Source organism: Acipenser ruthenus, chromosome 1 (genome assembly GCF_902713425.1).
Source record: "Acipenser ruthenus chromosome 1, fAciRut3.2 maternal haplotype, whole genome shotgun sequence".
Classification (NCBI taxonomy): domain Eukaryota; kingdom Metazoa; phylum Chordata; class Actinopteri; order Acipenseriformes; family Acipenseridae; genus Acipenser; species Acipenser ruthenus.
The window spans coordinates 57,758,930-57,903,108 of record NC_081189.1 but is presented as its reverse complement, the minus strand read 5'-3'; the positions used below and the strand labels follow the sequence as shown (position 1 = coordinate 57,903,108).

General features: G+C 38.8%; 2 protein-coding genes across 4 annotated transcripts; one reads left to right on the top strand and one right to left on the bottom strand.

Moving 5' to 3' along the window:
* The first annotated feature begins 26,545 nt into the window (after positions 1 to 26,545).
* On the top strand, positions 26,546 to 31,851 carry LOC117420531 (relaxin-3-like). Its single transcript, XM_034033981.3, has 2 exons — positions 26,546 to 27,126; positions 30,524 to 31,851. The coding sequence occupies exons 1-2, from the start codon at positions 26,922 to 26,924 to the stop codon at positions 30,904 to 30,906; spliced, it is 588 nt and encodes a 195-aa protein (XP_033889872.3). The 5' UTR covers positions 26,546 to 26,921; the 3' UTR covers positions 30,907 to 31,851.
* Positions 31,852 to 38,561: 6,710 nt separating this feature from the next.
* Positions 38,562 to 139,867, bottom strand: LOC117421267 (tyrosine-protein kinase JAK2-like). 3 transcript variants are annotated; one of them, XM_034035431.3, is made up of 24 exons: positions 139,411 to 139,867; positions 103,750 to 103,993; positions 98,791 to 98,914; positions 91,618 to 91,735; positions 84,658 to 84,803; positions 81,603 to 81,921; positions 79,743 to 79,862; positions 74,756 to 74,913; positions 72,670 to 72,781; positions 71,665 to 71,851; positions 70,800 to 70,924; positions 65,834 to 65,968; positions 63,225 to 63,312; positions 61,637 to 61,764; positions 60,403 to 60,541; positions 59,673 to 59,824; positions 59,425 to 59,575; positions 58,985 to 59,118; positions 51,671 to 51,860; positions 51,075 to 51,199; positions 50,769 to 50,941; positions 49,682 to 49,799; positions 49,237 to 49,350; positions 38,562 to 39,195 (listed from the first exon to the last, which is right to left on the bottom strand). In XM_034035431.3, exons 2-24 carry the CDS (start codon positions 103,967 to 103,969, stop codon positions 39,088 to 39,090), a joined length of 3,384 nt encoding a protein of 1,127 aa, XP_033891322.3. In that variant the 5' UTR covers positions 103,970 to 103,993; positions 139,411 to 139,867; the 3' UTR covers positions 38,562 to 39,087. The 3 variants fall into 3 exon arrangements, with proteins under 3 accessions (XP_033891322.3, XP_033891321.3, XP_033891323.3); XM_034035430.3 differs by lacking the exon at positions 139,411 to 139,867 and adding an exon at positions 121,770 to 121,875; XM_034035432.3 differs by lacking the exon at positions 139,411 to 139,867 and adding an exon at positions 121,795 to 121,812.
* Between the last annotated feature and the right edge of the window lie 4,312 nt (positions 139,868 to 144,179).

Here is a 144,179-nt window from a genome sequence, read left to right as displayed (position 1 = left end):
CTAACACGTTCTGGAAGCTGTCGCTAAAGGCCAGCACCAACCCGGACAGCACTGCACTACTGTTAACTAATAAATTATATTATTATTATTATTATTATTATTATTATTATTATTATTATTATTATTATTATTATTTATTTCTTAGCAGATGCCCTTATCCAGGGCGACTTAGAATTGTTACACAAGATATCACATTATTTTTACATACAATTACATTATTTTTTACACATTATTTTTACATACAATTACCCATTTATACAGTTGGGTTTTTACTGGAGCAATCTAGGTAAAGTACCTTGCTCAAGGGTACAGCAGCAGCGTCCCCCACCTTGGATTGAACCCATGAGTCCAGAGCCCTGACCACTACTCCACACTGCTGCCCACATAAATATATATTTATATTTACTAATCTATGTGATGAATATTTAACATATTATATTATTTATGTGTAATATTTATTGTTAACATGTATTCTTTTGTTTACTTACTATTTGTGGATTGTGGATTCTCTAAGCATATGTTTTGTGTTTTATCTTATGTTTTTTGAAAAATTGTATTTCAAAAAGAATAAAAAGAGTATATTAAATAAAAAATAAAAAAAATTAAATCATATTCTTCAGCTCATGCTGAAGAATATATTTCAGGAATATGTACAGCACAGGAGACAACAATGGTAAGTAGTGTGTTTGCTGTAAAAACTACAGGGTATTCTGTAACACGTTAAGGAAAAGCAGTACTTGAGTATCTGGAAGTACATGGCTAATTTACACAGAACAGGATTGTGGCAAAGTGGTTTGCAGTGCTCAGGTGTAGAGGTGATGCAGTGCTCAGGAATGATTTGAAACAACACAGTTCACAGTTAAACAGCTCTTTATTTGGCTGGGTTGTTTGTTTTGCAACCAGAAATAATAATACCTGGCTCTACACAACAATGTGTTCAGTCGTGGTAGGGAGGTTAGGCTGCCCACTGGGGTCGGTGGTGTGGTCTGGGAGGTTTGGATTCCAGCGCGAGGAGGGGTTGTGGTGGAGGTGGAACCAATCCCATGCTGCTCAGGGGTGAGGGAGAGGTCATTAGGCTGGTCTTGTAGGCAATCAGGGAGCCTCAAAGTACTACGCCAGTTTGATTGCGGCTTCCAGAGTGGCTGGATTGTGGCACCGTATCCACGCCTGGGTCTCAGCACCAGCCACATGGCAGAATTGTTCCAGTGCAATGGCTTCGCACATTTGTACCTCCTTTTTCCTGAGGGGGCTAAGCCAATGCACCATGTGGTTGCACAATAGTTGAGAAACCACCCTGGGTCAGGTCTCCTGTGTCCCTTGGTACTCCCTGAATCGTACCCGATGCATTTCCGCCGCGATCTTGAGTCACCGGAGGATGGCCTGCTTGACCAGGTCGTATTGGCTGGCCTCTTTATCGGTCTTCATGGTAGGCTGCTTGGGCCTCCTTGATTAAACAGGGGCCCAGCTGGCTAGCCCAGTATTCCCGAGGCCATAACGCGGTGGTAGCCAAAAGATAGAAAGCGACCAGGTATCCCTCCGGGACATCCTCTGCCGTTATTTTCTGCACCCTCGCTTTAGGGGGCATCATCACGGGTCCGGCCGGTATGTGGGGTGCCTCCCTGCTGCTGACTCTCTCGATCAGCGCCATGTACCTCTCCTCTCTCTCTCTCTCCACTGCCTCACGTTTATAATCCAGCACTTGCAACAGCGTGGATAGTGCAGTGATGTCCATAATCCCGTGTTCTGACACCACGTGTGGCAAAGTGGTTTGCAGTGCACACAGCTCATAGTTAAACAACTCTTTATTTGGCTGGGTTGCTTGTTTTGCTTGCAACCAGAAATAATAATACCTGGCTCTACACAACAATGTGTATCGCGCAGGTAAACCACAGGGTTCAGTCGTGAAATAATAATACACTAAACAAGACACATACAAACACAACACAGTCACAAGTCCAGAGTGAGTGCTCTTAGTGAAAGTGGTGATTTACAGGTTTATATGTGCACAATGGTGAAGTGTAGTCCAGGTTTAATTTCTGGCTGTTTAGCTACAGCTCCCGGATATTAGCTTTCTATAAATGACAAACGTTACAGTTTAATAGAGAAACCAAAAAACTCACAGTTTCTTTATAACACAGTACTCCTAGGGCTCCCGAGTGGCACATCCAGTAAAGGCGCTCCGCGTGGAGTGCAGAATGCGCCCTATAGCCTGGAGATCACAGGTTCGAATCCATGTCTCTGCCGACCGTGACCGGGGGTTCCAAGGGGGCGCACAATTGGCCGAGCGCCACCCGGGTAGGGAGGTCTTAGGTCGGCAGGGGACTCCACAGTTCACCACGCACCAGCGACCCTTGTGGTCGATAGGGCGCCTGTGGGTCTGCAGTGGAACCATCAGATTTGTGTTGTCCTCCGGCACTATAGGTCTGGTGGCCTCGCAGTGGATCCGCAGTGCGAAAAATTACGGATTGGCAGGAACACATTTCAGAGGATGCGTGTTTCAGCCTCCTTTTCCCGAGTCGCCGGGGGTTGCAGCGGTACACCAGGATAGAAATAACAATTGGGCATTCCAAATTGTGGAGAAAACCGGGGAAAAAAAAAAACAAAACACAGTACTCCTTCACTGGTCTTTTCGTAATGATAACAAAGGAACAGATTGCTTTGCCACATCCCCTGATATATCCTCAGTCGTGCCCCCTTCGGTAGAGAGTGCAATAACGCATCCTCCAATCCATGACTGACACATCGCCTACCGCATTAAGGCAATGACTTCTGGTATTGTGACTCCGCCCCCTTTCTGGATGGCCAACTTCCAACTGACCCTGAAATGAACTGGCAAACCATCCAGTCCGGGGCACACTGTTCCTGTTATACAGCGCCCTAACAGGTCGGGAGGGAGATTGTTGACTAGGATTCATTCGCTCTCTGTCACAAGGATGTAAAGCACAAACCTCTGCTTTTTTTTATCTTCATCTTGCCTTCTGAAAATCTTCAGAAAAGGAATTTAAATACTATTTTGGCAAAAAAAATTCTTTATATTTACAAAAAAATTAACATTGATTAGATATCATCATTAGAAACAACTACTTTTTGAACCATGTTTTTCCTGTTCCAAATAAAACATTATTTGAAATGTTTCCGACTGGAACAAGCATACCAATTTAATTTCCACACAATATTAATTTGGTAGGAAGATGAGTCTGGTCAGGTTCATTGTGGAGGCTGTAGTTTCAGAGGCACTTATACACTGTTAGTGGCATGGCGAGTATGTAAAGAAAAATATACTGTATGTACAACCCACCTTTGAGAAAATCAAGGCTAGGTTGTTTAATAATACACCAGTATGCCATTGAGTTAGTATGCAAAGGCAACACAATTCAAGTACGGTGTGGCTATATTTATATTTGCTCTTGTGTAGAAAAATGAATAGACATATGTTGGTACCTCTAACACAAAACCAATGATCCACCCTAAATGGCAAATGCCTTACATGTTAGAACTGGACATCAAAAGAGAGGCCAAAACCTATTTCAAAATGTCTTGGAGGTCAGCCTTGTCCTAGCAAGGACAAAGTGACCAGAAAGATCTTCATCAACTTACTGTCTAACTAGGAATTTAACCAGAATCTGACTTAATGTTTAACCCATTCTGTGAGTTGTATTCTAAGACCAAAAAATCATTTATATCTAAATAAAATTTTCCAACACCAACAATGTCCTAACTTATTATTTTGTATTTTCCAGCTGAGGCAGAGAACATGCTGGAGAATGAGAGTGATAGGCTGGCTCTGCCATACGAACCCCCTACCTTTGAGAGCATTGACAAAGCTAGACGAGCCCAAAGCAGATTTTGTATTGAAAAATAGCTAATAATTAAATGTTATGCTTGAGTGGTATACAAAGATTTTTCAGACACTGGCACGTTTTTATTGCTGCTGAAATAAAGATGTTCTAACCTGAGCACTTGGTTGTAGGAAGTATTAAAAGTATATAAGGGCAGCAGTGTGGAGTAATGGTTAGGGCTCTGAACTCTTGACCGGAGGGTTGTGGGTTCAATCCCCAGTGGGGGACACTGCTGCTGTACCCTTGAGCAAGGTACTTTACCTAGATTGCTCCAAAACCCAACTGTATAAATGGGTAATTGTATGTAAAAAATAATGTGATATCTGTATAATGTGAAATCATGTATAATGTGATATCTTGTAACAATTGTAAGTCGCCCTGGATAAGGGCGTCTGCTAAGAAATAAATAATAATAATAATAATAATAATAATAATAATAATAATAATAATATAAATGTAGAATACCCAATGGTAATAATGGTTTTAATCAATAGATCTACTATTTAAGTAGATTGCTTCAATTAATTTCACTCTGTCCGACTATTAAATTGTTTCCACCAGTTATCACACTTGCCCCTGGTTTATACAGTACAGTGATTTATGGCCACACCCTGTTATACAATGTCACGAGGCTAGTTAAGATCCTTAGGCCCTGCCTGATGGGGAAAATATACAAAATAAGTACAGGTGTTCAGGTAGGATCTTTGTCTTATTTAGTGGTGCATAAAGTATGGGGAGAACACAGAGGAGGTTTTGGTGCATTACAGGGGCCAGTTCTGCTGCTGAAGAGGAGAGGAGAAATAATGCAAGGGTTTCGCCTTGTCTGAATGGGCCTCGGTCAAAGAAGACAGAAAAACAGGGGTCTAACTTCAACCAGAAGACAATAGCTTGCTTTTCTGCAGCTAAACAGTTTTTCTCTCAGTATATAACCACACACACTGAACTTTTTTTTCAGTAATTTATAATAGTTTTTCAAATGGGTGGATAAGATTGTTATGTATGCCTGAACAACGGATTTTATAAAGCTTTTTAGAATTGAGTTCCTAAAGATAGGATTATCGTTTTTAAAACGAGGGCCTAAACTCTTGATGGACATAATCTCTCTGAAGGATGCTACTTTTCTTTTTCTTCCAAAAGCTTAAAAATAGGATGACACTCTTGAAAGATAGAACTATGTTGCAAGCAAAACTTTTTTTCTTTTTTAAATTCCGAAGGAAACTGTTATCCTATTATAGTGTCATGACTGGTTTTTTGTTTCTCTTAAAAGGTTTATTGGGTTCTTAGGCTCATTTCCACATGCATGTGGAATTATTATTAATTGACTTACTGCCCACATCACAACCAAGATATGTAGACTATCTTTCATACATGTATAGGCCTAATCAATCTACATAGGCTACCATGTCACAACCAAAAATGCTTCACATACTGAGTGGAGTGCTCAGAGAAGCGTTTTGCCTGCATGGATTCGCTTACACTTATACAGTACTTTACTGAAAAACATGACACGGACCGTAAAATTCATTCTTCACCGTGAAAACTGTCTATTTTGTGTACTTTTACCCTGCACTTAAATCCAATTGTTATGTGTATTGTTCCAGGTTCCTTATGTGATTATAAGCTTGTTTCAATTTCAAAAAGAAAACTGGACAGGATTTATTGATTGACACTTAACAGCAGCCAATAACCATTCTGGGCTCTCCTCAGTGATTGGTAGATATGGGCATCCAGGGCGGGTTTATTTTCCTAGGAGCTCTCAACTGATATTGTTAAAGTGTCCTTCCAGCGATTTGTACAACTAATAAAAAAATAACTATTTTACATACCCAAACACAAACTCCAATGTTCCGTTTTACTGAAAATTTGCTGGAAAGCAGTATCATTTTAAGATTTAAATCAACATTTTGGTAAACAGGAAGCCTGCTTCAGTGGTTGCTATGGAAAGCCTCCCATTGCTATATGACGTGCGCAGGGGAAGGGAAGTGGAACAGAATCAGTATGGTTATGCAGGGAGCTAGCAAGTGTTTGCAAAAAAAAAACCATATTGTTAATTAAACTATACTTATTTAATAGTGATATGTTTTTGAAGTTTATTGAACACTCATTCATCCTAGCAAGTACTAGTAAAGATTGCAGGTACATTATTTGAGTTCAGACATCTCATCAAGAAGCTTCTTGAAGGATCCCAGGGTGTCATCTTCAACAACATTATTGGGGACCCTCACAATTCTCTGTGTAAAAAAGTGCCTCCTATTTTCTGTTCTGAATGCCTCTTTATCTAATCTTCATTTGCTTTGTTTCTTTTTTCAGGTCAAAAAAGTCCCCAGGGTCGACATTGTCAATACCTTTTAGGATTTTGAATGTTTGAATCAGATCGCCGCGTAGTCTTCTTTGTTCAAGACTGAATAGATTAAATTCTTTTAGCCTGTCTGCCTACGACATGCCTTTTAAACCCGGGATAATTCTGGTCGCTCTTCTTTGCACTCTTTCTAGAGCAGCAATATCCTTTTTGTAATGAGGTGACCAGAACTGAGAACAATATTCTAGATGAGGTCTTACTAATGCATTGTAAAGTTTTAACATCACTTCCCTTGATTTAAATTCAACACTTTTCACAATATATCCGAGCATTTTGTTGACCTTTTTTTATAGCTTTCCCACATTGTCTAGATGAAGACATTTCTGAGTCAAACTCCTAGGTCTTTTTCATAGATTCCTTCTTCAATTTCAGTATCTCCCATATGATATTTATAATGCACATTTTTATTGCCTGCGTGCAGTACCTCACACTTTTCTCTATTAAATGTCATTTGCCACGTGTCTGCCCAGTTCTGAATGCTGTCTAGATCATTTTGAAGTGTGCTTTATGCTATCCTTTGCTGCACTGTCATTTATGCTTTCATGATCTTACGAGACTCTTGCAAGATCTGTTAAACAAAATAATTTATAATAGGACTAACAATGACTAACAATTAATCGCAGACATTTGTTTTCTGTTTACCCTGTGGGGAAGATGCAATGACCTGTACTACAACGGTGTAAGGCTAAGTAGTCTCATCATCTGATCTTCTGCACAAGTAGTCAGAAAAAAATTTACAATAGACACACAGCGTGAGCAACGAACTTCCATTTCATATTTCTATAATAACAGCAAGGTATTAAAAGGTAAAAAAATTAAATTTATAAGATAAACCTATGATTTTTAAATTTAAATACATCATATACATTGCATCCATATCAAGTAACACATTATAGGGGACCCTTACCTCAGCTATGTTACGCTTTCTTATAGTTTTCTGCAATAAAATTGTCTGATAAAAACAAACAAACAAACAAAAACCTGTGTTATTCCGTAATTAAAATAAAGGGTAAGATTGGGTCGTCCCCACAAGCTCACCAGAGTGCCATCAATCAATAAACAAACGTACCATTTTACTTTAAACATTACAAATAGTACGTCTGTGTACTAATAATAAAAACCACAAAATAGTATTTATATTAGTTTATCTCGAGTTAGTCTTTGTCACCTGGACGGCTATTGCCAAACTCATTGACCCGATCTTTAGCGGTGATTTTGATCGTTTTCGGCATATTTAAACACTTGTTGAATAGCAAAAACGCACTGAAGTAATCTGCAGCTACGTTTCAGCATGAATGTGACACGGACAGCGTGCCTTTTGCACTAGAAGCAGTTTTATTCAACAAGTATCTTTACTAAATTTAAAGGAACATTGACTGTCTTGACGATTACATATGATAAGTGTATTGATTTGGTTATAAACCACCAAAAAAAAACATTGCATGGCAGTAGTACACACAGGCACTCGACAGTAAACTGGAGTGTGAGGATTTTTTTTATTTATAACTGTAAGCAGTAACCAAAAAACAGTAGTAATGAACAACCTGTTGGGAACTAGGCTGCACACAGCAAGTGGGCGTGCTGAGGTCGCCCAGAGCCCTCAAGTCAACAGCGGCGGACTTGCTGGAAGGTTGCGTTCTCCCTTCTCCCAAAAACAAAAACGGTGAGTTTTTTTTTTTTTTTTGTTCAACGCCCCTTCGCAGAAATGCAAAAATAAAAATTAAAGTAATTAAGTCATTTTTTTAACGGTATTATATATTGCCTCTAAACCACTGTTCATAAATGTTTCCTTTTTGTTTAGCAGCTCAAAGGTTTATGGAAACCTGAACCCTGAACCGCAGATCAAAAAACCCACAGAATCTATCACATACGTACTTTCCACCTGTACGCATGCGTGATTTTGATAGAGCGGATTTCCAGTTATATTAGGGTGGGTGAAAAGCGTCTGCCAATTCTGCCCATGGAAAGCGCTCATGAACTTTGCTGTTTTCAAGTTGTCGAATAATTGAATACTAGTCAGTGAAGCACAATCTTTCTGCATTTTTTAGAAGTATAAATGGTCCGTGTAAGGATAGACCCTGAAGCGGACTACCATCCCGTGGTCTTTTTGTATAACAGGCTGTTGTCCAGTTATTTGAACACTTGCCCGTCCCTCAAAATAAATATTGTACTCAACTGTATCTCATTGATCAATAGTGATAAAATAAAATTATTGTTTATATAATTAAAATTATATAAACAATGTTGGACTTCTTAATCTTGGATGTTTCATGTGTTCATTCTGAATTCACAAAGATATACCATATCACGATTACACGACAGTTTTATTTATCACAGGACAGAGTTAACAAATAGAGTACTGTAAATACCCTTCTGTCTGCAGTATAGGCTACATCATGAAGGACTACAGAGCAGGTACCCATGGGACAAAACAAAGCATTTTACTGAATACAGCCAGCTCTGCTGTCAATTCCTCCTTACAAATGCAGTAGTTTTCGCAAATCAAATCCAAATGAGACTCCTTGATGATGCTGTTTAGTGCAGTCAATGCTTCAATATTGTTATCTTAAATATTTTATTTCATTTGCAATTTTATCCAAAACTGCAAACCGAACTTCTGTTCGCTAAAAATCTTGAACCGCTTTGGTTGTATTTACAGGACTTCCACCGAACTTTGCTTGGATAAATCTTTGCCTTGGCAACTGTGGGCCTTGGTAGTTTTTCTGAGCGCAGATGTCACTTTCATACCTCCACAACTGCAAGAAAAAATCTTCAGTTCTTATTGAAACTACTGTTTCCATAGTAGCACAAGCCATTTCCTTGACAGAAGCATAGTTGAGGTTGGAGGACTGCAAAGCTTTAGAAAGCATGTAGCACTGTGTTAGAACTCACCGCATCCGAAGGCAAGGGCACACAAAGTAAGTTGGTAAAGCGAAGGCATTCTACCATTCTATATTATAAATGTATATTCAAAACATTCCTTTACATGTTTTATTCATGCTATTTGAGTATTGACTTAAGAACTTTCCTATTACAGAAAGACAAATATAAATGTTGATGAATGCTTGCTTTTACTTATAATTGACAAGTCACATTTAAATTGAATATTATCCATTGCTAAACTTAATATACTGATTATTTTGAAACTAATTAATTGTCTTACTTTTGTACCATATTACTGAACTTACTTTGATAAAATGTGTAAAACTATATAACCGTGTTGTGTTGCTATTGTTCAACTGTGTTTCATTTTCCGGATCTTGAGCTTGATTGGATGTAATTAATCGTTACTGTAGATTGGGTATTGTACATTTATTTACTTGTTAATTCTTCACACACTCTTATAGCCCAAATTACCTGAGCACTTATAACAAAGCTGCTCCTTTAAGAGCCCTGTATGCGTCAGACATTGTCTCCACCCCCAGGAGATATATATGAGTGACTCTGGTCCCAAAACCAGGGTTTTGCTGATCTACGACATTAAGTCGGTAGAACCTGGTAAAAGTGTCCCATACTGCAGCGCTGCAAGGCCTCTTGTGGAGTGACCAGTGACCTTTTCTGGTGGGGTCAGGTTGGCTAGATTGTATGCAATCCTGACCGTGTCTGCAATCCATCTTGACAGCCGTTGTTTAGACAGAGCTTGTCCGTGGAACTTAGACCAGAAGCAAATAGACAATTGCTCCGATAGCTGCCAACTCTGGGTACAGTCAGCATAATACACCAGTGCCCTAACTGGGCAGAGCAAATGAAACTTTCTCTTCCTGTCAGACTGGAAAGGTGGATGGAAGGCCTCCAATTCCACTGACTAGTTGATATGGAAAGCAGAAATACTTTTAGGGCGGGGAGTAACCTTAGTTCTAGCCTCTGCAAAAAACAAACAGGCTTTTGCTGTTGAAAAGGCTTGCATTTCACCTAACCCGCTTAGCGGACGTAATGGCAAGCAGGAAAGCTGTCTTTAATGACAGAAATTTCAGCTCTGCTGAATCTAGAGGCTCAAATGGCGGTTTTGTAATTGCATCCAGCACTACATTAAGCCTCCAGCGATGGACATGGTCCTTTCTAGGGGGTCTTAACCTCCAATCACCCTTGAAAAACTGTCCAGCCAGGAAGTATTCTCCTGGGGAGAATGAGTCAGTTTTAATACGGCAAGCTGAGATAGCTGCCAGGTAGATCTTAAGTGTGGAGGGAGATTTCCCTTCATCAAAAAGGTTGTGCACAAATTGCAGTATATCTACCATGGGACAAGTCATGGGGTCCAGTTCACGTGACTGACACCACGTCAGGAATACACCCCATTTGTAACCATACTAGGAGCGTTTAAATGCTGCTCTGGCATTCTGACGCATTCAATGACTGTAGATAACCCGAGATGGCTCAAATGTCTCCCCACGGGGACCAGAACCAAAGCTGCAGAGCTGTTGGATCTGGGTGCCACAGAGTCCCCTACACCTGGCTGAGCAGGTCACGACTAGCCGACAGCTCCCATGGCTGACGGATCAGGAGCTGTGCCTGTGACGAGAACCATGTTCTCCTGGGCCACTTTGGGGCTACTAAGAGCACACTGCCTGATCTTCTCCATGCACAGTGGAAGCAGTGGCAATGGTGGGAAAGCATAAAGCAGAGTCGTGGACCATCTGTGGGCCAGCGCATCCATGCCGAGCAGGTGAGCACTCTCCACAAAGAATACAATGGGTGGACTCCTAGGTCTCAAAGAAATCTATCTGTGCGCACCCGAACCTCTCTCAAATGAGATTCACAACCTCTGGGTGAAATCACCATTCTGAACTGTGGGGGCCCTCTCTTGAGAGGGCATCTCTGGCAGGTGAACAAGTGGTTGTAAGCCCAGAGCGAAAGCTCCCGGGCAACACCATTGAGATAGAAAGAACAGTGCTGGTGGTTGATATAAGCCACCACTGTGGTGTTGCCTGTATGTATCAGCACATGTCTCCCTTGTATCTCGAAATAGTTGCTGCAGGGCCAGATGAACTGCCCACAGCTCCAAAACATTAATGTGAAGACCCTGCCATGGGGGTTCCCACACTCCCTGTACTCCCAAGCCATTCCAGACAGTGCCCCAACCTAGGCTGAAAGCATCTGAGTCACCACCTCTCTCCTCGTGACACAGCCCAGAGCTGTGCCCAAGCACAGATGAGCTGGTTGTTTCCACCACGAGAGCGCCTCCATACAGTGACGAGACACTGTGAGTAAGCGGTGGTGACTGTAACTGTTGGTCAGTCTCTCACATCAGTTTTGAGGAATTTTGGCCCATTCCTCCTTACAGAACTGCTTCAGTGTTTATTTGGGATTGTGTACTGTGTGGAACTGGACAAACAAAATACACAGACAATAACGGACAAAGTTTTTAGATCTCTATTTATTGTTTAAACACACACCAGTTTTATTTTTGTTGTTACCACCGTTCCACGATAGCCGAAGCTATCATATTGTTTCAGCACACCCCAGTTACTTACCTGGAATACAGTTCACCCTGATAGCAGGAGCTATCATATTGTTTCAACGCACCTGTTACTTACCTGGAATACAGTTCACCCCGATAGCAGGAGCTATCATATTGTTTCAACGCACCCCAGCTACTTACCTGGAATACAGTTCACCATGATAGCAGGAGCTATCGTACTGTTTCAACGCACTCCAGTTTACTTACCTGGGATACAGTTTAATCACGATAGCAGGCACTATCGTATTGTTTCCACGCTCCCAGTCAACTTGCCGTTCTACGATAGCAGCAGCTATTGTACTGTTTCACCGTGCTCCAGCAGAGGGAGACAGTTTCTGTAAACTTACCTGTGTGCTTGCTGTGTTCCAGCAGAGGGAGCCAGTTCCAGCATACTTACCTGTGGGCATACCGTGTGCCAGCAGAGGGAGCCATTGCCCACGATCTCACTTACCTGTACCAGGTACTCCATTAGGAGGAGCACCGCTTCTCCAAGGGACAGCTGTCAAGAAACCATACCAAGACTGTTCCCGCACGACAAAGTATCTTCCTGGGGTAGGCCTAGACAGGGAAACAAAGCAAGACAGTTAGAGGCCCGTACAGGGCATGTTCATTGGGTGGTGGGAAACAAAGCTTGTTTTGTATATTAATAAAGTTACTCACCGTTGTAATTACACGACTCTGTCCAGTTTCTGCCAGAAATACGGTGCCCTTGGGAGGACATCTTTCACATTTGGTGGCAAAGGTGGGATTTGAACGAAGACCAGCAAATCCGTTCGACCCACGTGAAGAGAAATGGCAAATCTGGGCGAATTGGTGAATGCGCTTGTGCATGCCACCGCTGTACAGCAAGAGACCAACAGGATACAGCAACAGCAGTCGGAGGCGGGCCGGGAGGAGCGAGTCGCAATAATGGGTAGACTGAATCGCTTATCCACGCCCACTTCCAGTTCCTGTGCCATTAGATCATCGCATGTGCTTCAAAAAATGACGCATGATGATGATGATGATGATGATGATGATGTGGAGGCATTTCTGTTGGTATTTGCGCGCACTGCAGCAAAAGAGGGTTGGCCTAAGGAGAAGTGGGCTGGGATCCTTGCTCCGTTCTTGTTGGGGAAAGCTCAAAAGGCATATCATGACCTGGCAGCGGACCTAGCTGAGGATTACAAAAGTTTGAAGGCCGGCCCCAGACTCCGGCACCCAAGAGCCCGAACCGAGCGACCTGGTAACCTCAGTAACCGGGGGCCATGAAGGGACAGAGTCAGGACTGGGAAAAAGGGTCCCGTACAATAAATTACCAATTGTATAGATGTTTTAAGTGTAATAAGATGGGGCACATTGCCAGACAATGTACGGCAGATGAGAGAATGGAGTGTAACATGGGAGAGTTCTTTGTGGTAAGTATTATTGCGCCCAAGGGCCCACTAGGGACCTACCCATATGTAATTAAGGTGTTGGTGAATGGGAAAGAGGTCCAGGCTCTCGCAGATTCAGGAAGTGCAATTACTTTGGTCGCGGCTGCAGTTATGGCTGACCACCCATTGGACTTCGGTAACGAGACCGGGATTACCTGTATTCACAAGGACCTTAAACACTACCCCACCGCAATAGCAGAGATAGAGTTTCCTAGACAAAAGACCAAGCTGCAGGTGGGAGTAGTATCCCACTTGCCCCATCAAGTAATCCTGGGTAGGGACTTTCCAGGTTTTCGGGACCTGGTTAAATTAAGCAAGGAATTGGACACCTCCAATAAAAAACAAGAGGCAGTAATGGAGCCTAAAGAGAGCTTGATGAGTCTTATCCCCTTCACTGACCTAGAGTTGTTTTATGGTAAGAGGAGTAATCGACAGTATAAATCTAGGCGACGGAGGCGAGAAGAGAAGAAACGGGGAGCGCCCCCTAGAGAAATACTGTTAGGGGAAACAGGGAAAAGAGGACGAAAAGGAGTAAGCACCCAGGTAGAAGAGGGAGACATTCCAGGGGACATCGGGGAAGACATCTTAGAGCCCACAGACCCAGTAGATCCAGAACCGGTAGGGGAGGAGTTTAATCCCACTAGTGAGCATTTCAGACGTGAACAGGAACAGGATCCCACTCTAGTAAACATAAGAGAAAGAGTGGTGTCCATTAATGGTTCGCCAGTAGAGGGTGCTGTGATAGATCCCTGTGACGGGGGACTGCCCCGTCTTTATGAACATGGTTGGGACTGGCAGGGAGGGGGTTAAAATTCCTCCCTGCCAGGAAAACATGTGAGAATGTGGCTGGAGCCCTAACTATTCAATTAGGGCTCCAGCCACATTCTCACATGTTTTCCTGGCAGGGAGGAATTTTAACCCCCTCCCTGCCAGTCCCAACCATGTTCATAAAGACGGGGCAGTCCCCCGTCACAATCCCCAAGAGCATTTTATGGTTAAAAATGATTTACTGTACAGGAATACCGTTATTAACCCTTTGCGGTCCATTTATTAATCACGCGTCAGGCACGCCAGGTCTAATTAATTTTCACACGCGCAGTTAATTTTAGACGCGCTGTTTAAAAGTATTTTTTTTCACAGTCAAAAGGGTTTAAATGGCCCTGCATATCAACGAAGCACTCACTAGGCATCTCCAGCCCCGCCCCACCCTTTCGTTTGCTATAGCGTTCACCTATGTAAGAAATAAATAATAATAATAATAATAATAATAATAATAATAATAATAATAATAGTCGTACATACCGATCGATCATCTCCGGATCACTCGTTTTATCACCAAACTCCTCAATAATGCGATCCAAGTCATTATTTTATTACTATAACATCTCAAAAAAGCTCTGCAAATGTCAGTGTTTTCTGTGTGCTGATTCAGTCAGCCAACTTGTTTACTTACGTCCGCCCCCGTTATCTGATACCTGACTAATCATGAGATACGCCTTTTTTTTTTTTTTTTTTTTTTTGACTTGTCTCGGCTCCTGTCGCTCACACTCGGCAACTGAATGGTTTTCTCGGCTTTTTCCGGAGAAAAAACGACTAGACACCCGTTTATTGCGTTGCTATAATGATGTCGGACCCAGTCCGACAAAGGACCTGTGAGGAATAATTGCAATGTCGGACCCAGTCCGACAATGGACTGCAAAGGGTTAATGAGCAACCAGTAGAACAGTTATTGGTTCCTAGAGCATACCAAAACCGAGTAATGCACCTAGCTCACACACATTTGTTCGGGGCCCACCTCGGAGGGGAGAAAACCCTCCAACGAGTACTCCAAAGGTTTTATTGGGTGGGGGTTCGAAAAATAGTAGAAAGGTACTGTAAATCCTGTCCTGAGTGTCAGCTTACCAGTCCTCGTTCTAATTTAAGGGTTCCCCTTCAACCACTTCCTATAATTGACATCTCTTTTGAGAGAATAGCAATGGACCTCGTGGGACCTCTAGACAAGTCCACACGAGGGCATGAATATATTTTTGTAATACTTGATTACGCCACTCGATATCCCAAGGTGATACCCCTACGCAATATGGCCACAAAGACTATAGTAGAAGAACTAATACAAGTGTTTTCGAGGGTGGGGCTACCCAAAGAAATATTAACAGATCAGGGAACCCCTTTTATGAGTCGTATAATGTCAGATTTGTGCAACACATTACAAATACAGCCAATACGAATCTCTGTTTACCACCCTCAGATGGATGGATTAGTAGAACGGTTCAACCAAACACTAAAGTCGATTTTGAAAAAAAGTGGTTAATAAGGATGGGAGGTACCCCAGTCCTCAACAGGGTTTTCTCCATTCAAGCTCCTTTATGGAAGACAGCCTTGTGGAATTTTAGACCTTTTAAAAGAGACCTGGGAAGCTCAGACTTCAAAAGGGCATAATATAGTAGATTACGTTATACAGATACGTGATCGGATAGAAAAGGTCACACCAATTGTAAGGGCACATATGGAGCAGGCTCAGGGACACCAGGCAACCCAATACAATAGAACCGCTAAAGTACGGTCATTTGAACCAGGAGACAGTGATGGTTTTAGTTCCGACTCCCGAGAGCAAACTCTACTCCAGATGGCAAGAGCCGTGTGGGTAAGGTAAATTATAAGGTCCACCAATCTGACAAGAGGAAACCCGAACAAATCTACCACATTAATTTATTAAAGCCCTGGGTAGAAAGAGAGGCACTCGTATCCATCCAGGTGGCAAAAGAAACATTGGGCCAAGAGCCCGAGAGTATGTCAGTAAATCTGGGACCTAACTTAACTGAACAGCAGGTTACAGAAGTAAGAGTTTGTTAAGGCAAACTGTGATGTCTTTTCTTCCCTTTCTGGTTGTACTGCCCTCATACAGCATGTGATTCTGACACCCCCTGGTGTCCGAACTAGGGTACGTCCCTATCGGATTCCGGAAGCCAAACTGGGGGACGTAGACAAAGAGATCGAAGCTATGCTAAGACTCGATGTCATAGAGGAGTCAACCAGCCCTTGGGGAAGTCCGATACTCATGGTCACCAAACCAAATGGTACGTGGCATTTCTGTAATGACTTCAGACAGTTAAATTTAGTGTCAAAGTTTGATTCGTACCCCATGCCACGGGTAGACGAATTAATAGAAAGATTAGGGTCTGCCAAATACTTAACCACCTTAGACTTAACTAAAGGATATTGGCAAATTCTGTTAAGTCCCGACTCCAAAGAGAAAACTGCCTTTGTAACACCAAGGGGCCTGTTTCAATATAAGGTGATGCCATTTGGGTTGCATGGAGCTCCAGCAACGTTCCAACGATTGATGGACCGGGTACTAAGACCCCATGCCAAGTATGCTTCGGCAAATATTGATGACATCGTTATCTTTACAGAGTCCTGGGAAGAAAAGGTGGGGGCAGTACTACAGGCCCTAAGGGAAGCCAACCTGACAGCCAATCCTGAAAAATGTTATCTAGGATTACAGGAAGCACATTACCTGGGATTTGTAGTCGGAGGTGGGGTAGTAAAACCTCAACAAAGTAAAATTGAGGCGATAAAGAGTTGGCCCATTCCAGTAGACAAGAAACAGGTACAAGCCTTCCTGGGGTTAGCCGGATACTATCGAAGGTTCGTACCTGACTTTTCTTCGATAGCTGCACTGCTGACTGACTTAATAAAAAAATCAGCTTCTGTGAGAGTCAAGTGGAACCTGGAGGCAGATCGTTCTTTTAAGACCTTGAAAGACTTATTATGCCAGGGTCCAGTGTTAAGAGTACCAGATTTTAGCCAACCTTTCATCATACAAACAGATGCGTCTGAAGTAGGGTTGGGGGCAGTACTCTCTCAGGTAATAAAAGGGGAGGAGCACCCCATTTGTTACCTGAGTAGAAAATTACTTCCACGAGAAAGGAAATAATTTATAACGAGCAAAGTGTTAAGAACCAGTTTAATTTTATTTGCTGTTTTCGGTGCACTGCAGTAGTACTGTTTAATATTTTGAAAACATTCCGGTTTATTTGTTTAGTTGTAGCAGAGAGTATAAACTCTGCATATTAGAAAGTACACAGAGCCAGTCTCTGGTCCTGGCGGTAGCTATCGTATTGTTTCAACGCACCCCAGTTACTTACCTGGAATACAGTTCACCCCGATAGCAGGAGCTATCGTATTGTTTCCATGCTCCCATGTCAACTTGCCGTTCTACAATAGCAGCAATTATTGTACTGTTTCACCGTGCTCCAGCAGAGGGAGCTAGTTCCTGTAAACTTACCTGTGTGCTTGCCGTGTTCCAGCAGAGGGAGCCAGTTCCAGTAAACTTACCTGTGTGCTCGCCGTGCTCCAGCAGAGGGAGCCAGTTCCAGCATACTTACCTGTGGGCATACTGTGTGCCAGCAGAGGGAGCCGTTGCCCACAATCTCACTTACCTGTACCAGGTACTCCATTAGGAGGAGCACCGCTTCTCCAAGGGACAGCTGTCATAAACCATACCAAGACTGTTCCCACACGACAAAGTATCTTCCTGGGGTAGGCCTAGACAGGGAAACAAAGTGAGACAGTTAGAGGCCCGTACAGGGCATGTTCATTGGGTGGTGGGAAACAGAGCTTGTTTTGTATATTAATAAAGTTACTCACCGGTGTAATTACATGACTCCGTCCAGTTTCTGCCAGAAATACAGTGCCCTCGGGAGGGCGTCTTTCACAATATATATATATATATATATATAGCTCTGGAAAAAATTAAGAGACCACTGCAAAATTATCAGTTTCTCTGGTTTTACTATTTATAGGTATGTGTTTGGGTAAAATGAACATTTTTGTTTTATTCTATAAACTACTGACAACATTTCTCCCAAATTCCAAATAAAAATATTGTCATTTAGAGCATTTATTTGCAGAAAATGACAACTGGTCAAAATAACAAAAAAGATGCAGTGTTGTCAGACCTCGAATAATGCAAAGAAAATAAGTTCATATTCATTTTCAAACAACACAATACTAATGTTTTAACTTAGGAAGAGTTCAGAAATCAATATTTGGTGGAATAACCCTGATTTTCAAGCACAGCTTTCATGTGTCTTGGCATGCTCTCCACCAGTCTTTCACATTGATGTTGGGTGACTTTATGCCACTCCTGGCGCAAAAATTCAAGCAGCTCGGCTTTGTTTGATGGCTTGTGACCATCCATCTTCTTCTTGATCACATTCCAGAGGTTTTCAATGGGGTTCAGGTCTGTAAATTGGGCTGGCCATGACAGGGTCTTGATCTGGTGGTCCTCCATCCACACCTTGATTGACCTGGCTGTGTGGCATGGAGCATTGTCCTGCTGGAAAAACCAATCCTCAGAGTTGGGGAACATTGTCAGAGCAGAAGGAAGCAAGTTTTCTTCCAGGACAACCTTGTACTCAGCACACCGTACTTCAATCCCGGCCGCGGCAACATTGTATTGAGTGTCTGCGTGCAGTTATTGTTTAAACAGAAGGTTAGTCACTGAACCGCTTAATGGAGCAAAGCACTAAAAATGAATGGGATTTTTTTTTTTTTTGACGGGCTCACTGGACAGAAAGACGCTTACTTGTCTACTATCAAAGTGAGTTCCAATATCAAACACGAGTATCTAGTCTGCTGCGTGCTGAACACGCCTTCTTCTCTCAAAATACACTAGCAGCTCTTTTGCTACAGACAATAACAACAACAAATTAAACCCACCAGTTTCAACAGAAATGCAGGATCGCTGCAAGCCCATATCAAGCTAAGTATGATCATGATAATAAATGACTTAGGCTGCGTTGCTCCTTTTTGTTTTTTGCGTGTAGTATGTAAAGCCTAACAATTGTTAGTTTGCAGTTTTTGGATATGATGACAGTTTCTTATTTTTTTTATGTTCTCTTCACAATTAACAGTTCATGCCCTAGAAGTGCTTACTATAGCTACATATTTGGTGGTCTCAATGGGTAAATTTCCTGGTTAAATAAATACATTAATAAACACATTAAGCAATTTTATTTACAGTTAAGGATAATAAAAACAATAGCATCAGTAATAAAACAGATTTAAAAACAACGGATGTAGTAATTGTAACAATTTAATTTAATATTTATTTCTTAGCAGACACCCTCACCCAAGGCAACTTACAGTTGTATACAAAAAATACATATCAAGAATTACAGTACAATTAAGAGCAAGATACAAAACAATGACTTCAGTCCTAATAAGAGCAAATACAAAACACAGTACGATTAGATATCGGGGCAATTCAAGAGCAGATAATAGTGTTGATAGTTACATCAGGGTTAGATACAAATGTAGGTGAAATACAAAATACTACATATTGGGTTAAGTGCAGGATTAAATACAGTAAAATAGGGAGCAGATAAGTGCAAGTTAAAGTGCATTAAAGGCAGAGTGATATATTGACCAGAAGGGGAGAGTTGAGTTTTACAGGTGTTGTCTGAAGAGGTGTGTCTTGAGGAGGCGCAGGAAGGTGGTCAGGGACTGGGCAGTCCTGACATCCATAGGAAGGTCGTTCCACCACTGCGGGGCGAGGATGGAGAAGGAGTGGGCTCTGGAGGCAGGGGACCATAGAGGAGGTACAGCCAGTCTTCTAGTGCAGGTGGAGCGGAGAGGTCGAGTGGGGGTGTAGGGAGAGATGAGGGTCTGAAGGTAGCTGGGTGCAGTCTGGTCAAGACATCGGTAGGTGAGTACAAGAGTCTTGAACTGGATGCGAGCGGTGATCGGGAGCCAGTGGAGTGAGCGGAGCAGTGGAGTAGCATGGGAGAAGCGAGGCAGAGAGAACACCAGGCGAGCAGCGGAGTTCTGGATGAGCTGGAGCGGATGGGTGGCGGACGCAGGGAGGCTGGCCAGGAGGGAGTAGCAGTAGTCTAGGCGGGAGAGTACCAGGGCTTGGACTAGGAATTGCGTGGAGTAGTTGGTGAGGAAGGGTCGGATTCTTTGTATGTTGCTCAGGAAGAATCGGCAGGTGTGTGCTAGTGTGGCGATGTGCTGGGAGTAGGAGAGGCAAGGGTCCAGGGTTACTCCGAGGTTCTTGGCTGAGGAGGAGGGAGAGAGCATGGTAGATTACAGAGGAATGATAGAGAGATCAGAGGAGGGGGAAGATGAGGAGGGGAAGAAAAGGAGGTCAGATTTAGAGAGGTTGCGTTTGAGGTGATGCGAGATATGGGAGGGGATGGTGGGGTCAGAGGGGGGGGGAAGGAGAGGAAGATCTGAGCATCATCAGCATAGAAATGGTATGAGAAACCATAGGATGCGATGAGGGGGCAGCTTGAAAGAGGTGAGTGGGGAGGGGGTCCAGGGCGCATGTGGTGGGTTTGTGGCCCTGGAGGGGAGCAGAGAGGTCAGTCTGAGAGGGGAGAGAAGGAGGGTGAGTCAGTAGGAGAGACAGAGGGTGTTGGGGTTGGAGCGGGAGTGGGTGGGGGGGAGGGAGAGGTGTTAAAGAGTTTGCGGATATCAGAGAAGAAAGAGGGGCAGAATGTTAAAACCAGCAGTGGAGCTAACTTGGTTTATGTTGCCTATTTATTTATTTTGACTCTATAATGTAGTGTCAGACAATACACCAACATGGATAGGGATACATGTTAATTGGCACCACCATGCATTTTGGTATGGTAGCTTTCTATGTGGATGGAAAATGTTTGCAATACATGTATAATCTAAAGCTGTTACAGAGATGACATTACGAAAAAGAATGTACTTAAATAAAGAACTGAAGAACTGTATATGATCATGTGTAAAGAGGGAGCCATGTCATCAGAGAACCATATTACAATCCTACATTTTAGTTACAGGTTTGCATATGTGCCTTTTAGATTCTTAGGTCTTGCACTATAGCTCTTCTGCCACCAGCAGCTCTCCCCTATTGCAGTTTGCCATACTGTGATGGTTCAGAGTGCAGACTGTTTATGGTTTAGCTTTTGTTTGATAAATTTCTTGTACTGTATATCAAGCTCCAAGTCTAAATGCAGACCGTACTGAGTTAACTTCTCTTCGGAATAGTTACGAGAATGTAAATGAGTGATCATTTTCGCTTGTTTCATTGTAGTTACTGGTTTACAGAATGACATGTATTCTGCTTGATTCTGAATGTACTTTCTCTTTGTATTCACTTGAATGTTGTTGTTCCTTACTCATTCTAAAGGAGATAGCATTCAAAAAGAAAGTTATTATCCTGAAAAGAAGTACAGTAATGATTCATTCTAGACATATAGTCTTCAGTTCTGGTCTATTCCAGCAGGTGGTGATTCATTCTGGACATATAGACATTCCCACATATAATACATTCCCACATACAGATTCTGTTAAATCTCTTTCAGTTGAACTGGGAATACTCAATTTTTGTCTTGCAGTTGATGCAGGGTATGATTAAGTCTTCTGTGGTTCCACTTGCATCAGAGGCTGACTTGCAGTGGAGTTTGTCTGTATTCCTGATCAGACAATTCAATCTCGCTCAGTATACTGGCCAAATCAGTTCATTAATTTAGCGGTTCAACGTCTGTTGACTTTTCCTCTTTCTTCGATGGCAATCCAGTTGGTTAAGTTCTCTTTCCGTCCTTTTAGTATTATTTAAGTTTTTCACGATTTAACCAAATCCTGGGATGTTCCTTTTGAATATTGCGAAGAGCTAATGGGTTAGGCTGTTGTCCGTTGCTCTCTTCTGTCCTGACTTATTCGTTGCTTGATATTGAAAGCAGCATTGCAGTTCAAGATGTTACACCTGCTCTTTCTTTTTTCTGACTTATTTGCTAGATGTTGATAGCAGCGTCCTTTTGTATGACTGACTGTATAAACTCTTGAACAAGTAACACATTATTCACTTGCCAACATCCAACCTTAAGAATCAGGTGCATTCATGCTTGCTGTATCTTACTGATTCAGAGGCCTATTCCAGGCTTCTGGAATTTGGGAGGGCCTGTCTCCACCCAAAACTTATCAGGGCCTATTTCTTTCCAAGCCACACTGTTACAAACTCCGCAACTTTATTTCTGGTGCTAGATCATTACAGCAAAGTTTAACCCTTTAAATACTCCTTTAAAGGATTAAACAAGGTTAAATTCACTAATAGTTACATTTCTATTTCAGGCAACCAGGGCTATGATAATAAAAACGTATTCTACCATTGGGTGTTTTATAGTAATTGATGCGAGATGTGTTTAACCTATAAACAGATATAAAATCTGACAATACTTTATAGAAACACATCTGAGATGTTTCTACTCTGCAGGATTAACATTTCCTAACTGCACATGTAACATTCTTTTACAAGAACTGGTACAATTCTACAAAGTGATTTTTTAGCATCTATTCACAAGGATCCAAATAATCAGTCATGCAGAATTGCTAATCTGAGTTGGGGACCCATAGGGAGTGCTGCATTGGCCTTTGCACTCCTGCATGCTATTGTCTGGGATTGGTTTACGTCGCAGTGCTACAGCGACCCCCTACAGGCCAAACAGCATATCAGGTAGCGATACCTTGCCTCTGAGCTCAGCTTGACAAAATCCTTTTCTTAGCCAGGTGCAAATTGAAAAGAGGTGATTGGCAAAGCAGGTGGGTTGCAGCAATATGGCAACATTAAAATTTCAGAAAAGAGGTAAATTAATGATTTCACAATAAAACTGTTAGATATCATTGAAACATAAATGAACTCTGGTGGTATCACTTCAATCTACGTTTCTCCTTGTACTGAACAGGGTAATCATTTGATGTGATTACAGTCTTACTCTTGATTGCTAGGAAGCACAGATTTTTCTAATCCTGATGATCCCACAGTAAAACTGCTTTCATCTTGTTCCAATAGTGCTGTGCTCTTCTGCACTCAACCCAAGGAAAATAGATAAAATTGCATGAAAGGTTTGATCAGCATCAGTAAGGGGCTTATTCTGTTAAGGATTATATATGTTACCACTGGGTGATATCGTCAGGAAACATGGTGTGAACTTCCACTGCTATGCGGATGACACCCAGCTGTATTTGTCTTTAAAACCTGCTGATACTTCTGTCAGGGTGTTAGTGGATGCTTGCCCTGCTGACATCAAGTGTTGGATGTCTCAAAACTTCCTAATGTTGAATTCAGATAGAACAGAGGTTATGTTTGCAGGCTCCCATAACCAACTAAAAAATGTAAGATTGCATGAGTTTGACCCTAGCAGTCTTTTATCAAATCCTAAAACTGAAATAAAAAATGTGGGGGTTCTCTTTGATCCTGATTTATCATTTGAATCTCATATTAGGGAAGTTTCTAAAGTATCCTTCTATCACTTGAGAAACAGCCAAACTGAGACCTATTATCTCCTTATCTGATGCCAAGAGACTAACACATGCCTTTGTTTCTTCAAGAATGGATTACTGTAATGCACTCCTCTCTGCAATCCCAAAACGTGCCGCATCCCGCCTACAGCTTGTTCACAAAACCGCTGCTAGAATTTTGACTAAAATAAAAAAAAATGACCATATCACCCCTGTTTTAGCCTCCTTGCGCTGGCTCCCTGTTCAATATAGAATTGATTTTAAAATCTTATTATTGACCTATAAAGCCTTGAATGGAGCAGCACCTAGCTATTTGCAGGAGCTACTGAGCGCATATCTCCCAAATTGCACTCTTAGATCACAGGAAGCGGGGCTGCTCGTGTTCCCAGGGTCAATAAAATCAATACGGGAGGTAGGGCTTTTTCTTTTAGAGCCCCTAAACTATGGAATGCACTACCTCCATGTGTTAGGGAAGCTGGGTCTGTGGGTATTTTTAAGTCTAAACTTAAAACACATTTTTATCTTAGTGGTTCTAATGCAACATAATTGCTAGCTTTTAATGATTATTATTATTATTATTATTATTATTATTATTATTATTATTATTTGTATATTTTGTATTTTATTGTATTTTTATGTATTTATGTACAGTGCCTTGTGATACTTTGGTATGAAAAGCGCTATATAAATGAAATAAATAAATACAATAAACTATACTTTCGTATTTTCCTTATCAAACACATACATAAAAACGTGGGTTATAAATCGTTTCAGTCCAATTAATGATGAAACCCGTTCCCACAGGGCATGTTCGTGATGTTACAGTTGGTTTATAGCGCTCAATGATATGAATAACAATAAATAAATAAATACGAATTATTTCTATTTCAGGCAACCAGGGCTATGATAATAAAAACGTATTCTACCATTGGGTGTTTTATAGTAATTGATGCGAGATGTGTTTAACCTATAAACAGATATAAAATCTGACAATACTTTATAGAAACACATCTGAGATGTTTCTACTCTGCAGGATTAACATTTCCTACTGCACATGTAACATTCTTTTACAAGAACTGGTACAATTCTACAAAGTGATTTTTTAGCATCTATTCACAAGGATCCAAATAATCAATCAGTCATGCAGAATTGCTAATCTGAGTTGGGGACCCATAGGGAGTGCTGCATTGGCCTTTGCACTCCTGCATGCTATTGTCTGGGATTGGTTTACGTCGCAGTGCTACAGCGACCCCCTACAGGCCAAACAGCATATCAGGTAGCGATACCTTGCCTCTGAGCTCAGCTTGACAAAATCCCTTTCTTAGCCAGGTGCAAATTGAAAAGAGGTGATTGGCAAGGCAGGTGGGTTGCAGCAATATGGCAACATTAAAATTTCAGAAAAGAGGTAAAATTAATGATTTCACAATAAAACTGTTAGATATCATTGAAACATAAATGAACTCTGGTGGTATCACTTCAATCTACGTTTCTCCTTGTACTGAACAGGGTAATCATTTGATGTGATCACAGTCTTACTCTTGATTGCTAGGAAGCACAGATTTTTCTAATCCTGATGATCCCACAGTAAAACTGCTTTCATCTTGTTCCAATAGTGCTGTGCTCTTCTGCACTCAACCAAAGGAAAATAGATAAAATTGCATGAAAGGTTTGATCAGCATCAGTAAGGGGCTTATTCTGTTAAGGATTATATATGTTACCACTGGGTGATATCGTCAGGAAACATGGTGTGAACTTCCACTGCTATGCGGATGACATCCAGCTGTATTTGTCTTTAAAACCTGCTGATACTTCTGTCGGGTGTTAGTTGATGCTTGCCTTGCTGACATCAAGTGTTGGATGTCTCAAAACTTCCTAATGTTGAATTCAGATAGAACAGAGGTTATGTTTGCAGGCTCCCATAACCAACTAAAAAATGTAAGATTGCATGAGTTTGACCCTAGCAGTCTTTTATCAAATCCTAAAACTGAAATAAAAAATGTGGGGGTTCTCTTTGATCCTGATTTATCATTTGAGTCTCATATTAGGGAAGTTTCTAAAGTATCCTTCTATCACTTGAGAAACAAAACCAAAACTGAGACCTATTATCTCCTTATCTGATGCTGAGAGACTAACACATGCCTTTGTTTCTTCAAGAATGGATTACTGTAATGCACTCCTCTCTGCAATCCCAAAACGTGCCGCATCCCGCCTACAGCTTGTTCACAAAACCGCTGCTAGAATTTTGACTAAAACCAAAAAATATCAGCATATCACCCCTGTTTTAGCCTCCTTGCACTGGCTCCCTGTTCAATATAGAATTGATTTTAAAATCTTATTATTGACCTATAAAGCCTTGAATGGAGCAGCACCTAGCTATTTGCAGGAGCTACTGACCGCATATCTCCCAAATCGCACTCTTAGATCACAGGAAGCGGGGCTGCTCGTTGTTCCCAGGGTCATTAAAATCAATACGGGAGGTAGGGCCTTTTCTTTTAGAGCCCCTAAACTATGGAATGCACTACCTCCATAATTGCTAGCTTTTAATGATTATTATTATTATTTGTATATTTTGTATTTTATTGTATTTTTATGTATTTATGTACAGTGCCTTGTGGTACTTTGGTATGAAAAGCGCTATATAAATGAAATAAATAAATACAATAAACTATATTTTCGTATTTTCCTTATCAAACACATACATAAAAACGTGGGTTATAAAATCGTTTCAGTCCAATTAATGATGAAACCCGTTCCCACAGGGCATGTTCGTGATGTTACAGTTGGTTTGTAGGGCTCAATGATATGACTAACAATAAATAAATAAATAAATACGAATTAATGCGTCATCGGAACATAATTACATTTGACGTTTTACCAATGCATTACAACAAAGTACCATGATAGAACTTTGAAAAACGCATTACACATAAAGAAAATGTATGTCGGTAAAAATCTGAGGAGAAACATTCAAGAATGATATTGCCACAGTAGATGTTTTATTATTATGTATCTGTTTTGAAACGTAATAATAACTTTGTATTGCTCTATGTGGTAGATCTCTGATCTCTACTCAAGCTTTCACTGGAGGAAATCAGTGAGGTCATTAGGAGAAACAAACACAGGACAAAATGACAGAAAAAAAATGGGCTGATGTGAGTCAGAGCATAAGTGACTGAAATCTATAAAAAGGAAGAGATCATGGAAAGCAGATCGGTGAGAAACAGAGGTAGGAATAATATAGTAAAAATAGGGATATAGGAAAATAGGGATACTTTAAAGGGGCGAGGCAGTTTAAAAAAAACCCAGTTATATTAGAAAAACAAACAGGTGCTTTGAACTCCTTGAACTCCGGTAGATATAGTAGTGCTTAATTGGTAGATGTTTTGCAGCGACTACTGAACTGAAAGGAGTTGGAAGAGAACGCACTACGTTATTTATTCAAATCAATACAAGAGTTCTGAACATTCAGCTCAGTCTGTGCTAAGACAAGATTCGCATTACACAGCAGTGTAGTAGAAAGCGAGACTTTACTTTTTTAACCAAAACACAGAAGTTCATAAAAATTGTACAGAATGCTAAGGTTGTTCTCAGTGATTCTGGTGTGTGTTGGTAGCATGTGCCTATGTGCCATGGCTGAGGGCGGGAACAAAGGCAAAGCGGGTGAATATGGGGTGAAGCTGTGTGGCAGGGAGTTTATTAGAGCTGTGATCTTCACCTGTGGAGGGTCCCGATGGAAAAGGCTGTCTTTGGACGTGGATCGCTCTCAGAACGTGAACAGTAAGTATTTATTATGCCTATTTACTTTACAGTTATTCAAGGTTAAACCTAATGTTTCATGTTTGTTAAACCATAATATTTTTTCAACGAACAACATGTTGTTTACATTTGGGTGTTACAGTATGTACGCTACTGAACTGCACACTTTATGTAGTCTGCAAAACGTATATAGTTCCACTGTTTTTTCATTTTGGATTTAGTTTTCCATCAAATATATACATACTTTTTCAAATTCCAAATATTACAATATGTTTATATTACAGCACCTATATTTACCATATTTGTAAGAAAATGTCAAGATTTTAAAGAAACCAAAAATACAGATTTTTGTGGTGGATTTGTGTGCTCGATGTTTACAATGTGTGCTTGAATGCACTCTCTCATATTAGTCGTTTCAGAAACGAACAAAATAAATAAACCTCGTCAAAAAAACTTCAAACTTAATTTTTTCAATTCATGTCTTTTGACCGTTTCATTGATTTTACCAATTGAAATTGTAAAATGTAAATAATTCCAAGTGTTGTAAATGTTTTACCTACAATTAAAGGAATCAAAACATTTTTATTGTTATTGATAAACACAAACACGACCCTAACTAATAAGTAATAAAATACCAACACACCTAACCTGTTTGTTTATTGTTGCCGCGTATAAAATTAAATAATTGGCTTGGGTTACATGCCAAAATAAAAATAACTCACTTTGTTGTCACACTAATTTGGTAATACCTTTTGGGCAATTTTGCTTTACATGTAGTTTTCTTTTAGGGAGAGAAATTGTACTTCAAAATTGAAGTGATCTAATTAATATTACAATATGGGAGGTTATATTTAAACGTTTCTGCCAGTGCTCAAATTCTGTCAGTGCTCAAATTAGATTTGATTGTGTTGACGAACCGCAAGTGCAGCCTGCCTCATTTGGCCACCAAAAATAAAGAATAAAACATAAAATCGAGGAAAGCAAAACATCATCAACAACAAAAAAATGTATTCATTATTTGATAAACATTTTTTGACTGCATATGTGCAGTATCTATATACATATTATACACATACATATAATATAAGGTTTCCCAGAGGGGTAGCTTCAGCAGTTCTCATCCTCATGTTTACTAACGGAGCTAAAATCCAGCACTTTAAGTTAAAGATATAAAAAATACATTTAGTATAGTACATTTTCAAAATAACAAATCTACAATAGGCTACCCTATTTGCCCACATTTCCCAGCTATACATTTTTTTTTTAATTTCTGGAACTTTGTTCTGTATGTTTAGCAGCAAGCTGATATTTCTTCCCATATTTGTCTTTTTGAACAAAATCCTGGAACCAATAGTTTTTACTGTTTCATGGTTTCGATCTTGTAAAACAAATCTTGCTCTGTGAATTTGGTCTAACCCATTATGTGTCCTTGTCCTCACTTGAGGACAGACTGCTTTGTAAGTTTTGGAGCATTTGTAACTGCCATCTACTTGTTATTTAAATGTCATCTTTAACTATATTGTTATAACTAACTCTAATTTTGTTAACCGCAAAAGTCTAAATGCAGTTCTGCAAATATAGCCCTTCAGGTGCTTTTATGACGCCTCAGTATAAAATAAGTGATGATAAAGCTCAATTTTCCTGTGTCTGAGTCTCGTCAAAATAGGACGCAGCAGTTTGTAGCCAAAACTAAACATTACATTTTTTTTCTGTGAAGAAATATTGATTTAGAATGCATCAAATTACTTCAGATTTTACTTCAACTGTATACAGCACGACCAAATTAAACCGAGTAAAAAAAAAAAAAAAACGTAAATTTCTCAAAACCTGGTGCTGAGGTCAGTAGCCGGCAGAATAAAATAGGAGATCACTAGCACAAATTCCCATGTATGCTAATGTAATACACTTTTGGGTACAATCGTTACTTTTTTTATTCCTGGTGTAGAGCCTACCCATGATAGATGCTAAGGCTAGTGTAACATGAATTGCTAAGGGAAGAGTACCCATTGAATCATTACAAGTTCAAGGTAAATCTAGGTTTTAAAGTGTTTTTTTTTTTTTTTTTTAAAGACAATAATGAGTAAAATTGTTTTCTAATAGCGATAGTGGCCTCTTGATGAAGGCTCTTCTGTGTCGTAGTTGACCTTGACTTTTGTTACCACCCCTGCCTTGAGTTCAGGACGCATAACAGTTACAGTCAACTGCCACATAGTAGAGCCTTCATCGATGAGCACTTTCGCTCAAGTAGAAAGTTGAGCGAGGTTGCGTCAAAAATAGGATCTTCACAACTGAAGTCTCATGAACATATGGTAAGTCTTTCAAACTTGTTGCCATACAAAAAAAAAATCATAGTTTTTAGTCAATTTGCACTGCTTTTTAGCGTGAGAAGGCAGTTTACCAGTGCACTTCCTGTGGAGTGAGGAATGTGCATGGTATGTGCTGTTACGTCACATTCTCACGACAGTGAAGAGAATCTGGAGTTTCTAAACTGCATGGAAACCAAACCATTTACAGTGGCAAGAACATGAAAATGCTGCTACAGAGCTTTAATACTTAACTTTTCAAGAGTTCTGATAATACGGGTTTAAGTATTATTTTTCACACACATGTACATTATATTCATATGGCAAAGTAACACTTGCATTTACATTGTGTTTGACCTGACATTCTTTTTCTTTTCAAAAAGATTGTTATGTAAAATGCTTTAAAACATAGCATTAGCCATTTAAAATAATCTAGCATAGCATACTTTAAGAAACGCTGTTAACAGAATTAAGTTTACAGTTAGTTTCAATACTTGAGAGCCTAGTTTATCTAAAAATGATATAACAAACTTGTTTTCATCCATGTCTGCTTGTTTAGTCTTTAAATTACACTGTCAGTTGTGTTCTGCATAAACATTCTACATTAGTCTAAAGCTCAACATTCTGTCAGCTCAGCTTTACACAAGGCACATCTTCTTTAAACTTCCACTTGAAACCTGCTTGACTTTGTCTTCCTAGAAGCCAACAGTAGCACGCTCATTAGGTTACATTTACACACACACACACACACTACTAGGAGCCACAAATCGATGTGACTGGACATTTTGATTACTGTTTCTGTAGATATGAAATATGATATACTAAAGACAAACATAAATGTCATCTATGAATTTAGAAGTGTGAAATCAATGTCTTGTGAAGCAAAGTCCTGAAAACAAAAACAAACACTCAAAAATCTCCATTGCTGCCAATGTATGCAAATATTTTAATATTACTTCTCATATGCTAACAAGGGGATTAAATGAGTGAGTAGTGTGGATACTATATATGCCTGTTTGGTAATAATGGTTTTAGATCCTAATGTTCTTATATCGAAAAGTCTTGTTAAGGTTCTTTGTCAAACACATCACCATGTTATTTAATTTTTTTCACAGACCCTATTATGGGCGGTTCTTTCAATGATTACTCCAAAGACAATGACGACTTTGGTAAACTGCGGTCCATCTTGCAAGGAGAACCGCTAAAGAAAGCTGACTTGCCCTACGGACAGGGATCCATGAAGGAGCTATTTAACCTTTACGACGACTACAGCGATTATGAGCCCATGTCCAACGACTTCAACGAGTACGTCCGGCAGGTCGCTGAAGCCACGCGGAAGCAGCAGGTGGCCCCAAGTGACAGCGGCAGTGCCCGTGTTGCGTCCCCTGGCACCCCCTGGATCAAGTCACCACGGAAGAAACGTGACTTGTCCATGGGTGTGGCGGGGATGTGCTGCAAGTGGGGCTGCACCAAAGCCGAGATCAGCACTCTCTGCTGAAAACCAAATAATCCACTTCAATCATTCAGTTGTATAGCTATATTTATTCTATGTCCATGGATTGAATGTCATTGACATGAAAAAAACCTGTTCCACATTGTGAGAACCTACTTTACTCACAAGTGTATTCTCACTTGAATCTTAACTTATTTTCATGAAGGCCTCTGGCCTGAGGTTGTAGATGTTACTATGTTTCTTAGAATACAATAAAGTTGTACAGGTTTTGTTTTTTTGCTGCTGTAATGTTTTGTTCTGTTTCTTTATTCAAGATTTTTTAATCAAATTACTAGCCGCTAATGTATTGCTCTGGGGAGCTGATATAGTACGATATTTAAGAAGTATAAAAGAAAAACATTAAAATAAAATATAACACACATCAATTACCCTGACATGGGGCATATAAATAAATGCATACAATTCCAGTTCATAGAAAACAATGGGAAGGCTATGGAATTAAATTCAGGTTTAGTCAAAATAGTCACATATTTTGTTTATAAACCAGTGAAAACAGTAGCAGTCATGATAGATGTTTAAATGTCCAACCAATACTCTTAATTTAATGTCCACACCTGTTCTGCATTCCTAGAAAATAAATAACATTTAAGGGTACCACGTCATTCCTCTTATTTCAGAACCTTGTCAAAACAAAATTACTGAAAATTAGATAAATGAACATGCCTAATAAATATTGAAACGCATATACTGTATTTTCAAAAGTCATTTTGATACACGTTCTTGCTCTCAGCCAGTGACTTCTGAGGCAGTTTGAGGACATGAAGATTTTCAGGTATGGTGAGGAAATTATTGAAGCATCACAATGGATCCTCACACCCCACACAAATATGCAGAATTAAGAAAAGGCTTTAAACATTTGAACAGTTTGAGGGATTTGCAACTTATATGCAGTTAACCATTCGATTTCTCTGCATCGTTATTGTAAGGATATTGTTAAAGAACAAATAAATATTTTTACAAAACATAACAAAAAATAGCTAGCTATAACATAGTAAGGCTACTCACATTAACTTAATGTTAACTCCAAAATCTCAAAATTATATTTTCTAAACAGCATTTGCATTCAATGGTCATGTAGGTAAGACACAATAAATCTAAATAACAGAATTAAGTTTTGGTCAATATATAATACGATGGATCAAACCAATTGTACATAATAAAGTATAAGTTAATTAATTTACGCAAAATGCTCAGATTTATAGGTAGCTCAGATTTTCAGAACATCTGCGTTAATTTCGAGCCCTGCAGTATCATGTGCATAAAAATGTAATTTAGAATGTCCAATACTAATACCCAGGTTGTTAACGTAAAGTGTAAACAAAACTGGTCCGAGTATAGATCCCTGAGGAACTCCTTTTGTTATTTCAATACATGCTACAATTAATCCATCTACTTTTATACTTTGGGTTCAATTTATAAATTATTTAACCATCCAAATGCCTGATCAGTCAGAAACGGTGTCAAAAGCCTGAAGCTCCTTTCACAGTGGCATGATCTACCCAGGTCAGAACCTACCCGGAGTCATGTGGGTCGGGTACGCGATTTCACACTGCAAGGTTGACCAGGGTGACAGACGCAATTCCACAATGCACGTATCAATGCCCCAGAAGCAGCTTGTTACTGATGCTTCCATCCAAGCTTCTTTGGATTGAACCGTCGGCCCAAATGTTGATTAGAGCAAATGTTTCTTCATCCCTGCTGCAATCTGGCTTATGGTGTGTCTCAAGCAACAAAAATATGGCTAAACAGAATAAACAGGAATGTTCCTTGCGGAAGTAAACCCTTCACGCAGGCATGGCTGTTTGTTATTGCGATGGCTCACGAACGGCCGTCAAGCATTTTCTCTCACTTAACCCAGGTCAAAGCGTGTAGACACACATCCTGAGGTAGGTTGCTGGGACCCGGGTTAACCCGGGTCTCACCCAGGTACATGGTTTCACACTGCACAGGATTGTGATCTGGGTAGCCAGGACCTGGGTCCAGACCCAGGTAAGGACTTTAAAAAGGTCAATGGAACACAGATGCACATACTTCATTTTTATCCAGAGCTGTCCATAACTTAGAACTGCTGTCACTGTACCATGATCAGAGCTACTAGAAAACTGCAGAAATATTTGCCAAAAATTGGAGGGATATTTTACCAAATTTTGCAAAAATTGCAGGTGGTATTTAGGGGCAAATTAATACTGTTATACACTTATACTACATTTTTTTCTACTTGATTTTATTGAAACATACAAAGAAGAATGAAAACTTCATTGCAAAAAGGCAACTTTTTTGTTTTCTTTCACAAAAACAGAATATGTTTTCAAAAGGAGCAAAAGAGCTATTTGTATGCATATATATACAGTGCCTTGCAAAAGTATTCAGACCCCTGACCAATTCTCTCATATTACTGAATTACAAATGGTACATTGAATTTTTGTTCTGTTTGATATTTTATTTTAAAACACTTTTAAAATCAATTATTGTAAGGTGACATTGGTTTTATGTTGGGAAATATTTTTAAGAAAAATAAAAAACTGAAATATCTTGCTTGCATAAGTATTCAACCCCCACACATTAATATTTGGTAGAGCCACCTTTCGCTGCAATAAGAGCTTTAAGTCTTTTGGGGTAAGTATGTAACAGCTTTGCACACAGTGTTGGAGTGATTTTGGCCCATTCTTCTTGGCAGATTTGCTCCAGGTTGTTCAGGTTGGTTGGACAACGCTTGTGGACCGCAATTTTCAAATAGTGCCACAGATTCTCAATGGGATTGAGATCAGGACTTTGACTGGGCCACTGTAGGACATTCACCTTTTTGTTCTTGAGCCACTCCAATGTTGCTTTGTCCTTGTGCTTGGGATCATTGTCCTGCTGAAAGGTGAATTTCCTCCCAAGCTTCAGTTTTTTAGCAGACTGAAGCAGGTTCTCTTGCAGTATTTCCCTGTATTTTGCTCCATCCATTCTTCCTTCAATTTTAACAAGATGCCCAGTCCCTACTGATGAGAAGCATCCCCACAGCATGATGCTGCCACCACCATACTTCACTGTAGGGATGGTGTGTCTTGAGACATGGGCAGTGTTAGGTTTGCGCCACACACTGTGCTTTGAGTTTTGGCCAAAAAGCTCTTTCTTGGTCTCATCTGACCACAAAACCTTTTCCCACATCACAGCTGGGTCACTCTCATGCTTTCTGGCAAACTCCAGACGTGCTTTCAGATGGTACTTTTTGAGTAACGGCTTCTTTCTTGCGACCCTCCCATACAGGCCAGTGTTATGCAGAGCTCTTGATATGGTTGACTGGTGCACCATTACTCCACTCCCAGCCACTGAACTCTGTAGCTCCTTCAAAGTGATTGTTGGCCTCTCTGTGGCTTCTCTCACAAGTCTCCTTGTTTGAGCGCTGAGTTTTGAGGGACGGCCTTTTCTTGGCAGTGCCTGGGTGGTGTGATGCAGCTTCCACTTCCTGATTATTGATCCAACTGTGCTCACTGGGATATCCAAACACTTGGATATTATTTTGTACCCTTTCCCTAATCTATGCATTTGTATTACTTTATCTCTAACTTCTGTAGAATGCTCTTTGGTCTTCATTTTCCTTCAGATTCACAGCCTGACCAATGATCCTTCAACAGTGGGGTTTTTATCCAGAAAATGTGACAGCAACTTTAATGGTTCACAGGTGGAGGCCAATGGTAAGGTAATTGTGTCCTCGTTAGGGCAATTTCTTTCATCGGTGTAAACTGGGAGCTTCCACAGCACAGGGGTTGAATACTTATGCAAGCAAGATATTTCAGTTTTTTTATTTTTCTTAAAAATATTTCCCAACATAAAACCAATATCACCTTACAATAATTGATTTTGACTTTCAGTGTTTTAAAATAAAATATCAAACAGAATGAAATTTCAATGTACCATTTGTAATTCAGTAATATGAGAGAATTGGTCAGGGGTCTGAATACTTTTGCAAGGCACTGTGTATATATATATACATATTATATATATATATATATATATATATATATATATATATATATATATATATTTCTGTTGTTTTTAAATTTTTGTATTAATGATCTCCCTTGTAGAGACCTGAAACCTGAATAGGATATACCAAAGCTGCTCTCTACCCTGAGAGCATAAATAGACTTTGCTCACAGATCTAAATCGTCATTTTTCCTTCAAGCCTACTGCAATCATGGATGCAGCGACCTTGAAGGTTAATGGTTACATTTCTGTTTCAGGGAACCAGGGATATGATAATAACGTTCCCTTTCAAGTAAGAAATGTAACCATTACCATATGGGTGACCGTCGCAAGGGCAATATTGTAGAACGACTGTAATGTTACAAGGCTAAGCCATACAGAACCCCAATAACAAATAGCTAGGATTGAAAAAATTGAGGGAGAAACCTTTATGCCTGTGGTGTACGGGTCGACTGAGAAGCTGCCCTTAACCCTCTAGTTCCAAAACTAGGGTTTTGAGGATCCACAACATTCAGTCTGTAGAACCTAGTGAATGTATGGGGACTAGCCCGCACAGCAGCACTGCAAATGTCTCCGACAGATGCACCCTGGAATAAAGCCCACGAAGTTGCCATGCCCCTGGTGGAGTGGGCAGTGAGCTTTTCTGGAGGGGGCATATTGGCCAGCTCATAGGCAGTCCTGACCATGTCTGCTATCCACTTGGACAGCTGCTGTTTAGACAGGACTTGACCATGGGACGTAGCCCCATAGCAGACAAAAAATTGTTTGGACTGCCTCCAACTTTTTTTCCTGTCAACATAGTACGCCAGGGCCCGCATGTCTTGGTCAGACTGGAAAAGAAGTGGATGGAAAGCCTCCAATTCCACAGACATGGAATTCCGTGATCGTCTTCAGCAAAAAGGCAGGATTGGTACAGAGATGCAGGATTGCCTGCATCTCACTCACCCACTTTGCGGAGGTGATACCAAGCAAGAAAGCCGATTTGAGTGATACAAATTACAGCTCAGCTGAATGCATGGGCTCAAATGGAGGCTTTATGAGTGCATTAAGCACTGCATTTAGCCTCCAATGAGGAACAATGTCCTTTATAGGTGGCTGAAGCCGCTGAGCTCCTTTAAACAATGGCAAGCTGAATTAGCTGCCAGATAGACCTTTAACTTCGGGGGTTTTCCTCTTGACAAAAAGGTCCTGCAAAAATTGCAGTAATACTGCCATGGGACAGGTCGTGGGGTCGAACCCACGAGGCAGAAACCACATCTGGAAAACACCCCACTTGTACCTGTACTGGGAACATGTGGATACAGCGTGTCAATGACCCTGTTTGAAGGCCAGACCCAGAGCTACAGGCTCAATGGGTTGGTATGCCATAAGGTCCCCTATGCCTGACTGAGCAGGTCACAGTGCTTGGGCAGTCTCCACCGCTGGCCGCTCAGGAGCTGCATCAGGGTTCAAAACCTGGGCCAAAAAGGGGCTACTAGGTGCACCTTGGCCTGGTGCTGACTGATTTTCTCCAGACACTAGGATTTTAGCCCCAAAATGTTATCTCTGAGACAACACAGGGTCCCCTTTAAATTGCCATATGATGCACTCAAAGCTTTCTCCTTGTCATCTGTTTTTCCTGCTTCAACAATCAATATTAAACCCAAAATTGTCTAACTAACTTAACTAACTCTAAAACCCAAATACAACATTTTGAACCTCCTTCAGCTCAGATACCATCCCGCTTTGGCACTAGGAGGTACCTGGAGTAGAACCCTTCCTACAACTGGAGGGGGTCTATCATGCAAATTTTTGCAGCAGAGCTGCTACATCCTGGTCCTTGACTGATGTTGCTGTCACGCCCCGAAAGGGAGGAGGACCATGCTTGAACTGCAGAGAGTAGCTGGTCTGAATGGTAGTAAGCACCCAGATGTCTGTGGGACCCTAGGCCTGTGGCAGCAAATTCCTAGTGCTGCCCCTTAGCCTGTGGCTTGGCCTGCAGCTTCTGTCTCTGCATAGGGCGGCAGAACTTATTAAAGCCTCTGTAGCGAGCAGCTGCGGGCCGGTTCCGGACATCACCTCTGGCAGCGGGCGCAGCCGGCTGTGCCAGTCTTTGAAGCTGCTGAGGCTAGGACGCCTGTTTGCTGTTAGTTTACGCACTGGAGGTGGTCGCTTGGGAAGCAGGCGAACCAGCTCCTTTGTGAATTCCCGCGTGCAGTGACAGCGCTGCAGCATCTCGACTACACGGGACCAAACGTATGCACTGGTATAATCGGGCGTCTAACAGCGGTGCCTTGTCCCCGTCAGGCACACGTGCCTGGGAAAGCCAAAGCTGCCTATGTGCAGCTACCAGCGCAGCCAGGTTCCTACCCACAGCCTGCCCGTTGAGCAAGGACACATGGAGCAGGTTCTTGTTAACCAGGAGCAGCTCATCCAACTGTTGCAGTGAGGGCCTGTGGTTCTCAGAAAGGGACCTCAGCAAATGGCACTGGTAGGCTTATTGCCCAGCCTTGCGGCGAACGCACTGGTGTACTTGAGGATACTTGAGGATCGTGTACTTAAGGATCACCTCAGAGATCCGGCATGGCTTGTTGGGGTAGGTAGCGTCCTTGGACAGGCTCACTAAATTAGGTACCTGAACCAAGGCGCCAATAGAAGCAGAAAATGGGCATCATGTACCCTATATAGGGTGTCCATTGACCGGGAAACAGCAGGAGCTGTTGCCAGGTGATCCTAGAAAGACTTGATTTCAAAAAGAAAATCCGGGTGCACTGGGGGGGGGACACGGTAGAGATGGTAGGCTCATCATCAAAGATGGACTGCCTTGTTTTGCCATCTGTAGGCCAGAGCACTTGTAAAATTGCAGTGGCCCTCTTGATCAGCGGCAGAAGCTCTGCCGACAGGGAGAGCTTAACTGCAGGGGATGCGCTGTCAGACTCCACGTCCTCAGACGGGAATGCCAGCTCCTGTTCTCCCACATCCTCAGAGGAGGTGATGGACAGTATGTCCTCCTGTGGCCAATCTGCACTAGTAGCCCCCTGGGACCTCAAGTGGACAGATGAGGCAGGTGGCGCTGAACATTCCAGCAGTAATTCTGTGAGAACAGAAGAGATTACAAGCAATCACAACCGAAAGTATCTTGGTCCTGACAGGCCTGCATGTAGTCTCTGTAAAAAAAAAACAAAAAAAACACACACAAGAGAAAAACCTCTCAACAAATACAGTAATTTAAACAATTACATAAATATAAAACGTCTCATATTTTTAGCCAAAGCCAAAACGATAAATAAATAACTCTTGCAAAAAGTCAGGCCACTTATGTTGCTGGATCCCTGGGAAGGAGCGACTAGCTGCTGGCTTCACGTGGGGCACAAGGCCACAGTGGGACGTAACAAGCTTCAGGCTGTAATGCACAAATTACGCGTAATTAGTAAAAACTATTAATATCACATATCATTTGTGTAAAAACACAATAGATGTGAAATCATTAGCAGATAGAAGTAACAAGTACTTATCTGAACAAGGCTCTCTGGGGGTGGGGCATGACTGTCTCAGAGAGCAGTTTTGGTATCTTATTCAGGTTTCGGGTCTCTAGAAGGTAAATACCCATACGGTAATGGATACATTTCGTACTTGAAAAGGAAACACACATACTGCTGCTAAATATAAATAACATTCAGTAGTCCACAAGCAGTAATATATATTTTAATCCAACAGCACCTGTATTACAATGAAAAACAATTACAAAATTAGAGATTTATATTTTACAAGACAGAAAGCAATATATTAAAACCATGTTTTCAACTTACATTCACTGCTGAAGGCATGACTAAAATATAATCTGCAGTGCACTGAGTTTACAATTAAAAAAAAAAAGTATTTTTAAAACTATAATTTGTTTGTTGATTGTATATATTATCTGTAAAAAAAAAAACAGCCACTATTTTCCATTTTCGCCTTGTTAAAATGAGAGGCTAAAGCCAGCCCTGATGCCAATATACAACATAAAAAATAATACAATTAGAAAAACCCTCTAAGAACAACAACAACGGTCTCTGTAAAGTTTCTGTGGAAGTAAAGTGTTTTAGGCCAGCCAAAGCACAGCCAAATACTGCGCCTGGAATCTTCATGGCTAGCTTTGCCAATTTTGTGCCACTGAGGCTGGAGAATGTATCTTTCATGGATGTTGCTTTGAGTAAGTACAATTGGCTCCACTCATCCTTCCTTGCTGTCCCTGAAAGTGTCTACTCTCTGGGCTAGATCCTTAAAGGATGGTCTCAGGAGTTTGTTGTTGTTCCAGCACTCCATCATTGTTGAGTAGATCTGAAATACACATAGGGTTAATAAGTGGTTAGAAATGGGATAACCTAAACACTAATATTGTAGATTATCCTCATTGCCTCATGTCACAAAGACGGCCGGAGTGGGTGGTGTCAGACCAGAAGCAGGAAATAAACAGACAGAGAGGTGTGGTTTGGTGAAGCTGAGAGAATGCTTTCGCTCAGCATTTAATAAACAGAACAGAAAATAAAAGGTTGGAACACAAAACAGGACACGGCACTATACGCCAAAATAAAAAGACAAACAAAAACGGACCAAACAGACAAAACACGGTGAGCTTCTTTTAACGATTATTACTACTATTCTCTTTACCTCCGTCTCCAATCCCATTCTCCACTCACCGAACACCCAACCCCGACTGAAAGAAATGTGCATCTATATATACTGTTGTGCTGGGATTCAATTACTAATTAATTATTCACTTGAATCCCAGCACGTGAATTAATTCTGTGCAACCCCGTGCTCACATATTATTACATACTTTAAATGCACGTGAAGTGATAGTGCAATCCCGTGCCTAAATATAATTATACAATTTTTAAATACACGTGAAACACAGACCCGTTTATATCCCGTGTACCAATGACTATACACCAACATTAACACACGCACGCAACATACAACACATAATATGCACACAGGGGCGGGGCACATTGCCACATATACCCCCCCCCCCTATGCAAAGCACACATGGCCTCAACGGCCACCTCCCCCATTAAAAATCCAGCAGTCCAGGACAAAGTCTCGGGCTGGGAAGGGAGGCTTCAGTAGGCCCATGGCTGGCCATGCTGTCAGCACCCCTGCCGGTAGTGGCACGGCTGACAGCCTGCTAGTCCACGCTTGCAGCGAAATTGCTGCGGGGGATGCTGGTCTCCTGACCTCTCCCCCTTCCTTCGTAGCCGGTAGCTCCCCTTGGTGGGGCTCAGACCACAGTACTGCCGGCAGCGAAGAAGCTGCAGTGGGAGCAGGTCTCCGGACCTCCCCCACGATCTCCGGCAGCGAAACTGCTGCTGGGATTGGTGGTCTCCATACCTCCTCCCCCTTCTTCGTGGCCGACAGCTCCCTTTTCTGGGGCTCCGGCCACCGTACTCCCTGTGGTGGAGGTACGGGAAGCAGAGACAGCTCCTGCTGTTCTGCTTCTGGCAGTGGCGGAGGCAGAGGCAGCTCCTGATCCTGGAAGTGGCAGAGGCAGCTCCTGCTCCTCTGCTCCTGGCGGTGGCGGTGGTGGTGGCGGAGGCAGAGGCAGCTCCTGCTCCTCTGCTCCTAGTGGAGGAAGCGGTGAGGGTGGCGGAGGCAGTTGCAGCTCCTGCTGCTCTGCTCCTTGCGGTGGTGGTGGCGGAGGCAGAGGCAGCTCCTGCTCCTCTGCTCCTGGCGGTGGTGGAGGCAGAGGCAGCTCCTGCTCCTCTGCTCCTAGTGGAGGAAGCGGTGGAGGTGGCAGAGGCAGAGGCAGCTCCTGCTGCTCTGCTCCTTGCGGTGGAGGCAGAGGCCATGGGGCTGATGCTGGCCACTCGGAGGGAGGCTGTGGCGGTGCTGGCTCCCTCTGCTGTGGCGGCTGGGCTGGTGTGCGCCGTGCTCCCTTCAGCAGCATAAATAGAGGCTGCTGGGGGACACCAGCATCCTGCCCTTCTCCCCCCCAGAAAAATTCAGGGGGTTGAGCCTGTAACTCCTCCCCTTCTGGCTCTTGGGACGGCAGCGATGGCTCCTCCCCCTTTAGCTCTCGGGATGGCAGCAGCAGGTGAACCAACAGGTATTCTCCCTCTGCTGGCAGCTTGGGTCCTAGGGCTGTGGAAGCCCCGACTTCCCTCTCTTCGGGCTGTGGACGCGCCGACTCCTCCCTTTTGGGCTGTGGACGCACCAACTCCTCCCTTTTGGGCTGTGGACGCACCGACTCCTCCCTTTTGGGCCGTGGACGCACCGACTCCCCCCTCTTGGGCTGTGGACGTTCGGGCTCCCCCCACTCAGGCGTAGGATGTTCGGGCTCCTCCCACTCAGACGTAGGACGTTCGGGCTCCTCCCACTCAGGCGTAGGACGTTCGGGCTCCTCCCGCTTGGGCTGTGGACGCTCAGGCTCCTCCCGCTTGGGCTGTGGACGCTCAGGCTCCTCCCGCTTGGGCTGTGGACGCTCAGGCTCCTCCCGCTTGGGCTGTGGACGCTCAGGCTCCTCCCGCTTGGGAGGCAAAACCAGCAGGCCTTCTTCCTCTGCTGGTGGTTCTGCTACCTGGGCTGTTGTAGTTATGACTGCCTCCAGGTAGCTGAGGACCAACTACACACCTTCCTCCCAGGTGCTTACGGTCTGTTCCCTCGCATACGCCTCCCATCGCTCTCTGTCCATCAAGCGCAGGAACCGGACGGCTACTGGTATAGACTGGGCCTCCAGCCCAGCATTCTCCAGGATCCAGTCCCGCACTTTGATGGCGTCTTCTGCCATTTTATTTTCCTCTTTCTTTTTTTTAATCCAAAAATGCAGTTCCTGCTCTGGCCTGAGTCCTGGCGGCGCTGTAAATCCCACGCAGGACACCACGTGTCACAAAGACGGCCGGAGTGGGTGGCGTCAGACCAGAAGCAGGAAATAAACAGACAGAGAGGTGTGGTTTGGTGAAGCTGAGCGAATGCTTTCGCTCAGCATTTAATAAACAGAACAGAAAATAAAAGGTTGGAACACAAAACAGGACATGGCACTATACGCCAAAATAAAAAGACAAACAAAAACGGACCAAACAGACAAAACACGGTGAGCTTCTTTTAACGATTATTACTACTATTCTCTTTACCTCCGTCTCCAATCCCATTCTCCACTCACCGAACACCCAACCCCGACTGAAAGAAATGTGCATCTATATATACTGTTGTGCTGGGATTCAATTACTAATTAATTATTCACTTGAATCCCAGCACGTGAATTAATTCTGTGCAACCCCGTGCTCACATATTATTACATACTTTAAATGCACGTGAAGTGATAGTGCAATCCCGTGCCTAAATACAAATATACAATTTTTTAAATACACGTAAAACACAGACCCGTTTATATCCCGTGTACCAATGACTATACACCAACATTAACACACGCACGCAACATACAACACATAATATGCACACAGGGGCGGGGCACATTGCCACACCTCATTAGTACATATTATACAATTTTAAGTTCTCTGATTTTTCATCCAAGACAAAAATATATTTATTTCTGGACGACATTTATATCACAATACTAAAATGTGCTGGAACATTGTAGGCCATGCACATAAAAGAAAATACCACACCTTTAGTATCTCTAGATGTAGAGAAAGCATTCACAGAGCAGTTATTGAGGTCTCATTGATATGAGAAGCTGAAACTGAGAAAACATGTTTTTCCCTTTACAGGTCAAATTTCTAAAATACCCCAGTTTCCAATTTTTACCTCAAGATCTTAGTGGTCTCGGAAGCTAGTGTATTTTATACACATATCCTGCTGATCCTATTAAAAGGTATCTCCAAAAAATTTTGTTGTTCTTCTAATATTATGTTCACAAATTATTCTTTCAACAAAGTCAGTCAATTTAAATCTGACAGAGTTTAGTTATATTTAAATATTAATTTATATTTGACAAGATCAAAGACCTAGCAATTGACTCAAATTGTGATATTTGTTCTACATTTTACCTCAATAAATGTGTTTCAGCGATGGTAACTATAGACACACAATGCAATAACACGTTGCCATTGGATAACACTGTGGCAGGATAGTCAACAAGAAGCAGCAGCAGCTTCTTAGAATGAATTTCATCTGTATAATATCTGTGTTTCTTTTTGACACGTTGTATATAATGTTGTTCATTATGCATCTAGCATTGCGTTACTGGACCCTCCTCTACTAGACCTTTCTCATTATCTTGTGTTTTTAAAAGTATTTAATGCAGTATATTACGCATTAATATATATATATATATATATATATATATATATATATATATATATACACACACATACACACACACATAGAGTGCTATCCTGTTATAATGTGGTTGTCGGGGTCCATAATTAGGAGACCGCGTTATTTGTGTTTCGCCTCATAACAAATATTGGCATTTTTATTCATGAAATGATTTACAATGGCCAAATTAATATTGTAGCATACCGAGGAAAATGAAGGAAGCAGACACACACAATTTACAGGTACACGAATCCCCGGTTTATTGGGACGATTATTATCGGCCCGTAAGCCTGGGCCAGACCAAAAACAACAAACAGTCTGCACTTTCACAGCAGCTTGTCTCACTTGCTCTGCCCGCACTGATATGGGCACCCTCCTATATGCTTTCATGTCTCCACCTCCCCGGACGTCACCCACCAATGCAGGCTCAGGAAAGCTTATCGCTTCCCTGCTAACAAACAAACACGCACACACACACACACACACACACACACACACACACAACAGGGTCAGTAGACCAGTTGTGTAACAGTATAAATCCCGGGTCGTTACAATATATACAGTATAATAGAAACTGCTATTCCACCAGTTTAAAGTTTACACCACTCTCATTTAAATTGTACAGTCAGCACTCACATATCCGACCCTATAAAATTTTGACTTCAGTGACGGTTAAACGCGTGTGACACATATCTGATTATTTCATTTTGGACCGTTCCAACCTTTGTATCTTTTTTGTGTTCCCTGAAACACTGACAATATCAAAAACACATATCTGAAAGGACTGTGTTTTAAAAAATGTAGGCTTCCATTTAGATGTACTGTATTGGTTTTGTTGGTACAGTACTATATTTTTAACAAAAGTATTTTAATTCAGATCGATATGATTCTGAAAATATCACTTGCCAAAAGAGACGACTGGACACGTGGACTGTAATACAGTACATACTTTTAAATCCAGTACGTATTGTAGCAGTATGTAAAATTCCCTGTTAACAACCCAGCAGCAAAATGAAATCAAAATGTTACCCATGCACAGAACTTCGTGAAAAGTAAAAGGTAATGCAATTTAGCAAAAGATATAAAAAAAAAAGTTTCCAGAATTAAAACAGTATCCAAAGTCAGTATTCAAAATTGCAAAACATCATGCTCGATGAGGCCCTAATGTCACAGTTCATTTGCAAATGAAAATTCACAAAACAACTAAAAATCACAGATAAAAAAAAAATAATAATACATTGCAGTATCTAATTGCAGTTACATTACCCTAGCTTGTCTCGTTTGCTTTGTTCTGGCTGCATTTTCGTCAGGTAAAACTGGAGGAAGCGCTGTGTAACTGCACAATATAAGTCAGACTGATTTGGCATTAGAGAGTTTATTTATTTATTTTTTTTAAATGCGGGCTGTGACGGATAGTCAGATCAACTATAACATTGAAGAGATGGGCTTTGTATCAAAAAACTGGTGACGGAGTCAGAAATCGCGTGTAACGGTACATTAATTTGTTACATTAAGTACATTAACATTAAGTACATTAATTTGTTACACATGTATATATATACACAGACGTGCTCAAATTTGTTGGTACCCCTCCACAAAAAACAAAGAATGCACAATTTTCTCTGAAATAACTTAAAACTGACAAAAGTAATTGGCATCCACCATTGTTTATTCCATATTTAATAGAAATCAGACTTTGCTTTTGATTTTTTATTCAACATAATATTGTAAATAATAAAACAAATGAAAATGGCATGGACAAAAATGATGGGACCGCTAACCTAATATTTTGTTGCACAACCTTAGAGGCGATCACTGCAATCAAACGTTTTCTGTAGCTCTCAATGAGACTTCTGCACCTGTTAACAGGTAGTTTGGCCCACTCTTCCTGAGCAAACTGCTCCAGCTGTCTCAGGTTTGATGGGTGCCTTCTCCAGACTGCAAGTTTCAGCTCTTTCCATAGATGTGCGATAGGATTCAGATCAGGACTCATAGAAGGCCACTTCAGAATAGTCCAATGTTTTGTTCTTATCCATTCTTGGGTGCTTTTAGCTGTGTGTTTTGGGTCATTATCCTGTTGGAGGACCCATGACCTGCGACTGAGACAGAGCTTTCTGACACTGGGCAGTACGTTTCGCTCCAGAATGCCTTGATAGTCTTGAGATTTCATTGTGCCCTGCACAGATTCAAGGCACCCTGTGCCAGGCGCAGCAAAGCAGCCCCAAAACATAACCGAGCCTCCTCCATGTTTCACTGTAGGTATGGTGTTCTTTTCTTTGAAAGCTTCATTTTTTCGTCTGTGAACATAGAGCTGATGTGACTTGCCAAAAAGCTCCAGTTTTGACTTGTCTGTCCAAAGGACATTCTCCCAGAAGGATTGTGGCTTGTCAATATGCATTTTAGCAAATTCCAGTCTGGCTTTTTTATGTTTTTCTGTCAAAAGTGGAGTCCTCCTGGGTCTTCTTCCATGAAGCCCACTTTCACTCAAAAAGCGACGGATGGTGCGATCAGAAACTGATGTACCTTCACCTTGGAGTTCAGCTTGTATCTCTTTGGCAGTTATCCTTGGTTCTTTTTCTACCATTCGCACTATCCTTCTGTTCAATCTGGGGTCGATTTTCCTCTTGCGGCCGCACCCAGGGAGGTTGGCTACAGTTCCATGGACCTTAAACTTCTTAATAATATTTTCAACTGTTGTCACAGGAACATCAACCTGCTTGGAGATGGTCTTGTAGCCTTTACCTTTACCATGCTTTTCTATTATTTTCTTTCTGATCTCCTCAGACAACTCTCTCCTTTGCTTTCTCTGGTCCATGTTCAGTGTGGTGCACACAATGATACCAAACAGCACAGTGACTACTTTTCTCCATTTAAATAGGCTGAATGACTGATTACAAGATTGGAGACATGTGTGATACTAATTAAAGAAACGAATTAGTTTGAAATGTCACTATAATCCAATTATTTATTATCTTTTCTAAGGGGTACCAACAAATGTGTCCAGGCCATTTTAGAATATCTTTGTAGGATAAGCAATAATTAATCTCTTTTCACAGCTGCTTTGCTTTATTCTATGACATACCAAAGGCATGCAAGTATACATGATAAAATAGCTTTTAATTTCATCACTTTTCAGGAGGAATGAAGCATTATTTCAATGAACTGTAAGGTTACCAACAAATTTGAGCATGTCTGTATATGTTATATATATATATACAGTACTGTGCAAAAGTTTTAGGCAGGTGTGAAAAAATGCTGTAAAGTAAGAATGCTTTCAAAAATAGACATGTTAATAGTTTATATTTATCAATTAACAAAATGCAAAGTGAGTGAACAGAAGAAAAATCTACATCAATTCAATATTTGGTGTGACCACCCTTTGCCTTCAAAACAGCATCAATTCTTCTAGGTACACTTGCACACAGTTTTTGAAGGAACTCGGCAGGTAGGTTGGCCCAAACATCTTGGAGAACTAACCACAGTTCTTCTGTGGATTTAGGCAGCCTCAGTTGCTTCTCTCTCTTCATGTAATCCCAGACAGACTCGATGATGTTGAGATCAGGGCTCTGTGGGGGCCATACCATCACTTCCAGGACTCCTTGTTCTTCTTTACGCTGAAGATAGTTCTTAATGACTTTCGCTGTATGTTTGGGGTCGTTGTCATGCTGCAGAATAAATTTGGGGCCAATCAGATGCCTCCCTGATGATATTGCATGATGGATAAGTATCTGCCTGTACTTCTCAGCATTGAGGAGACCATTAATTCTGACCAAATCCCCAACTCCATTTGCAGAAATGCAGCCCCAAACTTGCAAGGAACCTCCACCATGCTTCACTGTTGCCTGCAGACACTCATTCGTGTTCTGCTCTCCAGCCCTTCGTCGAACAACCTGCCTTCTGCTACAGCCAAATATTTCAAATTTTGACTCATCAGTCCAGAGCACCTGCTGCCATTTTTCTGCAACCCAGTTCCTGTGTTTTCATGCATAGTTGAGTCGCTTGGCCTTGTTTCCACGTCGGAGGTATGGCTTTTTGGCCGCACGTCTTCCATGAAGACCACTTCTGACCAGACTTCTCCAGACAGTAGTTGGGTGTACCAGGGTCCCACTGGCACTGCTGGACATCTTCTGATTGCGAAGGGAAGTAAGCATGATGTGTCTTTCATCTGCTGCAGTAAGTTTCCTTGGCTGACCACTGCGTCTACGGTCCTCAACGTTGCCCGTTTCTTTGTGCTTCTTCAAAAGAGCTTGGACATCACATCTGGAAACCCCTGTCTGCCTTGAAATTTCTGCCTGGGAGAGACATTGCTGATGCAGTATAACTACCTTGTGTCTTGTTGCTGTACTCAGTCTTGCCATGGTGTATGACTTTTGACAGTAAACTGTCTTCAGCAACCTCACCTTGTTAGCTGAGTTTGGCTGTTCCTCACCCAGTTTTATTCCTCCTACACAGCTGTTTCTGTTTCAGTTAATGATTGTGTTTCAACCTACATATTGAATTGATGATCATTAGCACCTGTTTGGTATAATTGTTTAATCATACACCTGACTATATGCCTACAAAATCCCTGACTTTGTGCAAGTGTACCTAGAAGAATTGATGCTGTTTTGAAGGCAAAGGGTGGTCACACCAAAAGTGGATTTGATGTAGATTTTTCTTCTGTTCACTCACTTTGCATTTAGTTAATTGATAAATATAATCTATTAACATGTCTATTTCTGAAAGCATTCTTACTTTACAGCATTTTTTCACACCTGCCTAAAACTTTTGCACAGTACTGTATATATATATATATATATTTTAGCTCAAAGAGCCAGCTGCCCAACATTTCGATATGTTGATTTTATTCTTAATACAAGGGTGGAAAAACGCGACTGACGTGTATCTAGGAAACGGATATCCAAGTGCCGACTGTATTTTTTTTTTTTAATAAATGTTGCAAACTGTAAATAAATAACACAGTTATTGTTTCTTTCTTGTTTTGTAAGATTAAATGGACAGTTTATTTTTAAATAATAAAAAAAAATACAGTTGAAGCATGGGAGCTTTATAAGTATTTGTCACAGGATGGCTTGAGCGGTGACGTCAGACCCAGAAGACAGTGGACACAGACAACAGTGCTGGGGTATGAAACATGCTGATGTGCCAGTTTATTGAAAAATAAAAGGTTTAAACAGAAAACAAAACACTGAACAAAACAACCAGTGCGGTGGCCAAAACAGACAGACACAAACAAACACGGTGAGACAGACAAACAAGTACCGTGCTGGTGCTTCCAGCATGAAATAGCAATTGTGGTGTTATTAATCTTTACTCTACCTCCCGACTCTCGTTCTCTCCTCACCCAACCCCGAGTGAGTGAAAGGGTGCACCCATATATACAGTTGTGCCAGGATTCAATTACTAATTCATTATTCACTTGAATCCCAGCACATGAACTCATTTGTGTACTCCCTGTGCTCACATACTAATACACATTTTATCTGCACGTGAATTGATTGTGCAATCCCCGTGCCTAAATACACATTACAACACTCATGCTACATAGCCCGATGTATATTCCGTGCACCACTATATTCACATATAACAGACAACATGAAACACACCACATACAACACAAAACACAAAATACGCACAGGGACGGGGCACACTGCCACAATATTATATGTCCCAGTTCAACTTAAATGCGTTTAAATATGGTAATGTAAAAACAGCAATAAAGCAAAATCACAGTGTTGTAGGTTTTCTTTTTTTATCAGTGTTTTTATTACAATTTATCCTAGCATATTTCACGATAACATCACCAGGATCATTTAAAGCATCTGGAATGTTTACCCAACGTTTGCGAGTCAAATTGCATTATGGGGGAAATGGGAGCCATGACCTTACCGTATTATAACCGATTCCGCACTATAGCAGGTCGTGTTATAACAGGGTAGCACTTTATGTGTGTGTAATATATATATATATATATATATATATATATATATATATATATATATATATATATATATATATATATATATATAATTGTATGTATGTGTCAATTTCTAACACAATGCATCTTAGATATACTGTATATTCTTTACAAAGATATCAACTCACCAAATCTGGGCACCCTTCAGGTTTGGGAAGCCGTCTGTTTGACTTGAGGATCTCAATTAAATGGTACACAATCATTTGTCCCTGCTTGTCCATTCCAATCATCCGCATGAACTCCTTCAGAATTGAATGGAATATGTCAGCAACATATTTATATCAATCTCAATTTTAAATGTTGACACATTACAGGTGTTACGATAAAAATCTAAATAACCCCTTTCCAGTCATAACTCCACTTAACACATGCTGTTCTTTGGTAAGGTGGTTTATATTACAAATGAAATAGGTGTTTCTAATCTGTCAGCACAGGACATGTGGATATTTTGCACTTGCAAAAAAATGGAACACAGCTATCATATAGCTCACATATATTTGTGCAATAGGTACCCATTAGGTATGCACATTATTTTATATAGTGCATGAAACAGAAGAGCAGGTATATACTAACCGCCGGTGGACTTTGGTTCTTGTCACTGAATGTAAACAGCTCGTATAAGACCACTCCGAAACTCCAGACGTCTGATGCCACAGAGAACTTGCTTTCAGTTAGAGACTCAGGAGCATACCTGCATTGTTTAAAACACACAAATACAATCAAATCTTCAAGACAGAGGATTTTTTCATTAGCGATACTATCAGAAAATAAAGATCTACTTTAAGTTATTTCCCAGGACAATGGCACTGTCTGGTGCGAACACTGCAAAGGTAAAACTATTCTAGAATTTAGTACTTGTGAAACACAGACCTGTCAACTCTCTCGTATTCACCAGGAGTCTCCCGTATTTTGGACCCTTCTCCAGGACATCTCCCGGGATAGATTTTCTCCAGTATTCTACTGTTAAACTCCCTTATGTCAGCAAACCTTTAATGTCTACAAAATTCATGGCAGGTGTGTGGTTACTGTAATCCCCGTATGTACATAGCAGGGTTTAGGACCCAGGGGAGCCCCATGGCAGGCATGCATTCAGTGAGCAAGGCAAGTTCACATACTTCGCCACACACCTGCACCCCCCCTACTCTATAGGGGAAACAGTAAAAAAGGTATCACAGATTGCAACCCCCAACCCCACCCCCCCCATTCCCGATTTTGTATTTTCAAAAGTTGACAGGTATGAGATTTCAGTTTACAAAAGCTCCCGGATTTTGAAAACCCAATGTTGACAGGTATGAAATTCACTATGAAAACACCAAAATTAATTTCAAGGCATAAGCAATTAGCATCTTAATAATATGCACTTAAATGCAAAAAGGTGTTAAGACTCTTTTTAATTAGCTATTTTTGCATACATCAGAAGGGAATCACATACCATACCAGAGAACTAGGGGCTGAATTCAGCATATAGATATGGATTTAGAAAGAGACCCAGACTGGCTAAATGTTCTACATCTTATATACATGATGGACAGTTAGCATTTTACAAAGTACTAGGACAGTCTTGAAAAGTTTAAGTTACAAAACATATCATGCCATTCAGTTTTAACCAACATGTCCCATGATATAAAGGGTCCATGGGGCTTTTTAGCTGATTGCTTACCAGAATATTGGGCTTTCTCCTGGTTCATTTACTTTGTAATACTCCGAGTCTTTTGGCAACATTTTCGTGAGACCAAAGTCTCCGATTTTTACCCTGTGTTCAGTCTCAACAAGAATATTTCTTGTTGCCAGGTCTCTATGGATGTATCTGTTCGTCGCCAGGTAATCCATGCCCTGAAAATAAAGCAATAGAAGCAGAATTGAAGAACTTTGTCATTTCTGATGATATCTTGCAAGCAATGTGATATAGAACTTGTCATACTAAACACCTCCCAACAGTCAGGTTTCAAAAACACAAAGAACACACCTTGCATATTTGAGAAGCATAAAGAAGCAATTTCATGTGATCCATTCTCTCTTTGTTTTTGTTAAGGTAATCCCGCAAGCTACCATAAGGCAGGTACTCCATAATCAGCCGCAGGTTTCTTCGTCCTTTTTGGGGGAGAGAGAAAGCAGATATAAAAGTGTTATACATTTAGATGCAGTGTCACAGGCAGTTTTACTTTCATTTCAAGGCGTGATCTCTGCTTAATCCATTAATGCACGGGAAGCAAGTTAGTTTGTAAACCTGAAGTAAAATGTACAGTATTTGAAAAAAAAGATCTGCATCAGTGATATGGCCAGTGGTTAAAACAGTATTGCAGTGAAATGTCCCCAGGGTTTCTGATGAGCGTGATTCAAGGGACTTCACTTCACAATGTGTCAGAGACACACAGTATATTATATTTAGTTCACTTTATTTATATACATCTGGTAACATTGAAAACCACCATTAATAAACTATATATTTCTAAGAAATGTGCAAAAATGCAAAAGAGTGCAAAATGCCACCGCCATTTTTTCAAAAAAACAGAAGAAAGAAAAAAGGAAGACTGGAGTAAATGCTTCGTCTCCACAGCGTACCTGCACTGTAGCACACCCCCTTGTATTTGACAATGTTGTCGTGATGTAGAGACTTGAGGATCCTGATCTCCTGCTCGAAGTCTCGCAGGTGCTCGGCTGTGCTGTGCTGCAGCTTCTTGACGGCTACCACCTCCCCAGTGTTGTCCTGGAGAGGATCGTAGCGACACATCTCCACACTGCCAAAATTGCCCTGCAGAGAGAGGGAGGCAATGCATGTAAGTTAATATGTACAGTTTATGTACAACTAGTAGACTACTTATTTACAAGGGGGTCCAGTCAAAATAACAGTTACAAGCAAACACAAGGCCATTAAAGTGGCACCAACAATATTCAATATCTACAGTTTCATACAGTATATTATGGTTCAGTTATGTGGAGAACAAAGTCTTCTCTCGAAAGCTGTGGTCTTCTGCATCAGGGGTTCTCAAACTGTGGGGCACACCCCACAAAGAGGGCATAACACCGTATCAGGGGCGCGGGACAAATCGTCTCAAATTAGTCTAACAATAAAATCAATCAATAGGACTAACTTACAGATTCATGATGCACCTTCCTCATCCTGTTCTACTGGTAATCTAATACATTTGTCTTATGAAGAAGGACACTTACTGGTAAACTAATCTACCCAAAACCCTCACTCCCATTTTCTTGGTCAATTTAGAGAAAGACCTCCCTAAATAAAAAATAAAAAAACTGGCTACAGTATTCTAACGGTAGCAGGTTTATAAAATGTGTGTATTACAGTTATTCTGTATTAGGGCTGTTAGTTAAGCCTCAAAATAGCAATCGATTAACTGGGCACACAAAATATAATCGTTTGAATAAATATCGATGATTGTAACGCCCATATACATTTTCACTCCATTCCTCTCTTCCTGACATGATTTTAATTTCATTGCAGTTAAGTAAAAGCTTGTGCACAACAACTTAATGCGAGGGGTAATCACGCCTTGGTCGCGTCAAGAGAAAAAAAAACATATTCAAAAACACATTCAACATCAAAAACATTCAACAACATTCACAACAAGCCTAAGGCAAGTTTAACATACTACAGGAGTGTTACTAAAATATTTATTCCAAACAGATTACAGTACTTTGGAATGTAATCTTTATAAACTAGACACGAGTTTATGAAAATTGTCTTTTTTTATTCAGTGACAGCTGCAGCATCACACATTGCATCTTGTTAATATTGTAACCTTCACTATCTGTGAAACACACAATGCAGGAATCCCTGCCAAAAACATAATAATAATAATAATAATAATAATAATAATAATAATAATAATAATAATACATTGATTTACTTACCACAACATGCATACCAACTACAGATCTAGCTGATTGTTACTCCAAAATTTCGTTTAGCATCACTGATTGTTTACTTATTTATTTTTTTAACGTTACTGAATATTGTTAAATATTGTAGCAGACTAGGGAGCGGAGGAGAAGAAAATGTAGTCCATGAGGGGATAAAAGACTACATTCCCCAGAATGCCACAGGAGGAGCCAGAGTTAATGAGCCCCTGCATAAAAGGGTGGCAACCCTGCAGTCAGTGCTGTGTGCCAAGCTGAAGCCGCATGAAGCAGAGACCTGTGTGGTCTGAAGAATTAAAGTGTTGGGTACTGGTAAACGGCTTAGCCGTCCAGTTATACTTAGGTGAAGAAAACAAAGTAAAGTATAGTTAGGCTCTATGTATGAGCTAGGTTTTGGTGTGTTTGTTTTGTTTAGTTTGCTTGTAAAAATAAACGTGCACAATCGCGCTAAAATCCAGTTTCTGGGTCAGTATTTTTAAAGGGTGAAACAAGTCACAATATTCATTATTTAGCAGTTTTGAAACTCCAAAGAAGCGCAAACTATATACAGTCAGTTTTCTTCAATGTGTACAATTTATTTACAGGCTGTTTGCCAGGAATACAAGCCTGTCGTCCTGCTCTGGATTCAAGGCGGCTCGTCTTTTTTTTTTTTTTTTTACATTGAATACACAGAAGGGCTACTTACAAAGCATTTTCAAAACTGATTCGCTGGTAGGATGGGACCAGCAAAACAGATGCTAGTTAACCCGAGCAGGAAAAGAAGAGCACGCCCACTGCTTGTCCGGCAGAAATACTGTAAATATGCCTTATTCACGCAGCGGCCATGTTTGGTTGAAAACGAGGCTTGGTGTGCGAGCAACTGTCATGGCCGCCGCAGCTACTGATAATATCACTATGTGGACGAAATCTTTAATATGTGCTCCTCAAACAAGAGTTGAAGAAATTGATAAGTGTTATTTCCTAATTGCTTATGCCTCAAAAGTATAGAAAATGGCTATTATTCCCCACAAACTTTGCTTTTGTGACCAGACAGTGATATTTTGAAATTTACCTATTTCCAATAAGAAAACGGGCGAATTTGTGTGTCTTCGTTCACATAAAGTCAGAAAAAAACAACATATGAATCCAAATTAACATGTATTTATACTAAAGTAATACAAAAATGACTACAAAAGATTTAGAAGTGAGTAGTTTTTCGAGATTTACGATTATACTGTAGATCACTTTCACGAATCAGCCCCCAAATGTAGTCTCCCATCATGTTCTCGTTATACTGTCCTTGGTAGCGACGTTCAAAGTCCAGTATATCCTGGTGGAAGCGCTCGCCTTGCTCCTCCGAGTACGCTCCCATGTTTTCCTTGAATTTATCAAGATGAGCATCAAGGATATGGACTTTGAGGGACATCCTACAGCCCATTGTGCCGTAGTTCTTCACCAGAGTCTCAACCAGCTCCACATAGTTTTCGGCCTTGTGATTGCCCAGGAAGCCCCGAACCACTGCGACAAAGCTGTTCCAAGCCGCTTTCTCCTTACTAGTGAGCTTCTTGGGGAATTCATTGCACTCCAGGATCTTCTTTATCTGTGGTCCGACGAAGACACCGGCTTTGACCTTTGCCTCAGACAGCTTAGGGAAGAAGTCTTGAAGGTACTTGAAGGCTGCCGACTCCTTATCTAGAGCTCTGACAAATTGTTTCATAAGGCCTAATTTGATGTGCAGTGGTGGCATCAGCACCTTCCGGGGTTCCACCAGTGGTTCCCACTTGATGTTGTTCCTCCCCACAGAGAACTCGGTCCGCTGTGGCCAGTCCCGCCTGTGGTAGTGCGCCTTGGTGTACCTGCTGTCCCAAAGGCAAAGATAGCAGGGAAACTTGGTAAAACCGCCTTGGAGACCCATCAGGAATGCCACCATTTTGAAGTCTCCTATGACCTTGATGCCATCTCAGAAAAATGCAGATATGTATCCACTTAGGCAGCTGGAACTAAACTGAACTGGTGGGCTTAAGGCTCCTGTATTTATACTACTATTTATATTACTGGAAAGTTCTAGAAGTTACTCCAAGTTTACTCAGCACTGAATCTACCTGGAATGTTCTGGAAATAGGTAAATTTCAAAATATTACTGTCCTGGTCACAAAAGCAAAGTTTGTGGGGAATAATAGCCATTTTCTATACTTTTGAGGCATAAGCAATTAGGAAATAACACTTACTACCCAGGAACCAAAAAAAAAAGAAAATTTGTTACACGGTGTAATAATGCGAGGATTCCAAAAAACATACAGCAGAAAGGGTACAGCAATTGGATCGAGGGTTATATTCATGAAGTAGAAGGTAAATTAGCAAGTGTATTTGTGATCGGAAAGAGAATAAGCTACTAACCTATACTAGATTCGTAAAATATGTTTAGATCTCTCAGTTTTAGTTAGAGAACATTTACTTTAATTAATATTGATGTTGATATCAAGCCTCTGTATTGTTTCACGTTTATTGGTTTGGCATAAGCATGTGTTAATTGTTTTCTAAATACAGTTAAGAAGCAGGAGAATGGATGTAGCGTTAGACTAAGGCGTTCCAGTCAATGAAAAAGAATGAGTCACCTTACAGGGTTCAGGTAACACCATATCCGAAAAACCTAGGCTTGGTTTGTTTCTCCAAGCTTAGTTCTGTTCAGTTATTAATCCCATTATTAAGATTCTGTTCAGTTGTATACTAATCCGTTGTTCCATTAGCACATTCAATGTTTTGTGTGTAGAACAAGTGTAAGTAAAATAATAAGAAGGTAAGTAAAGACATTTTAAAAACAAGAATCAAATGTCCCTCTTTCTGTTATTCCTGTGCAGTTTATTTGGAGTCAATGTAACATTAAGGATCTCCTTTCTGACCAAGTATTGTGTAACTCAAGCATATTTTTTGTTAACTCGCGTTACTAAACGTTTTTGTAATTTTGTTCAGTTGTGCTTAATAAAGACTCTTTTAGTACACTCGGTGTGTCATATATGTTTTTTTAATACAAACTGGGCATTGCATCCCACAAGACACATTCCGTTTAGTATCCATGCATAATCTCAAGCTTCTGCATCTTACTTATCTATTGATTAGGACTGACTGGAAATGCTCAATTGGCTTCCGGACAGTAACTGAAATGTAATCAAATTTGTGACTATAATGAAGAACATGTACATTCACACAGAAATGAAAGTTGAGATTTCTCTTCAGAAAAAAATAAATATATATAATTAAATAATACATGTACAGAATTTGAAGTTTTAACATCTAAAAAGGGCAATGTGCACTGGGTTACTTCTTAAATCAGAACCACAAAACGGAACGCAACAGTGCAACGCCATAACTTCTCTCCACTACAGTTGGAGACATCAGCGACCGGAAGCTAGCAGCTGCACTCCAAGCCTCATTTTGAGTCTGGCATGAATAAGGTGTATAGCAAGGCAGGGTGTTCGGTGCAGTTTCGTTGATAAACTTAAATAATGTTATTAACTATGCGTGTTACAAAAATGTAATTATTGAATCGATTATCCAGTATTTATATCAATGTATATAATGAGGAATGGAATTGATCGAAAAATCAATTTTCAATTTAATCGTAGCAGCCCTATTCTGTATACAAGTCTTTAATTAAATTAGTGGATTATTGCTATGGACTATTTTGTTATCTGCACTGGTGGTAAGAGGGGCACTGAAGGAGATGTAAGTACAGCAAAGAAACAGAAAAACAAAAATATTGCAGTTCATATTTAGCTTCTGGAATTACGAGTTTTAACTCGGAAAAAGAACAAAGACCTCTGTGTGTTTTATGCAATTAAATATTGGCCAATGACAGCCTAAAACCGAATAAACTACAGCAATACTTGCATACAAAACACCCAAAATATGTAGAGAAGCCTGTGGAGTTTAGTACATCACACGCAAAAATTCTATGAAGGAAGGGATACAAATTCACAGTATTTACAAACTTGTAAGTAACAGTAGTACAAAGAGCCCATTTTGTGTCAGACAGGCTCAGAAAAGACAGATGACTTCTAAATATTTGGGGACGTCTTCTCTTCCTCCTCTCTCTTTGTCTTATTTGTTATATTACTAGAAATTGTGTATTTTGCATTTTGTTTCATTAAAAAGTGGTTAACATTTACTATATGCTTATCCTTAATCTGTTAACTTGAATAACAGTATAATAAGCATAGTGTGCCAATATGTTTGTCTGCAATTGTACATATGAGAACGGACAGTAAAAGAAAATGGTCTGTTCTGCAACCCAACATACATTACAAGGGAAGACATATTTCAGTTGATAAATACGTTCATACAAAAATAATCCATTAACTGGGCGTGTTGTGTAGGAATCTGTACTGATGGCGCAAAGGCTACGACGGGTAAAAACAGCAGACTTGTCAGAGTGAAGCTGTGTGGACACACTGCATGATTCACTGGGAGGCCCTTGCAGCTAAGAACATGGACCCCTTCTTTAAATCGGTCCTGACAGTCTGTTCAAATTGTCATTTTTATTAAAACAAGCCCACTAAATGCTCACATTTTTGCACGTCTCTGTGGAGAAATAGGATTGGAACACAATCATTTGCTAGTACACACTGAAGTCTGTTGGCTATCATAGGGTAAAGTTCTGCTACGGTTGTTTGAACTGAGAGATGAGGTGCGTCTGTTTCTGCTTAATGCCGAGCCCCCTGAGCCAGCACCTGAACTACCCCAAATGGCTGACAGCACTTGAACCTAGTAGACATTTTGACCCTTTAAACTCCTTGAATATGTCACTGCAAGGAAAAGCAACCAACATCCTCACATTGAGTGATAAAATTAACCTGTTCACCAAGAAGTTTGATCACTGGAAGCTGAACGTCATTAATACAAATGTGGACATGTTCTAAACCCTGAGTGACTTTCTGGAAATGTCAAATGGTATTTTGATGCTTATATCAAGCAGTTCATAAGTGAACACCTCAGGGCCCAGTGCTCAGAGCTATTTAACTATTTTGGTGATGCTAATCCAGCTGCATATAACTGGGTTACATTTACCAGCTTCACGTCACCAACTTTAACTCTCTCATCCAAAGCGAAGGAAGGCTTAATTGACATCTCATGCAATGTTATGTTTCAACAGCAATTCCAATCCCAACCTCGATCTGACTTCTCGGTTTCCCTCTAAACTAAATATTCTGGCTTTCAGTTACTGCAACGAAAGTGCTTCTCCTGTTTGCTTCCACGTACTTGTGCAAATCAGGTTTCTCAGCCTTAGTATATTTGAAGAATAAGTACCTTTTACCTACTAAATGTGGCGGACGATTTAACTCTGCACCCTGTAAGATAACACTCTGTTGTTCCCTCAGCCTGCCCCTCTAAAACGAGCCAGCTGGCAGAAGCTCTGCTGCCGGACCGAGCATGGCTGGAGAAGAACGAGCACAACAACAAATTAAGTAAAAAGAAAAAAAGAAAAGGAATTTTTAGCAGCGGGGAAAAACTTGGCAGAACCCCGAACAGTATCAACAGGTAGGACGAAGACCCAGTCTGTGCGGATAGCGACGGTCGGGGTAACGCTGCCGAGTGCAGCACCTTTATTTTGTAGTTTTATTACTGTGTTTTATTTTCCCTTTTTCTTTGTGCCTTTTGTTTTTATTATTATTTTGAGCACTTGTATGTGCACTGGACTGTATACCGGCATTGGTAACCCTGTGGTCCAGATTACTGTTGTCAGTATTTAGGCCATGGACAACAGCGACCTCTGCGGGTAAAAATAAATTAGTGCGCCTGACCGGCATTACAAATAAAGTTTGGTCTCCTCTGTGTCAGTGAATTGCCCACCACCCTTCCACATGGGGGCTCAGCAGAAAATGTTTGAGAATGTTATTATCATAACCCCTGTTCTACATCAACAACTCTTGTTTTAATGCTCCACTGCAGTCTTGTATATTTAAATATTTTTAAAAAATTGGAACAAATACAAAATTACAAAAAAAACACTCAATGCCTTACCTTGCCAAGTTGCTGCAAGAATATCAAATGCCTCTCTTCAAACTGTGCAGGGGTCTGGTTCTCAAAAATGCCAGTGAATCCAATACCAACAGCTCGACTTGGCAACATGTCGCTCTCAGCAAGCAACTCATAATCTAGAAGCACAAAATAAAATTAAAACTGTCAAGTCCTTGTTACATTTCAGAACATTGCATTCAGGTACTCAATATGAACCCTTGAATGCCCTTTGGGGTAAAATCTCAAACTAATTTATTTTCTGCTACTCTTTTGGATATTGCATGAGTGGTTTGAAAACGCTATTGCTTAGGAATATAGTGTGGCCATTTGTGCCAAGATGAGCTACGAGAAGGTGGTTGCCATGGCGACCAAAACTGCAAATCAGAACTGGCCTCAGGATGGGTGAAAGGTAAGCTCCCCTGAGGTGAGCAGGACGGACTCACCAGGGGTGAAGAGGTTGTTGAGGTCCCTGATAATGGCACGAAAAGAGGGCCTGAACTCTGCCTTGTAATTCATGCAGCTGTTAATCAGATTGGCAAGTTCTGTCCATTTTGGCGCTGGCAATTTGTGCTCATCTTCATAAAATTGAATTTTCTAAAGGAAAAAAAAAGTGTTGGTTGAATGGGTTTTGGTGCAAGCGCAATCATTATGCAAAACTTTGTAAGAGAACACATATATGCACTGTACTTACTTTAGAAGAATCAAGCGTACTGAGGGGTTTGTCACCACCACTGCAAATCTCCCATAGCGTGGTGCCAAAACTCCACTTATCTGTGGCTTGGCTCAGGTTCTTGGGATCCTTGATACATTCAGGTGGTACCCAGGGAATTCTCTCAACAAGAACTGGAAAAGCACACAGGGAGCTTTACAAGATGGTTATTTTTTGCTATCCAACCTGTACGGCAGCAGTGGTGTGCTAAACATAATACAATTTACACTTATATAGCACCTTTTCATGTACGGCAATCTCTGGTGCGTTACCGAAGTAAATCATAGACAAAAATACAAATGATCTAAAATACAGCCCTGTACAGCAGTTTTAGGTCTAAACAGTCTAGTGAAGCCATGCATCTCTTATTCAACCACTGTATTAAACAGTGTTCCCTCATGATATTTGAGTGCAAGTGCAGTGCACTGCCAAATCGATTTAAGCCAATGTTGTGCTATAAATTGTTGCCTTATTGGAATTAACTTTTTTTTTTTCCTAACAAGTCTACTGAAAGATCAGCAAACACTATGGAGATAAAATACAACTTGCTTGTTTAAAATCTGTTGAACCTTACAACCCACACCTCATGTAAGCAAATGTATAACAAGAAACCTACTAGCTTATTATCAACCAGATTCTGTGGAAAGAACAGTAAGAACAAGTAATCTAAAAGTCTGGTCTGAAAGAGTGATTTGATGGTTTGGAAACATACTCTCTTTCTGCAAGACTGTAACACTGACGCCAGGGTCAGTGAGTTTTATAAAAGGAGGGCTGCCACTCTTCCTGTCCTCTTCCCTGATAAGCAAGATGTTTTTGGCACAAACATTTCCATGGACAAGGTTTTTATCTTCCTATACAAGGGACACAGAGAGAAAGTATGTGTATATCACACAGTAAAACTCATTGAAAGTATGTATATATCACACAGTAAAACTCATTGAAAGTATGTATATATCACACAGTAAAACTCATTGAAAGTATGTATATATCACACAGTAAAACTCATTGAAAGTATGTATATATCACACAGTAAAACTCATTGAAAGTATGTGTATATCACACAGTAAAACTCATTGAAAGTATGTATATATCACACAGTAAAACTCATTGAAAGTATGTGTATATCACACAGTAAAACTCATTGAAAGTATGTATATATCACACAGTAAAACTCATTGAAAGTATGTATATATCACACAGTAAAACTCATTGAAAGTATGTGTATATCACACAGTAAAACTCATTGAAAGTATGTGTATATCACACAGTAAAACTCATTGAAAGTATGTGTATATCACACAGTAAAACTCATTGAAAGTATGTGTATATCACACAGTAAAACTCATTGAAAGTATGTGTATATCACACAGTAAAACTCATTGAAAGTATGTATATATCACACAGTAAAACTCATTGAAAGTATGTATATATCACACAGTAAAACTCATTGAAAGTATGTATATATCACACAGTAAAACTCATTGAAAGTATGTGTATATCACACAGTAAAACTCATTGAAAGTATGTGTATATCACACAGTAAAACTCATTGAAAGTATGTATATATCACACAGTAAAACTCATTGAAAGTATGTGTATATCACACAGTAAAACTCATTGAAAGTATGTGTATATCACACAGCAAAACTCATCTATTAAATCCCGGGTTCCTCTTTGGTGTTACAAATGTCTTAACACATTGTGAGCAAAACTTCCATGATAAAACAGGAGTGGAGTACAACATTTAAACTTATGCTTTGCCCTCAAAACAGAAATTACAAAATCGTTATTACAGCAGCACTAAAGGTTGACTAAATTAAGTATATTTGCCTTTGCACTGTCCTTTAAAATACACCACTGGCTTAACATGTAACATGCTTTTTACATGACACCCTTATTCTCTTTTCCATTCAAACCTGGTTAAGACAAGCTATACGTTTACTTACCAAGAAATGCATAGCCCAAGCTAGCTGCTTTGCCACCTCCAGTTTCCACATGATATTCACACAGCTCTTGTTCTTTTTTAGGTATGTGTCCAGAGACCCAAACTTCACATATTCCTGAACCATAATATCTAAAGAGAAGTTTTAAAAAGCTGATGATATCTACTGTAAATACATTTATTTTGAAGGATTCCAAAAATGATACTGCCAAGCACAACTTAACAATAAAAGGCTATTTCAATCAACACTACTGTTGGAACTGAGAGTATAATACAGGTACCTACATAGCACACAGGACCCAACAACAGCAAGTAACAATAACGTTATCCAAGTCACAGGGTGTTCTGTACCATTTTAAGACTGGGTAATAAAACATGTATATTAGGTAGGGACAATGAAGTTTGTAACTGTGCACCTCGAGGCAAGTTACTTGACCTCTGTGTGTGCCTCACCCCCCTACAATAAAAGAGCGAGATTTTGTGTCCAGGTTGGGATATCCTATGGGAGTTAATGGAATTCCCTCAAAAGGGCAGCCTTGGCTGGTTTGATCAATACATGGAGTTCAGTAAATTAAAGTGAAGTCAAGTGTGTGATCTGATTTTTACAAGGAACACTGCTTCAGGATGTTATCATTTAAAAAAAAAAAAAAAAAAAAAAAAAAAAAAAAAACAGGTGCCATCCTTATCTATATAGTTTTGTAGTTTATATTGGGTTCTTTAAGACGACCAAGATAATGAAATGGCAAATATGTTTTAATCCTGGTAAACTGGCTTATGAAATTCAATGAAATTAAATATATACAGTAGTAGCAAGTGACAGCAAGTGGTGGGAATTCATAGGTGTCGTGCCCTATACGACTTAAAATGAATACAGTCTGTACACATATTGGAAGGTTGTTGTTTGTACTGAAAAAAAAAGTGTTTCTTGTAAAAATGTGATTAGTTTAAAAATGACCCCACCCTCTCTTCATTCAGGCCTGGGCCAGCTGTGAAAACTGTGTACTAAAAGTTTACTGGGGGACAAGTTTAGACCACTAAACTGCTTTCACTTTTTGAACTGAGCAGGACTTGAAAAGGTCTCCAGAGGTGAAAGACATGAGTGCTGAGTGGTTTCAGGAATCATGTTGCAGTATAAAATTAATGTATGAAGTCAAAAATGATTTCTTATTGATCACTGAAATAACGAACACATTCCACATACAGTATATTCATAGGAATTCAGAAATTAATTATACTTCAATTCTTAAGTAACTACATTCAAACTTCCCTCCCTCTGCAGTAAAGGCTTAAAGAATAGTTAACAATTTTACAGCCAGTTAGTCATTTTACAGCCAGCCTGCGCAGTAGTCTAATGCGAACACAATTGGTCTCCCCATTGGGCTGTATCATTTTATACTGCCCCTTGCAATAAGCGTTTATGTCATCACATTGTAAAATATATTCCTGAATGGAATTAGCCTTTTGAATAAATCACTGGTCAGAAAGCCACAATTCTACTGATGTGTTATTGGGGGTGCGGGGTGAGGTGGAAGGAAGATTATTAATTGAAATCACTGGCTCTGATGAAGCATGACTTGCTGGGATGCACTTACTCTCTTCTCCACACACACAGACCCCATAGTTCAATACCAGGTGCTTGTAGGAGAGCTGGCTCATCATGCTAGCGGCTTCAAAGAAGGACTGCGGAGGAGAGAAGAAAGATATCAGGGTCACTGCACTTTAACTCTTCACTTCCTACATCAACGCCACCTGATACCAGCCCCTGATAAATCAATCTGCACGTCAGATTACTTCACAAGGCATTATAAGTCATGCTGTCACTGTCAGTTGATCAAACCACTGTTGTTGATTCTCTAACTTGACACAGTATAAATGCAGGATCTATAGAATCAGTGTGTTTGAAAGGTGAGTGAGAGCTCTCCCTCACAGCTCTTGAGCACACATCAATCCTGATCTGAACATCACTTGGCATTTAGTCCCGAGACACTGGGTCAGCTGCTACTGAGTGCCATTTAATGAGATGTCATACTGCCTCCATCTCTTGTGCAACAAGGCACAACGACTTAATGTCTATGCTAAAAAGCCTGAGAGATGCAGTGTAGAGATGGGAAGGAGGCATTTTTTTGTCTTTAGGGACTCGGGCCCAATGTATCTTTTATATCTATGTGTTGGGCTGATGGATTCTCTGAATCACATACACTAACCAAGGCCTGGGGGATTTTGGTATCTACACCTTGGCCTTTAAACAACAATGAATCTGGTAGCTAGCCCACAACGAGTAATATATTATGAAAATGAGTTAGCTATTGATTAACTCATCCAATTCTGGATTGAGTATATGCAATAAAATACAATATTAAACCTGTAAAAGAGCCTGCTATTTAAAAAGACTTTAAACATTTCTGTGACGTCACCCTTTGATCTTTTGACTGATTAATTATACGAATCTTCTAACTAAAAGTGGCTGTGTGGCTTTGAAGAGAAGGGGAGTGCGAGGCACATATACATTGTTGATTAACAAATCCAGTTTGTGCTACGAATCCACAGAAACCTGTAGATTCTTCAACAAAACCACTTAAAAAAAATATTTTCTTAATTACAAATTAATTTCCACATAACCAGTCCCCCTCCCCCATTACTAATTTGAATTTCACATATCTTCTGGACAGGTTCAGGAACAACAGCAATTTGATCATTACTCAGTAAACCTCCATCAATTACACAGATGTTAGATTTTAAGTCAGCTTCTTTCTTGGCTTTAACAATTGTTCAAACAAGTTTACAGCCCACATCTTGAAAACCGATCACTGACAATGATAATTAGGTCTTCATCTGTTTTAGGTTTGGCAAAACGATCAATAATGTCAATTCCCAGTTCACACTCCTTTGTTTTTTGCATTTTTATTTTTCCAGTGCTACTTTAATGTTCCAATGTCTAAAACATAGTCCTCACTACGATATTCACTTACAACAGACACTTTTGTCTCTAAATGGGATTTCAAACTAGAAATCTCAGAGGAACTCATGACAACATTCCCACAATATGTGAGGCAAACAGTCTAACTGTCTGAACTATGCGTAATAAGAGCAAAAACCAAATCCAATTAACAAATTAATAATCAACTGAATCTCATTATCAAACAAGTATCAATTAAAAATAAATGTTTTAAGTGGTATAAACAACTCAAAGTGTTGAATCAGTAAGAAAATAGTCCACAGTTAATTCTTTTTTTGATTCAACATTGTTTATCCCTATAACAGGGAGAGAAATAATCTGAGCCGCAAGTCTCCCTCCCAACCAGAAGGGGCGCTGTGTAAGGCTGGTGGTACACGTTCCCATAGACGGGTTGACTCGATGGTAGGTGGGAACTGGAAGTCGGCCATTTTGGAAAAAGCGCGTAACTGCAAGATTACTAAAAAAGTCCATTGTGATCAGCTGCGGGGCAGGCAGTGATCGGATAGACCGTGGCGCCGGGCTGATCACAGGGAGTTTAGCAGTACAAAGGGGACGCAGCTACGTGAGTACGGCCCCTTACACTGAAACGTGATTAACAAGCCGGAGTGCTCTTTGTTTTTGTTCGTGTTTTTGCAGAGGAGTAGGAGCCAGGGAGCTAGCACTACCACCCCGAGCACCAACCGCACAGCACAGCACAGCACAGCACCACACTGGAAAGCACTGTGCCGTGCACCACATGGATTATAATAGTTATTGTGATTATTATTTTGGGGCTACAATCCTGCTGGTAGAGGGGTGGGTTTATTATTTTTTTAAATAAATACGGATTGTTTTTTAACACTGAACTGTTGTCTGTACATTTTACTTTCACCCATGCCACTCACCTCCTGCCAATCCCTTACAGGTATTCTGGCAAGTGTGATATACAGTAGCACCACTGATTTTCTTTTGTGTAGTAAAATGTGTCTACTTTTCCAAGAATACAATTTGACTTATTTTAACTAAATGTATGTTTAACTGCCTTCTTAATGTGTGGTTACTTGTGTTACCTATCACAATATTACTAATTGTTAAGGTGAAAGAAAAACAAAACAAAAAGATAATCAAAGTACAATAACACACATTCAAAGATAGAAAATAACTCATTACACATGAAGGTCCAGTAGGTGACCATGGCCTACATTCATGGCATGATGAAAATGTTTACTCCTATGTGATGTGTGAGAAGGATACTTCTTTACTCACCTCAGAGTAATTCCTGTGTGCTTTATCCAGAACCTTCATAACAACCTCCGTCTCATGCATCTCACCATAGTCTCCTAGCTCTTTCCTTATTCCTCTAAAAATCTTTGTAAAGGTTCCTTGACCAAGGCTTTCATGCTGAAATATTAAAATAAATAAATAAATAAATAAAAATATTACTATGTAGGTTGGAAAACAACGTTTAACCAGGGAAATAAGGGAATTTTCTCTTGAAAATTGGAAGTAGGCAGAGTGGCACCTAGCTCATGCAGCAGGTTCATTTACTCCGATTAGCGATCACAAGTAAAGTTAGGTGGTATTGATCTGGCTTCAGTGGTGTAGTCCATGTCACAAAATCATTACACACATTTTTAAAACACTGTTCCTTATCTGTTTGCAGTGCCACATTTCATGATCAATTTTAATATTATGGTTGTCATTTCTATCAGAGGAATCCCTGTGTGGAAGTTTTAATGATAATCACAATAATGTAAACATAAAAGACCTAAGCAAGTTAACAGAAAACTAGCACAGAGCTCACTTGTTTGAACATTCCTAAGGAAATTAGCATGGGTTAAGTCCTGGCTTCCACTGAACATGCGTTTACTCTATTAACCTTAACAAAAGCATATTTACTGTAATTTAAACAGGTGCTCATGAATCAATGTCAACATTTAAACGAGGCAGGACAACACTTTTAGAAAGAGAATACCCAAAATACCTAAATATCCACTCTCATAATGTAATTTAATTTGATCTAAACAAATGTTAATTTGGTTTTTCAAATCTAAACTTTAAAGCCTGTTCCATATGCGTAAGCTGGTTCAAAATTATTCAACTTTTCACACAGGCTTAACCCAATTCTACATAAAAAAAAAAAAAGATATTCCACCATTGCAGTATTCTCAAAAATATATAATTTACTAAGTTTTGATAATTATATATATTATTCTTACGGAGTTCTGTTTTTTAAGTCTCTACATGATATTGCCCCTCGCCAATAATGGGATTTATATCTGTTCAGATTATAATAACAGAATTACCAGGGCAGCTGTTAAAGGTAACTCTGCACGGAGGCAAGACGATGTACAAAATTTGCACAAACTGCATTTTCACTTAAAGGTGAAACTTTTTGGAATTCTTCACCAGATGACATTAAAGGTAATGAATTTAAAGACTTTATTTATAAACAAAAAAAGTATGGTTAAAACAAAAACAAATATGTGATCACTATTTGCCAATATACTATTTTATTGGATTGGCACTTTAGTACGTTATTAACTGTGGTATATTAGTAGATGTTGGCAATTGTTGTACTGCGTTTATTAAAATCAGGGGTGGTGGAGGGTAAAGGCTGGTTCACACTGGGCATACGATTCACACAAACGCAACGAACGGACACAGGCTGTAGTTCACACTGAGCGATCTTCTCCCTGCATTAATTCATTCTGATTGGTCAATGAGACAATCGTGTGATGTGACCTTGTTTATATATATATATATATATATATATATATATATATATATACACATATACATATACATATATACAGAGTATATATGTGAATGGAAATACTTTCATTACCAAACACACACAAGATGGATAGCAAATAACACGTGGGATTTTTTTTTTTTTTTTTTAAATGGGACAGCCTTTTACCTTCCTGGTGTTTTCTAATGACGAAGACATTTTTTATAAAGGAAAATTGTAAAGATTTATTTAAAAAAAAATCTTTCAAATCTTAAACAACAAATCATTTACAATAATTAAAAACAAGAACAGTTAAACAACAAAACAACTACTGTTCAAATTCGGCTTCAAACATTAACTGACTAATTTTAATTTTTAATAGCGCCTTTTCACGACTCTCTAGCCTACGGGGTGCGATGGCCATGCTCCTGCCGTACAATTCATCCTCATCGTTCTCTACGGACGCTGCTGTGGCCACAGCCGACATGGCATTGCAAATTTCCCTCTCATACCCGCTGGGACCTGCCCTGACCTTTCTGGTAAAAACAGGGGTTTGTGGGACTGGTGAAGGCAATGGAGATGGAATGCACACTACTGAAGTGGAGGGTATATTTGTAGGGGACAGATTACTGGAAGTCTTCGGGGTCAAAACCGTCTTCACATAAACTGCTTAGCAGTCTGATGGGGTCATTTACTTCCGGGAAAAGTTGGGGATGTTTCCAAAGGTTCTGTCATAAGATAAAATGGAGGTAAGTGACCAAATAATTTACAAGCTTAAAATTAACTATCTTCTACATGGGTAACTTTTGTTTGTTTTATTTATTTTATTTACAGGATAGATCTCTCCAGTTCTGTATAGTTTTTCAGGTGCAAATACTGCCATACAATTCTAAAAGTTGCTATAAGCTGTGCCACTGTGCGCTTAGCGTGTTGCATTGAACATAAATAAACCTGTTTAAAGAGCAATGTCCGTCTGCACCTGAAACAATGTGCTATATGGATAGTTCTTGTTGATATGAAAGCTGTAGGAAGGGAGTAATAATTTGGTGTAATATTTTTTTTTTGTTGAGTAGTGGTTTGGGCTCTGGACTCTTGACCGGAGGGTTGTGGGTTCAATCCCAGGTGGGAGACACTGATGCTGTACCCTTGAGCAAGGTACTTTACCTAGATTGCTCCAGTAAAAACCCAGCTGTATAAATGGGTAACTGTATGTAAAAATAATGTGATATCTTGTAACAATTGTAAGTCGCCCTGGATAAGGGCGTCTGCTAAGAAATAATAATAAAAATAATAACCTTTTTACGATTACTACCTTCCTTCCTTTTGTGTCTAATATGGGTAGATAAAAAGCCCAGGGTTTTGAAAAAAGCCCACTTCTCCTTCCTGCTCATCTCGGAGCCACGTTTTTTCCCCCTGAATAGCCTTTTTCTCACTGGAAAACTTGTCTCTCAAACTTCTCCATCTCGTCGTACATTCTGCGACTAAAACATGGTTGGATTAGACTATGGCACAGGCTTCTATACTAGCGTTGTTCACACATTCGCTGTTACAGATTTTCTTCTAAAATAAATAAAATACAATTGAAAGTTAAACTGCAGTAAGTCACAGTGCGCTGTGATTATTTTATCGATGCTCTGTATGAGTCAGTCATTCTTCATTAATTATACGGCTTTTGTGGACATTTACAGTTTTCAGAACAGCGAATATGTGGATATAGAGGCCACATTGTGATCAGTGACAATATAAAACATATATGGCCTCATTTGTATATAACTTGCTTCCTACAATTTACAAATATTTAATTTCCTCCCCTTGTTAGTTTTTCATTCTGTTATTTACAGCCTGCTGTGCTGATGCTTGATTCAGTTGAAGATGAAAAAATAATTATTTTTTAATGTTGTCTTTATAATCTGGCCATCCCATATCATACAGCCCTAGACAGCCACGTACTTGCTCGATTAGCATTTCGTCATTCATTATCTATTATTATTCAATTATTATTTTTAAATTAAAGTCATTACGCCGTTTGAACTTGAACTCAAACGTTATTGGTTGAATGCGAGTGACGTCACAAATTTAGCGCAGAGAAGTTGAGATCTGGCAACTGGTCCGTTTACGATTTGAATGCAAGGTGATGCGTTCGTAGTGTTCGTATGAATTGTATGTCCAGTGTGAACCAGCCTTTACTATTATTATTATTATTATTATTATTATTATTATTATTATTATTATTATTATTGTACTATAAATTTTGGCTGTTTTTTTTCTGTTATTATTATATGTATTTGTTTAGAGGGAATAATTGCATTATGTTTGAGGAGATAACGTAAAGTTATTTATTCTGTTAATTACAAATTGCTCCCTTCTGTAATGTTACTTTATTTGTATTTTCTTTTTCCATTTTTGTGTTTGTTTATTTTCTTCCTTTCTATACACCTGCTCAGGGACTGCCAATGAAAACTGGCTCATAGCTAAATCTGGGTGCAATAAAATACAATAGACAAAATAGGGCAGGGTCAAGTGGATTTTTTTCAGGAATAACAGCGATACTATCATAGCGTGCTACCTCTATTTTGTTGTAAACATAGCAATCGTCATATGAGGATGTTAGAATCATTACTTTTTGCAATATTGGTGAAACTCAAAGTAATATGAGGCGCCAATAATATTGCATTAGAAGGTTACTTGGCATTTCATAATGTTCAAGAATTGGCATTTATGAATTTAGAATTGCCACTGCTTCCTCATATTATTCAGGTGTTCTCTAATAAAGCTTATATAATAACCTAATAAAACATTAGGTTATTATCATAAACCTGGTTCCCTGGAATAGAAATGTAACCATTACTGCATGGGTATTTACCTCTTAAAGACCCAAAACCTGAATAAGATACATCAAAGCTGCTTCAAAATCCTGCAACGCAGTCATTGCCCGCACCCGAGGACATAAAAAGACTGTGCGCACAGATATCAACGTCACTTTTCGTTCAAGCCTGTTGCAATCATGGACGCAGCAACCCTGAAGGTTAATGGTTACATTTCTATTTCAGAGAACCAGGGCTATGATAATAACCTAACATTCCCTTGCAAGTACAAAATGTAATTATTGCAGAATAACTGGAATGCTACAAGTCTAAACCAAGAGAAGCTAGGGATAAAAAATTGGGAGAAACTCATTTTTGTAAGGTTTGACTGAGAAGCCGTCCTTAACACTCTAGTTCCAAAGCCAGGGTTTTCAGGATCCACAACATTTAGTCTGTAGAACCTAGTAAAGGTATGGGGAGTAGCCCACACCGCTGCATTACAAATTAAGCAGGCTTTTGCAATGGAGATATCCCAGGGCGTCAGCTTCAACAACATTACTGGGGAGTTGGTCCCAGACTCTCACAATTCTCTGTGTAAAAAAGTGCCTCCTATTTTTTGTTCTGAATGCCCCCGGTAATAGTCACATTTTTATACTAGAAAAGAAATCAATTTCAAACTGTTGAGTGTGCATACAAATTCCAGGTCTTCTTTCTTGATCTTGTGAAACACCATCTGGCTGATATTATGTCTCTGCGGCACTGGAGACATGGGCATTTCGGAGCCTTTATTGCTTCGAAAGACCACCAGATTTGATTTGTCTAAAAGGGACAAGGAGAGAAGCGAGAAAATGGGTGCAAAGTTAATTATAATGCCTAATCATGTATAGGATTTAGTTCTGACAGCTGGATTTCTATAATCAACCAGTACATTTTATTGCCTGTACCTGACAGACTTTGTCCAGCAACAATTTGCAGACAGGGTTAAAGAGCTGGTTGAGCAAACAGTAAACTGTGCTTTCAAAGCACCTAGTTGTGGACCCGGTCTTCAGAGATACTACATCTGACTTGCAACACCTGCATCCAGCTGCACAGCAAAATCAATGCAAAACAGCTCAGAATACTGCACCAACTCTATTGAGTCATGTTTGGAATGTTGTCTCAAAGGGAAAATAGCTCTTTTATATCTGAACAAACAGTAGGACTGGCAGAGAATGTCATGCAAGATTTTTTACAACAGATTTTACAGGGCCCAATTCAAAAGTTACAATTATGCCCCATTTTTACCGGGTGAGATAATGTCATCCAACTGGTGCTCAAACCTGTAGGTCTTTAAGTCATTGCCTGCATTTAGTGACTGCTGAATGGTTTATGGATTATTTTACTTAATAAATGGCATATTTTGTAAGAATAATTTAAGCAGGTTTTAAATGTAAAGCATTAAACTACAAGAATGTCTAAAAAAACATAATATAACAATGTTTCTTTCAGAATAAGCAATTGTCAATGGCATTCATTTTCAATCAACTTTGAATACAAAATGTTTTAAACTTGACCCTGACCTTTGGCCTTGGGCGGACAGCACTTGAGAAACTGGAAGATAAAGCCATCAGAACGGACCGTTTCCTTCTGATAGAAGTTAAGCAGCTCCTTGAGGCTTCCAAAGGTCTTCTTGGCACCATTCAGATTGTACTCGCCGGTCTCAGTCTTCGTGATCAAGCAGTGCTTGTACTCGGTCCCACTGTCATGCTAAGAAACACAGAAAGGAACCATCAGCCACTGTAATGACTACTGTATTAGTTTATTCTAGTTCAAGCAGAACTGCAACAAAGTTTTTGTAAATGATATTAAACCCCCCATATACAGTGAATAGTAGAAAGAACACTGCAGTGCGGAGTAGTGGTTAGGGCTCTGGACTCTTGACCAGAGGGTCGTGGGTTCAATCCCAGGTGGGGGACATTGCTGCTGTACCCTTGAGCAAGGTATTTTACTTAGATTGCTCCAATAAAAACCCAACTGTTTAAATGGGTAATTGTATGTAAAAAAATAATACATTATCTGTATAACGTGAAATAATGTATAATGTGATATTTTGTAACAATTGTAAGTCGCCCTGGATAAGGGCGTCTGCTAAGAAATAAATAAATAAATAATAATAATAATAATAATAATAATAATAATAATAATAATAATAATAATAATAATAATAATAATATTTTAACTTAATATCTAAAATGGCCTTTTTTTCAATTCCTGTATACAATATTACCTGTGTGAAGAATTTATTAAAACAAGAATTTTCATTTATTCCAGCCCATAAACAATGCATGTCAGTATTAAATATTAACATCAATGTGTATTTAGTTACAGTGAACAAAATTAAATGTATAATTCTGTTGAATCTGTTTAAGCTTTCCATCAAGGATGGCATCACGTATAATTGTCTATAGGGTATTTCTAAAAGGATATGTTGCCTGCCTTTTCCTGAATCTGTGGTGCTGTCCTATCCAGATTGCTACAAACTAGAAATGAGAATATTTCTGAGTGAATTATTGTAGTATACTGACCCCTACTGCAAAGGAGAGGAAGTACTTGTTAAAATCCTTTGGGCTGCACCGGAGAATGTAAAGTCCTTTCTGGTTGCCAGCTCTTCTCAATTGGTTGGTGGCATGCTCCATCCTGTGGTGAGAAAGAGACAGTGCAGTTGGCATGCTGTTTAACCACAGAACCCCCCGCCCCCCAATTAGAAAATACAGTATAAGGAAGCTTCAAACAAAATACAGTTGTAGAAACACAAACAGTAACATGAAACAGTTGATCTTCAAATCTTACATCCACAATATGTACATTTCAACACGAAAGCATGAAGTATGCAGACAGGTTCCTTTATAAACCGGTATTCCCAGAATCTGATTGAAATGTCACTTACATACTTACCTATAAACATACTAACAGGAATTTCCCCATCCAGATTTTATCATTGCAATAACTAAAGAATGTCCAAACAAAGTTTCAACACAATTGTATAAGCAGTTCTCTAGCTATGTACAGGCTTCCTCACAATGTCTTTGTCACCCAAGCAGGGACAGAGGTACAGTAGACTGCTAATCCAAACTAGTTGGGACCAGAACCTGTTCAGATTCGTGATTTGTTTGGAATACTAATCACATTCTTTGACGTTTTGTACACTCATTATACAATTATGATATTAAAGTTCAGTTTCGATTGCTATCAGCATGCATTTCATTACTGTTGCATGGTCAAGATTATAGACTGATTTGGACTGCCAGGCTTCGGAATAGAGAGTCTACTGTAGTACAAAAAAAATGGGAGAACCGGTCTTATTACTTTGTAACTATCTGTGTAGCTTTGTCCTCCAATGCAATTGTGTATTATGCAATGGAAAGGATCATCCTATTCATTTCAATGGGCTATGGGGTCCGTGACAAATCGAACAGGTAGCACCCTAGCACCCTAGCACCCACCGATTGACACTATACACAAACCAAAAAAAATACTGTAATAAATAACTGAAAGAAATTAATGGAAAGGTCAATGTCTCTGCTTCGCATATACAAAGTTACAGGAAGGTCACTTTTTGATTGCTGTGAAAAAATCAAACGTTACCTTACTGCTGAAAACCCAGAACACAGGTTCAAGTCAACGTTGACCAGTAAGGAGACACTACGTCTACACATATCCATCTCCATTTACTAGAACCCGCTTCAATCATCTTCCCTCTCTACCAGTGCATCACAGAAAACAAAAGATACTACCTTCCTGTCATTTTTTCCCCCAGATATTTATATACCAGATATGGCCCGTGTGATGTCATGACGGTGGCGATATATTAGGATGTCACTACAGATTTCTTTTAACCTAAGTCTTTAATTTCAAATGACCTCATTGGCCATTGTATAATCCCAATATGGCACTTTAGGGGTGTGTGTCTACATGGCGATATCCCACATCAACACACCCTGTCGAGCTATATTGCTTAAACAGATCACAGCTCTGCATGATTATTGTAGGATGGTTGAGTGTTGTTGGTTCTTTAAGTTATGTTCATATGTTTTTATATAAGTACAAAGGTTATTACCTTATATTACCATGATGAAAATACCATCTCTACATGCATTTTCTGTAAAGTGTTATCAGTATAACAAAAACACCAGTTTGTAAAAAAAACTTTTTAAAAATCATTAGTCACATTCAATATCCTCCCAGTGCTAAAAATGTAATGCGGAAAGTGAGGTATGATGGAATAAAAGTTAATGCAAATGTAACAAATATGTCTAAAATGACATTAGCCATTTAGCTTTCGCTTGTTTTACCCCAATCATGGCAGAAACGCAATTATGATGGTAAAAAGAACTGAAAGTATACAAAATGGTTTTAAATGAGTGACCAAAAAAAAAAAATGTTTATACTGTACCACGCATATTTAACCATTTACTCATTATGATATTTCATGTACTATTCTATTGTCACTGCTTCAAGCTGGCCATTGAAAAATAAAAAAATATATACGCTTTGGAATACCAAAACGCGTACACGTATGCATTGGTTGTAAATGGAAAGCATGTGATGTGCCACTCCACTTGTATGACTGCTTGCTCGTTAAAATAATATTCATATATTTGAGGCACTTACAGAATGGGGCCGTGGCAGTAGCTCTGGATCGCCTCCAGTAATCGGGGTGGTGCCACCTCTTTACAGAGGTAGTGATGTGCATCTGCTGTTAGGCGGTAATACCCATCGATCAGCGACACGAAGGACAGCGCTTCTTGTAGCGAGGAAAATTCCACCTCCTGTGTACAGATAACGAAAAGTAGAGAGAAAAAGAATGAACTGCTGTATGCAAACCAAGACTGCAGATTAGACCAACCCTGGTTTCTGGTTAGCAGCTTAGACTGCACAATGTGCCCATCTACAGAGTTGGGCACGTTACTAAAAAAAAAGTTACTTATTATTGGTACTCATTTCTTCAGAAAAAAGTAATCTAATGTCCTTACTTATTGCTTAATAGAAAAGTAGTGTGTTATATATTAGTTGTTACATTTCTTTCTCTTGTGTTGCGAATCAGTTGTTGTGACTATAGTTTACTTTTTAACTATACGTCTGGCAATTTATTTATTGCATTTTTTGGTGTATAAATACATTTAATTTTTGTACTGTACATTTCCGCGCTGGTAGACACGTGTCCTGTGTATGACTTATTTATTTATTTATTTATTTTTTAAATTTAGTAAATCAGCAATTGATTATACCCTGTTTTTCTCCCACCCCTGCGCTGACTCAGGAGCGGCGAAGACGAACACACGCTGTCCTCGGAAGCGTGTGCCGTCAGCCGACAACTTCTTTTCACTCTGCAGGCCCGCCATGCAGCCAACCCAGAGCTACAGCGTCGGAGGACAACACAGCTCTGGGCAGCTTACAGGCAAGCCCGCAGGCACTCGGCCGGTCTACAGGGGTCTGTGGTGCACAGTGAGCCGAGGACACCCTGACAAGTATTTTTAAAGCACGGTGCTGGTTTATAACAAACTCAAAAATGTCGTTCCAAAAAGTCTCATTTAATAGAAATAAAGTGTGCAACGTTACGGTCGTCGTTTTTACTGAAACTTTTGTGTTTTATAGTGGGTAAAGGCTTTAACACTAACCGAATTGCTCTGCTGCCAGCTTCCAATATCCCATTTAAATAAACATTTCACAGTTACATACTGTAACTACTACTACATTAAACAAATAGTGTCACAACATAATTTTTTTATAATCATTTTACAGCAGCAGCTAGGGACATTAGACTACTCTCAGATCACTGAAAAAAATGGTCATGCATGAGCTTTACAAAAAGAGCCATGGGTAAGAATGCAATTAAGTCTATTTTAGAGCGTCCACCCGAATACATCTAACCAGATTTGATACATGCTTACAAACTCGAGTTAAGTTTAATAGATTTCACCTGCTTTCCACAAAGAATGACACTTTGTATCAAATATAAACCAATGAACATAAACTGCTAAAATATAAACCAATGAACATAAACTGCTAAATAAGCACCACATTCCTGTGAATGTCAAAAGTAGAAATATGTAGCAAAGTTTTAAATAACATGTTTAGACGAATAAACTAACATAAAATAGGGTGGCGTCTCGCTTTCATCTTGGCAAATTTGTCAACACCAGCCTATAAGTCTAATGTTTTTGCTTGTCGGGTTAGTTCGCAATAACCTAAAGATCGCTCAATCTCTCATCCCCAGTAGCTGTACGCAGGTATGTTTTTACCCTTTTCATGCACGAAAAGAACCTTTCATTTGCCGAACAAACACCAACATTTGCATACAGCGATAATCTGTTAGAAAAAGAAATCCACTGATTTTCATGTATAACATTGCCTAATTGTTTCCTTCCATATAAATGCATATTTAAGCAATGTAACATTTTAAAACAGTAATTATAACAGTACATTTTAACCAGAGTGTATCTAATACTGTAGTGTACCGCCTTAATTTAAATAAAATTTTCCGCTGATCCACTGTGAAAAAGACATTATAGAGCAGCTATGTATTCCGGTAGCAAACCCGAAAACGCACAGCACAGCCCTACACATGACCCTAAATCTCATTTTAAAACCTGTGGTACTTTTTCTTTAGAGCATGTTTAAATAATTGTACCTGGGCATCAGCAATATTAATAGTTTATTCCGCAAGTGAATCCCTCCTTGTCGACTCGCTGTATTTAATTTCTTCCGTTTTCCACCTGCTGTGGCAAGCATATCCAACATTTCCCTTTGACTCAGCATGATATCAATAATATAATATTATAAAAACAATAAAATACAATACCATTCTGTGTTGTCAATATAAATCACTGGACAACAATGAACTATCAATCAAAATGAATGAATGCCGCCGATGCCTTGAGACTCTAAGTGCGAGCAATTACAGCACCATGGCAACCGTCACGGACTTTATTCCAGATCCGATTAGATAAGAAAAGAATGATGTTTGAAAAACTTATTTTATTTGTTTGTGAAAAAAACTTGTATGTGATTATATTATGACCATGTGGAAGACAATGCTCTTAAAGGTAACCGTATTCATGTTTTTTGTAATTGCTCTTATTTGAAATCGTTGTTATCCATTTATTGTACTTACTACTGGCTCTTAAAGGAATTTACTCTTATAACCAATATGTAAGTTTAACTGCTGTTAGTCGTAATGACTCTCAAACTTAATTATTTACTGTATTTGCTCTTACTTACTACTGATTCTATTGTATATTATAACTGAGCTTATCTTTAATGTGATATTTTGTAATGTGATTGATGTAACTTAAAAAAGAGGATGGTGAGTAAGTAGATTCAAGAAACTGCACAGAGTCCTTTTCTTCAGTCAGTTGTTAGGTTTATTGAAATATGCAGGGAGTCTGGTCCCAGGTACAGGACACAGAATACTCGTTCTTACAATTGTTGCATGACATTAAATACCCTTCTGCATAGGTGTCTCTCTCCTCCTCTTTCTCTGACACTTAACTAATAGAAAAGGTACAACTCATTATCCTGTTAACATATATTTCATTTAGTGTGAGTGTGTGTATGTGTGTGTGTGTGTGATCTAGTGTGACAACCTCTGAACTCAGTGCATTCCTCAGACCCCTGGTGCCCCAAAAAGGTCCATACATCTGGTTTTTGTCATCTTCTCTCCGTTTTGCCTTAGACCCTTTAAGTCCTAGTGGTATTATCTCTTACTCTCCCTGTGAACCTTTGGGTCCAACGGCAGTCCCTGGGAGCCTTTTAGCTCCTTTATGCTTTGTATTCCCAAAAGTCTTAGAGCCTAGCCCCTCCTGGTCCATAGCACTGTTATCTTGTTAGCTTGCAGTCAATGTTGGACAAGAAGCTTGTAGAAACAAGGTCTCTTATCAATTGTTAGCAGTACATGCAATTTGAACCAAACAGTCTGCTATCTGCAATATTAGTTTCTTTTCAGAAAAGAACACCAGTATAGCTCTGCCAGTCCACATGCGTAGCAAACTGCTAATCAATTCTCAATCCATGTTTTCCAACAGTGATACTTTGTAACAACTGTAAGTCACCTTGTATAAGGGTGTCTGCTTATAATAATAATAATAATAATAATAATAATAATAATAATAATAATTTTATTATTATTATTATTATTATTATTATTATTATAATACTCACATTAAAAAACTAACTCATTATATTACCTTGTTATTGACAAAAGTTATATTATTATAGTAACGTGTTACTAAAGTAGTGAGTAACCCCAACTCTGCCCATCTAGAGAGACTGAGATGCAAAATTTCCTTCAAGAACCCAGCACGGATTTACTACAGAGGATGTAATCACAGAGGAATGATCATTTATACAAGTGTGACTTCAAAACTTTTTTAAAAACCTTGCTGACTCTGCACACAAAATCAATGCCTTCCTTCCCATGGTGACCCTACACCCTATCTAGTGTGAAAATCGCCACTTTAATTGGATAAGATACAAAAATATCACGACCAATGGTTTTACTGTAATGAAATAGCTGTTATTTCACTTTTAGGGCTAGGTGTTGCAGTGGGTTCCCTTCCCTTCACCTCTTAAACCATTAAATCACGGTTCTATTATATTGGGATTAAGACAGTTAAGCAAGTGTTACTGTGTGTAATGTTGGTGTACAGTATGTGAGTGCTGGGAACTGTAAATGTTCTACCACTGTAACATCTGAAAATAGGGTGGCTAATCCACTTCAGTGAGCATTATCCTAGTTTGGATTGTACAGCGCATTAATGCACTAGCATCACCTCTGAGGCTTCAAATCTGGTTTACGAGTGAAATGACAAATAAAATAACAATACCACGAAACTGGATGTAGACTGAACTGCTCCTTGCTTCATCTATACTGCAGTTAAACAGAAAGGAGCTCAGTGGTGTCAACTGAAAAACTTTCATGAGGACATAAATACTAAACCACACCATGGGTGTGAGTGTACAATGATACAATGAAAATACCGTATTTGTCAATTATCTATTAATAGGGGTTAGTGCTAAAAGGTTTATTATAAGGGCATTATATCTTGACTTCACAACAGTAAATGGGAGTGTGGGCTACAAAAACCTACAGGAGGACACATTTGCAACAGCTGTGTGAGCTATGAAGCTCAGCACTGTTGCTTCTTCCCTAAAGCTTTTGTTGATAAACAGATTGCTTTTTCAGTTGTCAGTGTTCGCAATATGGCACCTTTCAAATGTGTCAACCTAAACCACATGCTGAACAGATTATCATCAACATGCAATTGGTTAACATTTGTCCAGGAAAGGGTGGCTTGTACAAAAAAATATGTGGTTTAGTTTTCTGTAGTTACATACATTAGTAACCAGAAGTATTGATGCGGTCCATTATTTTATATAGAATGTTTTTCATGAAGACTTTAGGTATACTAAATTTGAATAAAGATAAACCAGACAAGTGTCAGTACATTAAATGGTTTACTGTAATTCATCGTTTTAGTTATTATTTAGTACATTTAGAGTGCTTCTGATTGATGACTGATAGATGATCTGAAACCACTGTTTATGGGTTCCACTGTACACAATTCATTCAGCTGAACCAAATGGATGTATTACTTACTAGACTGTTGCCATCTTGTTTGCTTATGGTGACTATTCGACTTTCCGTGGAACCATCTTTGTTTGCCTGTTTGATGCCGACATCAATAACATCCGGAAAATCACAGTACGTCTGCAACTCCTACCAGAAAAAAAGACAAAAAAATAGACCTTTTTTGTAGGTGGTGGGAATGCGTTGATCCCTATTTTGGATCCTCCTCACTTTGGCTTTTGGAATTTAAATTCAAGTTGGAGGGCAAAATGAGCCATATTTTTATTGCCTTCCACTGTAATAAAACAGTCACCAGGGTTCCACTATGTTTTCTGGCCCAAAAGTCAAGGCAGTTTACAAGACGTACCATGTATGAGTCATTATTAATGAATTAGTCATTTAGCAGAAGCTTTTATCCAAAGCGACTCGGGGGGTGAACCATGCATCACAACAGCGGCTGCAGAGTCACTTCCAATACGACCTCGGTTTTACATCTCATCCGAAGGACGGAAAACAAAGAGGATAAGTGACTTGCTCAGGGTCACACACAGTGAGTCAGTGGATTGAACCGGCAACCTCCTGGTAACAAGCCCCTTTCTTTAAACACTGGACCACCAAGCATCCCATCATGGCACAATGGTTCAAAACATCTGGTTTTCTGTATTTTGGGATCTCTTGGTGATTCACCAAACTAAAGTTATTAGTCTACCAAATGACAAAATATGTTGTATACTATAAATGTTTTAGAAAGCAGATTGCATACTACTAAAGCTTTTTGCTTACATATTCCAAGAACTGCCCACAATTAACGATTCGATTTTAGGGAGCAACCCCTTCTTTCCCAAGTAACTGCTTTTTGCAGTTACCAAGCTTTGTGTAAATCCGAGATGAGTGTGGACCACTGGTTCACTCAAAATTAAAGTGGAAGTGCCTGTGTTGTGATGACTTCTTCTTATTGCTCCTTGGCATTTAGTGTGGGAGCAAAGTTGTATGCTATGTACTGAAAGCTGTAAATGTCACAAATTGGAATCACATTAACTACAGCCGGAACATACTGAATTAAAGCTACCACAACAGCTTCTTATTTGATAGCTAGCTACACAGTCATAAGCCCATGATGCGTGGTTCAGTGATACAAAACTCTGCAATCATAACACTGATAAATGCAATAGCCAAAATGTTTATCTACTTGACTCTAGTCTCTTATAGTTTAACCAAATACAAAGGAGATTAATCATTTGATGTCACATGATTGACTGTGCAGTATACAGGGCTGGGAGTAGTTTGCGGTCAGCTAAATGACCATAAAATAGGTAGAAGCAATGATTTATCAGTGTTTCAAAGGGTCATGACAGTGGGTGACCTACAAGTTCACAGTGCAGCTGTGAATACCACATAAAATAATTTTCACTATGCATAACGACTATTCCAGAGAAGTCTACTGTCCCTCATAAGCTTCATATGTTCCTTGTTTTCTGGTTAAGAATTATGTTAAGGGGATTATTATGTTAAAGGGATCTAAATGTTTGTTATTTAAATGTTCTACCTACATAATAAATACATACATACACATACATTATGTGTGTTCTGTGTCACTATTTATATCAAATAAATTATGATTGAACTATTCCAGCAAAGAAATTATGACTTCCGAACAAAGTTGGGAAATCATATTAGCATTGTAATAGTGAAGCCAATAAGTAAAGCATACAGACTGTGAGCAGCAGAGATATGCTTCCCCTACTCATTTAAATAAATCAGCCTTGAGGACTCTTTTCAGGACCAGCTACAGCTGAAATAGTATCCTTTTAAGGAATAAAACAGACTCTGAATCCCACGTTGATTGTGATGCATACAGTGTAGGCAGTAAATCTACATAAGACACACTACCTGGTCTGACAAGGAGTTGCTGTCCTTGAGCTTCCCTCTGGACCACTGGATGCCGCCGCTGCCCGTGATGACGATAGTGAACGTCTCCTCCCCAGCGGGCCCGACGCTGGGCTCTCTCACCTCGAAGCACTCACAATAGAAGGCTGATTGCAGCATCTCCAGGTTGATGAGGTACTTCAGTTTGAGGTCACGGGCGGTGGCCTTGCATTGGCTGAACTGCTGGATGAACCTGCGGAAGCGGTAGCGGATTCGCTTGCGTGTCACAAAGTGGTAGTCCTGGATCTTCGCTCGCACACTCTTGGGCAAGAAGGACTTGTAGCTGCAGAGGGGGCAGAGATACAGGCAATCAATTGTACAGCGCTCCCTGGTTATAAGCAGTCCTTGGCAGTAGTAAGCACTGGTCATGGCTCTCATTTGCCCTATAATGTCATTCCACTAACACTTCTTAGAAGATGCAACACAAATAGCACAGGCTAAGAAATAAATAATAATATTTGCCTAAACCCTATAATATTTTTTTAATAGAATGGGCCAACTAACCACATTCTCTGCAATGACATTTTGTGGGACACTTTGACCTTTCATTAGCATATAAGTCCCTTAATGTTTTGCTGATAAAGACAAAGACAATGTTCCTGTTTTACAGATACCAGGATCCAATCTGAAGGATACATACTGTAGCTTCCTATTAGTGGCAATAAACTTGCAACATTGTACCAAATTTGGAAGTGTGACACGAGCCATCAACCTAGGTATATGGACTTTGGAATCTGCTATTTGTGAGCAGTTGTGCAACTGTAGAGCAGGGTTCTACTTTCAAGTGATCAGCTGAAGAAATGTAAGTGTCCAGTTGCTGTCTTCCATGTTGTTTGCATCCTCAAGTCTCACCTTCAATTTAGCATGAAATGCACTTTGCTGTTGCCGCTATAGCCATGTTCTCACAGTCAAAATGTATACAGAACACAACCAAAGATACTACGCGTTCCTCTTTTATCAGTGTCATCATCCTGAACAATGTCGAGTAGATGACTAAAAAACAGGAAACTAAGCAACATGCTGAGAACTGTCCTCTAACCACAGTGAGTTGGCTGAAATAAAGACATTGTGGTTCCTGGCAATAAGCTGACAATAACAGGTTACCAGGGCTAAATAATTAGTCTGGTGTTAAAGCTGTAGCTAACAAACTAATTCCATTACTCGTACCCATTATGCATTTCCATTAGTAGGAGGCTGTGTGGTCCAGTGGTTAAAGAAAAGGGCTTGTAACCAGAAGGTCCCTGGTTCAAATCCCACCTCAGCCACTGACTCATTGTGTGACCCTGAGCAAGTCACTTAACCTCCTAGTGCTCCGTCTTTCGGGTGAGACGTAGTTGTAAGTGACTCTGCAGCTGATGCATAGTTCACACACTCTAGTCTCTGTAAGTCGCCTTGGATAAAGGCGCCTGCTAAATAAACAAATAATAATAATAATAATAATAATAATAATAATAATAATAATAATAATAATTAGCTACATTGGTCTCAAATTTCCAGTTTTTAAAATAAATATATTTTATAACATACAGTATATATGTATTTTAATTTTAAAACATGACATCTGATACTACTTTATGCTAAAGAAAGCCTTCAATTTCCATGCCTTATTCTCGGGCTATCTATTTGCGCTTGCACTTCCTGGGTCATTTCACCCCAGCAGTATCCTTTGGGTCAAAGTTTGTTACTTTTTAATTTTAATTTCATGAGAGTAGCTGTTATTTGCTTTTGCCAAGATTAACTGTCTTACTGCACGGCTATGACATCATAGACCAACTTACTTACCTGATCTATTAATATTACTACACCTTAATAGTAACAATTATCTAAATAGTGTTTCTGTAGGTACAAATGTCAACATATAACTGAAACAGCATTTAAATCACCCAACAATCTGTTTTTTTCGTCTGTCACTAAGAATTACAGAAAAATTGGCAAATATAGTGTGGTATTTAGTCAGAGAACAGAACAAAGAAAAATCTGAGGTAAGCAGTAGCAGTAACACTTTATTCAAAAGCCATCAGAGAAATCACCATGCAGGTCTCACTCAGCATGTAATATATACAATGAAACTAAATACTGCCTTATAAAACTGACTAGTGAGCATGTAATGTTTAAATTAGACACAAGAGATACATTTCACCACTACCCTCCGATTTCAGAAACATATTTAAAACAAAATTAAAATCTCTCCTGCTCTCTTTTGACACAACTGTTGGGTTTTTAAACAAGGTTGTGTTCGGCATAGAATCCTGTTGTGCTCACCATGGACGGGAAGGACAGCGGCACTGCGCAAACTGACATGGAAGTCGTTTAGTCCATATATCATCCAATGCTGGTTTACAATCTAGGGAAATGTTAGCCGGTTGCCGGCCATCGGTGTGAAAACACCCTCAGAAATTATTGGTCAGCTTCTCCTGACCAATAATCATGCTTTCTTTTTACTCTATTTTATTCAAATCTTTTTTATTTATTTGTTATTGTATTTTTAATCTCTACAAATAAATTTTGCTTAGATTTTCTTTTGCCTTGAACTGATATTTTTTTGGTATGAAAAGCACTATATAAACAAAATTTGACTGGCTGATTGATTGCATGGTTACAATTACTTTAAAGCAATCAGTTGCTGTGAAGTTACCTTGCACAACATTTCTTGAATACAACCACCAGGATGGCCCCTAGTAATTCCTTAGTAGCCTGCCCCCACCCTCCATCCCCCTCTGTCTTAATTAACAATGATGGTTGATGTCAACTGCAATGCAGCTTTTGGTTTTCTTCTGCTTAGCCTCTTTTTGGCCCTTACTATTACTCTGGTGGTGATAGTGCTGATTCGTTGCTCATTGCAAGTGAAACAACAGTATGGATTTAAAAATGCTTTTTTCCATATATAGGAAATGCAAAGTATAGAAATGGACCAGCAGTCTAAGTGCTGTTGGCTTCATTCTATGGCTACCAAATTTGACTGAAGAACCACTACACTTACCAGTACTGATTTCATACACACCATTCTTCTTAGGCCTACCTGACAGTATTGAAGATAGCCAATGGGGACTGGTCCCTCTCCTTGGCTATTCTCATCATGTCCAACACTGCCATTCCAAGGCATTCTTCCTGTGTCTCATGGGTAATCGTTATCTTGACCCACTCATTCAAAAAGTCATCTCGCCACTGGGGAGACAAAAAGGAAAATCAGAACTGGGATTGCTGGAAAAAAGAAACATAGAAAGGTCCCTCAAATCCAGGCTGAAATGAAATACATATTACTGCAACAAAGAAACATGGTGTCGCCAAAGCACCATTGATCTACTTGATTGAATGTCTGAAAAATGCCACTATATGCCCAATTCAGTCTAAATTTTGGATCTTAGAAGCATTACAATCATTGGTATTGAACTGTGGATGCACCAAAAAGAAGTCACTCATTGCAAGCACTTTTAATGTAAATAGATAACTACAAAATCCAAAATACGCACTAAATTTAAATTTAATGTGTAAAAATATGCATAGCAAATTTGCTGTACAGCTTGCCCGCCTCCCTTAAAACTTCCACTAACAACTACATCCCCCAGAATACAATGTCTTCAGTTACTAGGAAACTGTACACAAGAAAAACCAGCCCAACAAACATTACCCAATCTCTGGCTAGCCCTGTTGTCTTTGCAGCCAATCACAGTGAGAATAAGAAAAATTCGTAGCTACACAGATAAATACCCAGTCCAGTTACAAATCCAACTAGAACCATCGTCAGGAAGCAACCGCTAAAAAAGGTGCCCATAATATTAAACACACTGTTTTATAACATTTTATGCATTTCCTTATTTTATTTATCTGTATGGCTTAATATTGAAGTTTAAACTAGAAGACTGGCTCTACCTCCGCTACGTTCCCCTGCCTCCCGAGCCCGCTCCTTCTCCACCCTTGCTCCGCAGTGGTGGAACGACCTTCCTACAGATGTCAGGACTGCCCAGTCCCTGACCACATTCCGGCACCTCCTTAAGACTCACCTCTTCAAACAGCACCTGTAGAACTCCTCTGTTGTATCCTGGGACACTATCACCCTTCATTTAAATATGTTTTATTTTGCTCTTATCTGCCCCCTATTTTACTACATTTAATCCTGTACTTCAGAATATTGTAATCTGCCAAGTGTTTAACCTGTAGTATTTTGTACTTAATCATATCCTGATGTAACTATCACTATTTAATCATATCCTGATGTAACTTTCACTATTATCTGCTGTATTATTGAATTGTTTTTTGTCACACTTGAAAAAAAATTATTGTATTTCTTGCTCTTATTGTATGACCTGTATTGTAACACTTGAATGTATTTGTATTTGCTTGCGATTGTAAGTCGCCCTGGATAAGGGTGTCTGCTAAGAAATAAATAATAATAATAATAATAATAATAATAATAATAATAATAATAATAATAATAATAATAATAATAATAATAATAATAAACATGTTCACTCACTTTAAGAAGTTAATGTTAAAATATAAGTAAATTTGCAGAGTCAGTGTGATAAACATACACTGAGCCCTCAAAGAACCTTGTAGAGCACACGAGTGGTTGTACAGTAGTTCAAAGTAACATTGCAGTTAAAATGGAAGGCTCTTTTTTAATGCCTACCCCACTGCCATTAAAGACTGTACAGTATTTATCGAGACTACAAGGTAATGTTGCATTTTACAAGTTACACCCAGACCCAAAACATTATCTGGAACGCTGGATAACCACAAACAAAATGTTCTTTCGACTTTGGTATTTTCACAGACATAATAACAGCAGTTACCAGATTACCTACAAGTTCCAATTCAGCAAAATAAGGAATAGGGAGCCAGACATGAAGACTTCTTAGCAATGAACTGTTGCTTAACACTTTTACTTCCTCTTTCTTAATAAAGACTTCCTTCTCAAGAACATGGTGTTCTCTTTGTTATCTGATAATGATTAGATGAGGCTCCTTTAAAAATGTCAGATCATTTTTAAGACAAAAAGGGTTTGTATTATACAATGTAGAAATATGTGGTAGAAGTATTTACATAATGGCCAAACACTGTATTACAGAGACATAGTGCTGGTAAAGAAAGAAAGAAAAAAAAAAAACATGCATCCAGAGCCACAAAAAAATCCATCACTTCTTTACATGGAATTATGCCTAAATCATCTAACAGAACACTAGTCAATGTATTGTGACAGCCCACTGTCAACACGTGTAATCAGTTCTGGCATGGGAAGTTGGAATCCCTTTTCCCAGTTTCAGCTGCAATATGCTTGACATCTTAACTAGACAGACTCAGGTATTCTTTTTTTTTTTTGCAATAAAAGGCCGTTTGTTTAAAGTGGTTGTTGCTTACAAACTAATACCATAGATTGTACTTATTGTGTACTCCTATTTTGAATATATATCCTAAATGTGCAATTTGTAAATAACCCTGCCATGGTTGCAAATACAAAATGAAATGAATTAGTATTAAATTGTAAAACACCATGGACCTATGGAAATGTACAGTATGCACAGAAAAGATCATCATAAAATAGTCATGCATAGTTTTATAGAAAACAGGACCAATTATTTCTAATCTATACTGTAGCCTTCACCAGGTGAGCCAATGGGGCATCAGTAATTGGTCAGCATGACACTCTGGATCAGAGGATATTATTAGTCTTTATTATTCAAACCATGGCTACTGAAAATAGGCCACTTTTTAGATTTTTAGATTTGTTTGTCTATTAAAAAATGTCCAGTTCTTGATATAAATATTTAATGAAGATATGCAGCACCGATGGAACAAGCAGAATGGCGACTCCATATATCCTACAATTCTAATACTCTCAGCAACTTATACTGAAGTGTCATCACAATTTGTTAACTGTTTGTGTGTGACATCGGAGACAAAATGACAAAATGAAAATATAGTACCAAGGAACAAAAAAAAAAAAAAATATCTAAAAACTAAAAGCAGAAATGGTAGTTGGATTTATATAACCTGGCATATAAAATGTGCAATTTAACACCCATCTTGACAAGAAGTACTGTATGTAGTTTCGACAGATCAGCAAAACAGCTTTGTTGGTAAAATACTAGTAGCTAAAAGGTTTCCTGGCCACTTTACGCTGATGCTGAAACTTGGAAAGCCTAGGCACTGCACAACAAGTAAAGAGATTCAGGGCTAACATCTAAGTGGCAACTGCTTTAACTGCTTAATTTGGTCACAAGCTGTCTCAATATCCTTGGAATATCAGAGACACGCCATGAGAAACTGTATTATTGTAAATGTTTATTCTTTTAGCAGTCGTACATAGTAGCAAAGTACTTTTATAGACACAGATTTTATAAGTGTTTTGAGATTTTATATTACATGTACAGTATGTTTTACCCCATCTCACAGGAGCAATGATACTCCAAAATGTTATCAATTTTCCATGAATGAAGACTATGAGTGAGACATTTATTGTCCACTATCTTGACTCAGACCTGACCCTTATTTACATAACATATTGATATCCCTGAAAAGATCACTATCCCCTTTTCAAAATTAAGGAAAATATTGTAATATTCCAAGATGTCCTACAAGTGCAATGGAACTCCAAATGTTCTCATTTTTTGCCAGTGTAGTGTGACAGGATTGGATATTTATTACACTTGCAGCGCACATACTGTTTTTATACAATTTCTTTTAAGGATGTTTGTTTCTATGAAAGCTTGTTATTAAAGATTGTTATACAGATATAACACCTGTATTTTTTTTTTTTTGTGAGAGGGTACAATCAGGATTTTTAGAAATCGGTTAAAGTGGGGAGCAGTTAAGCTGTTTCAGGAGCAATCACTAATGATCCATGACAAATCAACAATGTTTTTTTTTTTTATGTAAGAGCAGTAAGTAGTGAGAATGTAATCACACTTTTTCTGCCTACCCTTCAATGGTTGGAACCTGGTGCCCACTTGACAAGTATTTTTTAACAAAGCAGAGTACAATCAAATGACACTATAAAAAGATCAGAAATAAACATTTGTTGTCAGACGTAATATGGTTAAAGCATTACTTAATTTAGCAGATATGCCATTATTTATCAGGTGGTAAACAGCTTGTACTACTAATTAAGCAGACAGTCTAGAATACTTCTTTGGGTCATTAGTTCATCAGCTACTTATCTGAGTAATGTTCTGCCATTGTGAAAGTTTTCTGTTTTCTGGTAACATATTGTACTGCATTTAAGTATATCTATATACAGCTATTGTACAAGGAGATAATGATTCTGATCAAACCATCTCATTCTCAAGAGTGCCCAGGGGACATTACAAACACAATTTATGCCAACACCAATTACCAACATTGCCATCAAAAACTAGGTTTCTGAAAAAGCTGTGTTTTAAAAGACCAGATGTTGGTGGATTAGTATTTTAAGACTTATGTTTGGGGGAGTTGGATGACTCATTTATAACATATGGATACTGTATAACATTTGAACAGGTTCATTTTAATTAATAATGATATTTGAATGACCACCCCACAGCACAGAATACCAAGGATCACAAGCCACTTTGTGATTACCTACTAAATCAGTTTAGGGCCTCTGGTAATTCCTCTTATTTAATTATATTATGTATAGGGGAAATAACTAGAATGGCATATCATTCCAAAATTATACAATAAACTGCTTACTCATTTTTTGTTACATAAATCAGTGGTTTAATAGTTGTGAGTCAGTTAAGTTTTTTTTTTCTTTCTTTAAGATGATACAGTTATAAGGTGTACAGTAGTCTCCCCTAATAGGAACACCTCCTAACAGAACACTTCGGATTAGGGAACAACCTTGTGGTGAAACTGATTTTTTACATTGTAAATGCTCTGCCCAAAGAAACAGGAACTTCGTTTAAAACAACACCTTCTGTGGCTCCGATAACGATTCGTTGCTAAACAATTCAAAACGGATACAGTACAGTTTTGTAATCTGATAACTGATCATTATCAAACTCAAATTAAAATAGTTTATTCAATCTGTTCATAACTGACTTGTCATCGTGAGAGTAATCTGGAGCTGTTGCTACATTTTTGTCAAAAGCTGGCTATGAAAAAGCCCAGTTCCCAATTGAAAACGAGACATTTAAGCCTCCCAACATAGAAAAACAACAAAACCCTAAAAAATGTCCTTGATTTTACATGTGGTAGAAATCTGTGGGAATTTTTTTAAAGGGTAGTTTAATTGGGGCTTTTCAAGATTAGTTATAAAATGTACAACATATCTGTTTGCAATCACAAATAAAATATCTGAATTGTGTTTTATACGGCGTATCTGGCACATTGTGCCATTGAGTTCCCACGTTAAATACAAAATAACTTTGCAGTAAGACAGAAACCCCCAAAACTTCATAGATTTTTAATTTGTGCCTAAAACCTGGGCACTTAAACTGTGACCATCTAATTTAGTTTAATCTAATTTAGTTCCCTTCTAATGAATTTTGTTTCTGCTGTGACTATGTAGGGATCCAATACTTTTCAATGGGTCATTAAAGTATCCTATGGAAAGAGATTTTCACATCTCACAACTGTAGGGGCTCTAAAACACAGCTAAAAATTATTTGTTTTGTCAAGTTTAATTGCCCTCACTCAAATTCCGCCCGCGGTTTGTCCCGGTTTGTGATACAGATTGTATTATGCACGCACATATGTAACCTTTTGCTTACTGTGAAAATTCTACCTTTTTGTGGTCTGAACTTTACTTTAGGACTTGTATCAGGGCAAATATCTACCAAAAGTATACCGTATTATACCTTTCTAAACAGCTGAGACTATTAATAGAATAACATTTTCATTCAATGTGAAATATGCCCTACGATTACCTAGTTTGAATGTAAAAAAATACGTTTTAAAATGTGCTCAAAAATTAATTTACAAATGTCCTCATAAGTGTCATTTAGTGATGTACCTGAAAACTGTAAAATTACCAGTGGTAGCCACAACCATCAGGAGTTAGAATCAGAAAGAATTTTTATAAATACCATGTATTGTTTTAATTTTAGACAAAATTGTTTGATGGGTGCACAAGCTTGTCTACTTCAGATTTTTTTACTAGAATCAGTGTGAAGATGTTTGCCATCAGAGAGATCTGTCAACTCATCAATATCGTCTGTAAAATAAAAAAAAAAACTTTCTTTCGGGTTGGTTATCATTCTTGGTTATGTAAAGTATCTCTATTTGGGGCTTTAGTGAAATGCGTTTTAATTGGGGAGTCATGCCTGAAGTTTATACTATGAATATTTCATAACAGTTAATATTTATTTAATTTCTTTTTGGGTTTATGAACATTTTGGATGGTAAGCTATGTACTTGTGATAGGCGAATCTCTTGACAGAAAACAAAAAAATAAAACTCACTCATCTAGCTTTCCGTCTATTCATTTTGAAAACTTGCTGTATTGGTTACAACTAAATAAAACAATCCCTGACTGACTGTTGAAGCACTGGAGATGCCAGCAATTTGGTAAGCAAACAATGGTTGTTTAAAAAGGCTTAAAATGGGTATCTAATGTCACCATTACATCATCATTCATATATGAACAATTTCTAGCTGCGGAAGGGTTAAAGGTTATCCACACTACAATCACCCTTTACCAGTAGGATTTTGAAAGGAGACGCAAAAGGCTCTTACTCATGGCAGTGAGCAAGGACTCATTAGGGGCTGTATGTAAATGTACACAAATATTAAATGCAAAGAGCATACCAAGATGTTGTAGCCTTTAATAGCTCAGTCAATCAGGTGTCAGTGCCTTAAAAATAAAACTGCGGCTCTCAAGATTCAAGTGTCGAGATTGCTTCAGCATATCCCTGGGGAAGAGGTATCGTCTTATGTCTTTTTGTGAGGCTTTTTTCATTTTTTCCCCCACAACAGCAATATAAATTAAAATCCACTGAAGTCAACCTTAAAACGTGTTTTTTAGAGAGATATATAATGGCATAAATGTAAGCTGTCTTACCTGGGCAAAAAGGTAACACATTACAGAGTCATCAAAGACAGGAGACTCTGCACCACGGGAGACACCGTAACGATAAGCCCTGCAGCCTCCACTGCAGTACCAGTTGGGAAAATAATACCTGTTGGCAAAGGGAGGTATATGATTACTTAAAAAAACTGACATGGGACCAAATCAATACAAATTGGTCCTGCTTTTAAATAATATATATATATATATATATATATATATATATATATATATATATATATATATATATATATATATATATATATACACACACACACACAGAGCTCTGGAAAAAAAAATTAGAGACCACTGCAAAATTATCAGTTTCTCTGGTTTTACTATTTATAGGTATGTGTTTGGGTAAAATGAACATTTTTGTTTTATTTTATGAACTACTGACAACATTTCTCCCAAATTCCAAATAAGAATATTGTCATTTAAAGCATTTATTTGCAGAAAATGACAACTGGTCAAAATAACAAAAAAGATGCAGTGTTGTCAGGCCTCGAATAATGCAAAGAAAATAAGTTCATATTCATTTTTAAACAACACAATACTAATGTTTTAACTTAGGAAGAGTTCAGAAATCAATATTTGGTGGAATAACCCTGATTTTCAAGCACAGCTTTCATGCGTCTTGGCATGCTCTCCACCAGTCTTTCACATTGATGTTGGGTGACTTTATGCCACTCCTGGCACAAAAATTCAAGCAGCTTGGCTTTGTTTGATGGCTTGTGACCATCCATCTTCCTCTTGATCACATTCCAGAGGTTTTCAATGGGGTTCAGGTCTGGAGATTGGGCTGGCCATGACAGGGTCTTGATCTGGTGGTCCTCCATCCACACCTTGATTGACCTGGCTGTGTGGCATAGAGCATTGTCCTGCTGGTAAAACCAATCCTCAGAGTTGGGGAACATTGTCAGACCAGAAGGAAGCAAGTTTTCTTCCAGGACAACCTTGTACTTGGCTTGATTCATGTGTCCTTCACAAAGACAAATCTGCCCGATTCCAGCCTTGCTGAAGCACCCCCAGATGAGTCCAATTTTCAGCTTTGCCCAACACCTGGTCATCTAATGGTTAGACGGAGACCTGGAGAGGCCTACAAGCCACAGTGTCTCGCACCCACTGTGAAATGTGGTGGAGGATTGGTGATGATCTGGGGGTGCTTCAGCAAGGCTGGAATCGAGCAGCTTTGGCATGAATCAAGCCAAGTACAAGGTTGTCCTGGAAGAAAACTTGCTTCATTCTGCTCTGACAATGTTCCCCAACTCTGAAGATTGGTTTTTCCAGCAGGACAATGCTCCATGCCACACAGCCAGGTCAATCAAGGTGTGACCACCAGATCAGGACCCTGTCATGGCCAGCCCAATCTCCAGACCTGAACCCATTGAAAACCACTGGAATGTGATCAAGAGGAAGATGGATGGTCACAAGCCATCAAACAAAGCCGAGCTGCTTGAATTTTTGTGCCATGAGTGGCATAAAGTCACCCAACATCAATGTGAAAGACTGGTGGAGAGCATGCCAAGACGCATGAAAACTGTGCTTGAAAATCAGGGTTATTCCACCAAATATTGATTTCTGAACTCTTCCTAAGTTAAAACATTAGTATTGTGTTGTTTAAAAATGAATATGAACTTACTTTCTTTGCATTATTCAAGGTCTGACAACACTGCATCTTTTTTGTTATTTTGACCAGTTGTCATTTTCTGCAAATAAATGCTCTAAATGACAATATTTTTATTTGGAATTTGGGAGAAATGTTGTCAGTAGTTTATAGAATAAAACAAAAATACTCATTTTACCCAAACACATACCTATAAATAGTAAAACCAGAGAAACTGATAATTTTGCAGTGGTCTCTTAATTTTTTCCAGAGCTGTATATATATATACAGACGTGCTCAAATTTGTTGGTACCCTTACAGCTCATTGAAATAATGCTTCATTCCTCCTGAAAAGTGATGAAATTAAAAGCTATTTTATCATGTATACTTGCATGCCTTTGGTATGTCATAGAATAAAGCAAAGAAGCTGTGAAAAGAGATGAATTATTGCTTATTCTACAAAGATATTCTAAAATGGCCTGGACACATTTGTTGGTACCCCTTAGAAAAGATAATAAATAATTGGATTATAGTGATATTTCAAACTAATTAGTTTCTTTAATTAGTATCACACATATCTCCAATCTTGTAATCAGTCATTCAGCCTATTTAAATGGAGAAAAGTAGTCACTGTACTGTTTGGTATCATTGTGTGCACCACACTGAACATGGACCAGAGAAAGCAAAGGAGAGAGTTGTCTGAGGAGATCAGAAAGAAAATAATAGACAAGCATGGTAAAGGTAAAGGCTACAAGACCATCTCCAAGCAGCTTGATGTTCCTGTGACAACAGTTGCAAATATTATTAAGAAGTTTAAGGTCCATGGAACTGTAGCCAACTTCCCTGGGCGCGGCCGCAAGAGGAAAATCGACCCCAGACTGAACAGAAGGATAGTGCGAATGGTATAAAAAGAACCAAGGATAACTGCCAAAGAGATACAAGCTGAACTCCAAGGTGAAGGTATGTCAATTTCTGATCGCACCATAATGGAGGAGGCTCGATTATGTTTTGGGGCTGCTTTGATGCGCCTGGCACAGGGTGCCTTGAATCTGTGCAGGGCACAATGAAATCTCAAGACTATCAAGGCATTCTGGAGCGAAACGTACTGCCCAGTGTCAGAAAGCTCTGTCTCAGTCGCAGGTCATGGGTCCTCCAACAGGATAATGACCCAAAACACACAGCTAAAAGCACCCAAGAATGGATAAGAACAAAACATTGGACTATACTGAAGTGGCCTTCTATGAGTCCTGATCTCAATCCTATCGAACATCTATGGAAAGAGCTGAAACTTGCAGTCTGGAGAAGGCACCCATCAAACCTGAGACAGCTGGAGCAGTTTGCTCAGGAAGAGTGGGCCAAACTACCAGTTAACAGGTGCAGAAGTCTCATTGAGAGCTACAGAAAATGTGAGCTTTTTTTAATTTTTTTTTTTTTTTTTTACTTTACTCACTGTTTAAAAATAAAAACATGATGAATGGCTTATTTAAACTTATTAAATCTCACACACGACATAGGTGTGACACAAAAGCACAATCAGATTCAGAATTGATTTTAAAATTTTAATGCTGACATAAGGCTCTTCATGGGCTAGCTCCGACTTCTGTCAGATCTTTTATCTTTTTACACTCCCACTCACAACCTCCGCTCTGCTGATCTCAGACTGCTGTGTGTCCCGCCTGTTCGCCTGCACTCTATGGGCGACAGGGCCTTCTGTTGTTATGGCCCCCAATTATGGAACTCAATTCCACTAGAGATCAGGGACTCAGCTTCTTTGAGTGTTTTTAAAGCTAATTTAAAGACTGACTTTTTTAGAAAGACGTTTTTATGATTTTTATGATTGTTTTATTTCCTTGTGCTTTATGTATAATCTTTTTATTTATTGCTGTACTATTAATTGTGAAGCGCTCTGAGATGATTGCTTTTAAGGGCGCTATACAAAATAAAGTACTCATAGCTGAAACACAAGCAGTAAATCTTGCTTATTGTTTGGAGTTGTTATTACTGATCAAGCAGAAAAAAGGTAAAATACATAAATTAATACAGCATTTATGTATTTTCAGGCGGACTGACTTGGAACAGAGATTAAACATGGTTTGAACGATAACATTCAAAGGGCCTCATTTACTAAAATGGCATTTTTTTAAAAATTTGGAGTTAGCAAGCACGTAAAGTAGTGAGCCTAACGTGCACGATAAATCAAAATTTACTGCCCCATTTACTAACAGAGAACGCGTTAATATACGTGCGCACTATTTGGCTAATTTACATACCATACCGTGTACACTACATGTACTGTGAGCGATAATTTAATGTGCACGATAATGTCAGAGACTTACCCATGACCACTGTGATATCAAAAGCCCCAGCAGTCCAGGCTTATCTTTTGGTCAGTAGCTTATTGAGTAATCAACAGACGCAGCACTCATAAGGGGACAGGCAGAGGCAACGTAAAGTGAAACTGCACTGCTTACCTTTTAATTTTAACATCTATTCCTTGTCTGATGTAAAACATTTTTTTTTAAAAGGGTTTTGTCCTTTCTCCTTTAATGCATATACAATAAAAGTCATGTTGTGCAATGGCATATTATTCTTTTTTGTTCTGCTTACTCGAGAAATATTGATTGATGAGATGTAGCCTCAATTCTCTTCCTTGTCCACATTGTCACCCTGCAGAGCAGGCTCTATGGATCGGGGTGACAGTGCTAGCGGAGCACAATCAATAGCACCCATCACACTGGGGAAGCCAGCAACCTGGTAAAAGCACACTTTCACGACCTGTAAACCTGTCTTCTGTGTGGGAAATTTAGCAAGGCTTTTTTTTTTTTTTTGTAAATTGCAGTTTATTAAATGGGTTGCAGTTAAAGCTGAATGACATAGTTTAAAATAAATAGTTAATACCATAAAGCAGGGGTGTCAAACATACAGGCTGTGGGGCAATTTTTGGTTTTAGTTTCTAAAATTGCATTGATGTACTGTATCGTTTTGGAATTCTTCTTTAAAACAACCCACCTCTTTAATATAACACGCGTATTCAATAAGTGCAAAAAGGTTTGTTTAAACTATTTCTTTTACTTGGTGTAAAATTTAAAATTAGTAGCCAGAAAGTAGTTGGAGATGTCACGGAAGCAAAAGGTGGAGGCAGAACAAAGATTCCGAAATCGTTAGACAGGTGATTATATGTTCAATTAATAATTTTGATGGCAAGGCAATATGTCTGATTTGCAGTGCAACGGTTGCAGTTATGAAAGATTATACCATACAATGTCACTATGACACGCTGCACAAAGCAATGTACTTTGAGTTTACTGGAAATGAAAGAAGCTATGGTGTCATCTAAAGGTTTTTTCTGAAAATGAGATGAAAAAATGAAAGTGCTGTAGATGCAATGAACAACACAACCATAGGAAATTACGTTCTTTTAACTTCAAGAAGCCATGGAAAGTGCAGACTGGAGGGTAACCAGACCAGGTAAGGAGGGCATTAGTCAGAGAAGCAACCAAGAGGCCAATAGTAACTCTGAAGGAGCTGGAAAGATCCACAGCTGAGATGGGAGAAACCATCCATGGGACAACTGTAACCCAGACGCTCCACAAAGCTGGGCTTTATGGAAGAGTGGCGAGAAGAAAGCCATTGAACCCATATCAAATCCCGTTTGGATTTTGCTAAAAGGCATGTGGGAGACACAGCAAACATGTGGAAAAAGCTTCTCTGGTCTGATGAGACCAAAACTGAAATTTCTGGCCTTAGCGCAAAACGCTATGTGTGGCGCAAAGCCAACACTGCTCATCACCCTGAGAACACCATCCCCACGGTGAAGCATGGTGGTGGCAGCATCATGTTATGGGGATGCTTTTCATCGGCAGGGACTGGGAAACTGGTCAGGATTGAGGGCAAGATGGATGGAGCCAAGTACAGGGAAATTCTAGAGGAAAACCTGTTTCAGTCTGCAAGAGACCTGGGCCTGGGGTGGAGGTTCACCTTCCAGCAGGACAATGACCCTAAACACACAGCCAAAGCTACACTGGAGTGGTTTAAAAACAATAACCTGAATGTCAGAATGGCCCAGTCAAAGCCCAGACCTCAATCCGATTGAGAATCTGTGGCAAGACTTGAAAATTGCGGTTCACCAACGGTCCCCATCCAACTTGACAGAGCTTGAGCAATTTTGCCAAGAAGAATGGGCAAAAATTGCAGGATCCAGATGTGCAAAGCTGGTAGAGACTTACCCAAAAAGACTCACAGCTGTAATTGCTGCCAAAGGTGCTTCTACCAAGTATTGACTCAGGGGAGTGAATACTTATGCAACCAACAAATGTATTTTTTTGTTTAATTAACTTTTGTGTCACAATAACAAATATTTTGCACCTTCAAAGTGTTAAGTATGTTGTGTAAATCAAATGGTAAAAATCTCAATTACATCCATTTTAATTCCAGGTTGTAACACTACAAATTGTGGAAAAGTCCAAGGGGGGGTATTCTCCCTGCATGAAAAACATGTGCGAATGCACATTGGTTTAATTTAATTGTTTTTGTTTTGTTGTTTAATTATTTCTGTTAATTGTTTTATTGTTAATTGTTTAATTTTCATAGGTGATTGTCCCCTGCACCTGGTGATTATTATTAAATTACAGCCAGGTGCAGGGTATAAAAGAAAGGCAGCCAGTCTGTGCTGGGCTGCTGTGAGAAGAGCCCGCTTGCGAGGGTGTACAGGCGTACAAAGTAATTGTGGAAAACCTGTGGGTTTTTGTTTGTTTAGTGTGTTTGGCAGGTAAACGGCTTAGCCGTCCTGCGATTGAGTCAGGGACCTGCCTGTCTAGTTAGTGCTCTAAAAAGGAGCTATGTGTTTATTTTGTGTTTTATTTTGTTTTGTGTTTATTAAAAAATAGCGCGTCAGCGCAGTGCAAAAATCAATTTCTGTGCCTGGGTCAGTGTTTTTAAAGGGGCAACGAAACGAAGACGTGATTTCAAATCACGTCTGTCAGGACTGGCCGTTATGTCAATTGAAAAAAAAACTTATCTAAAAAGTCTTTTGTAAAGAAAGAATGTCAGCTGGATTTCCTCTATAAATAGGGTGAGTAAACCTATATATATATATTTTATTTATTGAATTACATTCATATATTACTGCATGCCCTACTTGAAAATCCACTGCACACCACTGAATTTAGTGTGCGCCATAATCTGCCATGTATCACACACGATAATGAAAAAAATTGCAATAATAAATACGGAAATCATTAACGTGCACACTAATTTCAATTATCGCGCACCATAAAGTTTAGCGCCCTTTTGTAAATGAGGCCCAAGGTCCTTTACCAGAGATTTGGGACCTCATATTGACAAATCGGGTTAAAGAAAACATCCGATTCACTGTCGAATTAGAATTAAGACATTGTCAGTCCCAGTTAGGACTGCAGGCAGACAACTTCATTGCTCCAACTGTCTTTGTTGGAAGAAGTTACATAAGGAAGTTACCTTGTCCAACATGAAGGATTCTTACAACTGGGGGAAAAAAACGTTTACACTTGTGATTTTTGTTTTTCCACCTTTTCGCAACCCACCTGATTCGAAAGAGCACAACCTCACTGGATGAGTCGTCCAAATGGAAGATGTGATTGGGTGGGTACCAAGTCCGGTCGCTCTTTCGCATGATGCCAAACATGTTCAGGTACACTGGAGTGATACCTAGGGATGGAAGAAAGAGGAAAAGTTGCTGACAAATGTACTTTATACAGACATTACAGTAAAACGATCATATCACTGCAGGATTTATTTCCAGGGACAACAAGATTTGTTTTACCGTTATATACTTTGCCCGTCGGACAAGTAGTTTCTGAAAACTGAATTGCGGAAGAATAGCACCTACACACAAACATTTTAAAAAGGGTTTATGTCCCATCACTTCTGATTGGCTAGCTGTGGGAAAAGCTGGGCTTCTATGGTTTACAAAGAAACCCAGAAATGGCTGCCAAGAGAGCCTCTGGCAATGCACAGATTCATCTTTTAAATTAAAGTATTATTCACGTTTTTTTTGTAAATTAACAAATAAGTGATGCTGCTTTCTTAATGCATGAACCTGACATTTAAATGCGCAATCTAGTGAAGTTACAACAACAATGTAAGGTTGTGTGATAGGGTGGCTGGTGTTTGGAGCAGAAAGGCGTCAGGAGACCAGGTTAAAGTGCAAACTTGAGAAGTTTATTAAAGTGCTGAGTGCCACACGAACATTGCTTTTTGTCCAGAACAATTTAAGTAAATAAATAAATACAATAGTGCAGTGAAAAAAATAAAGACCTTAAACAAGACAAGCACAAGGTTTAAAATACAAGACCAGGATACCTGCTGTTTCCTTCTAGAGATCCCCTCTTTAAATGAGCCACCCTCTCCTATATATAGAGGCTGGCTATATCACTACACCCCTGGACTGGTCCATTATAATTTTTAATTTTTTAATTTTTTACATTGGCAATCAGCAGCAAAACTTTTAAAATACCGTCAATGTTATCAATACACATTTTAAAGGGACAGTAAACATAGTAAAATGCGTGGCAGGTTTAAAACAGTCAGTGTTCTGCGTTAGTGATGGACAATGGAATTTGCTCCATCACAAAAAAACAAAACAAAAAACACCATAGTTGCTAAGGTATTAGCAGATTAGAAAAAATGTATTAAATCATTTCTGAGTCAAATTTGTGGTCATGCGTGTACAGTACTTGCTGGGATGTTTAAAAAAAACCATGAAGTTTACTGTTTAGAAGCATTTCAAGACAAACTTTTCCTGGCAAAAACTGTAATTTTTCTTTCTTTAGATTTTAGTTTTATTAACCTAGTTTGCTATTTACCATATTTACATATTTCTTTATATTTAAACGCTATATTACTTTGTTTTACTAGATTTGAACAGAAGCGATATTAGTTATTTATTGGACATGCATAATCCATCGATTTGTGACTATTAAAACGTGAACATTGCCAAATATGTTTTTAATGATAGAAATGAAATGCTTATATATGAATTTCTGTACAATATTTTATTATTTTAAAATAAAATACAGATTGCAAATCTCATGGCAATGTGTTTATGTATGAATTAATTTATGTATTTATTTTTCACTGAGAGTAGTGCAGAGAAAGAATGTTGTCCTCCCAAAAAATAAAAAAGCCATCAGGGTATGAAGCCAGGATCACCCTTTACATTCTCCCTCTGCTGTGTTTGGTTTTTCCCTAAAAAATGCCATACCCGTGTCCCTTGACCTACGCAACCAGATTTTAGCAGGTGCAGATATTAACCTCGCTTCACTACTCACTAACACACTAGATTCCATCAGTAACAGGGTGGTCCAGTGCACCGACCTCTCAGTTAAACTTAAAACCTCCGACTCCCGCTTATTCAAAACACTTCCATTTCCAAGTTTATTCTAGCTCTCAGCCATTTCAGGGACATCATATGAGAGTTCTATCCCGACCACCGACGTGAGTTGGATGATTGTATGCCAATCATTTTAGACTTCTCAGTTAGATTCGGAGGTTCTCATATCACAAAGCCTTTTCTGCCAAATCCAATGCCCGTGGAACCAGAGGATCTACTGGGGTGCACTGGACCAAGAGATATTCTCCTGTTTTTTCATAGGTCTTCGGCATCTAGCATGCTCGGTATGCAGTTCAACCGCGTCCCCTCATGTCCCCTCGCAATCCTCCTCATCTTTTCATCCTCTCCAGATCAAAAGACGGTCAGGGCCGCAATACTACATACTCTGGAGGCCGCCAGATTTGTAATAACTTTAATGAAGGAACCTGTCCTACTCTGCCTGTTAGTTCCTTCTTTTCTGCTCACCATAACTCCACCATACCCAGCATCATTAGTTTAATCCCTCATGAAGATTTCTCCCTGCAAAAATCGATCACGCCATATCCTTAAGTAAAATTGCTGGGAAACACGCATGGCTGGCTAAAGCTGATTTATATCAAACGCATTTAAAATCATGCCCATTGATCCTGCTCTCTGGCACCTCTTCGGAGTAGAGTGGCGTTCCAAATTTTACTTTTCTGTTCGCCTGACGTTCGGCTGCAGTAGCAGCCGTAAGATATTCCATACCCTGTCAGAAGCGCTGTGCTGGATCCTCAGTTACTGCATTCCTTTTCTGCTGCATCTCCTGGATGATTTTCTTCTCATTGATTTTCCCCATGCTTCCCCTGCCCAGAACCTAACGATCCTCAAATCGTTATTTTCAAATCTCGTCAGAAAAGACCTTGGGTCCTCTCACTTCGATCGAGTTTCTAGGCTTCACCTTGGATTCCCAATCTTTTTCAGCCTCGCTTCCTTGGGGGAGGGAATAAAAAAATAAATAAATAAATAAATAAACCGTGTTTCCACTTTTCTGTCCGGTTCCCCTCCTACCAAACGTAATCTTCTGTCCCTCCAAGGCCATTTAAACTATGCAATGATAATTCCTCAAGGAAGAGCTTTCATCTCCTATCTTCTTCTCTTGATCCCTTCCATTGATTCCCTCAATGATGTCATACTTATGGATCATTTTTGTTGCAAGGAACTCCGCCTGTGAGAGCTCCTACTAAAAGAACGGAACAGCATTACTTTCTTTTACGACAACTGTCTCCTGCTGCACGAAGACATTTAACTGTTTACAGATGCAGCTCCCTCTCTCCGCTTTGCAGGACACTACAAGGGAACATGGTTTTCTGCTCCATGGCCCAAAGAATTCAGCACCATTACTATACCTGATCACTCCTCGTCATTGTACGAAATGTATCCAGTTGCTGTAGCCGCATTCCTTTATGGGGGTCTTCCTGAGCCCAAAATTCCATTCTTCTCCACTCAGATCATTCAGCTACAGTCGTTCATCCTCCCACCATATAATTCAGAAGGATTCCTGGTTATCTGTTACTCATCGGTTCATTCTCAGAGCTCAACACATTCTCGGCCACCTGAATCGCCGATTCTCTTTCTCGTTTCCAAATGCAGAGATTCAGAGCACTGGCTCCAGAAGTCAACTCGGATTCCTTCCTTTTCTGAACTGACATTCATGTGAGCCACCCACTGCATCATTCCCTAATTCTGCAGGCTCAAGAAACAACTCTTCTCAGCACTGCACCCCACTCACTGCAAATGTACTGGACATCCTGGAATTGCTTTAAAAATTTTCACATTGCATTCAACATTCCTTTCATTTTCAATGCCCGTAGTATCATCCTATATTATGTCCCTTAAGAATAGAGCTGTAAGAGTTTCCTCCAACAAAATTTCAATTTCCGGCATCCAGTTTTTCCACAAACTCATTTTAGGCACCCCTAGCTCTACACTCAGCAACTCACGAATTTCACTAATTCTGAAAGGGCTTCAACGATCAGAATCTCCTTTTCCCTCTGCTTGCCTACCTATCACCATCAATGTACTCTCCCAGTGCATCTCATTCATTCGCTCTGGCTACTCCTCCCAGTTTTTGGATAAAACCTTAGAAGCCTCTTTTTCTCCTAGCCTTTTTGGGTTCCTTAGGTGCTCAGTCTACATCGCACTCAAATTCAAACCCCAGATTCACCCCTGTATCTCCGACCTAGCAATCACCTCATCTGATACCTTTTCCTTCCCGCTCAAAAGAAGTAAAACTGACCAGGAACATTAGGGAACCCTTTCCTATTTGTTTTTAAATTAAACTCCCATGTTAGCCCATATGACCCCTTTCTCTCTTATCCATCTCCATCTTTCTCAGGGCGCATCACCCTCAGACCCGCTGTTTAACGAAAACGGAACAATCGTCACCCGACACTGGTTCTTCTTTCACCTTCGGCAGATTCTTTCCAGGTCCGGATTCGCAGCTGAGCAGTTCTCCGATCATTCCTTCAGAATCGTAGCAGCTTCTCACCATGGAGTTCCAGACTCCCTTATCAAACGGTTATTGGTCCTCCAGTGCTTACAAACTTTACATTAGAACAAATATTACAGATCCTAAAAATGCTTTTACAAAAATGTGGTCTTAAGCATTAGTAGCCTGCCTGGAGGAAGGGCAATTGAATCAGCCATGGATTCCCAGAGGTTTTTTTCCCAAAAATGGGTTTTGTTTTCCTCTCCTGCGTGCTGTTGATCATTTGTTAAAGGTTGGCTAAACCTTCAAGTGGGCTATATTCAATACTAATCGCGGCATTGAGACCGGCTTGTTCTTTTTGGGGGTCTCCGTCTCGTCCAGTTGGCCAGGCAGCGAGCCCTCAAACCAAGTTAGGTTTGATGCCAAATTAATGTGTATATACAACATACTTCTCTGTAAAATCGCATCCTTCACGTTCTCCACAATAAATATTTGTACTAAAACATTTTGTGATTGGTGTTTGTCCGGAATTAATGAAATAAAAGTTTACAATAACAAAAAAGGCAACAGGACATTAGTATACTACCCCTGCTTCCTACCACAAGGTATTTTTCAAGTTTGATTTGCTGTCATTATATTTTATTAAAATGTACTGCGTATATAATAAGATTTTTGCATAAGCATTTGATTTGGCTCACTCACCGCATGCTTTGGCTGCCTCTATACAGATCTCTTCAGCCACATAGTCTCCCACGTTAAAGATGATTGTTTCTCCCTCAGCCTCGGCCTGGCTGTGGTAAAGATACAGTAACAGTCCAGGCTGGACCTGCTTAGGGCCATGGGGGTTCCTGTTGACATTGCCATTCTGGTGGGGAGCAGGGCACGTCGATGTCTCCATGTCGGTCACTGTGATGCAGGCCATGGCTCTCCAGAGGATCCCATCCACCTGCCAGAGACAAACAAGAACTAGTCAGAACAGAGATGTTCCTAGAAGACATGGATTGGAATGGATCCACAAGAGCGAAAGGCTGCAGTGTCACTTACTGGTGAAAAATAGGTTAATCAAAACAGTCCTCTACTGTAAGTCCCTTGTTGAGAAACTTTTAAGCAACATCAGAGATAATTAAAAAACATTCAGGGTGGAAAGTACTACAATTAACTAGATTCATGCCCATAAGCAGTACACGTCTTAGATACTGTACAGCACAAACAGGCTTCAGCACAGCTGTTGGTTTAGGGCTCCTTTTAGCTACCACAGGAACTACAGTGGCAGAGCACTAGTGATAACAGAAAAGCCATATGTACGTCTTCTCACCATAATTATCATCTGTCCACTTAAGGACAAAGGCCTCTTTAACTTCCTGCCACAACTTTATATCAGCCTAACAGTATTACAGTACATTTATGTATCTTATCTTTCCATCATCTTAACATCCCTCTCACACACCACCCTTTTAATATTCTGTGATCAAAATACACCCATCCCTTGGTTGGTTTAAAACGCCACCCCAATTTCAGGTGCCCAGTACACCATCAGAAAAATAGATACCCTGGCACAAGTATACATTTTTTTAACCTGCACAAAATAAGGATCTTAGAAATGTGTAACATACAGACATGCTCAAATTTGTTGGTACCCTTACAGCTCATTGAAATAATGCTTCATTCCTCCGGAAAAGTGATGAAATTAAAAGCTATTTTATCACGTATACTTGCATGCCTTTGGTATGTCATAGAATAAAGCAAAGAAGCTGTGAAAAGAGATGAATTATTGCTTATTCTACAAAGATATTCTAAAATGGCCTGGACACATTTGTTGGTACCCCTTAGAAAAGATAATAAATAATTGGATTATAGTGATATTTCAAACTAATTAGTTTCTTTAATTAGTATCACACATGTCTCCAATCTTGTAATCAGTCATTCAGCCTATTTAAATGGAGAAAAGTAGTCACTGTACTGTTTGGTATCATTGTGTGCACCACACTGAACATGGACCAGAGAAAGCAAAGGAGAGAGTTGTCTGAGGAGATCAGAAAGAAAATAATAGACAAGCATGGTAAAGGTAAAGGCTACACGACCATCTCCAAGCAGCTTGATGTTCCTGTGACAACAGTTGCAAATATTATTAAGAAGTTTAAGGTCCATGGAACTGTAGCCAACCTCCCTGAGCGCGGCCGCAAGAGGAAAATCGACCCCAGATTGAACAGAAGGATAGTGCGAATGGTAGAAAAAGAAACAAGGATAACTGCCAAAGAGATACAAGCTGAACTCCAAGGTGAAGGTACGTCAGTTTCTGATCGCACCATCCGTCGCTTTTTGAGCGAAAGTGGGCTCCATGGAAGAAGACCCAGGAGGACTCCACTTTTGACAGAAAAACATAAAAAAGCCAGACTGGAATTTGCTAAAATGCATACTGACAAGCCACAATCCTTCTGGGAGAATGTCCTTTGGACAGATGAGTCAAAACTGGAGCTTTTTGGCAAGTCACATCAGCTCTATGTTCACAGACAAAAAAATGAAGCTTTCAAAGAAAAGAATACCATACCTACAGTGAAACATGGAGGAGGCTCGGTTATGTTTTGGGGCTGCTTTGATGCGCCTGGCACAGGGTGCCTTGAATCTGTGCAGGGCACAATGAAATCTCAAGACTATCAAGGCATTCTGGAGCGAAACGTACTGCCCAGTGTCAGAAAGCTCAGTGTCAGAAAGCTCTGTCTCAGTCGCAGGTCAAGGGTCCTCCAACAGGATAATGACCCAAAACACACAGCTAAAAGCACCCAAGAATGGATAAGAACAAAACATTGGACTATTCTGAAGTGGCCTTCTATGAGCCCTGATCTGAATCCTATCAAACATCTATGGAAAGAGCTGAAACTTGCAGTCTGGAGAAGGCACTCATCAAACCTGAGACAGCTGGAGCAGTTTGCTCAGGAAGAGTGGGCCAAACTACCTGTTAACAGGTGCAGAAGTCTCATTGAGAGCTACAGAAAACATTTGATTGCAGTGATTGCCTCTAAAGGTTGTGCAACAAAATATTAGGTTAGCGGTCCCATCATTTTTGTCCATGCCATTTTTATTTGTTTTCTTATTTACAATATTATGTTGAATAAAAAATCAAAAGCAAAGTCTGATTTCTATTAAATATGGAATAAACAATGGTGGATGCCAATTACTTTTGTCAGTTTCAAGTTATTTCAGAGAAAATTGTGCATTCTTCGTTTTTTGTGGAGGGGTACCAACAAATTTGAGCACGTCTGTAACATCTCCCTTCAACGGTTTGTTACCCATAATCCTGCAATCTGAGGTAATGTCACTGTGTATAGTAAAACTTGCTTGTTTTTCACAGTATGTGGACCTGTAAATCTAACAGCTTTAGTTCCACTGTTTAAATATTGCCCGAGTTCAGAGATACCAAATATGTGCACCTTTCCCTAGACTGACACCACGACATTTTCACTTTGAATTATGCACCCCCGACCACCCCATTCATGTGCCCAATATGCCACCAAAGAATGAGATACCCTGGCAAAAGTATACATTTTTTGAACCTGCACAAAATAAGGATTTGGGTAACATAACATCTCCCTTCAATGGTTTGTTACTTATAATTCTGAGGTAATGTTGTTGCATGCGGTACTGGTACAGCATGTGTCATGGTGGTTTGTGCTGGGGTTTAATTAGTCCTTCCAATACTGCTTTACAGTGTAGCACCTTTCAAAACACTCCTCCAAACAGAGGCCTGGCTGAGAGGGACAGCGTGGACAGTAGTACCGTGTATCCCTCCATATGCCCTCACGGGAACATACATGGCACCTTTTTTTAGCTTTTCTCCTGGACTGTGGCAGTGTTCGAATAAAATGCTGTTGACTAAGCCTTGCCACTGTTTCCGATCTTTCAGTCTCTTGTATTTCTTGTGTATCAAGCAAGGCTGGAGGTCACAGAGGTCTAAAATTCCAGAAAAGTAATCAAGTAATCAATATATATTTGTAATGTTTTTGGGGGGAGAGGAAAGAGAAATAAAATGAATCAACTTTTTTTTTAGATCAGATATATGGGGAGAACTGACAGAAATAAATGTAGATCAGATTGTGTCAATTGCAATAAAATATATTTTTATATAATATAAAGTTATGTTTTAATGGATAAGAAGAAAAAGCTAATCAAATCAATAATTACTATCAAATTGATAAATAAACTTATATTTAAACTTGCCGGAAAGATGGGAGAGCAAAACACTGGGAAGAATATAGGAGTATGCTTAAACAGGTAAAAATGGATGTTAGGAAGGCCAAAAGAGATTAATAACAAAATATTGCCAGTGATGCTAATCCTAAAAAATGTTACAATATAATAAAAGTAAAGAACTGTGAAAGAGGAGGTTAAGGTATTAATGGATGAATATGATAAGTAGGTTTATAAGGACTGCAAAATATGTGATGTATTAAAAAAAATAATTTTGGAATGTTTTCACCAGAGAGGATACAAATAAAATCCTGCCAGCGCCGCCCTTTCACTCACACACAGGTCTACAAGATTTCAACATCAGTGAAGTAGAGGTATCAAATAAGCTACAGGAGCTAAAAAATAACTAATCACCGGGCCAGACATGATTTATCCAAGGGTATTTAAGTAAACAAGGGTAGAAATATACAGAACACTGGCTACTATAATGAATAGTCTTATAGAAACATGTGAGGTCCTGAAGACTAGAAGCTTGCAAATGTTGTGCCATTATTTATAAAGTGGAATATGACAGACCCAGGTAATTAGAGACCTATTAGTTTAACTTCTGTAACTTGCAAAATGATGGAAGCAATATTAAGAGATGGCACATTTGTCTTGTCAAAATTACATAAATCTTTTTTTTAGCCAGTATTTATTTAAAAAAAAAAATTGTCATTAATGTAAATGCACTGCTTTCTAATCTGTGCTCATTCTACTGCTTGTGTTCACTGAACACAAGCAGTAGCCCCACCGCAGATTATTATTATTATTATTATTATTTTTAAATCATGCAGGTAATACAGTTGCATTGTGTGCGGTGCAAACTTCAGAATGCTGGCGTGTGCATACTCTGCATTGTAGATCCCGCTGTGGAGAACCGGAAAACATAGACCTGGGAATGTCTTGGATTGGATCGGCACAGAATAAATGACTGAATCTGTACTGAGTTGCGCCCATTTCACGTGACCTCCTTTGTACAGTTGCGTGTTTTGCTGAAAACCATTTCACGCTTTCTTGTTGACTGCTTCCCAAGCATAAGTAACTGTCTATTTGGCTGTACTGTAGTTACAATACTTCTAAGTTTAAGGGTCTACTGGGTTCTTCTTAATTCTTGGCAAAATTAATGGTATTTCTGATGTTGTGTACCAGTAGTTTGAGGTCATTTAAATATCCCTACTACCAGCCGATGGTATAAATATGTTTTAAAAATCTTTTAAAAATGAGCTCCCACTTGTGAAGTTTGATATTAATTACGTTGCTGCAGTTTTAACCAATTCAGCACCATGACGTACGCACGTACGTCAAATGAAAACCCACTTACAGTACCATGTCGTCCCTGCATACATCAAATTTCCCATTCTATTCTATGATAATTTTCTCAGTCTAGCGTTTCAGGTTTCATTCTCTAAAGCAGTGCTAGTACTGTGGAATGTGCAATGAAAGTTGGGGGAAGGCTGAGATATACTGCAGGAAGCCATTCAGCTTTTACAAGTATATATATATAGTGTTTTAAATTATTTTTTATTTATTTATTATTAGTTTTACTTGTTTAGTTTATATAATTTTTAGCGAAAGCTAAACATGGCAACGTACATGGTATTTCTATAATGAGCAACGGGAGTGAAGTTGGTTCGGAGGATTTCGTTACCAGTGACAGTGATGCTAACTTATCACTCAGCGATTATGATAAGAGGATGTGGATCCAAGAACAATACAAACTGTACAAACAGAAGAGCATGCAGCTACTTTACAGGTAAGCCAGCTGCAAACGGGAAGCTGTTTGGTTTGAAATGGCAGTGCTGTGACGAAATACTATCAAAACACAGCACTGGGTACAGGCATTGAGGCAGCCAGATCCATCACAATGCCTGTGCAAAGTAGCTGTATAAACGCATTTGTGACTATCCCTCCAACACAAGCGAAGCAGACACCGTAAAAAAGGTACAGGGTCTGCTACGAAAATGAAAACAAAAGAAAAGACAAAAGAAAAATGTGCAGTGGTTGCAAAGGCAATCCTCGGTTCTGTTGTATTGAACATTTCAATAAATGGCACAGAGCAAGTCGATGCCGGAACACGTTTTGATGTTGTCTGATTTTTATTTGATAATTACCGTTTACTGATTACACCGTGTAACAATTTTTTTTTTTTTGGTTCCTGGGTAGTAAGTGTTATTTCCTAATTGCTTATGCCTCAAAAGTATAGAAAATGGCTATTATTCCCCACAAACTTTGCTTTTGTGACCAGGACAGTGATATTTTGAAATGTACCTATTTTCCAGAACATTCCAGATAGATTCAGTGCTGAGTAAACTTGGAGCAACTTCTAGAACGTTCTAGAACTTTCCAGTAATATAAATAGTAGTATAAATACAGGGGCCTTAAGCCCACCAGTTCAGTTTAGTTCCAGCTGCCTAAGTGGATACATATCTGCATTTTTCTGAGATGGCATCAAGAGGCTACAATGGTGGCATTCCTGATGGGTCTCCAAGGCGGTTTTACCAAGTTTCCCTGCTATCTTTGCCTTTGGGACAGCAGGGACACCAAGGCGCACTACCACAGGCGGGACTGGCCACAGTGGACCGAGTTCTCTGTGGGGAGGAACAACGTCAAGTGGGAGCCACTGGTGGACCCCCGGAAGGTGCTGATGCCACCACTGCACGTCAAATTGGGCCTTATGAAACAATTTGTCAGAGCTCTAGATAAGGAGTTGGCAGCCTTCAAGTACCTTCAAGACTTCTTCCCTAAGCTGTCTGAGGCAAAGGTCAAAGCCGGAGTGCAATGAATTCCCCAAGAAGCTCACTAGTAAGGAGAAAGCGGCTTGGAACAGCTTTGTCGCAGTAGTTCGGGGCTTCCTGGGCAATCACAAGGCCGAAAACTATGTGGAGCTGGTTGAGACTCTGGTGAAGAACTACGGCACAATGGGCTGTAGGATGTCCCTCAAAGTCCATATCCTTGATGCTCATCTTGATAAATTCAAGGAGAACATGGGAGCGTACTCGGAGGAGCAAGGCGAGCGCTTCCACCAGGATATACTGGACTTTGAACGCCGCTACCAAGGACAGTATAACGAGAACATGATGGGAGACTACATTTGGGGGCTGATTCGTGAAAGTGATTTACAGTATAATTGTAAATCTCGAAAAACTACTCACTTCTAAATCTTTTGTAGTCATTTTTGTATTACTTTAGTATAAATACATGTTCATTTGGATTCATATGTTGTTTTTTTCTGACTTTATGTGAACGAAAAGACACAAATTCGCCCGTTTTCTCATTGGAAATAGGTAAATTTCAAAATATCACTGTCTGGTCACAAAAGCAAAGTTTGTGGGGAATAATAGCGATTTTCTATACTTTTGAGGCATAAGCAATTAGGAAATAACACTTACTACCCAGGACCAAAAATTGTGTTACATAGTGTTATTATTGTTATCGTTATTAGCAGCGTTTTTGTTTTCATTGTTAAAAAAAAAACTAAAATGGTATGTAGTACACAGCAGCATAAAGGTTTCATGAAAAACACAGTTTAAGTCATGTATTTGTGTTTTATTTATCATATGTTAACATTTTATAGCAATTACAGGTTTGAAAACATTATTATTATTTTCAAAATCTGGTACCTGGGAAGGGGTTTCATTTTTTCATTTTTACATCTGGAGTTGAAGTGGGTGGTTAGTTAGTTAGTTAGTTAGTTAGTTAGTTAAAGGGAACTTTGTAAAAAAAAAAAATATATACTTTTAAGTGAGACCAAAAAATGAATTATGATTTATGAATTTAAAAACCTGATCGGCTCGGAACTTCTGGAGCATTTGGACTCCTTTACTATTAAGAGCAGTGGAGTGTCTGGTTGAGCAGAATGGTTGGTTATCCTTTGATCTTTATGAAATTTTGCTTTTGGGTCATTCCACACCAACTTAACCAGAAAAGGGGCATTTTGTTGACCGACCGTCTCAGATTTTGCTAGAAAAAAATCACTTGGGGGGGGGGGGGGGGGTTTGGGGCCTGCTGAGGTCAGAAATGCTAACCTGTTTTTTTTTTTTTTTTTTTTAATTTCCCCTTTGATCTGAGACCTGGCAAAGGTCAACCTAAAGTGAAAGCATGACCCTGACCAGAAAAATCCCCCTGGGCTCAACTTAGACGCTACCATGATGTGCAGCACCTAATTCAACTCGTAATGAATAGGGCTTTCGAGAAAAAAATGCCTAACTCACTTTTGGCAAGTTGCCAGGCGAGGGGTAAGTAATGAGTTTTATTCGAACTTCAGCCCAACCCTTTATCCTATAGGGGATGCGCGTCCTAAAATGTTAGTATTGCTATAAGGTGAATTTTTCTAGCAAAATCTGAGACGGTCGGGCAGCGGTTGAGTTGGTATGGAATTACCCTTTTATGGTTTCTATTGCTATGCCTTTTTGTTCTCTGCTCTATTAGACAGTAACAATTTTCTGTTTGTGGCTTTTAGTGGTTGTTTCTTATAGTTAAAACAATTTCAAAACTTTAATAATTTCCGTTGGGAACTTCAGTTTTCTTTAGTTGAGTCCTGGACCATCAAATGGGAAAATGTTTTGAGAGTCCTGCCCATTGTGGAAACTAATATTGGTCACGTTGAGCCTCAGATTGCAGCCCCCAACACTTACTGGTGGTCACACTGCTAATTTACACTTAAGAACACAAAGTATATCATATGAAAAATAAAGAAAATATAGGACATATGCACTTCTATTTTTTCTCATTTACTTCTATAAAACCAAAGTGTTTTTCATTTAAAAATACAGAAGCCCCTCTCAACTCTCTACTGGATCTCAATTCCCAGAGTGGCACATTCTCTCTAAAAGTAGATTTAAAATTTCCGTACTTGGAAACTAGTGAGTGGCCAGTGTTTACGAATAACAGTAGACCGTTGTGTTTGTGGTTTGTTGGTTTCCTTGTGCTACAATATTACATTTTTAGTCCAATAGGCCCCTTGGCACTTTATATTGTTACAATATCCTCTTTGTTCAAATAATATTAAAGAATGAAGAATGGACTACTCCAAACCAAAAAAACAGTAACTATGTGTTCACTGTGAAGTACTTACAGTAAAATAAAACAATCAAGATTTTAAGCGATGATTGTATTTTCATACATTTTATCTGGATCTTAACATGGATCCTAAGGGATGAGCTAATTTTTTTAAATAAAAGTGACTTTCAAAACATCCAATATTATGCAAATTGCCTTTGTTTACTGCTCTTAAATTTAAAAAGCAGTACTGTACAGTAAAAGAAACCACAAAAATCTTTATCCTGGCTTTGTCGTCATCACAGTGTCTTGTGGGTGATTTGCACTTCTGCTATACCTCATCATAAGCAGAACAAGAACACTTCTCATAAAGACACATTACAGTGCTTGACAATTTTGAATAGTGTGCTAGTCTATTTTGCTTAAATATGGGCAATTCCAGTTTTTTAGATGTGACATTTTTGTCACATCCATAAAACTGTAACCATACACGTGGACTCCCTTAATGAATTAAACAAACATTGTTGACTATATAGATGAAGTGATTTTAACACCATGTCCTGGTAAAATCCTACAGTTCATAGTCTCCTTTTTTTTTTTTTAGCTGCCCATTGATGGTCACGTTATGGATGTGTCAGAAATGGACAAGCATTCCTCTGTCACTTAACATGTTCTCAAAAGTCTGAGATTTGTTGGAACTCCAACCAAAACATTTCAGGGCTCCAGACTGCGCCTAAAACGGTCGGGTTTAGTTGCCATTGGTGCCTGTAACCCCAAAAATGCTGCCTCTCCCTTTAAAAATGTGTGTCAATATTTATGAGTTAACTGTAAATAATAATTTAAAAAACAATATCACATGTTTCAAACTGAAGAGCGAGAAGAACAGTAATAATCTGATCAAATACAAATGCCTGGAAGTCCGGAGGTGTTGATTAACACCAGCAGAAAGTTAAATATGATAACCCGTTTGGGTTGCAGCAGGATTGATGTTGACCAAACGTGTGGGAATATGGTTGTGTAAAAATGTACTGTAAAATGCACATTTGCTTTTAAGAAATTTCAAGTGAAGAGGATACAGGACCAAGCTGACAAAACATTTTCTTTGTGAACTCCAATAAAACAATTGTTGTCTTTCATCTGTTGCGTCTTCTTAAGCAGCCACATCTATCCCAGATATACTAGATTAAGTTATTTTTTACAGTCAGGGGTGCGACTATTATTTAATTGTGCAGCAGCTTCCCTAGTTAGATGATGAAATGATATCTCTTCTGCCAAAAAAGCAGGGACAGCAAATCAAAACATTAGCATAGTGAAAAACAGTTAATGTATCGTGAATTTTGTACTAAAGCTCGGTCAGCTGTTGCAGGGAAAAGGGAGTTTATTTCTCAAACTGACCATTTGAAGAACAGTGAAAGCAGAAAGCATATAAATACTGTAACTGGAACTGTAATTAGGAAGTGTACCTACCCTGACAACAGTAGCCAGAGTAATGTGCTACTGAAGCAACTGCTGAGAGAAAAAAAAAATAGGAAATTTAAAATTAAATTGAATGCAGTAGAATACTGTACCTGCTATTCACTGGTAATGAAAAATAATGGTTTGTAAATATCTCAAATATATGACAGTGTGCTAGCAAAATATCTCAAACAATTTTGCTGTTTTCATTGTAGTCATCAGCTGCTTAGATTCACCATTCAGCAGAATGAGGCAATAAACAAGTGTTTTACTGTTTGTATCACTTTAGTGACATAACAAGTTGTTGTATTTTAAGCAGTTGAATATGGTAGCAATCAACTTGCCCTTAAAGTGGCACCCAACAACTGGATTTTTTGTCCTAGAAGCCATTGGCTCCTGTAATGTGATACTTTACAACGTGATATTTTGTAACAATTGTAAGTCACCCTGGATAAGGGTGTCTGTTAAGAAATAAAAATAAATAATACAGCAAAAAGTTTGTCTGGAGCCCTGCATTAAAAACAATTTTGTAAGAAAGACTAGGCTCCTCCCCACAGTCATTAATTCATGTATCAAATTAATCTTATTTTAATGGCACAGGTTCAAGTCCAGCTTTATGGATGTGATGAGTTCTGAACTGAAATAAATTCATTCAAATAATGTTTTAAATACATTTAATGGATCCGTGTAACATAGTTTGTATTTGAACCCAAACAAATTGAAATCAACACTGAATTATGATTAAAGTCAAATTAAATATGCACCGGTATTTACATATTCATATAAATATTTAAAACCAATACCAATACATTTAATAAACATTGCTGACACGTTGACAGGAAAGCATCCAATATACTGCAAAAAAACTGCAAAGTTTTCTATTTGGATTAGAAATGTGTATTACAGGAACACATTGTCATCACGTTTCAAAACCTGCTGCTTCAAAATACTACTCAGGATGTCCTTAAAAAAATGGTCTCAACATATCAGATAGCCTTCATCTTTATCTGTATTCACTAGTACCCAAAATGTGCCAAATCTTACAACAAATGCCCACCCACTCTTATTTCAAAAGGTACAGCCTCCATTATCCATTACTACAGACCAGGCATCATTCAAAAGTATGTTACCTGAATCTCAGGAATGAGTGCCAATGAATGCCCATACCATTTACAGTAGTTCCCAATACAGTGTACACTTTAAAATGTCTCAGGGCACATTACCAAATTGCCTCTCATAAGCACTGTCAAATTAACTCTTCAACTTCTTAAATCGGGGACAGAATCCATAATGGCACAACACTGCCCATTACACTCTTCCCCGCTTTAAACCCAGCGATCGGCTACAGCCAAATCGACAGTACGAGACCAGGGGCTATATTACAAAAGCATTCATAAGCATGATTCGCACAAGACTAAAAACCAGATGTCCTCAGAGTTGGTCAAAAGCAAATGCGATGTTGTGGCCAGAGAAGGCGCTTTTGTGCATGATTTGTAAACAGTGAACTGGGTTTAAATAACTAATTTCGTTGTACCTTCTTTTCCAAAGGCTACAATAACCACTTAGTCATTTGAGTGATATGCATTTCCATACAGATCTTCAAATGCACCATTAAAAGCTTTTTTTTTTTTTTTTCAATTACGCTTTGTATTTTCGCCTGTCCCCAGTTTGGTTATGCCAAATCACTGTTTTACTGAACTGTAGAATCTCAGGGCAGATCGTACCAATTTTAATATTATATTATGGCTTATTGCGAAGGCTGGTATTGCTTTGATGAAAATAAAAACATAACACTGACTGATTCACACAGGAGTAAAAAGTCAAAGGACACCTGAATTTTAAATTTTATAGAAGGTCCCGATGTCCTGTAAAATAATCAGAGGGCCGCTGAGAAAAATGATCTCGGATAAAAAGAAATGGACGGTTTGCACGGGACTAAATTTCACCATGTCGGTAAAAATTCCGAAACCAGCTGTTTATGTGGTGATATTTAGTCCAGTGCAAATCAGGCTTAAGTGACATTCTTATCTTATCTTCAGAGATAGAATGTCCTAACTACAAGTTTAGTAAAGTTTATATTACAGACAATGCTCTCCTAACTTATTGCCCTGTCTTAATTTAAGATAGGAAATAACATATTACAGAATGTTCCTCTTCTTTATTTCCCACTTTTCTTTCCTAACATGTAGAACTTGGTGGAACCTTTCCTATCAGTCGGTTAGAAAAACAAAAAAATGTTAGTTTGCAAGATCTGAACGAAAAAAAACATATTTTATTGCACCAATGTACTGCATTTTCTAGTTAAGGCCCTGTGTAAATCACAATTTCACGGACTGCATGAAAATCATGAAATTAGCCCAATACCACGGTTTTTCAATATTTTTAAGAAATAAAATTAAATTTCATAATTATTATTTGTATTTCATTAAAAAAAAAAAAAATCACATTAACTAAACTTAAGGTGACCACATTTTTAAGTCCTTAAACTGGGACTCCATAACTTCCAACTTCCAAGTTATGGGGAAGGTTTTTATTTTCACTTTGGCAATGTTTGAATGAATATCATATTGAAAGTGAATGTAGAGACTCATGGTGATATTCAGAGTGGAATATTTTACTTTAAAAAACTTTAGTCATAAAAAAGGATCTTATTGTCTTTGTAATGTAATTTCTACACAAGTGTAGTTATTACATGACACAGTAGCAATTCAATAATATAAAATTCCAAGATTCTATTTTATTGCTGATTACTGCTGCAAATCTAGTCCCTTTTCTGCCTAAGAAACTGCACCTTCTCTCTTTGATTTTCACTTTCCATCTTGCTCTATCTCTATCTCCATGCTATCTTCCCGTGTCCAATCTGCAAACCAGGCCCTTCCTGTATGAAAACATTATATATATCTCTGTATTTTTATTTATTAAATGGTTAATTCATAGAATCTATTTTTTTTTTAATATTTAATTTCTTACCATTTAATATGACATGGTATTTGTTCTGTATATTTTTTCTATTGGAGTTTCTGCTTGGATCATTAGTGTGCAGTGATTAATAGATTGTAGGATTTTTTTTCAGTCACTTTCTACTATAAAACTATTACTATTAAAGGTGATCAAATGTGTTAAATATCCTATCTTTTGACTGTGTGCAATAAATTAAGCCCACTAATCAGCTTTTCTGTGTTTTGTTTAGAAGTTGCCTGATTGCAGAAACAGGAATTTCCTGAAGTAGTTATTAAGTTTGTTAAATAGTAATCCACATAGGCAAACCCTTTAAGTTTCTCCAAATAGTTGTATTTCCAAATTCCCCGACAGGCATAGCTTAAAACACAAAGGAACTGGTTAAAAATGTGTTAATTGCATGATGAAATTTCCTGTCTATTCCATTTTTCGGTACCTAGAGGATTTTGTGACAAAAATAGACAAAAAATAGACAAAAAATAAAAAGACTTTGCACTTGAATACCAGTAGAGATCTTGTAAATAAATAAGCTTACATATGCTTAAACAGATCACTGGATTAAAGAAGTGAGTATTATTTCTCTGTTACAAACTGCATTAATAGCCTATGCATTCCCAGATGAGAAAAATGACTTTACACAAAAAAGAATGAAGGGCTCCATTAAAGTCCAATTGAAAACAGATATTATCAAAATCATTAATACTGCACTTGATTTTCTTCTAGGTTCTAAAATGAAGTGGTTGCGGATCCTAAAATGGAGATTCGAGTGCTGGGAATCGGATGAGGACAACAATGAAACATCAGCAGGATCATATTAGAACTTTTCACTCTCACACAACGGGACCATCGAAACTGCCTGACTACTAGATCACCTACCATTGACATATAAAAAAAAAAAAATAATGTGATATTTAAATGATTCGCTGTAGTGTTGAATGTGTCTAAAATGAATGAAGGGAAATTAATGTTAATATTACTTGTAACAATGGGTTAGCAATAGAAAGTGATATGCAAAATGATTACATCTGTGGGGGTGTTGTATAGAGAGTATCACAAGATATAATGGAGGTTTGTATAACTATATAAGGAGAAAAGGAACAGTTGCCTACTAATGTGTTACAGATAGATAGTTAAACACTCACACGCTATTTTAGTAGTTCAATGCATAGTGATCATTTTTGATGTTATAGTTTTTTTTGTTTTTTTTTAATCAATCTTGCGTGCATCATACAGTTGAGATGGACTAGAATATTGGATTCTAGAAAGATGGAATTTTACACACACAAATGCTAAAATCATAAGGAAAACACATGCTTAAAAGTTAAAATAAATGTTTAAAAAAAGAGGGGATATGGGCAAGACATATATATAAGTTAAAAATAACAAAGGTATGCCAGAAGGTAAGTGATTGAAATAATTATGTGGATGGCACCAGATAGAGATCTGGTCTAACAATGACGCACCTAAATTTGTATGGTCAGAGCAACATGCAGGTACATATGAAAATATACAATGCCAATCTCCTAGAGAATGGGAAAATTCACAGGGTCGAGTAACCTCACACACGTCACAACTGCACATAAAAATCTATTTGGAAAGTAACTTTAATTTCATGCAAATTAGAACAACCAGAAAAATGTCCTCAGCTGTACCCCATGCCAAGAAAGGGTATCATTTTTGGACTAGAACATAAAATTGTTCTATTCCAAAAATGATAAATTTTAAATAATGTTAATTTGTTACCAACACATGTATGTTTATAAAGGAAAAAGGATAGCATCTTTTTAAATATTTTGAAAAGAAGGGAATGTTGGAGAAACATGCACTTTAAGAAATGATAAGATTAACTGTTTAGTTTTAGATTGAATTTGTTAAAAGACAATTTGGGTTTAATATTAAGTGAAGCAGCCAAATGGCAGATGGCATGGAATTTCTTAGTGGACCTTAAATTTTATGACAACTTGAAAGGTGTTTTAAGGGAAATGGCACCTCTGTCTAAACACCCTTTCCAACAGTTTAATCTTGAAAGGAAGGAGGCAAAAGGTTTACTCCTTCCTGTCTTTTCAATGATAGTTTTATTGTGAGTGAGGCCTCACATGACCAATAATATTATTGGTTCATAGGAGGCTTGTAAAACTTGCCTCAGTATGTAACAGAGGCAGGACTAGTTAAAATAAGGGTACAGACCTTTCTGAGAAGTGGAGAGATGAAGGGGCTGTATAAGGATAACTGGTGGGACCTATATCTTTAGAGGGGCATGTGTACGGATGACTGCTGCATTTTTGTCAACTGTATTGATTTGTTGTTATTTGAAATGTTTGCTCAAGAGCTATAGACCGGAATTGAAGTATGTGCGACGCCAAGCACTGAATGAGTACATGCCATTGACATCCACACAGAAGGAGCAAAGGAGTAGAAGGAGAGAGTTAGAGGAATTGTACATAAACCTTCATTTTACTATTTTTGTAGCTTGAAACACAAGACACATAACTACCACGGATGATAAATACTTACACATATTGTGATGAACATAGCATGATAGTTTAGACTTGGGCGTATACAGAGTTCATACCCAGCGAAGACGACAGCAGGTGGCTTGGGGTACCTCGTGGGTGACCCTGTCGCGGTAGGACCCCCCATCTTGATTTCTAAAAGTGGCGTATGTTGGATAACATGGAAAGAAGTTTGAATGCTGTATAAGATACACGTATTTGCAGGTTTGTACACTCTGTTAGTTTTAAAAGCAAATAGTAACTAGTAAACGCGAGTTTAATTTTTTTTCGTTTTTTTTTTTTTTTTTAAACGCATTGTCTACTTATGTACTAGTGTAAAAGGTATGGACATTCCTTGGCACCCATTCCTGCGATTCAGGTCACCTACTTTTGAATGATGTCTGGTCTGTGGTAATAGATAATGGAGGCTATGCCTTTGAAATAAGAAAGGGTGGGCGTTGTCTACAGTATTGTATGTCATCCTTAGTTTTGTAAGTAATTCACTAAAGTAAGGCCTTCACACCCTATTCTTACTTATGTGATATTTTTCAACTTTAATAGCGTAACATAACATTGATAATGTTACATATAATTTTGCAAATCAAAGAATATCTGAATACTTGTCTGAATCTTGAAAATGAAACGCCTCTGTTCGTCCCTGCAACAGCATGCAAATTGTAATGCACCATGCTTTGATTCAATACAGGGAATTGATTGTTTAATTTGCACAAATTTAAAAAATAAAAAATTAAATAATGCTTTAATTGCAATGTATAAAAATCAAATCACAATGTACACACAATAAAAAAAAAAACGTGTGGTTCTAACATAATCAGCAGCATACAGAGATGTAAGAATAGTATAAATAAGTAATGTCAGTGTGGACTGAGGGAGAAGCATTGGCAGGAGCAATTCCATAACATGATCTTAAAAACCAGAGAAGGAAAGATTATTCCATCTTCATATTACGATGGCAATAATTCCACGTCTTCAGGAGTTGAGAATTATGCAAAAGATAATTCTCCCATACATGTTTGAACCCTTGGAATGGCCAAATATACAGAATCCTGAGAGTGTAAACTATAGCCAGAGCACTCAAACCTTCAAAAACCTTAAACACCAAACAATGCCAATTAAAAAGCCTCCAGTTCATACTGTAGGTGTATGACAATCATGTCAAAGGGGAACATACTAGAACAAATCTGCAACATGAACTTGACAGTTTATCTCATTTATGTAGATCTCCTTGCAAGCAAACTGAGAAACATAATCTAAAACAGGGAGAATAGTAGCAGTCACCAACCTGATAGACAGGGAAAAAGCTTTCTTGTTCCTAAAAAGAAAACCTAATTTAGGTCCCAATTTATGATCTATGTTACAAAATTGATTTTATTATTAGTTACTCCATCTTTAAATAAAATGCATTGTATTTGCGCACACAGTATGAGAAAAGCATTGATACTACCCTCATGTAAGCATTCAATAATACAACTGCCAAAACAAGACACTAGAAACATATTAGTTTGTGTTCTAAGAAGACGGGTTTACTCAAATGGATAAAGTTACAGTAGCACATACTCTAAGCAGGTGCAAAGCTACATTTTGTGACATTACGTTTTTATGCTGGCCACTGAAATAAACATCTGAAATCAGTTTGCTTGAGCAAATTGGTTCTCATACACAATATAAAAATGGCATGATCATTAAAGAGGGGTTAAACAGATTACAAAATATTTGTGTGTGTTTAGACTTGCAGATAAAAAAAAAAACAAAAAAAACTTGCATTTAGTATGGAAAATAAAATTACTTGTGCAACCGGATATTATTTTATTTGTATTAATTTTCATTTTTATTATTTTATTATTAATAGATTAAGTTATTTGCATCACTTCATTACATCACCGATTGCACCCCTTTACTGAAAAAATTTGAGCAGTGTGTTAAAACAAATATCCCAGTAATTTAATAGGAAATGTTATTGAGTTATCAAATTTTAACACTACATCCTGTATTTCACACACGAAGGAACAAACTTTAGTTTTTTTTAGTCTTCATATGTAAAAGGCCTCCCCCTGTGTGCCTATAGTATATTTCAGAAAGGGGGGGAACTTTACTAAGATAACCATGTCAACCACTACCCTTTTGGTTTTTCACATGTACCTTTGTTTTGAACTTCAAATATCTTCTCACTAAAGCCTGTTCGAAGCCTAAACTTCAAATGAATAAAATTCATACCATTCATGTAATTCACAAACCTAACATGGCAAGCAGAAATGTGGTATAATTATTGAATGGCAAGTTTAAATCTACCATAACACTCGCCTGCGGTCAAAGACTGCTCCCTCACCTGGTGAGCTGCCAACACTCAAAATATCACAGTAGAACACACGCACCAAAAAGAAAACCAATTCATACAGATAATAATAACAAAAGATTTAAGCTAAAACCCAGCAAGGTTCATCTAAAGTAATATGTAAATAATATTAAAAAAAAAAAAAAAAAAACCTTGGTGACTTTTTTTTGAGTCATTTACAAGAAAACAATGCAATACAGGGAAACTCCCACATAATGACCAGCTCAATACAAACTCACCACTGTGGCTGCTCTCTGACAGTACCTTTCAATTCGGAGACAATCTGAAGATCTCATTATAAGACCAGCTCTTTAACACTATTTTGCTTTGTGCTTTTGGTGGTCGGAATAGAGAGATTCCAATGTGCTGTACTGGCTAAAAAGAAACAAACATGCACAGATAAAAAAGCATCAACAACAAAAAATGAACCTTGAAGGATGCCGTTTATTTGCCAGTTCGCATCCACAGAATTGTCAGGAAAGCAAGTTTCCTTGAACAATGGGTAGACAGCAATAAGGTGGAAATGACAGTGTTTCCTGTGGGGGATTTACAACTTGCATTGGTTACTTGTTGTTGATGTTGTTAGTCCAGGCTTTTTCCCTAACATTTAAACAGCTTTCTACAGTTTTTACTTGCATAACAGAAGAGAAACCACAATGATAAGATAAGACACAGGAAGGGCACAATTTGAATTACGCCCACTTCAGAGCCAGTCAAGCTTTCTTCTAGCTACAAGACTGCTACAAAATGTGTGCTACATGATGCCTATGCAAATGTTAGCTGACTCACCAAGTCAAAAGTCTTACAGCTGCAGTGAATGGCCCTGTTCATTTTACATACAACTGTCTTCAAGGCAGATTGTAGCCTATGAAAACAGCAGTATGTAAAATGCTTGGCTTTATAATCCAATGAAAGATTCATGTGACTGATTCAGGGATGGAAATAAGACTCCTATTGCATCATAGTTTCACCCATTCCAGGTTTTAATAAAATTTTGATGAGCAACGTCAGATGTATCTTAAACTCATAGTGAAACTAAAAATAGATTGAACTGCTACACAATGGGAATCTTATTTCTAGCCAAGGTCACAGACGGTTCTAGCATGTCCCTTTTGTGCTATAAGTCATTAGATCCTTTTGCAAGGAAGGCCTTGGTTGCAAGGGTGTGCGGTTCTTTGATGGACCCAGATTCAGTTAAAATGTGTTTGCCCACTGACGATGGGAATGAGAATGTAGGGATGGGAGCCCAGCTAACAAGATTTAAGTTTTGCAGGAATCAGGCTTTTAAAGACTGTCACCCACACCTGTGAGCAGAAACTGACTCACTGAGAGCAGAAACTGACCCAAGACTGTCACAGCTTCTGGAAGCAGGCTGATCTTTGGGATACAAATTGAACATTTGTGAAACTGCAAGAAATATTGTAATGACTGTAATGTATTTTAAAGAATATACAAACATTAGAAAATATTATTAGCAGATCTGTGTACGGCCTGTGAGAAGGAGTTCATTGCATTGAAGGTCAGGCTGACCTGCTGAAAGTTCCAAACCTCCCTTATCAGGCATAAGCATCTTTTTTAATTAGACCCACATTCTCAGTTCAGTCACTATAACACTATTACATTTTAATATGTTAATTCTAGCCTGTATTTAGATATAAATAACTGGACCTTGTTACACTGAAATAACTTAATTAGAAATATATGTTATAAAATCATTTAAAGTTAAACTGTTATACAAACAACAGTATTATTGTTGAAAGAACATATTACAGTTAAAAACTAAAGAAGTTCAGTACTAACTGACACTGTCAAAATATTGTAATAATTGTACTGTGTTTTAAAGAATATGAAACCAGCATAAATAATATTGCAGCAAATAATGAAAAGGTTGCAATGATTTAAACTAAGGAAACTGAACAAGTGGTAATGTTAGAAAAACAGCTTGTCTATGTGCCTTTGTTATTAGAGCACATACACTCATGGAAGTCTGTAACCTAACCCTGAAAGAAAGCTAGGTATTAGTAAATTAGTAAAAACAAAAGGGTAACCCTTTTCAGACAGAATGATATTTAAAACTATAAGGACCTGAAAGAGTCAGTACACTGCCTTTTAAATGATGAAAAGAATATGGTTAGGAAGTCTTAGTTGATAAAGAATAAAGAATAAAGAATACTTAATCTAGCCCTGAGCTGAAAATAATGCAGAAAATAAGATGTTATATTTGAAATAATAATGAAAAGTAACTTTGAAAGCAAAAGATAAGGTAAACTCTATGTAACCTGTCTTCCTGAACTTTTTATAAACCTGTCTTTGGAAAGATCATTGCTTGGTACAAAGAGGTATTCTTGGCACGAAAAGCGGGGATCCTCTTATCAATAAACTTATGGCGTCAAGGCCAGAATTAATGCGGAGAAATACCTTCTCGTCTTAGAAGAAGGGAGGTTAGGATAGAAATGGACCTATTCCAATATATATTAAAATTGATTAGTTGCCTGGCAGAAAGAAGCACGCAAAGTAGAGGTGTAGAGATAGGGAATGTTACTAAAAACATTGATCAACACTGCAATTGGCAAAGGAAGAGGCATCTCAAACGAGCTGGTTTCAGCTGGATTGTGTACAACTAAAAAATAAGAGGGCAAGTTCAGTTCAAATTGAGGTAAGGCTGTTACGGTCTAATGTGAAAGAAATACTATAGCCTTTTAACTCAAATGAAAACAGTCATTGGTAGTAACCCTATACAAACCATAGGATGGGAACTCCCTATAATACCTGTTAAACACACACACACCTGCAAAAGGAAAAGATGATATGATATGAGGGAATATATTTTTAGATGCCAGGTTCATATAATCAGAACTGTTGGTGTTGTATATATTCAAACAACACTGTTTTCTTTGTAATGCACATATAAAAAGTAGTGAGACAAGGTAGCAAGGATCTTGTGAACTCTGCTTCACCTAACTTTTCAGATGAAGGAGGGGGTCGAGAAATGCGTGGATGAGATCATGGCCCAGTGTTTTGGACAGGTGTTAGCTATACCTTTAAATTGTTGGCATATGACTCCAATTAAGTCTGAAAAGTTAAGACTGATTTTTTAGAGATCACTATTTGCCAAAAAGACAAGAAATGTCAAGGCCGAGCGGTGATTAGATTTACTTGGGACCTGATGTATTCATTTACTGGAAGGTAAGCATATATTTGAATTGAATATATCTTATATTGATGCATTGCTATAAGGTATAGAAATTATGTTTTAGTCTTAAAAGAGTGATATATATTGAATGTTCTAGAATTTAGCGGTGGGCGTTTTTAGCTTTATGCATGTATGGACTAAGCATATAATTAACCATATCTGTATTCCTATATTGAAGTATTAATGCTGTTAAACCTGTAAAGCACTGGATCGCCCAGACTGCTTTTTACTTGGGATTTATGGTGCTCTGCGCAACCAACCAATCCAATTTTTAACATAAGCATTTAATAAACCGAAAAGATCACTACTACTGCTCTGATTCGTTAAAACTTCAAATTAAATGAGTCTGCGTGATTTTCTTTATTATTAAAAAGACATCTGCAAGCCCAGTGCATGAACAATCCACTACAGAAGTTTTAAACATCTTAATGTCCTCCTGAACGTCTCCCCTGAGTATAAGAGTGTGCTCAGAGCATATACATAAATAAAAAGAGTACGTTGCGAAAAATTCTTGACACCCTGCTGATTTAACAAAACCTTTAAAAAATGTCTATGTAATTACCAGTCAGCTGAAGAAACAGTAAGTTTGAGAACCTTTCAAATATGCCAGTAGCATTGGGAAGGTAATGGCAGACCTAATGCACACGGTCTCGTGAACCAGATGGGAATGCGTCAATGTTGCTGGATTAGCCACTTTTTTTTGTACACAGAGATCACAAACAAAACACCTGTATCCTCAAAGGCTGACAAGACAAGTCCTAAGTCTCTGGCAAAAGCCCAGAGGCACTCTGGCCTGTTGTTTGAAGCAATCACTTGGACAGGATTTTGTAGCAGATGCCATTCTTTGTTTAAAAGTTTTTCGACTGACTTAATTGAAAACACACTTACTACAGGGTAGCAGAGAGAATAATTTGAATTACAAATAAAGTTTATGTTTTCCCTCAGCTTCTACTGTCTGGTAACAGTAAGGTGACCAGACGTCCCATTTTGAATGGGACAGTCCCACTTTTGCAACACTGGTGTCCCCAGAACCTTTCTTGGCACGCTCATTTTGTCCTGTTTTTTTACCCAGAGCATTGTCGTGCTGGTAATATTGTATTTCCACCATGTCTAACTTATTAGAGTACAACACATGATGTGTCTAAAGGAGGTTGAACAACCAGTAGCATTAAAAAGTGGCTGTACAGCACCGTGCAAATCTGGAGAATTACTGAACTGCCAACGTTCATATTTGCAACCAATCACAGTGAATTTCGGGTGGGTTTATCCACTGACTTGCTAAAACGAACTGGCGGCTATCCTCGTCTGAATCATTATTCTCGCTGCGTGAAGAGGTTAGACTACTAACAATAATGGCTCATACAGGCACATTTGTATTGTGTTGTAATTCTTCTCTTCGTCCACAAGATATTTATATATATGAGTGCAAACGACTTTGCTTCGTGTGTAGCGATAGGTGGCAATTGCGAAAATCAACACTGTTGCGTCACATTACCTTGCCATGTTTACAACGCAGTGCACTGACGCTTGTCATGGTTTGAACACTTTGTGCAAAAAAACATCACAACAACAGGAAGGGCTGTAACATGACAAAAGTATTTGGAAACATATTTTCTATTGAAATAAGTCTATATTCAGTTCACCACAGGTACCCTCTAAGAAACGTATGTTTGTGAACAATGCAAAATCATTGATGAACCAGTTATTTTCACATTTGTGAAATTCATATTGTAAAAATATTTTACAAGTTTCAGAATTTTTTTTTTATTTTTTTAAGTACTGGTATACATGTTGTTTTTAGCAATAATGAAATACAATAGTTTCAGGTCTCCTGGTGCCAATTTAATTTCTTTAAAATATTATTTACATTGATACTTGAGTACTGTATATGATATAAATAGTTTAAAACAATTACAAAAAAAGAACCACGTCCTCGTTTCATTTTACCTTGCTTTAAAAAATATTTACATTTACATAGGCTAATGCTTATGCTTATATTAAGGAAAATTAAAAAGTATTTCTTAAAGTAAAGACGTAACAACATTTCATTTGATCAGAAAAGGAATACGATTGAATCTTATTACACCTGGATCCATGTCTCAGTCTATACTGTTGACTCAAAAAATAAACTCCAGCAGAGATCAGCAAAGAAATTAGCCTTGATAAGTCGTTATCTATTATTTAGATTGTCAGAAGACGCTTTCTCATGATAATTGATTGGTACCTGAAAAATGGAATAGGCAGGAAATTATATCATGCAATTAACACATTTTTAACAAGTTCCTTTGCAGTTTAAGTGATGCCCATCAGCTTACAAAATGTTAAAGGGGAAATTTGGAAATACAACTATTTGGAGAAACATAAAGGGTTTGCCTACGTGGTTTACTATTACTATACTTAATAACTACTTCAGAAGGAAATTCCTGTTTCTGCAAATCAGGGCAGCTTCTAAAAACTCAGAAATGCTGATTAGTGGGCTTCATATAATGCACACAGTCAAAAGATATTTAACACATTTCATCACCTTTAATAGTAATGGTTTAATAGTAGAAAGTGGCTGAAAAAAATCCTAGTAAAAAATACAGAACAAATACCATACCATATTAAATATTAAGAAATTAAATATTTAGGGGGAAAAAAGATAGATTCTATGATGTAACCATTTAATAAATAGCACAGAGATAGAGACGGAAAGTAGAAATCAAAGAGAGAAGATGCAGTTTCTTAGGCAGAAAAGGGACTAGATTTGCAGCAGTAATCAGCAATAAAATAGAATCTTGGAATTTGATATTCTTGAATTGTTACTGTGTAATGTAATAACTATACTTGTTGTGTAGAAATGAAATTACAAAGACAGTAAGTTCATTTATTCATAAAAAAAGTATGATAACATAATATGATATTAGATCAAACATTGCCAAAGTGAAAATAAAAACCAGAGATCTTCCCCGTAGTTTAGACATTGGAAGTTATTCACAACATTTCCACACTGTCCCAGTTTAAGGACTTAAAAATCTGGTCACCTTAGGCAACAGATGCCAAAATAGTTGTAGGTTTCAGCTTGCCATACTACTCTCGCTTGCTAAACTACTGCACATAACTGCCTCACAGAGAGTTGAAGACAAAGCCAGAGCACAGGTGTGAATTCAACAGTCATCAGGAACTTCTTTATTTTTGACATTCATCTAAATTCTACATTTGTTGTATCTAATTACAGCACTCCCTCATTATAATGCAGCTCTTTATACCGTAGAATCTGTTAAAAACAGGGATTCATCAAATATCAATGCATCGCAAGCTTTTATAAAAAATCCGATACGTAAGCCATGGATTGTGTATCGCCATACATCAATAAACATGCCAAATTATGTTGTAATTTGTATTCCGCCACATATACAGTACTGTGCAAAAGTTTTAGGCAGGTGTGAAAAAATGCTGTAAAGTAAGAATGCTTTCAAAAATAGACATGTTAATAGTTTATATTTATCAATTAACAAAATGCAAAGTGAGTGAACAGAAGAAAAATCTACATCAAATCAATATTTGGTGTGACCACCCTTTGCCTTCAAAACAGCATCAATTCTTCTAGGTAAAGTTACAAAAAATATATATTTCTGTGCACCGAATTTTTATTATTTTTTTTATCTCAGTATGATCTCCAGAACACGTTTGACAGACAAAGCAACAAAGCACACAAGTCTACAGCAGTTTGCCGTTACTGTATATTACAGGATTAATGCATAACTTTACTCCATGAAAAGTGTGATGTGAATGTGCTGTTGCATATGGGGGTATGTTTGCATTCAGCAGCTGCGTGACGTGTTTAGTACATGTGCCACCAGTAATTTAGGGAGTTGAGAGCTGCAAGAGAGTTCATCAAACGTGTTCTTGTTATTAAATACAACAGTTACGTTCAACACTGGATTCATGTATTTTATTTAAAGAACTGCACACATTGGAGGGATGTATTAAATGGATGTGCATCTGGGCGGATATAGAATTCAGATTCGTTTCACCGAATCCTAAGTATTCGGCCGAATCCGAACCCTGCTCAGAAAGTAGGTATTCGGGCAGAATCCGAAACCGAATAGGGTAATGTATTTATTTTACACCATTCTTTTTTTCTGTAATATGGTACAAATTATACTTTTGCTTTCCATCCATCCATCCATCCATTATCTGTAAACACTTAATCCTATAGAAGGTTGAGGTGAGCCGGAGCCTAACCCGGCAGACATAGGGGCGCAAGGCGGGACGCCAGTCCATCTCAGGGCAACTAAGGCACTATTTAGAGAGGCCAATCCACCTAGCCGGCATGTCTTTGGACTGTGGGAGGAAACCGGATCACCCAGAGAAAACCCATGCGAATGCGGGGAGAACATGCAGACTCCACACAGACAGACCCCTGAAGCCAGAATCGAACCCAGGACCCTGGAGCTGTGAGGCAGCAGCGCTAAAAACCACGCCACCGTGCTGCCCCTTTTGCTTTCCAGCTAAATCAAAATGAAAGAATATTTGAGTATTATTTTAAATGTAGAAAAAAAATGCTGAAAACATCAAAAACCCAATGTTTGTCCTTTCATTACATTTAATTAAAAAGTTAAAAAAAAAAGAAAAAAAAAATCATTATATATATATATATATATATATATATATATATATATATATATATATATATATATATATATATATATATAAATATATATTTGAAGACATTCATAAATCAACTGACAGAAACTCTGGATATCCTACTGTAAACACTGGTAATTCAAGAAACTTTCTGTTAATTATTTTAATAAAGAATTGCTCCATGCTGTACTGTTCGTTTGAATGCTAGTATTCGCACCAGCACAAACCAGGTCTCAGCTAGTCATACAGTAGTATGGCTACCTTGTACTTTTTACCTTATCACAGGCGCTGGGCTGTCTGAGCAGCCCCTATCATCCTTGCCAGAATGCATGCTGAGGTGCACAATTCAGGAGAGCTGCAGCTCAAATCTCCTTATCTATGCGAACACACACAAACACAGAAGTGACGCTCATCCAGGCAAATGCAGAAAAAAACATGCAATGGGCTAAATAATATCATGTGGCAAGCTTTTTTGTGCTTGACCAAAGCATATTCTAGAGCAACAGTCAACAGGGGTTTCTTTAACAAAAGGCTAGATTCTGTTTACTTCAAATCGTCTAACTCAATTTTTAAAAATAAAGTTAACAAACCTAAAAAAGACAAGAGATTTCATGTTTGTGCTTGTAAGATGTTTTGCAGTAAGGTTGTTTAATTTTATTATTATTAATTTTAGAATTGTAATTGATATTTTTCCTTTCTTTTTGATTCAAAGCATACCCAGCCATGGATAATATACTGTGTAAATATAAAAACGATGGCTTGGTTTTCCTTTAAATTCTCCCACAATAATTTTATTTTAATTTTATTTGACCTTACATAAAGTTTGTTAGATACATCAGCTTGTGAAGTAGTAATTTCACTTAAACATTTGCTGTGGTTCTAAGAGACAGAGCTAGTAAAAAAAAAATTCTAATTTCTAACAAAAGTTTGTGTTCTTATTTTATTATAATGTATTTAACATTCAAATATGACCTTACCTAATAATAATAATAATAATAATAATAATAATAATAATATCAGGCCATGTTTTATTACATTAGCACCACAACAATGTCCCTAGTTCTGAATGTACAGTATATTGTTGTGTGACATCTAAGTTGTAATATTGCTGTATTATCTTATAAACCCAATTTACATTAATACCTCTACTTCAGTTGAAACACTGTCTGATACTGTAATTGATATTAAAGTCTCAATACTGCAATAAAACACCTGCTTAGCGTTTTATAGTCCATGATTTGCATAAAAGCAGTTGTCTCTTGTAAGTGGAAAATAACATGAAAGTGCTGAGAGATAGTAAACTATTGCATCATGGTGCAGATACTGTATCAATTCTGGTATTGAGACACTCCGTACATTCCCATAATACACAGGAGCTTGATTTGATATCTCTCTTTTTTAAAATAATTATTTGGTACCCTGAAGTGTTTAAGAAGCTAGAATTTAGACGCTATAAGCTCAATATAAAAAAAATGGACAGTCAAAGACACTACACATTTCAATACTACATTTTAACAGCCAAGGGATACAAAGTCATTCAAGCCAAATGATGGGAAAAAGCCAAAACAACAAAAAATATTATTATGGAACATTACAAATACTTTTAGTTGACGTCCAGTGTGTTTCTTCTCAGAAAATGTTTGTTACATTTTTTCCTGTAGGTCGAAATTTCATTCCACTGTAACATATTGTACACTGGAGCCTGATCTTGTCAGGTTTCAGATGAAAAGCAAGGTTGGGCCTGGTTTAGGGTAACCAGACGACCCGGTTTTCCATCAACGGTCCCGGTGTCCCAACATTTTGCTCAAGATCTTTAAAAAGTCCTGGTTTTCAGCCACTTCCTGTAGCACGACACACTCTAAATACCTTTTGTCAAAATAACGTAAACAACCGCTTTCAGTTTATGGCACCTGCCGTGAAAACAAAATGAAATAAAAAACAAGGTACGAGTGTAATCCAGAACATTATTTTCATAAAGTGATTAACAAAATCATGCTCAATCCTCAGTGCGCCGTGTGTTTTAATTTAGTTTATATTCAGTTTATTATAGTTATAATTTAGTTTACAGTAATTTCGGAGCTGTTCAGTTCTGGCGGGATTTAGCCCAGACACCAGGCAGAGCAGTGAGAGGATGCAGGCAGCCAAATCCACCAGGTTAAACCACATCAACACCGTCAATGAACAGAACCTGATGCAGTAATAAAAAGAAAGAAAAATGCCAAAAGGTACATTTGTAATGATTGTATTATTATTATTATTATTATTTATTATTATTATTATTATTATTATTAAAACGTATATTTACTTAAACTAATTAGCCACAAATTATACACCCAGGAGTGTACTGAAATTAGCTAGCCGCTTAAAAAAAATAAATTAAAAAAGATAATACCAAAGGCAATTGAACACTGGATCTGTTTCATCATTTAGCACCTGTCATCCGAAAAAGTCGTGCGTCAATCCATTGCACACTAGATGCGTTAATATCATACTTCAGAGCGCTGGTGTGCAGTGGAGGCTTTGTAGCAAATATACCTAGTTTCAGTATTTTAATAAAAAATAAATACAATTCTGTTGTACGTAACTTTGATCACAAAAAAATGTTAAATGTAGCATAAACTTAATGATCAACAAAAGCTGATGGACATTAAAACGTTTGCTAATTATTACATTTCTACTAGATCTATAATAATGTTATTACGCAATACATAATAACATTATTTAAAAACATATGATATTACACAACACAGTTGTCATAGCATCAGAAACCATATGACCAATATTTAATTTTTCAAACACTCGCTCCTGTAATAAATATATCAAAAAGTTGGGAAGCTAGCAATGAGCTACCGAAAATACTTTACAACATGACCTTCCGCTACTCTGTGTATGCACAAAATCCACGTGTTTATGCATGCTATAATTTCATGTTTTATAATACATATCATTCATGCCCAAGCCCACGGCAATGTCTTTCCATATGTTTTCTTTTTTTTCCCCACAAAGTCTTTGTAATCTTTGTTGGATTTATCATAAAGTCATTTTGTTTGGCGACACACACAATGAGATTTTCCATTTTGTTTAGGGAACTGCAAGGATCCACGTGTCTTCCCAGTCGTTTTTCATTGGTCAATGTAATTTTTAACGCATGTCAAATCGGATCAAATCAAACTTGTTTCGATTCCAAAATTGATGCATCACCGTCGTATGACAATTACGAACTCAGTGTGCAAGGTGCAATAGTGAATGCATGTGATCATTTTTTTCTGTTTAGACGCACGTTAAATTCGGATGCGTTATCGGATCCAGTGTGCAATGGCCTTAAGAGTCAGAGCATGGCCATTTAAATCATCATTAAAATAGCTTATATTGAAATGGTTAAATTAGTCTTATCAATTATTTAACAATGTGTTAAATAATCTGGTCATCCTAGCCTGGTTCCATCTTCGATCTACAATCTACAACTAACTTTAGGTCAAAAGTTGCTTAATTTATTCACATGCATTTATCTACCTCCAACATTTTTTGATTGTAGAATTATTTTGCAGTGCTCTGTGCTGTTGTCAAGTTTGTCCGAGGTATAAAACCTGCCTCTACCATCATTACCATGTTGCACTCAGACAGAACAAATGATCTCAGTCAGCTCAGTCCCAATGACAGGTGAAAACAAGGCTTTAGCTTAGATGGAGTGATTTTTTTTACTTTCTCTCAGAGGTTCCTGTAGCTCATATCTGACTACATCACTGCAAATATAGCATGACAAAAACTGACCTTTTATTTATTTTCAGTGCTTTTGAAAAACCTTTTGTAAATAGAGTGTACTATACCATGCTATATTGTTGGAGACATGATCTTAAATTAATAATTTTTTGATAACATTAAAATAAAAAAGAAGAAACTAGAAATGGGTGGTTTGTGAACAAAAACAAAATAAGCAATCTAGAGGTGAACAAATATTCGTATTGAGCGTTCTACCAAAATCTGGCGAGAGTCATTGGTGTTGTTTGGGCTAATTTACCATTCAAAGTAAAGAAACAGCTGCTTGGATTTGTGTGGCTTGCTGTGCTCCACAGTCTAAAGCCCCTTTCACACTGGCATGCTCTACCCAGGTCAGACCCGGTGTCATGTAGGGAGGCTGCCCGATTTCACACTCCTATTTGAAAAAGCAGGGTCGACATGGGTGATGGAAGCAAGTACACAATGCGCATAAGCAATGCCCCGATAGCAGCTTTCAAGATGAATAGTCAGCCTAAACGTTGATTAGAGCACATGTTTCTTCATCCCTTCTGCAATCTGACATGGTGTGTCTCAAATCAACAGAAACATGGCTAAACAGAATAAACAGAAATGTTCCTTGTGGAAGTGAAACCTTCACGCATTTAACATGTTTTGATTAAATGACAATAGAAAGAAAACAATGTTGTTATGATTTGCAATAAATACACCTGATGTTTAATTTATAAATTATGATTGTGTTATTATATACTGTTATTTTAAGGGCTTCAGAGTTGATACAGCGTCAGTGAATTGAAAAAAATAAAAAAAATAAATCAGTTTTTCACTCCGGAAATCTGGTAACCCTAAACTACATGGACAGTGCGAGAAATAAGTACCTGGAACAAAAGTCAATGACCAATTAATGACACTTTCAGTGCGAGAAACTTTGGTTAGACACCAAAATCCAAGCCAAACAAAAATAGTAAAATGACTTTGTTTAATGCCTACAGTAGGAGAACAGTGCAGTATTGTGTAACTGAATACTGCATTACTCTCCCACTGCAGGCATTTAACTCCCTCAGTTCTTTCTTCTACAGCAATGTGTAAGAATCTAAAACATGCTATTAAAAACCAGAGCAATATATCAATAGCTGTCATATTTGAAGATACCAAAATGCCTTGCAGGATATTGTAAGTATCTGGTTTACAGACCACACACACGGAAAAGCAAGGCAGTCCAAACAGCGGCAGCGTGAGAGAAGTGCTTCGTGAGAGAAGTGCTTCATGGAAAAGTGCGGAAAGGCTGCTTCCTCCGGACATGTGGCCTGCACAGGCAAGGCTGGCAACTATGGCTAATAGTGCAAATGCTGCCAGCGATGCAGGGCACTCCGGCAGCGGAAAGGCTGCTTCTGGTGGGGGTGGTCATCCCAGTGCGGTGCAGGTGGGAGCTGCAGATAGTCTCCCTTTGGTGGTGAAGGCGGGAGCAGCAGGTAGTCTCCCTCTAGTGTTGGAGGCTAGAACAGCAGGTAGTCTCCCCCTGGCTGCGAAGGCGGGAACAGTGGGTAGCCTCCCTCAAGCGGTGGATGCGAGAGCAGCAGGTAGTTGCGGGGGACTGGTGCGGCTCTCCCTCGCTCGCGGGTGACTTGTGCGCCTCTCCCTTGCTCGCTGTTCCCAGGCCTCCCATCACTCCTCATCTCGGGCCCACAGGAGGTTGATCACTTCGAGGAGGACCTTCTCGACATTCCTCAGGCTCCACCAATCAGTCCCAGATTCCCTCAGAGGAGAGTGGACATCTGCCCCCGAACAAGTGAGTCCTCTCCCACAGACGCTGGGCGCTCAAGCTCCTCCTTTTCCTGCCATGCATTGTTCTGGCTAAGGGGAAAGTACCTGACCTCGCCACACAGCAAGCACCACCCTTCTTCATCCAGACAGGCGAGGCAGACGTCCGGCATAACAGAGATGCTGCAGGACAAGCGACCAGCTCCGCGCTGCTGTTGGTGCGCCTCCTGCTGCTGTTGTTTCCTCCAGTCACTTCTTCCCATTTTATAATCCGTGTTTAATTTTTTTTTTTTCCTTCACAATTTTTCTTTTTTTTCAAACAAAAAAACTTTCAGAAAATAATTTTTAAAAATGCCTGCAGTACTTCCTGGACTGATTCATTGAGGTGGTGGTTTGTCCCACGGAGGACACCATATGTGAACTGGGTGGCTGGTGGTGACGTCAGACCAGTAAATTAATTTACAATCACAGCAGCCGACTGAGGTATGAAAAGCGTTGCGGCGATTTAATTTCAAAATAAAAGGTTTAAAACACAACAAAAGACTTTCACAAAGCAAAAGGCATGAGGGCCAAAACAAACAATAATGATAACCAATATCATGCTGGTTGTTCCAGCACGAGTAGCAATTGTTTTCTTTAAAAAAAAAAAAAAAAAAAAAGAAAAGGCATTTTACAGAGCCTTTAAAAAGGTACCAAGAACAAAATACACAGAAAGAGTACTTGGGACTGCAAGCACAAGTCAAAAAGGAAGTTAGAAAAGCCAAGAGAGAGATATAAATGAACATTGCCAAGGGGGCTAAAACCAATTCCAAAAAGTTTTTCCAATGTTATAAGAGCAAAAGAACATTCAAGGAGGAAGTAAAATGTCTAAGAGATACAAATGGCAACATCATAGATGACATCATAGATGAAGAGAAAAAAATAACAAATATATTAACTGATTACTTTTCACAAGTTTTTACAAAGGAGGATACGGACAACATGCCCCACACAGTATGTCGACCTGTTCCTATCCAGTTTTAAATAACTTTAGCATAACAGAGGCAGAAGTAGTAAAGGGACTAAGAGCTCTTAACCACTTCAGCTCCAGATGTAAAAATGAAATCCCTTCCCAGGTACCAGATTCTGAAAATAATAATAATGTTTTCAAACCTGTAATTGCTATAAAATGTTAATATATGATGAATAAAACACAAAAAAATGACAAACTGTTTTTTTCATTAACCCTTTATGCTGCTGTGTACTACATACCCATATTCGATATAGAGATAAAAAACTTTTTTTTTGTTTGTTTTTTCAACAATGAAAACAAAAACACTGCTAATAACGATAACAATAATAATCAGTAAACAGTAATTATCAAATAAAAATCAAACAACATCAAAACGTGTGCCAGTATCGACTTGCTCTGTGCCATCTAATGAAATGTTCAATACAACAGAACCCGGGATTGCCTTTGCAATCACTGAACATTTTTCTTGTGTCTTTTGTTTTCATTTTCGTAGCAGACCCTATACCCTTTTTACGGTGTCTGCTTCGCTTGTGTTGGAGGGACAGTCACAAACGCGTGTACACAGCTACTTTGCATTGCCTGTGCCCAGTGCTGTGTTTTGATAGTATTTCGTCACAGCACTGCCATTTCAAACCAAACCGATTCCCGTTTGCAGCTGGCTTACCTGTAAAGTAGCTGCATGCTCTTCTGTTTGTACAGTTTGTATTGTTCTTGGCTCCACATCCTCTTCATCATAATCACCGAGTGATAAGTCAGCATCACTGTCGCTGGTATCGAAATCCTCCGAACCAACTTCACTCCCGTTGCTCATTATCAAAAGACCACGTACGTTGACATGTTTAGCTTTCGCTAAAAACTATATAAACTATAACTAAACAAGTAAAACTAATAATAAATCAAAAAATAATAAATTTAAAACAAAATATATATACATGTAAAAGCTGAATGACTTCCAGCAATATATCTCAGCCTTCCCCAAACTTTCATTGCACATTCTACAGTAATAGCACTGCTTTAGAGAATGAAACCTGAAACGCTAGACTGAGAAACCGATCATAGAATAGAATGGGAAACTTGACGTACGCAGGTACGGCATGGTACTGTAAGTGGATTTTCAATTGACGTACGTGCGTACTTCATGGTGTTGAAGTGGTTAAAATAAACAAATCCCCTGGGCCGGATGAGATCCTCCCAATAGTACTCAAAGAAACCGCTAACCAAGATCATGCAACAGTCTCTTGAGACAGGGGTTGTACCGACAGACTGGAGAACTGCAAATGTAATACCAATCCACAAAAAAGGAGACAAAACCGAACCAGGTAACATGGGTGAAAGTGGCCAATGAATGATCATTTTGACTGAATGCTGCTGAGCGTAGAGACGCAAATGTTTATTTGTTTTATTTATTTATTTATTTTTTACAACTAGGAAACTCTAAGTAACCAAGCAAACCTTGCTGTTGTGAAGTTACGGTTTCAGCAATTGCAAACCTACAAAATTGGCCAGATGTTTCAGCATAAAATGTACAATATGTACTTACTGAGCACGCATTAAATATAAATACATGCAAGTCTCTGCACAGTGCTACACCTAGAATTCCCACATGTAGTTTATTAAAGGAACGTGTTAAACAAACAAAGAACAGTGAGTACTCTTCTTTAGAAGGGAATTATTCCCCAAGTAAGGCAGTTCAAAATACTTGCCATGTCAAAAGTACTGTTTTACTATATAAAAAAGGACTTCACTCTGAAGTAAATGCAAAGACTTTTTTTTTTTTTTTTTTTTGCTGAATAAAACTTTTTAAACTGGTTATGATATTTTACGTGCCTATTGTATTAGAAAAGAAACATGGACTATTTTATAACTTGACAAATCTGACTCGCGCCCAGGGCTGGATTAAAGGGCGTGGGGGCCCTACGCTAACCCATATTTTGGGGGCCCTATGCATATTATGGCGAATGGTGTTATTGGCATATTGGTTAATCCGGCCCTGCATTGAGGAGAGTGTGAGCGGAGCAAGCCAACAGGATATGGAGCGGGATTTCCAGCCCGCTCTTTCATATCCAATATGGATCACAGACATAAAAAAGCTAGCCGTCATAAATGAACAAAATGAATCGAAAGCATGCTTCTGTGCGGCTCTCTTCCTGTGTGTGTGTGGGCAAGTCCACCAGTATGCAGTTTTTGTAAAATGTACCAAACAAAGGGGCGACCTCGCGGGGGCCCCAATTCTGCTGGGGGCCCTGCGCTATAGCATAATTTGCGTATAGGTAAATCCGGCCCTGCTCACGCCTGAGGATGCTAAACCAAGTCAGTACTTTATTACAAAATACATTAGTAATTACATTTTTAAAAATGCACTTAGAAAATCTTGCCTGCCTGGTATCTTGCCTGCCATTTGTGTTTTAATGGGCGCCAGGAGAGAGCGCTCTGCTTGAACGCACCTCAGGTTTCTCTAGGACTTATCCTTTGCTGTTACCATTTGATGATGGCAATGCTTCTTCCTCTTTTGAAAGGGGTTCATCACCCGACTCTATATAATTATTTGTGAAAAAGTTACAATTTTGTATCCTTCAATGATTAAACAAGTACAGAAAAAAATAAATATTGGTATTACAAGAAAAAGGAATATCCTTTCCTGTTAAACTTCAAAAACAGATTGTAACATAGTAATACATATTCTTTACAATCACAATACAACCACTATTACTGTATCTTAACACTTCGAAGACTTCATATGTACTGTAACTGAATATTACAAACAAAACAAAATTACTACATTAATATTCATATACAGAATTTATATATACAAGCATCACTTGTTTTTCATACCGCGTCAGATGCAAGACAAAATATTTTCATGTACATCATTTATATTTATATATACAAGACAAACTATTTTCATATACAGTATTTATATATACAACAAGCTTCACTTGTTTTTCATACCGCGTCAGATGCAAGACAAACTATTTTCATATTGGTTCGTATAATCAACCGATGTGGTACTACTCAAATAGAACTGATCCCTCAAAATATAGATTAGATGCAATGTATGCTTTTATGTAGTTCTGACTTGACGTGGTTGAAATAGGCCTCGAAAAAGCGGATGTTGTTGGTGCTTTAAAAGAAAATGAAACCACTATGCACATTCCAATGTACGACAAGAGCCACAAATAACTGCCCTAGTGTTAAACTAAAGTTTTTCCTGGTTTTAAGACCGAGAGGCTTAAAAAGACACCATTTTAAAAGGTCTGTAAACCATGTACAGCACACCATTCTTTCCATCAAACCAACATGTTTTGTCATGGAAATTATGTCACATTGGCAGAGGAGCGACGGGCCCATCGCAACATCTTCCGTCCTTCAGGAAACGCAGTGTGCTACTGTGTTGCATTTGACCATTTAAACTTAACAAGTTTGGAAGACTGGGCTTCATGTTCACCTCCACAGCTAAAACAGACACACACTACTAACACACCATGCACAAAAACAGGATAATGTTGTTTACCTTAAAAAAAAAGTTGACCAAAAAAAATCTCATACTCACTCAGTTTGTTGTTTTCAGTTCTGACTTCAATGAAATCGGTTCCGTCTTTTTTATATTCCTTTAAGATTCCAGTTATGTTTTAGTTTAGCTGAAACCACGTCCTCACTCATCATGCTGTTTTGACTGGGTGCTAAAAGAAAATACGGTACTTCATTGCATATTGCCACTGTAATTGTATTTATTTGGACACGTTACTCCACTTCTCCTATACAGCCTCAAAACGTAAACACTGAAATGTATTAAATTCAGTCTTCAGGCGTCTTTACTGGGCACGAATGATAGAGGTCTAGTTTTGCCCAGATCAATGTTTAGGTGAGATCCACGTCTCGGAAGATCATATAAAAATATATATTTATATATTTTTTCGTCTTCCAATATTGCAGAGCACTCCTTGAGTAATATTGCTTACTCCGCACGCGCACACACACTGCATACGGCACAGTATAAGCAGCTCTCTCTCTCAGTGTGGGATGACAACAGTTCAAAAGGCGGAGTCTAACAGATCGCCACACTGTATATTTAAAAAAAAAAGTTTGGTTACGAAAGATAAGGTCGCCCTCTTCTTTATCATGGCTTTCTCGATGTGAACTGCTGGAACAACACCAACCCGCCCGAACCAACAAACACATACATACTATTGTTATAAGATATTTTTAATTTTACATTTATATCACTGTTTTAAAAACATACAAACCTGCAAATGCAAACAAACAAGCAGTGTTATGTATAGTACTACTTCAAGGTTCGCAGGTCGGAATATCATTAATTTATAGTCAGGTTATATGCAGCTTTTGAAGAGGGAGAAGTGAAAGAAAGGTCAAATATTTAAACCGAAAAGTGGGTGTCACACTCCAAATGAGGATGACTCGGGCAGCTACCTTACTGTTTAACATAACATTGATTTTCAACAGTAATTTACAAACATCTACAAAATGTAAAAGCATTATTTCCTGCGGGGGGGGGGGGGGGGGGGTCTTTGTAAGTTGCAACAAAATTCCAGCAACTGCTGGTGAACTGGCATCAGCAAAGAGTTGTGATTTGGTGTTTTTACCTCTTACCAAGCACCCAGCAGGTATTGAGAATCCCAGTTATAGTTTATAGCAAATTTAATATGTTTGGAGAGAAAACTTTATAGTAAATTCTTCAACCAACGTTAAGCCTCCTGAACCAGGACCAATTGAAAACTAGCAGACCACCTGCTCTCTGGCAATAGTGGCACTACTGCAGTTTCCGTCAAGGGACAATTAACATATAAAATATGGAAATTAGGTGATTAACTATGAACTTTGATTGATTCAGAGTGTAAAAATATCCAAAGTGAATAAAACTGAAAACAAAGGCTATATAGGCTGCTGTATTATTCACAGTAAGTGGGTTGTTTATCATGACAGAAAAAGAGACCATGGCAGTAGAGGCTGAGAAAGCAAACCAGGATTAAAGTTGCTCTAAAATAACAGTGCCTCTAGTGGTCCTATGGGACAGTATTCCATGGGACATTTATTCATGATAACATTTATGATAACACACTCTTTAGGGTGTCCTAAGCTGATTTAAACAAATTAATTGGGTGCTTGAAAGTGTTCAGTTTTACGGAGGCATCTTTCCATACATCCATTTGTCAGTTCATTAACTGTATATCTAGATAGACATACTGTGAATTTAATTAAAACACAGTGAGCTACTTTCTCATGATTAATGCCTCTTCTTCTGAGGGGCTTTTTAACTTTTAACAAGTTCACAGCCTTCTCAACCCCCTACTGAATTTTTGCTGGAACAATTTACATTTGGTAACAAATGAATAACTGTTTTTAATTAAAAACTTAATTTACAGAGATTGGCATCAGGCAATATTCTTTATAGCTCACCATTTGATTTGTACTGTATATTATTTAACAGTCTGTTTATAAATGTCTTTTTTATAATGTATGTAGGTCAGCTGTGGAGCCACTCACTCTGTGGGGCTACATTTTGCAAATAGGTGACCTATTAATTACTAGGGGAGTATATTTTTACACACCTATCTTTCTAGTATAGAAAGGAGTAGAGAGGAAGATGCGTTTTTCATGAAAAACAGTGATTTGGTTAAATTTTTACGTGCATCTTGAGAATATAAGAAGTTACTCTACATACTCTGAATCAGTCATTTTAATATACTGGTACTATACTGGGATCTAAAGGACACAGTTCATGTGGGAGAAGTTAGACAACAAGCAGTGGAAGGGTTGAAGAGCATAGACAGCTGCGCTCTACCAGGCAAACTAAAACTCTGGTGCTTTCAGTTTGGTCTACTGCCGAGGTTGCTGTGGCCACTGAGTGTGTACGAGGTTTCTTTGACAACAGTAGAGAAGCTGGAAGCTTGAATCAGTTCATACATCAGGAAATGGTTGGGAGTTCCACGCTGCCTCAGCAGAGTGGGACTTTATGGTAAAGGAATACTGCAGCTACCAGTCTCCGCTCTAACCGAGGAGTTTAAGTGCGCCAAGGTCAGACTGGAAATGACATTAGTAGAGTCACGCGACAAATGCATAAGGGAGGCAGCACCTGTGTTGAAAACTGGAAGAAAGTGGGCGGCAAAGAAAGCTGTGGAAGATGCAAAGGCTGCCCTTCGAATTGGTGATATCATGGGGCAAGTTCAGCATGGAAGAGGGGGTCTTGGTCTCAGTTCAGCTCCTCCTACATGGCACAAGGCAGCCCCAGCTCAAAGGAGGAAGCTGGTAGTCAACGAGGTGCAAAAACAGGAGGAGAGGATGAGGTGTATAAAGGCCATTTCCCAGGCCAAGCAGGGAGAATGGATGAGATGGGAGAGTGTGGAACAACGCAAGATTGGCTGGCAAGACCTATGGTCAATGGAACAGAGCAGGATCAGTTTCCTCATCAGGTCAACATATGATGTTCTCCCATCACCACAGAACCTAAACCTCTGGGTAGGAGAGGATCCCTCATGTCCTTTGTGTTCATCACCTGCAACATTAAGGCACATTTTGACAGGATGTAAGGTGGCTCTTAGCCAAGGACGGTTTACTTGGTGCCATGACCAGGTGCTGCGATGTTTGGCCTTAGCATTGGAAGACAAGCGTAACATGACCAATAAGTTGCCACCTGTTCCATCAAAACATTACACACAAAAGACAACATTCCTCCGCCCAGGAGAGAAACCACCAAGAAAAGGTTTTAAAACCAATCCTTGCCCAGGACAACTGGAAGCTGCTAGAGACTGGAAAATGCTGGCAGATGTTGGACAACGGCTTATTTTTCCACCTGAGATTGCCACCACTAACCTTTGACCAGATATTGTCTTGTGGTCTGGATCAGCACGCCTTGTTCACCTGGTAGAGTTAACAGTGCCATGGGAGGATGCTGTAGATGAGGCGTATGAGAGGAAGAAACTGCGGTATGTTCAACTAGCCACTGAAGTGGAACAGCGAGGATGGAGAGTCCGGGTTTACCCAGTGGAAGTGGGTTGTTGAGGATTTGTGGCACACTCTACAACCCGGTTTCTCAGAGACGTCGGATTCAGTGGCCAAGAGTTGCGTCGCACAGTGAAGAACTTATCTGAAGCAGCAGAGAGGAGCAGCAACTGGCTGTGGTTGAGACGGAAGGATTCTGGCTGGGGATCTCAAGCACAATAGAAAGAAAAAAACGCTGATGTACAGGTAAGTAAGCTGAGCTGGGTTGAGTGGGGGACGGAGGGGGGTGATGCTGGGACGCCAGAATCACCGTCGAGCCCTCTTGAGGTGTCATGGGCTAGTCGACGAAACACTGAGGATGGAAGGTGCCCACTTGAAGACCCCAGAGATGTACCCTACTTAGCTCAATCCAGACGGTTGTCATGCTGATTCGCTGGGGAGGCCGCAGCCGTTGTGTGTGCTGATGCGCCAGGGAGGCAAAATAAGCTGATCCCTGGAGCCAGCATTACACTTCAGCCATTAACACCAGACAGAAGGATATCTACATCATCATATGGAAGGAAACGTAAATGGATGGAGACACATATAGATCACATTAGTTTACTGTAAAGCTATGTCTTAGTTGGTGCTTATCTTGGCGAGAGCCGAGTTCAAATCAGCATGAAGTTTTAACATCTACTCTCGTGTAATGGAAATCACCATGATGTTGACATCTCATTGGCTTACCTAATGACATCTAGGTCTTAAATACCACTTATCTAATGTTGTTTTTTATTGTTTACTATTCTTTACATACTGTTAATATACATCATGATTTAATTTGTAATAATTTGTTATTTTTAACCAGGATAAAAGACTGTAGAGATTTATACCCAGGGAAGTTACAGACATTGTTCCAAAAAAAAGTCCTGCATTCATACAGGACACAATTAACCATTTATGGGTGGCACACAATGATACCTCCCATACTGTATAATAGTACAATTATAGTACCAGCTTTAACCACTCCTACCAAAAAACTAAAAACAGAAATGATTTGTCATTTACAAGGTATGCTTTTTGTACCTTGCTCAGCAAAAGAAAGAAACAATTGCCAGGGTACAATTGTCAGTAACAGCCATGACGCGTGTCCATATGGCTATGCATGTAGCTTAATGCGCAAAGGACCCCAGGATTACTGTGAATAGATGAGCTGTAGCTGTTCTTCGGTTGACTTTCAAACTTTAAAATAAAAAGTTAAATGTAACAAATATGCAAATAGATCCCATTGATATAACTACTGTAGTCTTGATTGATAAAGACACGGTTTAATGTTCCACAGATGTGTGCCCTTTAGAGTGAAGGTGCAACTGTGTATATAAA

Excerpts from the sequence above, each read along its gene's own strand:
- LOC117420531 (XM_034033981.3), top strand. The coding sequence starts at position 26,922 with ATGCTAAGGTTGTTCTCAGTGATTCTGGTGTGTGTTGGTAGCATGTGC. Across the intron at positions 27,127-30,523 it reads TCGCTCTCAGAACGTGAACA|ACCCTATTATGGGCGGTTCT; the intron begins GTAAGTATTTAT and ends TTTTTTTCACAG.
- LOC117421267 (XM_034035430.3), bottom strand. The coding sequence starts at position 121,826 with ATGAGATCTTCAGATTGTCTCCGAATTGAAAGGTACTGTCAGAGAGCA. Across the intron at positions 51,861-58,984 it reads TCTTGCAGCAACTTGGCAAG|GGCAATTTTGGCAGTGTGGA; the intron begins GTAAGGCATTGA and ends CTCTCTCTGCAG. Across the intron at positions 49,351-49,681 it reads AGAACCAAAGTCCACCGGCG|GAGTTCATGCGGATGATTGG; the intron begins GTTAGTATATAC and ends TCAATTCTGAAG.